Source organism: Danio aesculapii, chromosome 12 (genome assembly GCF_903798145.1).
Source record: "Danio aesculapii chromosome 12, fDanAes4.1, whole genome shotgun sequence".
In the NCBI taxonomy this organism is placed as follows: Eukaryota; Metazoa; Chordata; class Actinopteri; order Cypriniformes; family Danionidae; genus Danio; species Danio aesculapii.
The window spans coordinates 27,490,520-27,634,698 of record NC_079446.1 but is presented as its reverse complement, the minus strand read 5'-3'; the positions used below and the strand labels follow the sequence as shown (position 1 = coordinate 27,634,698).

General features: G+C 36.2%; 4 protein-coding genes across 6 annotated transcripts in view; 3 read left to right on the top strand and 1 right to left on the bottom strand.

The window, feature by feature from the left end:
• The window catches only part of ldb3b (LIM domain binding 3b), a 35,794-nt gene extending 14,857 nt beyond the window's left edge, over positions 1-20,937 (top strand). The window contains exons 3-10 of one of the 2 annotated variants that reach the window (XM_056468923.1): positions 800-951; positions 5,712-5,787; positions 11,713-11,735; positions 12,304-12,504; positions 15,060-15,089; positions 17,365-17,531; positions 17,690-17,726; positions 20,137-20,937. In XM_056468923.1, coding sequence (XP_056324898.1) covers positions 800-951; positions 5,712-5,787; positions 11,713-11,735; positions 12,304-12,504; positions 15,060-15,089; positions 17,365-17,531; positions 17,690-17,726; positions 20,137-20,233 — 783 coding nt within the window. In that variant the 3' untranslated portion in view covers positions 20,234-20,937. Of the gene's footprint in view, positions 1-799; positions 952-5,711; positions 5,788-11,712; positions 11,736-12,303; positions 12,505-15,059; positions 15,090-17,361; positions 17,532-17,689; positions 17,727-20,136 lie in introns of both variants that reach the window. The other variant, XM_056468922.1, reaches the window with a different exon arrangement.
• Positions 20,938-23,004: 2,067 nt separating this feature from the next.
• On the top strand, positions 23,005-96,003 carry bmpr1ab (bone morphogenetic protein receptor, type IAb). The gene is made up of 13 exons (XM_056469268.1): positions 23,005-23,260; positions 44,921-45,030; positions 65,984-66,212; positions 88,859-89,030; positions 89,114-89,216; positions 89,299-89,398; positions 90,968-91,064; positions 91,428-91,563; positions 92,930-93,122; positions 93,385-93,682; positions 93,784-93,959; positions 94,065-94,195; positions 95,274-96,003. Exons 3-13 carry the CDS (start codon positions 66,137-66,139, stop codon positions 95,397-95,399), a joined length of 1,608 nt encoding a protein of 535 aa, XP_056325243.1. The 5' UTR covers positions 23,005-23,260; positions 44,921-45,030; positions 65,984-66,136; the 3' UTR covers positions 95,400-96,003.
• Positions 96,004-97,108: 1,105 nt separating this feature from the next.
• Positions 97,109-114,513, bottom strand: mmrn2b (multimerin 2b). Its single transcript, XM_056469271.1, is given in 9 exon segments — positions 97,109-99,901; positions 100,244-101,195; positions 101,197-101,736; positions 101,958-102,376; positions 103,030-103,149; positions 104,827-104,889; positions 107,690-107,796; positions 107,885-108,007; positions 114,188-114,513. Coding segments are annotated over 9 exon segments (2,991 nt in total). The 5' UTR covers positions 114,436-114,513; the 3' UTR covers positions 97,109-99,482.
• A 17,320-nt stretch (positions 114,514-131,833) lies between these two features.
• sncgb (synuclein, gamma b (breast cancer-specific protein 1)) overlaps positions 131,834-144,179 on the top strand; it is a 22,092-nt gene continuing 9,746 nt past the window's right edge. The window contains exons 1-3 of one of the 2 annotated variants that reach the window (XM_056469710.1): positions 131,834-132,147; positions 143,434-143,475; positions 143,558-143,685. In XM_056469710.1, coding sequence (XP_056325685.1) covers positions 132,027-132,147; positions 143,434-143,475; positions 143,558-143,685 — 291 coding nt within the window. In that variant the 5' untranslated portion in view covers positions 131,834-132,026. The remainder of the gene's footprint in view (positions 132,148-143,433; positions 143,476-143,557; positions 143,686-144,179) is intronic. The other variant, XM_056469711.1, reaches the window with a different exon arrangement.

Below are 144,179 nucleotides of genomic sequence, written 5' to 3'. Positions count from 1 at the left end.
AACTTATCCAGCATATGTTTTACGCAGCAGATGCCCTTCCAGCTGCAACCCATCCCTGGGAAACATCCATACACACTCATTCACTACGGACAATTTAGCTTACCCAATTCACCTGTACCGCATGTTTTTGGACTTGTGGGGGAAACTGGAGCACCTGTAGGAAACACACGCGAACACGGAGAAAACATGCAAACTCCTCACAGAAATGCAAACTGACCCAGCCGGGGGTCGAACCAGCGACTTTCTTTCTGTGAGGCGATTGTGCTACCCACTGTGCCACCATGCTGCTGCTCATTTATTTATATATTTGTGTATTCATTTATTGTTTTTGCAGATTTCATCCTCCATATGAATGAAACAGCTTTGCAAACAAGAAAAAAAAAACAGAACAGTTCTTCAGTTAAATGTTTGATTGGATAATTTTATAGTTTTTATGGTCTATTGCTGTGATCTCAGTGAGTGAGGGAAAGAAAACATGGATGTGCACAGATACATAGTTTATCATAAATCCTGCAATAATCCATACAACAAAAAATAATTATGATTTCATTGTCACCTTAATCATTGGTTGTAAAGAAAAGTGTCTATTCTTACCATGCATTCATCTGCTCAGACAGTGACAAGTTAGTAATTAAATGCGACCGATGTACCATGCAAATGTGTGCCAGCATAGTGTGAAAATTAATTTGAAATGATTGCAAACAAACAAGGATTTTACATCAATGTTTTTATTTATATCAAATTCAGCCTGTGGTGCCATTCGTAATTGTTCAATTAATTAACTGCTGTGTGTCCACAGATCACACCAGGCAGCAAGGCAGCGAGTGGAAACCTCAATCAGGGAGACATCATTACAGCAATCGATGGGGTCAGCACTGAAGGCATGACCCATCTGGAGGCCCAGAACAAGATAAAGGCAGCCACCTCCAAACTTAGCCTCACCATGCAGAGGTAAACCTCAATGATAATGTGTTTACAGACCACCTCAAGCATTTTGATATTTCTGAACACTTTGGTCAGACAATTTCCTATTATGCTCACTGGTGAATGGGTTTTCTTTAGGGCATAAACAATTTACTTTGGCAGCAAACAGCTCTGGCAAGCAATAAAAGTTCTCTGCAATTTAAACAGCTTGTATGTGAGTATTATAAGCAGTCAACGCTGAGCCAACACAGACTACAAGTGATGGTTAGCATATAAATATACCAGCAAGACAATTGAATTTTAAAAATATGTCTGTGATAAATCACCGGAGTCTCATGAAGTCCTTCAGGTTGCTTGTGTGCATGAATTAAAGCCATTGATGTTTGGTAGGTAAGGGAAATTACATTCGGAAAGGTTTTCTGCCTTTTTTAATACACTTTATTAATTTAGTATGGACACCCCAAAGCCTCTGCACGAAATAAGATTAAGTTCTTTCATGTGGCCGCCTGCTCTACAGCAAAGAGAGGAAATGTTACTTACAAAGATACCTCAGCTCCCCAGTGACATTTCCTAATGCTGGCTCTAGTGTTCACATTTATAAGCTGCTATTCCTCTGAATGTGTGTTTCCATCATGAGTGATCTTCTGAAGCTTAGCCTTCTCATTGTTTATTGACAGATACCATCTTTATTAGTTTGAGGAAGCTGCTCATATATTCATTTGGATATTATTTTATGGTTTGCTGCGTGTTATATGGGAAATATAGAAAGTACAGTTAAAGTCAGATTTTTTAATCCTCTCAATCTCTCAAAATCTCAGCTCATCATGATCATTAAACTCCACAAACTGAATCAGCAGCTTTATTTATTACTAAGCTGTTTGACTATTTCTGTCAGATGTCTACAAAAGTCTGGGTAGCACTTTACTTTGATTGTCCATTTGAGTATTAGTAGACTGTCTGCTTAATATCTGTTGATACTGCTCCTTCAACAGACATTTAACTGACCATAAGAAACTTTGCAAGTAAACGTCAACTTACACTAACCCTAACTCCAACCTTACAGTCTACTTATAATCTAATGAGAATTAGTTGACATGTAGATGCTAAGTAACTTAAATTCAACAAACGGACCATTAAAATAAAGTGTGACCAAAGTCCGTAGTGAGATTTACTGAAAATACTTGTTCTGTAAGATATCACCAGTGTGGTTTAAATTTGCTTTTTACTTTACTTTTTGACTCTTGATTTTTTATGTTTTTTTTCCTTTATTTGACTGCTGTAGTGTGAGACAAAATACTCTACTCTTGGAATTTTGCTGTGTAGGGAATAAGACATTAAAACTGTTGAATTATTATATATATTTGTATTGATTAATAATCAAAAAATAAAATATATTTTTGACATACAGTAGCCTGTTCGGGAAATGGATAAGTTCTTTGTATACATATTCATTAAACTACATGATAGATCATTTTCGGGTGGTTCATATTAAATGGTTTTCTAATTTTAAACATAATGAATGTGTTTATGAACATGAATTGATCTTTTGAAAGCAGTTGTTTTGAGTTAGAATGCCAATTGTTCTCTTCTTATTTAGGTTTTACATTGAAGCGTTCTTAAAATATATTTGCTCACCGGCAACTATAGTTGCTGCATATTCAAACACAGTTTTTTTTGGAGAAAATAAATGCCAACTATGTTCATACAGGACACTATTAACAAGGCTACATGTATGAGACCATTTTTTTAAAAAATTGGCACAAATGGGTTATACATGAAGACAATTCGGGACATATAGTATCTCTTCACCCTTTTAAAAAACAATAGTCAATAGTGTTTTATTCTCATCATAGCTTTGCCAATGAGGGTGGTTGAGCTGAAGTGCATAAAAAATGAAAAATCAATGAGAAGCATCTTGAAGGGGCGGGAGAGGTCAGATACTAAAGAACATTTGATTGGTCAGAAGATTTAAGAAGAAGCTGAAGTATGAATTGATGTCAATAGATCTGTAGATCTATTTAGGCAAGAGTGACAAACTGCAAGATTTGGATGTTCATATCTTCTAAATGCAAATGTTCCCACAGTTTTAGGGCAGGGGTTCCCAAACATTTCAGCCCACGACCCACAAAATAACAATGTCAGTGACTCGCGCCCACCATTTTTCTCGAAGGTGGTTTTAAATATACAAACATTGCACATACATCTATAGGCATAAATAAACATGAGCATATTGACAACACAAAAATTCAACAGACTAATAGCCATATAATTTTTATAGTCATTTATTGACTTAATTTAATATTAACACCAAATATCTTATTTTTAATGTATTAGATTGCCATAAAGGTTGTAAGAAAGTTTAACCTGGCCCCATAAAATCAATCTGCTGCAGCTGACACTTTTGCTATGTGATGCATGTAAACATCCCACGGGTCACAATAAAAAAAAAATGAAAGGCTGATACATTTTTATTTGTATGTTGTTGTTTCATGAATGTAACTAATAAATATCTTATGTGGGTTATGAATAAAATATATCTCATATTTTAATCAAATTTATTTGAGTTTTGGAAATCACCAAGCGACCCCTCATCATTGTTCCACGACCCCCACTTTGGAAACCACTGTTTTAGAGCGCACTTTAGATTATAACTTCAACATCTAAAAGACTTTATTTAGTTTTCACAGGGAGTTTTAAAAGGTTAAAGGGACTTTTTGCAGCAATGCCTTAAAAGAAATATTTTTGGTTTCTTAAAAGAAGAATTTTATTTATTTTTCTCTTAATGTGAAGAAAATTTTCGCAATCTTAAGAACCTTTATCCACTATTAAAAATCTTTCTGTGGAATGATCGATGTTCTTCATGGAAGCATCATTACCAATAAACAACCTTTATTTTTAGTCGCTACATTTTATTTGATTGGACTGCTTTTTCACTGATTTATGTAGCTCTCTATTATCTTTCCATGCTCCTCTCTAGTCAAAAGCATCTCACGAGGAAAGACAGGTTGTGCATGTATTTCCCCGGACTTTACTTGATGATGGATTCCAAGAAATTTCTTCTGCCTAGTGACATGTGAAAAGCCCTCAAGTGTTGCTGCCTGTTTAGAAATGCTGCTGTTGCTTCACAAGAGCTCTCACTGAGAGGTCACTCAATGAGGGTTTTTTTCTTGTTCATTTTAAGTTCTGTTTTTAATCAGCGTTTCAAGCATTTATAGTATTTATGTATTAGCCACTTCACAATATTGGATTGTGGCATGATTTCAATATCTGAGCACAGGGCAAAGGTCAAATGATGAGTGTTTTTGCACAGAAATTCATTATAGCGCTTGTGTCTTTGAACTGTCTTTGACAGGTGGTATCTGTAAAGCGATGTGCTGCACCAGCAAACTCTTTTATTTTAATGTAGTTATTATTTAGATTTAAACCATTAAATCTAGCTCATTTCTTGTTCATATCTGCTAAATACACTACCCTTCAAATGTTTGGGACTGAAAATTTTTTACTTTTAAAAATAAAATCACGTGGTCGGCGCCAATAGCCTAGTGGTTAATGCGTCGACATATAACACCCAGGTGCTCGCGGCGACCTGAGTTCGATTCCCGCCTCAAGGTCCTTTGCCAATCCTTCCCCTCTCTCTGCTCCCCATACTTTCCTGTCTGTTAATCTCCACTGTCCTGTCAATAAAGGTGAAAACCCCTAAAAAATAATTATAAATAAAATAAAATCATGCATCACAGATAGGATAATGCTGAATGATAAAGTGAATGGGATGTGTAAAGTACTACTAGGCTAGAGATTTTGGTATTTTTGATTAAAAAAAATGCAGAAGTAAAACAATAACAATATGATGTAAATTACAAGTGAAACATAACTGTTTGTTAGTCATGTGGCTGGAATGGCATCCGCTGCATAAAAACATATGCTGGAATAGTTGGTGGTTCATTCCGCTGTGGCGACCCCTGATAAAAAATGGACTAAGTTAAAGGAAAATAGATGAATTAATGTTTGTTAGTCAATATTAAATATATATATATATATATATATATATATATATATATATATATATATATATATATATATATATATATATATATATATATATTATTATTATTATTATTATTATTATTATTATTCATATATTGTTTCTCATTTTAACCATGGGTAATAGAAAATGGAATCAGTTCAGTTCACAAATAATTCCGATGACTGTAGAAGAACAATGTTTTAATGTTTTATTTAAATTGTGAGTTTTAGATTTTTTTTTATGTTGAATTACAACTATTTCTTCTTAAATATAATTCTTAATGTGCAATAGTTTGTGTTTAAAGTGCCATTGAATAACTATGATTTAAAGAGTTACATTTATTTAATTTTTCTGATAGGTATTCTCTTAACTCTGTAAGTAACTTTGAAACTGCAGTACATTTCAATTCAACCTAATTTGAGAGTATTACTAGAGTTTTAGTAGACTGTTTGGTTAGCAGAATAACTTGATAAATACTTGCAAAGTTACTTATAATCAGTAGAATGTCTGTTGGGGGTCAGCAAAATACATTGTTAAGCAAATAGTCTGCTAATACTCTTGCCACTAGATCTTGATGTGGTTTTAAAGTCAACAGAATGTCTAAAGGGGACCATCAAAATAATGTGTTGCCATAAAAATAAGGGAAACACTAATATTTGCAACCAATAATTAATAAGCCTAATACTATCATTCATCATTTAGAAAAAAAAAAGCTGACATTTTGTGCTATTGACCTTTGCCTTCAATTTTATACTGGTCCCAGGTCGAGACGTCCCGCTCCTGTACCCACAGCCACTCCAAGAATGGACTCCCCCATGCCAGTCATCCCTCATCAGAAGGTAAAGTCCTGTTCTGTCTGTCTGAAATGTTCCCTATCCCAAGAATGCATGTTAAACTGATCTTTTGATACACTGCCTGTTTAGAAAAAAAAATCACACACTCTAATATTATGTTGGACTGCTGTTAGCTTTAATGATAGGATGCATTCGCCATGGTATTTTCAATATGCTTCTACAAATGTCACAACATTTGATCCAGTTTAGAGCTGCATTAATGTTTTGCCAAGACCTTGCATTGATAATAGGAGAGTCAAAACCACTGTGCAAAGTCTTCTCCAGCACATCTCAGAGATTCTAAATAAGGTTAGGGTCTGGACTCTGTGGTGGCCATTCCATGTTTAAAAAATGATATTTCATGCTCCCTGAACCACTCTTTCACAATTTGATCCCGATGATTCCTGTCATTGTCATTTTGGAATATGCCTATGCCATCAGGGAAATTAAATCTATTGATGAAATAACATGGTCATTCAGTTTCAGCTTGTCAGCTGACCCCATTCTTAAAGCACATATCATTGCTGGCCTTAGACCTGACCAATTGCAGCATCCCCAGATCACAGCATTGCCCCCATAGGCTTGTATGGTGGGCATGGTGTATGGTAGGATGGGTGCATCAATTCATCTGTCTCTCTTCTTACTCTGATGTGCCCATCACTCTGGAACAGGGTAAATCTGGACTCATCAGACCACATGACCTTCTACTATTGCATAAAGTCCAATCTTTATGCTCCCTAGCAAACTGAAGCCCCTTTTTTCTGATTAAGTGGTTTTCTTAAAACTACACAGCTCTTTAGTCCCAATCCCTTGAGTTGCTTTCAATCTGTGCATGTGGAAATGCTCTTCACTATTAAACATGAGTTCTACTTGAGTTCTACTGCTGTTTTTTTATGATTTGATTTCAACAGATTTTTAAGTTATCTTGATAATTCAAGATTATTTACCAACCACATTTCTTCATGTGTTTTTGCCATCTCAAATATGATGGTTCCCCGTTATCCTTCTAGTTTTAATAATGCATTGGACAGTTCTTAACCCAATGTAAGTAGTTTCACCAATTTTCTTAGATCAATGGTCTCAAACTCAATTCCCGGAGGCCCTGCACAGTTTTGCTTCAACCACTTCCATATTACACCTGCTTAATAGTCTCTAGTAGTCTTGAACACCTTAAATAGTTGGATGAGCTATGTTTCATAAGGGTTGAAGCAAAACTGTGCAGAGCTGTGGCCCTCCATAATTGCAATAAATCCAATAAATTGTACCATTCTGATACAGATTAACAGTATTTTCATGCAGGATGCGTCTTATGACTACTCTTGTACTTGTGGTGGTGGTGTTGGGGTGTGGGGGTTAGTTTATTTTGTATAGTGTAACATAGGACTCCAATATGTTTACCTTGTATGGATGACACAAATGCTCTAAAGGAAACCCAATGATTATTTTTGGTTAAAGGCAAACCATTTCAATATAATCCTCTTAGTAAGTCATGGGAATTTCCAAGCAATGGCATGGAGAAAAGGAGAGGGGATTGTGAAAACAATAATTCCTTGTAAAGCTGACACTTAACTCCCTCTGCAGGCATTTGTTGGTCAAGCAACAATAAACACCTCACATGAAATCCTCATAAGTTTCCTGTTGGTCCAACTCTCATTTGCATTGTACTTTTCTGATTTGCAAACATTTTTTTTCTATGCCTTGACATTTCAATTAGTTGTTCTGATCTAATGGTTTATTTTATACTAAGGAAACCACAGACACTGAGGATGGAGAAGATGAAGAGCAACCTGTCAGAAAATATGGCATCCTTTTAGCCAAAAAGCCTTCCAAAAAATCTCTTATTCCAAACACTGAGGAGAAACCTCAGGAGAATGCAATTCATTCTCCGGCTAAAAGCCCTGTCCCAACTTATTTGCCATTCGGGCAAGGGATGAAAACCACCCCAAACCAGAGGGGACAGTATAATTCTCCTATAGGCCTGTATTCAGCAGAAACTTTAAGGGAAATGGTCATGCAACAAGACAGTCTAAATGGCCTGCCATTCCTTGGGTATGTAATGTTACACCTAATCCACAAATCTGCATCTTTATGCAATTACACCAAATGTGCTTTAACAGACTAGTTGCTGGTGCTCACTTTTCACTAACAGGCCATTAGGGCATTAGTCTCACCTGTATTCTTGTGGTATAAAACTCTGGCAAGGAATACTCAGAACATTCCATCATTACCTCTGTACATTCCGCTCTCACATGCAACGGATCAGCTGGGAATGTACTTGGCAGCAGGAGGACCAATGGTCTGTTGCGCACACCTCACCCCGCTGCCTGCAACACGAGCAAGGCCTGGTGTAGTCGTATCTGTATCTATGAATGTAAGCTGTTTGCAAATGACAACATACTATGATTATTTTTGTAGTGTAAGAGCTACACCACACAGTTAGATGAGGATTGCCAAACTTCAAGTTGGCTTATAAAATGTACCAACATTTTAAAGATGGAACTTTAACCTTTTTAGTAGTTGATATCATCTTTTTAAATCAGAAATGTCAAATCCAGCTTCCATCCCGTAGAAACTTTTCTTTTTTGTATGAAGAGTCAAAAACCAAATATCACTGAGACCCATGGGCTTAAGGTAAATATACCAAACTATATTACATTACAAGTTTCCATGAGTAATTTCCCTTATTTTTTGCATGAAATTTTGAAATAAATAGAAAACATTACTTTAAATTGTATTAACTAAAGCAGTATAACTTTTTTAAATGATAACTTATTGCAATAAAAAATAAACAATCACATTTATAACACTGGAGTTCAATGCTGAATACACTGGTCAAGCAGAATCTGCCTTTGACTTGATTTGCCTTCCAAAGTCTCTGCATTGTAGGGTGACAGTATAAACATTAAACCAGAATCTGAATAATTACACCATTTAATTGAAACGTTTAATTTCAGTTAGCTTTTAACAAACAAACAAACAAACAAACAAAGTGTTACATTAAATTTGAATTGACAATCTCAAAACTGTCCTTATCATTCTCCCTCTATTCTCAGATGGAATAGCTGGCCAAATCAAAGGTTACCATGTGCCAACTTTGGCCCATGGGCCCTAGTTTGGGCATTTCTTCTGTAGAATTTAGTCCAAACGTGCTTGCTAGCACATCTGTCTTGATGTTTCTAATGAGTCTTGATTTGTTGGTTCTATTTTGGCTCTCCAGGAGCAGTTTTTTTTGTCACAACTACCATGTTGAAATAATCAGCACTGTTAGCCACCTAAGCCGTTTAGGTTTTTGGTTCTCATCATGAGATATTGATGTACTGGTAGACTAGCATAAGTTGACATCTGGATGCTGGTATGATTCTAGAAAGACTAGAAAAGTATTTGAAGTGTTCTTTCACCATTGTGGTGATTGATGTTCTTATTAGATGGACACTTGGCCATTCACTTTGGTTGAATTTCGCTTTCAGCAATTGTTGTCTACATATGTCATGTTTCTATAGCTGCAATTTCTGTGTTTTTGCCATTTATTCCTAACAACTTTGTTGGGGTCATTTTGCTGTTGGCTAGATTTTTTTATTATTAAATTGCCACAAAAAGTTCAAAATTGTAGTCACACACTTTTGGCTTGTTTATAGCAGATTTAACTAATTTTGCATTCCATTTCATTCAAATTTTGAGGATTATGCCAGCCCTCCATAAATCAGCACTAACAAGCAAAAACCTAGTCTAGACCACCATGGAATTGTTGTTGGTTTATACTAGTGTTTTCAGCAGGGAATGCATCTTCTCTGTTTAAAAATATGTGAACAGACTCCCAGAAGATCCCAGCGTTGAGCCGTAATTGAACATGGGTGCAAATGTGTGCCCGTTGGCTCTTTTTAACATGCTCAGAATGTCACAGCTCCTGTAACAGTATATCCCAAATGAAGTCCTACCGCAATGATGCCGTCACGTATTCCATCCTCTATTTGCAGCTCACAGAAACAGAATTCCCGCTAGGCAACATCACATGCACTGCTGAGCCGAGCACGTGCATCCATTGACTTTTCGTTTTGTTAATCTAGGTGTACGAGTGGTCTTTGATCTGCTTTTTGATTAAATCTTTGAGCTATGAATTGTTCAGAATTATTTTATATTATTTATTTGCGATTATTTGTTCATCTATTATATTACTGTTTATTTTTTGTTTTCGGATTTCATTTAATATTAGTTTTGTGAGCTTTGTCTAATTTAGCTTTTGTTTTTATATTTAGTTCTGTTTAACTTGTATATATTTTATGTAAATGTAAATAATTTTAGTACTTAAACTTGTTTTATTCCAGTTGCTATTTCATAATAAGCAGAAATGTTTAATATCCCTATTTGGTTAAATTTTATTTTGATGGTCCCCTTAAGACATCTATTGACTTTGCAACTACGTCAGCTAATTTCTGATAGCTGAGTTTTAGTAGACTGTTAGATTAATTCTATTAGTAATAAAATAAGAAAATAAAGTTAAAATATATTTAGGGAACTGTGTGTATATTTAGGAATACTAATGGCTAGTAACTGACTCTGCAAAGTTATAGTCTAAATAGGTTTAAATATTTCCAATAGTTCAAGTTAACTTTAACATCACTGGATTGGTTAGTTTGTTGGATGAGAGGATGAGACTTATTTAGCTCCAGTGTTCTGTGTGTGTCTCGCCGCAGCCAAACTTCTGCTCCAGTCAATCAATCTGTTCCAGGAACAAACCAGAACGTCATTCTGATGAGAAATGTAACCAGTAATAACTATCATTTACATCAGGGGTCTCCAACTTAGTTCCTGGAGAATGGAACCTTGCAGAGTTTAGCTTTAACCCTAATTAAACACACATTATTAAACTAATTGAGTCCTTCGTGCTTGTTTGAAACCTACAGGAAGTGTGTTGGTGCAGGGTTTGAACTAAACTCTGCAGGGCTCCGGCCCTCCTGGAACTGAGTTTGCCACCCTCATCTACGTCACAGAACAACAAATTATAAGAAACATACACTACCGGTCAAAAGTTTGGGGTCAGTAGGATTTTTAAGTGTTTTAAAATAAGCTTATCCTGCTCACCAAGGCTGCATTTATTTCATCAAAAATACAGCAAAACTTGTAAAATTGTTAAATGTTATTGCACTATAAATTAACTGTTCAAAAGTAGTTTATAATTTAATTTAATTATTTATTCCAGTGATTTAAAAGATGATTTTTTCATCTTCCAGTCTTCAGAGTCACATGATCCTTCAGAAATCACTCTAATATTAATTGTTATTGTTATTATCATTATTATTATTAATGATATTATTATTAATGGTAATGGTAATAAAAGCAATAATGGCTGGAGTAATAATTTCATTTGAAACTACATACAATAAGAAAGCAGATGTTTAACATTTTATTAAGTATTTAACGGTGTAACAATTTTTTTTTTGCATTTAATAAATGTCGTCTTGATGAACAGAATAATTTTAAGGTCATCATTTACTCACCCAGAGGTCATTGCCAAACTTTTCTTCCTTTTGCAAAATAAAAAAAGAAGACACTGTGAAGAATGTTAAAGCCTTCTAATTGACTACAATGAAAGTCTTTCATTGCACGAAAAAGAGACACTGTGACATTATTCCATTATATATATTCTTTTGTCTTCCACTGAAGATAGAAATTCAGGTTTTAAATGTCAAAATGTAATGACAGAATTTAAATTTTACAGGTGAACTGCCACCAAAATATTCTAATATATTCAGATTTGAGATGCAAGTTCTTTAGGCCACATGAAGCAGTTTGCATTATTTGTTAATGTAAATTTTCCCCCCTCCTTACTTACATGGACGTCGATGCATTATCATTCAACACACTGCCAAATCAAGGCTAACACTGCCTCTTTTGTCTTTCTTTTTCTGTCTATATTCCTCTGTGTCAACCTAGGTCATTGCCAACACAGCTGCCACGTCAGTAACAGTTTTTGAATACAAAATTTCTAGAGTGAGAAGTGTGTGCTCTGAAGCATGGCCACATGGAGTACTGTGGTTATTTTTGCATGCTTACATTTTCAAACCTTGAATGTTCAAAAACCTATTTTGAACAATTTGACATTTCGAATGTGATGAAATGTTAAATGCATTTTGAGTGATGTTTTTAAATCTGTAGTTGAGTTTTGGTATTTATTTTATTGGTAAGCTTTGCATGGACTCGTAATTGGATGCGTTGCATGCGTCGTAACTGGATGAGCGCAGATGCCTTTATTATATAAGACACTGTGTTTTCAAACATGGGATTTTATTAGAATGTAAAACGAAAAATAACCGCTTGTGTAAACTAGTAACTTGACAATTTATTGCTGTTTAATAATACAGATGCATAAAGTAAGGTAAGTCATAAACATTTTCTTACTGTCAAACTTTCTCTGTCTCTCTGTTTTCACTCATATTTCTGGCTCCTCACCATTACCCATCCACTTTGATACTGTTGCACCCTTGGCACTCCTACACCCCCATGTTGTCACCTGAAAACTGACAGCCAAGAGTATGTTCCCAGTTTCAACCCCATCGCACTGAAGGACTCAGCCTTGTCCACTCACAAACCTATTGAGGTGAAGGGTCCTGGTGGGAAGGCTACTATCATCCATGCCCAATACAACACTCCTATTAGTATGTACTCTCAAGATGCCATTATGGATGCCATTGCTGGTCAGGCTCAAGCCAGAGGAAACGAGATGAGGTAGGTGTTGTTTTTCAGTCTCAAACTTTACATTTTATCACACCAATGCTTAAGTGAGTGGTAAGGTAGGGAAGTTATATATATGGTGGCCCTAAAATAAACATTCAAAACACACTATATGACTATCACATCAGGGCCAACAAGAAAAACGTTTGGGTCAAATTAGTTTTTCTAAGTGAGTAGATGAGTTTCTATATTAGTAGATCATCCCAAACCTCTGAGACCTTTGTTCATCTTTGGAATACAAGGAGATATTTTAGATTAAATCTGAAGGCTCCCTCATGCTCCATAGACAACAACTGTCCTGGCTTGTTCAAAGCTTAGGTAAATATTAAAAACAAAAGCATCTAAACAGAGCATATGCCTTCTGTTGTCCAATCAGAACGTTACCAAGTATACTTCAATGTAAACAAAATGACTACATTTAAACTGTATCTTGGGAACATGCATTCTCAAGAGCATTATTTATTCATGCCAATATTAGTTGTGCTGCTGTGGTCAACAACACTATGTTCCATATAATATTGGAAAACAGCCCATTTTATACATGTCACATTTATTAAAAACCGATATCAAAACCTATATTAAACATACATGTTTATATAGGTTCTTCCGTGTGGGCTCTCACTTATTTGTCATAGTTAAATTCCATTACATGCCAATTACATTTGATATCAATTATAAGCATTCGCACATACAAACTTTTTTGTTCTTAGTTATTGCCTTGATAATAGAAAACATGTGCTATAGGCATCATATATGACAGTTGCGGTTGAGATATGGGCTATTTAGGAGACATAACTTGTATGTACATATAAGGCTTATATGCGAATATAAATAAGCAATACAGGAGACCTACTGTATATGGCCTGTATACTGTATATACATATATGCACCTGAATTTTGCCTGTATGTGGCATAAATATGCATATATGCAGCGTATATATTATCATATGGGTTTCATATATGCGCATATATCCTCATATAGGTTCTTTCCATGTGGGATCTGTGCACATGTAGCTGAAAACATATCCCAGCGTCATGTGCTTCAGCATTAAGAATATGATACAGTGATTTCCCAGCAACATAAAAAGAACAGCACACTACACTTTCCTAAATTCAACAAAAAGGCAGAGTGGAACTTAAAAATGTATTCTGTATGATCGGACCCTAGGGGTTGAGGTAGGTATAGACCTTTATAAAATAGAATTTAATGGTTAATTTTTAAAAAAACGACAAAATTAACTTTCAGACACAGCTGTATGCCTTCTAGACTTTTTCTTTTTTCTTTGAATAGTCTTTTAATTTCTTTTGTCTTTTGAAGTATTTTTATGTGCACATAAAAGTATTCAAGTAGCTTGATAATATTTCGATTGAACCACTGAAGGAATATGGTTTGTTTTGAGGATTTCTTTAGCTATTTTTTGAACAAACTGAGATTGTTGCTGTCTTTGTAGAATGAGGAAGTTCTCAGATTTCATCTCATTTCAAAATATCTTAACTTGTCTTCCAAAGTTGAAAAAAGGGTTTGAAACACCATGAGCGTGTAATGAATAACATAATTTGGGGTGAACTAACCCTTTAAAATAAACATCTCTTTTTGAACACTCTTGTAAATCACTTAAACCTTTCATTACTTCGTTAATAATTATTTTAGGTTCAAGTGGTATTTGTAAGGAATTGGATGCAAGCAGAATATGGCTGTTAAAAAACTCAGAAATGATTCAAAAGACCTTAGCGATGCATTTTGAAATGATTTTTCACCACAGCTTTACATATTAGATTTGCTGACGATTAATGTACTCTACTTTTCTTGTATCATTTGGCCATGCATTTTTTTCTAGACAAATACTAGCTCTGAATAAAAATTGGTTTTACTGATGTTTTTTTGTGTGTTGAAAACATTTTGAGCTTAAAAACATTTTTATTTTTACCAAAAATACATTCAAAAATCATCAGGACATTGAAACCAGTCAAGCTAAAATACTAGAATGGTAACCCTTTCCCAGCTTTCAGCACTATGCTGAAAATAAGTAACCATATTGCCATTATTACAGGATGTTAGAACAGGGCTAGTCAAGTTTTGTCCTGGAGAACCATAGTCGTTCAGAGTTTCTCTTCAGCTCAAAACAAACACATCCGAACAAGCTAATCAAGATCTAAGTGCTACTAAAATGCTACAGGCAGGTGAACTTATCAAGGCTGTTTAATAAACTGCAGCACTCCAAGACTGATCTTGCCTTTCTCTCTGTTCAGTATTTCCAGTTTTGAATAACCTCTATAAAACTTGCTTCAGATTGCAGTTTATAACAATAAGAGCTCACTATCGGTCATAAAGTCGGTGCTGAATTCAGGCTTCCACAAGGTCATGTGCATCAACCTCATTTGTGCTTTTCCTCCCTCTTCTGCTTGCAATTATGTCACTCCATTCACAACCAATCATCCGTCCACACCTCATCACTCATCCTCGCCTCACCCCTACCATCTTCCCTTCCCCTCCATATGACACGGCTCTGTCTTGCTCCCTCCATCCCGGTTCATCTTGTGATTGGCAGTGGCGATGACTCCGCTGGATCTCCCTTGGCGTAAGTAGCCACAGTCTTTTTTCGATCCATCACAGCTGCACTGACTCATCTCATGTGTTATATTCTCGTTTAGAGGCTGGTTGCTCATGATATTTTTGGGTTATTTTCAATTGCTATGGTTACCACTGTTAGGAATATCAAAGTAAATCAAGATCTGTAAGGAAAAATAAATAATCTTATATTAAAAAATGAAAACCTAAACGCAATGTTCTGAGTATATCTGCCAGGGGAGAATTACATAGAACATCTAAAATCTTACTTCACATTCTCCTAAAATGGTGTGTTATCCTAACTCATTCTTCAGTCAATTTCTTCATCACAGATCTCTCATTAAGATGGAACCAGGGGCGTAACTAGACCCTTTCTTCTGGGACATGAGCTCAAGTGAAATACTGCTGTTCTCCAGGAAAATTTTAAACCCACTGATAAATCTATCATGTGTCAGTGCTTGACATAATCATTCAGCTATGAAGACGTGTGCCAGTTCACATATTAATCAGTTTTTGATCAGTCTGATAAGTATGCAACAAGGGTTGTGTTCAAAATCACCCCCTTTAAGTTTAAATAGGGTACTATTAGAGAAGACAGCCATTTGTAGTTCAGTCTGAAACTATAGTGGACATTATCGAGTGCACTCATTCACTAATTCCCATAAGGCACAGCCATATTGAGTTTACAAACAATGTGTGCTGTCAAATTGGTTGATTTAATAATGTATCCATCCATTTTCTAAGCAGGTCCAAATTTTAGTGTGCATGGTACAGGGTTTTTCACAACAAGAGTAGCCCAATGGCCATTATAACTAGCCTAATCTCTAAACTCAATTCAATAACTTGTCTTGGTAACACTGGCCTGACATATCTTGATGCCAAAACATTTTGATCACTGCCCCCTAGAGGCTGGTTGTCCTGTTTATGGCATAAACCCCACCCATTAAATTTAAATAAATAAAACGTGAGCTAAACTAACAACTTTTAATGAAATTTAAATTAAATTTTCCAGAGATGGTTTCCATTATTTTAGGTTAAAAAAACTGTAATGGATCAAAAACCTAAAATGTTCTTCTTTGAACAAAAAAGATTCCCAGTTTTTTTGTAAATTATATTGCAGTCTATACACTGTAAACCCGAATAAGTTGAGACAAATGTTGCTCAAATGATTTGAGGAAAGTGATTCCCTCAGTTCGTTTGAGTAATGGGAAATCAACAACTCAGTTAATTGAGTTGACCAAATTTGGTCTCTTCATTGAATTAACTTAAATATTTAATTACATTTAACTTAAAATGGCTAAACTGCCAAATTTTTCAGCTTTTATATTCTTTACTTACTCCCAGGGCTGTTTATATCAAAATCGATATTTAGCCACATCATGTTGGTGTTTCGTAACATCTCATTTTTACAAGGTGGGTCGTTAGCCCAACGCTCAACCGCCAACCTGGAGGACCAGTACAAACATACATACACCATGAACAATTAAGCTTACCCAAATAATCTATAGTACGTGTCATTGGCCTTGTGGGGGAAACCGGAGCACCTGGAGGAAACCCACACAAACACTGGGAGTACATACAAACTCCACACAAAAATGCAGACTAATCCAGCCGGGGCTCGAACCAGCAACCTTCTTGCTGTGAGGCGACATCGCTACCCACTGTGCCACCGTGTCATACCCACTGTGCCAGCTGTTTAAGTTTTGATGCCAAAACTTGGTGTTTTAAGTTATATCAAGTTATATTAACTTAATATCTTTAGTAATGACAACAGTGGGGTTTACAGTGTTAATAGCAATGTGATTTTAAGAAGACTAAAAATTAACAAAGTTAACATAGCATTTTTCTCTGATGCACTGAATTGTTTGAGGTTGTTTCAACAAATTTCATAACACCGGAAACAAAAACAAAAAATATCATGTTTATTTAATTTAAAAAAAATTTATAATATTTTTCATTAAATAAGCAGTTCTGCATTACTTGTGACGATAAAGACAATTTATATCCCTTTAGTTTAGACAGAGCATTAAAATATGGGCATGCTTATTTGATGTCAAGAACCAGTACTGCTTAAAGGTTAGAAATGCCCCAGGATTGAACTATAATTAATTAACATTGGACAACAAGTAAAATAATATAAAACATGTTTGCTTTCAACAAATGCAGCATTTTTTATGATTCTTGAAAACTGAATTATGCAATCATTTGTAATGAACTCAACATTTCGAGAACAAATGATAATAATGACTGATCTTGTATTTTCCTCTGTTTCTATTGGGAAGTAGTTCACTTCCTATTAAAGACCCTCTCGTGGACAGTGCTTCTCCAGTCTACCAGGCCGTGATTAAGCCTGATGATAAGGGGCTGGAGATGTCTGAATGGGCCCGTCGTGCTGCCAACCTGCAGTCCAAATCCTTTCGCATCCTTGCTCATATCACAGGAACTGAATATTGTAAGTACAGGCATTACCTACAGTATTAAAGCACTCTGTGAACTGGAAATAGGTCTGAATTAATATGATTTAGACGTGATGATATTACTGTTTATTTGATCAAATCAGTTTAGAAAAATGTGTGTGTAAAGAGTAACTCTTGTGTTTTTTTCTAACAGTGCAAGATCCAGATGAGGAGGCTCTTAGAAAATCAAGGTAATCAACAACGTTGTTTCAGTTTTTGTTGTATTCACCCTGTTGAAAAAGCACACTAGCAAACTACAGTTGAAGTCAGAATTATTAAACCTCCTTAATTATTAGCCCTCCTTTTTATTTTTCCCCCAATTTCTGTTTAACAAAGAGAAGATTTTTTAATAGTTTTAATAACTCATTTCTAATAACTGATTTATTTGATCTTTGCCATGATGACAGTAAATAATATTTAACTAGATATTTTTCAGGACACTTCTATACAGCTTAAAGTGACATTTAAAGGCTTAACTAGGTTAATTACGTTAACTAGGCGGGTTGGGGTAATTAGAAAAGTTATTGTATAGTGATGGGTATTTCTGTAGACTATCGAAAAAATATATAGCATAAAGGGGCTAATAATTTTGTCCCTAAAATGGTTTTAAAAAAATTAAAAACTGCTTTTATTAAATTGTAGCCGAAATGAAACAAACAAGAAAAAAGAAAAAATGTTATCAGACATACTGTAAAAATTTCCTTGCTCTGTTAAATATCATTTGGGAAATATTTAAAAACAAAAAACATTCAAAAGGGGTTTAATAAATCTGATGTCAACTTAATTAAAAAGTGAGAACTGATTTTTTAACATACACACACATATATATATGTGTGTGTGTGTGTGTGTGTGTTAAAAAATCAGTTCTCACTTTTTAATTGCAAGATATAAACTGAAAAACGGAAGTATTAGTATACTAAGTATTAGTATAGCTCGCAAAAAAGAGGCAAAATTATGCAAGAAACAGCAAGAAATACTGAAAATACTAACATATTATATCTTTTGAGTTTATAAACAAAATATAATATAAAGTCTGATATTTATTACATTATATATCAGTTTTTTCTTGTGAATTTGTAGGCATTTAGCAATTCTTCATTTTTTTTGTTTTTTTTCTTCTTTTTTTAACAGTGTAATTTTATACATGAGCAATCTTAGACGAGTATAGCAGTGCAATGTGGCTGCATATCGGCACTTGTGGGAGGCATGCCTTAGTGTCCCACAGGAACGGTATACAGCCACATCGCACTGCTACGAATGTTATATTGCATTTATACAACAGCTCGACGGCATAATTGTGTATATAAAAAAAAATCAAACACGGAGAGTCTCAAAATCCTTTTGTATGAGGGAACTACTTTCTTCCGCCATTCCTTCACATCTGCAGCTGACGTCAGAACAGCAGAATTGTTACTAATTCATCAACATCACTTTAGAGGTAATGTTTCAATGATTCTCTAGCGTAATGTCTAAAGTGATGACAAAACAGGTGACTTTGCTCACATTTTAAGATTAAAAGGCAGAACAGCATGAAATGCCATCAGTCTACAGAGATTTCCCAGTATTTCTCTGTTGCAATCGGGAGATCACAATAATTTTTCCCAAAAAAGTAACTCAAGGTTATACAAAGAGTCCCATCTCACACTCAAATCACTACAATTATATGGTATATATACAGCACTACAACATTAAAAAGAGAGAGATCGACTTAGAACGTCACTTACCTGTTTTATAATGATTTGATCAGCTGTAGTTAGAAATTATGCTGTTTCTCTTCTAAGGGCTTATTATGCGGTCTCTGTCGACATCTTTTGGATGAACAACGTCAACCATTTTTGCTCAGCTCAATGACGCATTGTCTCTCAGAAATTATGAATATTTAAAATAGGCACTATCCTTATAAATAAACTGCATAGTTACAATTTAACGACTTCATTCTAAAAAACTAAAAAACTTCAAAAGTACATTATGTTGTCCAACAGCAGCAATATTTGTCAAACTGTAGAGTGTCCTCTTCTGTATGTGGGTGGAGTTATACACAAGGGTAAGGGGTTAAGCGGCTGGACGAGTGCTGTTATTTGTAGAATATCACACGGCTATCAGCCAATCAGATTCAAGAAGCAGACAGAACTGTTGTATAAATTAAATAAGATTTTATTTTACGAGTGATTTAATGTGTTAGTCAATACATCAAAATAAGTTAACTTAAATGTTAGAAGCCTTAGATTAACATTTTGTTGTTGTTTCCCAAACAAAAGAAATTAACTGAACTGAATTGTTTTGTCCTTATGTCCATATATTTGAATTACATAATGCCAGAATCTGCATTGACTATACGCAAAAAAAATGTCATTCAGACAGACTAAATCCTAAAAAGAAGTGTTTCAGACACTGTGAGAGATGAACTTATGCTGCAGTGTATATTATGAGAAAACCAAAGTGCTTTTTGACCTTGGTTGCATACAAATCTTTTGTAGTAGAACTCCAAACTCCAAACTCCAAACACTAGCTCTTTCATCTGCACATTTGAAAAGACAAGGAGTTACATTTTAAAATGTAGATGTATTCATTTATGCATATATAACTTTCTGATTTTTACAGGGAGAAGTTTGAATCTGAAGTAAAAGGCCCACGATTTGCCAAACTGAAAAACTGGCACCACGGCCTGTCTGCACAGATCCTAAACATCCAGGGGTAAAAATGCCACGCGATGTTGCTGGAAAAAAGTTGAGGCAGCAGTCAACCAGGAATCAGGAAGGCAATGTAAAATGAAGTGCAATGGGTCAATAGGACAGAGAGGAGTAGTCTAGTGACTGGAATGTGAGTTAGAGTTATTAACTAGCCTGTAGCTGAGTACACAAAGCTCCTGTGTTCAATGTTCATATGTCTGTTTGTTTCATGTACAGTGCCTATGGAAAATCATCATACAGCTTTGAAATAATTACTTTATTCATCATACAACCTGAAATCAAATCACGTTCCAAATAACTTTTCCAGCCTTTGAAATATTTTTGTAGCCTTCTCCTAACCTGTGCCTTTCTACAACTTTATCTCGAAGGTCTTTTGAAAGCAGGGTGTAATGCGAGTAAAGGTATAGATTTTCACAGGGTATGATGATTTTCTATAGGCACTGTAACTTTCAGCGTACTGAAACATAGTGCATAGTGCTTAGTTGTCATTTTCTTTTTCATTTTATGTTTCTCTTTTGGCTGCTCTGTTTATCCTAAATTATTGCTGAGTAATGAATTGCTTGAATGAATTGCTAATGTAAAAAAAAAACTAACCCTGAGAGAAATGATAAAATATATGTACCACATCCACTTTAATACACTACAGCACATATTGAAACCAAATGTACTATTGTCAATGTGAATAAAACATTATTACTTTTAACCAAATAAACAGCAGTGTTGCAAATATTATTGTCTTCCAGTAAACCACAATGACTTGCTTTCCATTGTGAAAAAAAAAATGTTTAGCAGAATGTTCAGTTCTACAATTTGTAAACAATATGAGTGAATTGGGGTATTTGAATATCCAAAAATGATCATAGGTAGTTTGCAACGTTTTATAATTGTTTTTGAAGCCATAAAGGCCCGCCAGTTATCAGGCACACACACGATAATGACTTCTGATGTCCCTGGCATTAATTTGAAAGAACTGTAGGCCATTCTTAATGGCTCAACATGACTATTTTGGGTGTGCTTAGTTCTTTGGAAGGTGTGATTACACTTGACAGGCTTGATTTGAATTAACTCTGCTTTGATTTCTCTGGTAATGCAGTTCATTTGAATAACTATGAACAGTGCCACCCAAATCTTGATGTGCACCAAACAACAGACAAGACCCTGAAAAGATGAAAAGAAGAAGAAAGATGAAAAGAACTCTTGTGAAATATAAATGCGACTTGACCACAAACATCTAAATAATTCAAAAGCAGGTCAATGTTCGACAATAAAATGGACAGGGTGTTTTGTATAGGTTTAAAAATACAATAAAGTAAAATACAATTTGATTAATGACAATTAATAATTAGCATTAAGTTAGCATCTTACAATAGTTTCCGAATGGTCATGTGACACTGAAAACAGTAACCACTCATTCACATTCATTCACTCATTTTCTTTTCGGCTTAGTCCTTTTATTAGTCTAGGGTAGCCACATCGACAGCGAATTGCCAACTTATCCAGCATATGATTTATGCAGCGGATACCCTTTCAGCTTCAACCCATCACAGGGAAACATCCATACACATTCATTCACACACATACACTACGGACATTTTAGCTTACCCAATTCACCTATACCACATGCCTTTGGATTTGGGGAAACCGGAGCACCTGGAGGAAACACACACGAACACGGGAAGATCATGCAAACTCCACACAGAAATGCCAGCTTACCCAGCCGAGGTTAGAACCAGCGACCTTCTTGCTGTGAGGCGTTCGTGCTACCCACTGCACCAACATAAATATGACAAAAAATTTTGTTTGTCATCAGATAAATGATTACATTGTATAAAAGAAAAAAAAATCTAAATAGAAAATCATTGAATATGAATTGATATTCTAAAACTAAATATTTGTTATAGAAATTAACACAACATAATTAACATTAACATTCATTTATTCATTTTCCTTCTGCTTAATTCCTTTATTCATGAAGGGTCGCCACAGCGGAATGAACCGCAAACCTATCCAGCATATGTTTTACGCAGCAGATGCCCTTCCAGCTGCAACCCAGTACTGGGAAACACCCATACACACACTCTTGGACTGTGGGGGAAATAGGAGCACCCAGAGGAAATCCACACCAATCAGGAAAACATGCAAACTCCACACAGAAATGCCAACTGACCCAGCTGGTACTCGAACCGGTGGCCTTCCTGTGATGCAACAGTTCTAACCACTGAGCCACTGTGTTGCTCTAACTGTGTTCACCTAATTACTTATTTTAACAGCATTATAAAAATATTGAAATAGTATAAAAAATATTACCTGCTTCAACGAAAGTGTATTTTAAATTTCTCGTATTTATCTAAATTCATACCAACCGGTGAGTCTGGCACTAGCCAGTTTCTGCAACACTTAAACTGCCATGTAGATGGTAATGTAATTCAGAGTGATGACGTCCTTCAATCTTACATTCTGTTTATAAATTCATACTTCTCCCCACTTGTTTTTGTGTACATTATCAAATATATATTGAAATATATGTGCATTTAACACTTCGTTAATATTATACTAGATTATATTCATTATACATTAAAATGGAAAACGATAGCCTATTAAACACTTCCCCAATTTGACAACAGATGGCGCCCGCAGTTCTGATTTTGCTTCGACCTCCTCCCATTCATCCATCGCCTCGCTCTCCAGCGCGTTTCTCTCGCTTGTTTTTCGCCGCGCGCGTCCTCGAGTAAAACGCTCGCGGTCAGACGCGCGGCAGTGATTGGAGGATGAAAGCAGCACGAGGCTGTGATTGGAGGACTGAATCAGGGCTCATCGCGTTACGTGCACGAGTGGAATGTTCCCTCGCAGAGAGGCACAACTATAGAGGAAAGAACGAAACAAACAGGAGAAAAACGTCCTCGAAAGAGAGTAAAATCACCTAGAACCACACCAGGGAAACTCTTTGTAATTCACGCTTTGAAGTAGCCCTTCGTCACGTGCCATAAGTCCTAATTTGGAAGGCTTTGGACTGTTTTAGCAGCTTCAACAAATAGGTAAGTGGGAATTCCGGATATTTGTGTGATGATTTTCTTTCCGGTAGTGGAGGGGGAAAGTTTGTGTCTCTTGTCATGGTTTCGTTTTGCAAAATAATAGACGCTCTTAACGAATACGGTACTAAATAAATATCAGATAAAGGTATTCAGAATGTTTGCACATCCGCGTCTGCGTGTCATCAATCAATCTTGATTATGCCATATTATATTACCTTTTTCTACAACACCTATGTTCTCATTTAAGACAAACCTCATTTATACGGTCCATCTACGCTGCTTTGTGTTGTTTATGGTATTTGTTTGGTGTTGTATTTGTTTGTATGTTTGCTGTTGCTTTGATAGCATCTGTGTTTGGGTTTTGTTGTCATGTCCCAACATGCATCGCGTAAAATCACGTTGACTACCTGCTTGTGTAGTTTGGATTGGCCTTTGTCAGAAGATGAATAGAAAACAATTCCTTCTTGATTAGAGTTAAGGGTTATGTTCTTTTTGCATTAACTTTACTGCATTTTAATAGTAAATGACAGACTGCGCACGTTTTTTTAAGCGAATGTAAATGTTTACATACAGTCTGTGGGCATTTGCATGGTTTGTTTGTCCAGCGATTGCCACAAAACCTCATAATAAAAGAGCGAAAATAGTGGCTTTATTTATGCTTTTTGGCATAATCACGACTGCAATAATGAACAAAATATGCTGTTCGTTACAAATATTGTATTACCAACAATACTGTTTTTATTCATGCTATTATATGTGTCATTTATATGGCCACAAATGAACTCTAATCTTTATTTTTTAGTTTACGTTAATTTGGTTATTTCTTCCTCTAAATACTGTTGTTGCTGACATAAACAATGACATATAGCCATTGATATTTATGACCCAATCACTGAAGTCGAAAATTGTAGTCAAACAGATCATTTTATAACTGTTAAATGAAATATTTTTAGAGCTATTAAGGTTAAACTTTATTGTCCCAGTTAGGGAAATTAGTCCTGGGCTCTTGCCCTCAGCTGCAGTCATCACATACATAGAAAAACTATACAAACATACAAAAAGCAGATGTGTATATAAATTAATAAATTTCCACCTTCACCCCCCAAAAGTTACGTACACACCTCCATATTTATGTATGTGTGTGTGTGTGTGTGTATATATATGTATATGTATACATATATATATATATATATATATATATATATATATATATATATATATATATATATATATATATATATATATATATATATATATATATATATATACACACATACATACACACTGACTCGATAAAAAGAGTTTTTTATATCTATTTATTCTACTGCGAGGAACTCTAAACATTTTCCTCAAAGGTAACAGCTCATTCTCAGTATGAGAAGTCACATACAATTTGTATTTTAATTGTGCAATTATTCCTTAAATTAAGTTTATTTACATCATTAATATTACCATCATCTAGAGTTGTCGCGATACCATTAATTCATGTTGTGATACTATACCAGCTGATATATCGTGATCCCAAGTAGTACTGTGATACTGTAATTCATAACTCAAATCCATGAAATAAAGAAAATTGTCAGAAATACTACATTTTACATGTTATAATAGGCCTACTTGAATTGAATTAATGATTCCCTCTTTATTGAAAAAAGTATTTGCACCCCACTTCACCTAAAATTCGTTCTTTTTGTTTATTTTGTAGAGAACTGACCTACAAAAAATACATTAAAATAAAGATACAAAATATACCAAATGAAATTCGTTACAAAAAAAGCATTTTTCCATCCAAATTAGTCTTTATGAAGTGGTCAAAAATTATTTCAATCCTGAATCTATTGTTTTTTTTTAAATCTTATCAGGTAAGAATCCAAAGTAATTAAAAATTTGGTTGTTGTAGCTACTAAATCATATTGACAGAAGCAGAAATTAACTGATACAGATTCAGACTGAAGCATCAGAAAATGTGCAATAGGCTAACCTTAAAAAGAGTTCTACACAGTTTTGCAACCTTAAAGAGCTCCGCAGATTATTAAAATAAAATGGTCTATTGTTGCACAAACTTGTTTTTATAGATATATATTGTTATATTGTAGATAGACCGTTAATGACGATACTAGCATTTACAAACTACAGTGGCACCGGCAGTATTTTGGAGCCAAACTATCACGACACTACCATAGTACCAGTAAACCGTGCAACCCTACCATCATCATCATTATTTTAGGAAAAACAGTTTACAGTACAGTAATACAACTTCTAATGCTGATTTTGTTCTGCTGATGTCTTGTATTTTAACATATTGTTTTGGTTATGAAGACACTTTTTTGTACATATGACAATAGATTTTGCTTAGATGTTTGTTACCACAATTGAATCATCTTTTTGTGTGTGTGAGAAATTATGGCATATTTTTTTGTTGTAAGATTTTTTTTTTTTTGAGTTCTTTGAGAGCAACTTTTAGAATAAGTGTAAATCTTTTTTTGGTCCTGCTGACCCTCTACAACACCCAGAGAATGAACAGACCCATGATTACTCCCAGGGGCTATTGAACAGAGACAGAGATAAATCTCCTACAAGGAGAGAGGCAGCTTTATCCATATATCTTAATTTACCGTGGTATTGGTCTTGCAGATTTGTGAAGGGGAAAAAAGCTGAAAGCTCCAAATGAAAAACAGAGAACCTCAGAGAGGCCTGCGCTTGCTCTTGGCTCTTCTGAGAAGCCCTCTCTTTTTTTAGTGGCAGTGTTCGGAAACACAAATAGACCTAATGCCTACAGTTTATTTTCCCTCTCTTGGTGTTGTCGTGAATACGAATAGTTGTTCAAGTAAACACAGGGCACTTTCAGCTACTTAAATATCCTGAAACTGCTCGATTGTGGAGATATCTTTGTGAACAGATTTGAGTTTGCATGTTGGCAAGTGCGAATAATGTTAATTGAAGGCAGACTGGAGTCTCTTTATGCATGCCTTAAATGGGCTGTGGAGATTCCTGTTGCATGCATTAGCCGCCAGATGTATTCTCATGTACCACTGTGTGAAAGATATTGCTTCAAATCTTATCTGAATAAAGATTTATTTACTGTGAAGCAAATCATATTATTATTTGCATTTGTTTAGACTAGTCTATCATCTAAACATCTGTGAAAAGTGTATGTACCCAAAATATATTAAGACAGGCATATTTCTGAAAGGATAATTTGAGGTCAGAGTGCAACCCTAAAATAATAAAAAATAATTAAATTATTATAATAATTAAATCTTTATACTTTGCCACACTATCATTCTTTGTCAGCAAGACATCTTTATTCTTTTATAAAATAAATAAAATAAACATTTTGACATATGTATTAATGAGTACGGAAGTGTATTGCTTTATTTTATTTATCCATGAATATATCTTTTATACTGAAGCTGACAACATGTTATTAGATTAGATTAGATTCAACTTTATTGTCATTACACATGTACAAGTACAAGGCAACGAAATGCAGTTTAGGTCTAACCAGCAGTGCAATAGCAGCAAGTGCAGGATACAGGTATAAGTTATAAAGTGCAGTTATAGAAAAACTATGGTGATATTTACAGATGGATGTACTATCAACATTATATACAGGTTGTATTAGCTATGAACAGATTTACAATAAATGAATATATGTACAGGATGCTATTAATAATCAGGAGTGTGCAGATAAACATAATTACAAATGTCCATGTGCAGTGGGTATGTACAGTTCAATAAATGAATCAGTGCAATGAATATGTGCAAACTTTAAATGTGCAAATGTTAAATAGTGCAGTGATTGTGAGGAGTATAAGTTAGAGGAATGTGGGGGGTGTATTGGGGAGGCAAAAGAGTCAGTGAGGGGCAGAGTTCAAAAGAGAGACAGCTCTGGGGAAAAAGCTGTTCCTCAGTCTGCTGGTTTTTGTCCGGGGGAGCCTGAAGCGCCTGCCGGAAGGCAGGAGAGAAAACAGTCTGTGAGCAGGGTGAGAGGTGTCCTTAAGAATACTGCGTGCTCGGCGCAGACAGTGTTTCTTCTGGATGTCCTCAATGGCTGGCAGTGTAGTCCCTGTGATGCGTTGGGCAGTTTTCACCACCCGCTGCAGTGCCTTACGCTCAGCAACAGAGCAGCTTCCATACCAGACTGTGACGCAGTTGGTCAGGATGCTTTCTATTGTGCAGCGGTAGAAGTTCACCAAGACGGCTGATGAAAGCTGGTTCTTCTTAAGTTGCCTCAAGAAGAATAGGCGCTGGTGAGCCTTCTTGACCAGGCTGGAGGTGTTGGTGGTCCAGGAAAGGTCCTTTGAGATGTGGGTCCCCAGGAACTTGAAGGATGAGACAGGCTCAACGGCCATCCCATTAATGTGGATGGGATCATGCGAGCCTGTTCGTCCCTTCCTGAAGTCCACAATGAGCTCCTTGGTCTTGCTGGTGTTAAGGAGCAGATTATTGTCGGTGCACCAGGTGGCCAGATGCTGTATCTCCTCCCTGTAGGCAGTCTCATCATTATTGCTGATTAGACCAATCACTGTGGTGTCATCTGCAAATTTGATGATGGTGTTGGATCTGTTCACAGGCCTACAGTCGATGGTAAAAAGGGAGTAGAGGAAGGGGCTCAGCACGCAGCCCTGTGGTACACCAGTGTTGAGTGTGACGGTGGTGGAGCAGATGTGGCCTGATCTAACATTCTGAGGTCTGTTAGTCAGAAAGTCCATAACCCAGTTGCAGAGAGACGTGTCGATATCCAGGTCTCTGAGTTTGATCAGTAACTTAGAGGGTATGACAGTGTTGAATGCTGAGCTGAAGTCAACAAACAGCATTCGTGCATAAGTGTTTTTATTGTCCAGGTGTGTGAGGACAGAGTGCAGTGCTATGGAGACGGCATCTTCTGTGCTCCTGTTGCCACGGTAGGCAAACTGATGTGGGTCCAGTGTGGATGGCAGAGAGTCTTTCAGATGTGCCAGGACCAACCGCTCGAAGCACTTCATGATGATGGGTGTGAGTGCTACAGGGCGGTAGTCATTCAGGCATGTTGGGCTGGAGTGTTTGGGCAGCGGCACAATAGAGGTAGTTTTAAAGCATGTTGGCACAGTTGCTAGGTTAAGCGACAGGTTGAAAATGTCTGTGAATACCCCAGTGAGCTGTTCTGCACATGCTTTGAGGACACGCCCAGGAATACCATCTGGCCCAGCAGCCTTACGCACATTGATCCGACTCAGTGCGGTGTAGACTTTTGAGGAGGTGAGTGTGATAGGTGAGTGGTCGGCTGAGGTAGTGTTCCTGGTGTAGGGTTCTGTGTTGTCTCTTTCAAAGCGGGCATAAAAGTCATTTAGCTCGTTCAGGAAGGAGACATTTGTAGCTGTGGGGGTGGACTGGCTGGGTTTGTAGTTGCTGATGGCCTGGATGCCCTGCCACATGCGCCGAGGATCAGAGTTGGAAAAGTGCTCCTCTAGCTTTAGCTTGTAGCAGTGCTTGGCCTTTTTGATGCCCCTCTTCAGATTAGCCCTGGAAGTGCTGTAGGCCTGTGCATCCCCTGATCTGAATGCAGTGTTGCGTGCCTTCAGCAGGAGGCGCACCTCCTGGTTCATCCATGGCTTTTGATTTGGGTATGTGGTGATCTGTTTCTGGGTTGTAACACTGTCTATGGTGGTGTTGATATATTCCAGAACAGAGGAAGTGTAACTGTCAATGTCTGTGTGAGAGCCACATGTGGCCTGGGAAGCAAACATACTCCAGTCTGTGTGTTCAAACCTGTCCTGGAGTGTGGAGTCCACCCCCGCTGGCCACACTTTGATGGTCCTTACTGATGGCTTCACACGGTTGACGATGGGTGAGTACTTGGGGGTGAGAAACAAACAAAGGTGATCTGATTGACCCAAGTGGGGGAGGGGGGTCACAGCATATGCTTCAGCCATGTTTGTGTAAACTTGGTCTAAAGTTTTGTTTCCCCTTGTGTGGCAGAAAATGTTTTGATGGAATTTGGGGAGCACTGTCTTTAAGTTTGAGTGATTAAAATCCCCCGCAACAATAAAAGCAGCCTCCGGGTGAGCAGTCTGTTGTTTGCTGATGGCTGCATGAAGTTCATTCATAGCAAGCTTGGCATCAGCGTCGGGAGGTATATAAGCAGCAGTTATTATGGTGGAGGTGAACTCCCGTGGCAGATAAAACGGTCTACATTTAACCATTAGAAATTCCAGGTTAACAGAGCAATGTCTCCCAACGATGACAGAGTTTGTGCACCAAGCTTTGTTAATATAAATGCATAATCCTCTGCCTCTGGTCTTACCGGAGTCATCCGCCGTTCTGTCTGCTCGGAATGTTTGATGCTCCGTTAGCGATATAGCGTTGTCTGGTATCCCGCTGTTTAGCCATGTTTCTGTGAAAATCATGACATTACAGTTCCATAATCTTTTGCTGTGGTTGATGCGCAGTCGAATCTCATCCATTTTGTTCACCAGTGACCGTACATTGGCGAGAAAGATGCTGGGTAAAGACAGCCGGTGTGGTGTTAGCTTTAGCTTAGCTCTTAGCCCGCCGCGCTTCCCCCGTCTTTGTTTACGTTCTCTGCGCCGCCTCCGAGCACTTCTGCCCGGCCGTGTAGGGCTGTTCGACCCGGGTGTTCTGGCGATCTCAGGGATGAGTCGAAGATTGTTAATAAAACTGTCCGGAATGCACAATCCAATATCCAAGATTTCCTGTCGGGTGTACGATGTAAAGGCACTGCTGTTCTGCACGAACAGACCCGAAATGAGCAGGAATAATACCGCAAAATTGCAGAAACTGGAGAGACGCTGGGCTTCGCGAACTGAACGCGCCGCCATCTTGTCTCAACTTGTCATCATCTTGTCATTCTTATTTTGACATTCTATTTTTACAGAACTAATTTGTAGCATTAGACACTTTGCTTGCGTTTAATATGCTCTCGGTGCTTATCAAATCATATTTGTAAATGTAGTTTGATGCAGACTAGGGCTGCACAATGTATTGTTTCAGCTAGGGATGTACCGAAATATATTTTTGAGTCGATATCGATAACCGATAATTCTTTGGATTTGGAGGCAGATGACCGATATATTAGAGGATAAATTTAAATATTTCAAAATAATATATTTTTATACAATGAACAACTAAAAAAAACTTCATAAGTTTGAACAGATCTTAGAATAGCTTATTCAAAGCAAAAAAACAATAATTAAATGAAAGCAATAATTGAAAAAATGCAAGGTGATTTATATAGACCTATATTCACGATTTCACATGAATCATCATGCTCAAAATAGGGTCTTTTCTTTTCTTTTGAATAGCAAGTTAATATGCAACTTGACTGTTGCATAAAAATAATAGGTTAAATAACAAAACGAGAGACAGGCAACTCTGCTGTCATCGACATCGACATAATCTATCGGCTTAAAGATATTGGCCTAATTTTGATATCGGACCGATATCGATAACATTAAAAATAGCATTTATTGGCCGATAACGATATGGCCGCCGATATATCGTGCATCCCTAGTTTCAGCATCAATATCGCAATGTACACATCCACAATAGTCACATCGTAAGATATGCAATGTTGAGTCTGAATTAGTTGAATAGGAGCCACAGAATTGTATTTAATTACCATATTTATATGTAATATACTGTAAATGATTTATGCAAAAAAAAGTTATTTCTTATAATTTTTGTCTTTTTAATTTATTTCTTCTCAAGTTGAAAACAAAACAATATTTTTACTCGATCTAAGAACTTTTAGATATTTGGACTAGAAACGAGACGGCAAAGTAAGAATAGCATTTATTGCATTGTGATTGTTCCATTTATGTACCAGAATACTGCTCCCTAGAAAAACGTCAAACTGTATTCATATCGCAGTATTTATCACAGAAAAATAAAATATGGGAATATCAGATTTTTCCAATGTCGTGCAGCTCTAATTTCAAAGGAGTTACTTGGGCTATGTTTAGTTGTACATTTCATATATGCTTTCTTCTTGTACATGTCAATGAGAAGGCAGTGCTTGTTGTACAGATCACATAACAAAATCACTGACCTAAATCCTTCTTTAGACCAAACTAGTAGTTTTCAAAAACAAACGCACAAGAAAAGTGAGTATATTTACCTTGATTTTGCATTGCTTTTATACCTCTTTTGTGGATCTTGTGAAACTGTAGTCATATTGCAATATTTATCACAGAAAAATTAAATTTGGCAATATCAGGTTTTTCTAATGTTGTGCTGCCCTAATTTTAAATTAGTTACTTGGGGTATGTTTAGTTGTACATGTCATATACACACCCTTGTACCTGTCAACGAGAAGGTAGGGCTCGTTGTACAGATCACATAACAAAACCACTGACCTTAATTCTTCCTTAGACGAAACTAGTAGTTTTCAAAAACAAACGCACAAGCGAGTAGATTTACTTTGATTTTGCATAGCTTTTACCTCTTTTGTGGATCTTGTGAAACTGTAGTCATATCAGATTTTTCCAATATCGTGCAGCCTTAATGCAGACGTTATAGGAGAACTTTTGTATAATATTTGTATACGCACACATCCCTTAAGTGTTCAAACTGAGAAAGTGGGAATTCAAAATGTGGGGTGACATATGACCAGTCTTTAACTAATTTATTATCTAAAAGAAGTTCCAATATCTTGCGTATAATTGATTCCTAATCATATTTAAAGATGTTTTGATATTTTATAGGAAACTAGAAGAAAAAATGAAAAAGCAAGTGATTTTTGTTGTGTCGTAGGTATTAATAAGACAACAATTTGTTATGTAAGTGCATGGATTGTTTAAACGGAGACATATAATCAGGACTGCCTGCCCTGAAGCATGTTTATAAGGTTAGCCCTACCCTTGACACAGGAATTCACATTCACAGTCAAATAGATGCATCCTGCATCTGTTCATTCTCACAAACCACAAATTTCTTGCCATTTGCATCATGTTTTTTTTGTAATCTCCTGGCATGTTTGCAAGTGCAAGATCAAGATGTGGGTTTAACAATATAAAGAACCCTGCACCCCTCCCACCTCCAGGAGCAGACGAAACCTTCAGCGATCTGAATTGCTCCTGCAGCCACGGGCCAGAAAAAGGCCTGTGCTCTGCTTGCAACTAAAATAGAAGACCAGAAGTGGGAGGGGAAGAGTGAACCAAATCTAATTTTCTCCCTAAGAGCCAGGCTTTCTTTATTTATATATCGTTATGGCTGTATTTAAAAGAGGAATGGTGGCCTGTTTCCTCCATGCATGACTCGATCTTTATTTTTCAGCCTGTGGGCCGTCGTCTGGACTTAGAAGAGCTTCTCCTTGGAAAGGGGGGAGGAGAGAGAGAGAGAGAGAAAGGGAATGAGAGGGAGGGAGAGTGGAAAGGGGGAAGAGAGGGGAAAAGAATCAGGTTTCGGTCCCTGTGCGCCCTAAGCTGAATTAGACAAGAAAGCAATATCACTCCAACTCAGACGTTCCTTTAAGCAAAGACACTTTTAGTTTTACATGCTTGTATTTGCTTAAAGTCCCAAAATACTTCAAATGAAATTCTAAAAACAAACTGCTATCACAATGATTCAAATAGAGATTGTAAAAGTTTGTTTCACTTTATAAACACCATTAAAATTATCATTGGTTTGTGGCAATTATATATTAGTGTTAGGTGGAGTTTTCTCATTTCGTTTGTCAGTCTGTTGAGGTCAAATGTCTGTGTGTAAAAATATAAACATTGAAGAGCTGCTATAAACTAGGATTAAATGAAAAGTACTCTAATTAAAAACAACAATGGTACTGTTTTTTTTTATTTAACACAGAAAATGGGCTAGCTTCGAAACAATCTACTGTAAAAAGTGTTGAATTCCTGAGCTTCTGCTATCAGATGCTTTCCTAACTGCTGTTTTCTCACTGCTGTAATTTATGTTTCAACTTAATAAGAATACACCATGCAGCAATTACAACTATCAGACCTTAATTAATGCCAAGTCTACAAATGGCTTGCAACTAGGGCTGGGCCGATAAATGATATTATATCGAATCGCGATAAAATGTATGTCAATAACAAGCTCTGGACGTTTTACTCTATATTGATCTAAGAGCCAGTCACACAGCAGTAATATGCAACAATGGGAAACTAGAAGTGTGTTGATATTAGAGATGTATCGAATTTTTGACCACCGAAAATTTATCGAACGAAAATATGTTATGCCATTTAATTCATCCTCTAATTTTTGTGGCTTCAGTCATTGTTGGGGTACTCTTTTAAATCTGGAAGCATTAACAACTTGTATCGAAATGTATATTGTTATTGTTTAACATGGAAAGTAATAATCGAGATTGCATTTTTGCCAAATCGCCCAGCCCTACTTGCAACTGGCAAGTGAAGAAGCATTCTTTTGAAAGGACAAAAGTTGTTCAGGTTGAAATAACACACGCACGCATGCAAACACTATAAAGAAGCTAACTTTTATGGCCGGGACACACAAATCCAATGGCAAACAACTAGCACCAACGAAACCCAACTCTGTTGTTTCCTTGCATTTGATCGCATTGAAACCTAAAAGCTTCGTGAACACACCAAATGAACGAAATCCAACTGAAATGAGAGCTGCATTCTCCGCATGCTGCATCTAATAATCCAGGGGCAGCATGGTGGCGCAGTGGTTAACGCTCTCGCCTTACAGCAAGAAGATTGCTGGTTTGAGCCTCGGCTGGGTCAGTTGGCATTTCTGTGTTTGCATGTTCTCCCCGTGTTTGCTTGTCCTCCGGATGCTCCGGTTTCCCCCACAAGGCCAAAAGACATGCGATATAAGTGAATTGGGTACCATAAATTGCCCGTAGTGTATGGGTGTGAATGAGTGTATGGCTGTTTGTGATGGGTTGCAACTGGAAGGGTATCCGCTGTGTAAAACATATGCTGGATAAGTTGGCTGTTCATTCCGCTGTGGCTACCCCTGATTAATAAAGGGACTAAGCCGAAAAGAAAATGAATGAATGAATGAATGAATCTAATAATCCATATCGTTTGCAAATGTTTGAGAATGTAGCAGAGTTACAGCCGACGTCTTTGTGATCCTTGACGGCTTGGCTCTTTACTTGCTACGTCACTTTACATCACACTCGCAATCTGATTTGTTGCTGAATAACATGTCAGAGTGCTCTCTTCAGCAATCATATAGGTAAACACAAAACAAAAGTTTCGGTCTGTAGCTCCTGGGACTCAACACTTGTAAACACTCGCTCTATCGGGCTCGCGCCTCTCAGCACCACCCACGCTCTTCACCGGTACCAAGCCGACCAATCACAGAGCTTGCGACGTGTAGTCATTTTTTAGCTGCACTGTACCATACGCATGTGTGCTTGACACAGAACTATAAATCAGCCTAAAACCTAAATGTTCAATGTGTTTTAAAAGTCATAAAGGTGAATAAATAGTGACAGAATTCTATATTTTTTGAGAGACTATCTCTTAAATTCTCAATACATGGTGTCGCATGGCACAGGCTTTTAGTGCTCTTCTGTGTAATTCAGCTTGGCCGTATTAAGACAAGGTAGTAAAAAAAACAGAATAGAGCTAGTTTCAGAGCCTTGAATGGCAGCTGAAATTGAGTCTGGGGAGATTTTATCTCAGTCAGCGTGTTTATTTCCCTTTTTTTAGTGCATGGAAAGATGGAGCGCACATTGCTGCTTGGTGAATCTTTTCTCACTAAATGTTATCTTCAAACCTTAATGAATGCCAAGTCTACAAATGGCTCGCAACTGGCAAGTGAAGAATGATTCTTTTGAGAAGCTTTGAGAAAGGACAAAAGTTGCTTCAGGTTGAAATAACACACGCGCACACACACATACACACGCAAATCCTGTTTACTACAGAGAAGCAAAGTGCATCTTTCATGCATGCAGTTTAAGCTTGCTGTAAACACGACTTGATGTTGGATTTTTAGAGAGAAATGTATAAAAAAACACTTGTTGTATTTGGAAACCACTAAATTGCCTATTGTTGAGCTCTACGTAATACCCTTTTCCATGTCTTTCTTTTTATCTGGCTCTGTATGGGACATGCCATGTCTTTCAGGATTGTTTTGTTGGGGAGTGCATTTGTGACCACACAGGACAATAGAGCAGAGTTGGTTGTGGTTAGCTGAGCGTGCAAAGTACACACGTGCCCGTTATTTGCAATGTCGAGACCTCCCAATGTTTAGCTTTACTATCAGCTGCTACTCTTCTATACCAGTCAGGTGGTGACATACTGTATTGCTGGAAATTGTCACCATGTTTATCTTAGGTTTTTGCACAATTCTTCCTACAATGATGTTTAAAAATATTATGCAGGGCTGCAACTAACGATTATTTTGACGTGATTATTTTTTATTTCCGATTAATTTGATAAAAACGTAATGCTATTTTAATTTGATGTTTTGCTTGCAACTGTATACAACAATATATAAAATATAATTTATAGGATATTATTTATGTTTAATTGTGTTTTAAAAATGCAAAAGTCACATATCGAGTTTAATAAGCTTTCATTTGAAATAGAGCTGCACAATTAATCGAAAAAAGATTGCGATCTCGATTCGACCCCCTAGACGATCCTAATCCAGCATTTCTACGATTCTGCCAATCATATTTTCAAGTTCAGGAGAGAAGCAAAGGCGGCTGCATGAGTCTTTTCATTGTTTCACATACATTGCTCAGCGACACGGACACCTCCAAATGATGTTGAAAGAGTCACACACTGTATTTATAGGGTATAATTCAACTAAAAATGTCATTTTTGTCTTCATATAATGCTGTATTCGCGGCCGGGAAATCACACGTGACGTGAGCTGCTGACCGTGAGTTGTTACCACAGAGAGAGCGGGCGCGCGCCCTACTTAATGATAGATGTGCGCGCGTCTACTTTAGTGAACAGAACCTGCATAGGCTGTGACTAACAGGTAATAAAGTTGTAAATACTATTCAGTTTGTGGCACAGAGTGATCGTTTGAGAGATCGTTTGTTCCTCCGTGTCAAGTTTCTTCACGGTTGTTTTGTTTTTTCTGAATGCTACCTTGATGTACAAGTAGCTAAAACTTGCTCATTCAGGTGGGAACCGGCGGACGTGCAACAACTTTAATCATAAGGTAAACGCAAAACAAGAGTTTCTATGTAGAGCTCCTTCACGGGACTCGACGCTTGTAAACACTCGCTCCATCGGGCTTGCAGCTCTCAGCACCGCTCACACTCATCACAGCTACCAAGTCGACCAATCACAGAGCTTGAGCTACGCATCGTTGCGACATGTAGTTACATTTTTTTTAAGAGGTTTGGGTTTGTGACTGCGCAAAGGCTGTGCCGGATCATATGTGTGCACTTGACGCAGAAGTGTAAATCAGCCTTAGAGCAGTTTAATGTAAAGTGCTCCCATGTCTTGGAGGACTTATGGAGGGTGCATGCTTTTTCCTGCAGCTGGTTCCATACCTTTCATTATGCGAGTGGCTGTGTATCTTGTCATCGTACAAAAATAAAGTGAGCAGCCCAACAAATCGATAAAATCATTCATTGACAAATAATTTCATTATTGATAATTATTGATTTAATCAATTATTAGTTGTTGCTGCTAGGCATGGGCCGGTATAAGTTTCTGACAGTATTATAACCTTGGATAAAAATATCACGGAATCACAGTATTGTGATTACTGCTCTAAAAGTACTGCTCTTATTTTTAAATGTCATTTAAATGTCAGTTATTTTAAAATTTTAAATGTCTGGGTAAAAAAAACAGCAACGACCCCCCCCCTCCCCATTTATTTTAGGAAACATTAATAATATTTTGGAACCGTAAACATGTCAGGCTAAATAATTCAAATAAATCATTGACTTGTGCTGTCTTCATTAGTTTCAATAACACAGAATTCTTTACAGCACATTAAAAACACATAAACCCTTGCATATACCTTAGGAACGATATAACAGAAAATTTTAGCGGTTTTAAAAACCTTGACTTTTCCAAACCATGCACGGTAAACCTTGAAACTGGCTATGTGTTGCAGCCCTAATATTATGGTTAATTTAAAATGTATGCTAGTATTTGCATGTTGTTTTGATTTAGCTTGACTATTGGATGGTTTCCCTCTGCTTTGCATGGGTAGTTATTTTTGACATTTTATTATGGAAAGATCTACCAAAACCATGCCGTCTGCATTTCTGCAGTGCATTATGTCAGGTCTGAGAATTGTTTGGCATCTGCACAGAACCACACGGCTATAAAGAGGGGCATTTCCAGAGTCTCACTCTCTCGATCTGAACTTTTGCATGTGCTCATAGCACTGTTGAACCTGAACAAAACCCTCAATAAAAAGCATTCATTAGCACTGAGCCCTCCAGCAAGTCCTGCCATCGCAGCCAAAGAAAACAGGCTAAAATTTCTGTGTGTATAAAGGTTAAATGCGTACAGAACCCCAGGGCTCGACAATAAGGATGCCCTGGTGGCCAGAGGTCAGTGTGAAAGGTTTTTGGAGCAGTTGAGGGACTGTTACTGCTGTCATTCATTCCTTTTTCATGCGATTCTGTGCATTTTAAAATGTTTCGTTAATTAAATTAGGGTTGCACAATATGACGATTCAGCATCTACATCGCTATGTGCACAACCACAATGGTCACATTGCAGAATGTACAATGTCAAGTATGGATCATAGTTGACCAGGCACCACAGTTCAGAATGCATGTGATTTGTGGATTAATTGCAAAGTTATACTATAATAGAGTAAAAGTTCATTTATATGGTTTTAAGATTTGTTACTGTGCAAACATTCCATTTGTGTTTAAAGCATTTGGGCACAAGAAACAATAATAGCTTTACCAGGTTCAATTAGTTTGTACAGTCAAACTATGCAAAAGTATTTTACATTTGACAATTCTATTTGTTGAATTTGATAATTCTGTAACACTGTTCATTCTATTCATTTACTTTCTATTAGAAAACTAACATTATTGAACTAAAAAAGAAAACTTCAACCAATCGTCATATAGGCCTGTCACGATAACAATTTTTTGTCGTATGATATATTCTCATATCTCCAAAATCTAGCAATAAACAATATTATTATCATTTTAACAACATTTTATGCCACTCATTGATTCCAGAATGACAATATAATAGCATCATAATGCAAGTACACACTTCCAAAGAACATATAAGATTTTATTCCCAAGAATATTTCATTTAATTATAGTCATTTTAACAATTTATTAATCAGACATTGGAATATGGATGTGAAAAAATGCAAGGTAAATAGAACTAGAACAAAGTAACAGATCCCAGATGAAAATAAATTATAGTAATTTATTGTAGATACTGTAGTGTTTGACGCTAACACTGACACCTCCAATAGAGATAGACAGGTTGCGCAATCAACTAAAATGTTGCTGATATTTTTTTTCATATATTCGTATTTCGATATATATTGCATCACCAAAATGATTGCGGTCATGGCCATGTGTTGTGCGATAAGTTAATATATTGATTATTGTGACAGGCCTGTTGTTATATAATTCACTACCTCAGTACACAGGTCTGTTTACATAGTAAGCCAACAACACACAATTGACTAATTAAAACCATATTCTGAATGTACAATATTGTATAAATCCTGTGCATCACAGCAATAACTTTTATTTTTATTATTAGAGGTATGAACCTACACTGGTGTCACGGTTCGGTTACGATTATCATCCCATCGATTCTGTTCAATTCGATATCATAGTGCATTGACAATGCTTTGCATATGGAATTTGATATTTTATGATATGATGTCCTCCACCATTCAGAGGAATGTGTGAGAGAGATCTCAGGTCTGGTGGGAGCAAATTGTGGCGACTGACCACTTTCCTCCATGTTTCCTCTGCTGTTGTTGTTTACCGCGTCGGAATCTCCACACACGCTCTTCCTTCTACATCATTAAACTGCGGAGAAGCACCTCATTGTCACAAGTTTAATGATGATCAGAACAGAACGCCTCAATAAATCCGATATGCCTGTTTACATGACAGTCGCATTATCACATATCCGTTTTATATCTGATTTATTTCGACATATGAAGGAGACCTGAAAGAGATCGCTGAATATCCGAATGCATGCATTTTTTCTGTTTACACGGTCATCATACAGATCCGATCTGTGTCACATATGAACAAAAAATCTGAATTGGGTCACATTTATCTGCAGTGTAAACGGGGCCTTAAACTTTAACGGTACACAAGCAAGAAGTGCTAAAAGTTAACTGATTTTGTTTGTCTGTTTGACACTTTGACAAGCTCTGCGCGAGTGGGCGTAACCGCCGTAAACTATTGATTTTCAAGACAGCCTCCCCGCCGCAGCCAATCACCAGCATTTGATCAGGGCACGTTAAGGATGCAGGTTTTCTCCAAGTGGTGCTCACTGACGTTGACAAGATTATACCCTTGGGTATCGAAATTTGGTACCGAACGAAAATGATTTTTTCGATACTCTGTAGTATCGAGACGGTTCGGTCGGTGCTTAAAAAGTATCGAACTCGATACCCAGCCCTATTGGAATCTATTACTTAACCGATGCCGAATTATTTGCATCTGCATCACAGTGCACCGAAGAAACAATTCATTTTGACACCCCTATTGATTACAGTCCTCAACCATCAACAATTTACTAGTGAGATGCTTGTTTGTTTTACCAAGGCGAGAACATGGTTTGCGGCTTTGGAATGGTTTAAAATTCTGTCATATCTGTATTTCACATAGGGCTTGCATTCCAGATTAGGGTTGGGCCGATAAACAATATGATATCAAATCGTGATGAAATAAATCGTTATGTAAATAACAATAATAGGCTCTGGACTTTTTTACTCTATATTGATCTATATAGACCGAACAACAGAAATGTGCAACAATGGGAATCTAAAAGTGTGTTGATATCAGAGATATATCAAATTTTCGGTCACTGAAAACTTATGTTATGCCATTTAATGGCCCCTCTAATTTTTGTGGCTTAAGTCATTGTTGGGATACTCTTTTAAATCTGGAAGAATTAACAACTTGTATAGAAATGTATATTGTTATCGTTCAAAATAGAAAATTATTATTGAGATTTTGCTATATCGCCTAGCCCTACTGCAGATCATAGCATCGATCTATTTTACTGACAAAAGTAAACCCTAACCCTAACCCTAATTGAGCAACAGATGTCAACATTGGCATCAAAATAGCTAAAAACTCACATAGCCTCTTAAGACCCAAGGTCTTTTTTTACATGCATTTTCTATTTCTCTTTGCTATTTGAGCTTATTAGGGATATAATTCACCAACAAAATTCTTTTTTGAATTTGAATTTATCATTTTAAAAGTTTTATGATATCTCTCAGCTTCTCAACTCCTTTATGCAATGTTGTTTTAAAACATGACTGGGTTTGATAAGCAGATTTGAGAAGACAAGTCTAGCTGAAGGTCTTGTACAGCACAATGCGCAATAGCCCACATTGTGTTTTCTCTTTCTGGGCTGTAACCTAAATGAATGGCGAATGGCTGGTTGTAATTGAATGACTTCCTCCATAATAGGTCTCTGCTTTGTAGAGGAAATGAGTAAGAGTTCCTAAATGGTGAATATGAACAGATGTGTTACAAGGGGGTCATCACCCTTCAACTATTGTGAGGCCAGGGTTAATTATTGCCTCTCTCCTTTATTCTTTGCCAGTCACACCTCTCAATGCATTGTTTTGCTTTAGTGTTTGTTTCAGCGCAAAAGGAGATGTGTGGTGGTTGTCCTACTGATAAAAACACTTCCCGGGGTTACAGAGTTCACATGTAGACTTGGAAGAAATCTCTGACCGTTTAAAAGAAAGTTTTTGTGGCGTTCTGCTCATTGATTGTTGGTTTTAAGGCACGCACAAAGTCGTGCAGTAAACAAGTTTGCTGTCATCTCACACAACTAAAGATTCTGACAGAAAAGCTCAGCTGTTGCCTTCCCACTGAATCGTGACTGGGTGCTCTCTCTGAGCTTGTAAAATATCACAAACATTAAGGATCATCGTAATCACGGTGTAAAAAAACGAGTGGGTGCTTTGCATGCACAGTTGAGCCCTCCCTCCAGGCATCTGTGTTCTCATCGCTAGCGCCTCACTGAACCACACTAACCTTCTCATTTCATGGGCTTTAATTTCAATTAGCTATGGCTGATCGTTCGCTTTGATCGTATTAGTCTCCCCTCAGAGCGCCGATTGCGTTTTTATACACCCTGTTGGTTTTACTAAACCCTCTGGAATTAACAGCAGTGATGGCATCTTCATATGTTTGATTTCCACTTCCTACAGCCGTCTCTCAACTTTCAGCACAGTTTCTCTCTCAGCACTCCAGCAAAGTGTCACAAATCACGCACACGAGTTTAGTGGTGATGTGTATACACAAGCCACTGATTAATTGCTGCTAATTATTTCATATAGTTAACTGCTGGTTTTTGATGAGGCTTATTGAAAAGACTTCTAAAGCTTCGGATTTGGGAGGAAGTCAACATTCCTGGACTTGGGAAATAAGTTGTAATCCTCTTTTTGAGCGAGGGCAGCGGGGTCAACTCCTCCTGGCACCTGTGCAGATCTGAATGTCTCAGGCCTGGTGACACTCTGTCTGAGGAGTGTTTGGGCGCTGTGTCGGGCACTAATCCACACAAAGTCTCAGTTCTGTTTAATTCTTGGAGAACACCAGTTTTGATCTCATGTGTGGCGTATTCAGTGTCATTTAGTGAGTGGGAAAATCTTGTGAGCTTTCAATTTCCATTCATGCTTTGTATATTTTTTGGTGTTCAAAAGTCACATTGTTTAAAAGTTAGGACACTACAAGACATTGGTTGTCAGACTGGCTAGTTGGTTTGGTGTATTCCACACGTCACCTCTTGTCAGGTTAAAGTCGTATTGAATTGACCCTGATTCATTATGTAGGATTGTTATTGACTGTCAGCTAAAGAGAGCAGTATGACTGGTCATTCAGCAACAAATCAGAGTGCTAGAACACTAGAGTGACTTACTCAAGTAAACGGTTCAGCAAGTGTAACAGTAAACTAGGTCTGTGCGATTTGGGGAAAATATCTAATAGCGTTTTTTTTATTTTATTTTGACAGATATTACGATTTATTTTATAAATTCGCATATATTGATTACAATTTAATTTTATAGTCAAGATTCAGCTCAATACTCTTTATCGTAGCTTATACAGTGAGTGTTAGTTAAAAAAAGAAACCAATTTATTCCAACATTTTGACAGATTGAGGGTGCTTTCACATCTGTGAATCGATTCATTTGTTCTGAAACAGGGATTAAAATTGTTACAATGCTGCTCTTTGTTCTTGGTGTGGATCGCTTCCACACGGCAAAGTTTCTAAACGGACCAAAAGTGCTAAAACAAGTCACGTGCAAGTAAACTCTCCTCACATTGGTCAGTTTCACGGTTTATTTTTCGGAGTCCCGCTCAGCTGTCATGCGTCCTTATTTTAATTTATGCCAATGAGCAACAAGACATTATAAGCGGAAAGCTGCGCTTTAATTTTGAATGGTGACACCCACAAACATTGTCATCAAATATAAATCAGAGGTAAGACTTTCTCATACAGAACCCTTGCCTAGACTGCAGTTCGGTCAATTGTCCTAATAGTTAAACAGCTCTCGTTAATAGTTCAGTATGCTTTCACTTTCGTATTTCACATGAAAAGCACATTTACCGGTAGGAATGACCTCCCACCTTATTCATAATTCTCTCTTCAAATAGCCATAAATGCCTATTACATATCCATATTACACTGTGATATAGCCAGGCTCGGATCATTTTGCTTTCTAACTACAAGCGATCTGCTCCAAAGTTCGTTTCAATCAAGCCAAGACTGGATTATTAGATGTCAGCAGACATATTTACACGAGCAAATTCATCTGTGGTGAGTGACAATTACTGTGATAATGGTACTAAATTCTTTGCTTATGATGTGTGTGTCGTGAATTCTGGTATTCCTTTGTTGAATTAGAATATGAGATTACTGCCCTTTGTGGGTGCGGAAAGACACGTCTTATGATGCATTTGGGTGTCCTGGGCTTAATGCTGCTCTATTAAACTCATAATCAGCTTCAAGCTTGCATTCATTTTTGGGCGCAATACCTACATCCTTAATTTATTTCATTCATTCATTCATTTTCCCTTGGCTTAGTCTCTGATTTATCAGAGCAATGAACTGCCAGCTATATCCAACGAATTTTTTACGCAGCGGATGCCCATCCAGCTCCAATCAAGTACTGAGAAACACCCATACACTCACATACACTCATACAATACGGCTAATTTAGTTCATCCAATTCACCTATAGTATATGTCTTTGGAATGTGGGGGAAACCAGGGCACCCGGAAGAAACCCACGCAAACTCCACACAGAAATGCCAATTGCTACCCAATAAGCCACACATTTTTTTCCCCATTATTCATTACACTCAGACAAGCACCACAGTAATTAAGAAAAAATATCTGTTGTTGCTTCTTAATGTAAATGTATTGCAGTACTTATCATGGATGATGTATATTGTATATTATATATTATTGAACGCCTAACACTTATTTGGTGCACACTGACTGAACAAATCAATGTCTTTGAACATAACAGCAAGCAAATGAATACAATGTGAATGTCAACTGTGATTTCGATCACAGTATTTGTCTTTTGGCACAAGAACATAAGTACGAATAGCTTGTTTTGGTATTTTTTCTCACAGTACAAGTTTCATAATCATGTGATGGTCAGTAGGTCGAGAGTAGGTGGTCTTCTTGTATTGATTTAACCACATGAGCGTCTCCACAATAAAAGCAATCTGATCAAATGTATTTTCTGCCACCACATGTAGTTTTCCAAAGTGGACTCAAGGCTTAAAATGTTTTCGACCCCATTTACACATGTATTTAGGATTTTTTTTTACTTGTGATTGTATTGACAAGACTTTCTAAATGATCTTAATAAGGCTGCACAATATATCTATACAATATATCTATACAATAGAGTCACATCGCAAGCATACACAATGTTGAGTCTGGATAATCATAATGTTTTTTGAGGCCTATGACTGTGTGAGGGTTTTAAAAGCATTCAGGCATAAGAAATTGTACCACTTGTTACTTTGACAAATGAATAACAATTCATTTTATTGAGTTGTTTATCAAACGAAGACTATGAGGTATTATTTAACATTTGATTATTAAATTTCTGTATACCTTCGTACAGATCGACTCCTTTGAAAACAATAAAATACTATTTATTTAATTGGTATCTTTTTCTTTATTAAATTATCTATGCTTGTAGATTGTTTTTTTTTTTATATTTTATGCACTCCCCTACAGAATCATCCCAATCAATCTAAAATTATAAATTCTTTCCAAATAGTTATTCAACAAATCTAATGAAATTGTATTTCTATCCCAATATATATATCGTAGAATAAAAAAAATATTGCAAGGTAAAATGTTTCCAACATCGTGCAGCCCTACATCTTAATACCCAGAGTAAACAGAGCTTTATATCCATTATTTATTGTAAATTAATCTGATATTGCTCTTTTATGGTTCTAAATTACCTACTGACTTCTCAGTTTTTAACATGTAATATAATATTTAAATATATATTTTTGCTTTTCCATTTTCAGGTTTTTCCCAGGAGATAGTGGCTTCAGCTCTAGACAGACGGACTCTGTAAATAGTGACACTGATGAGAACACTGGATCATCATGTACTGCCACATTTGCTACCCTGTCAGGTAAGAATCTGTTGCTGCTGCTGCTTGTGTGCTGGTGTATGATACCCCCTTCACTTTAGCATTGAGTTTATTCCCTATTCCTTTGATCTGTGGGTTTTTATACTTGTAAATCAGTGTTTGTCATATTTCCCAGAAGGCTTAGTGAAATTAAACTGCCGGTAAATGGTTGGAGCGTTCTGCTCTCTGTTACCAGAGGGTCATCTCTTTTTCAAAGACTCACTCCATAGCGAACTACATTTTGTAAATGCTGCAATTTTTCTTGACTTCCTCCACTCTTGGCTGTATTTTCATAGTGAAAGAAGGATCATGCAGCAACCTTGATTACCGAAGCCCAGAGATTAACCCTTAACCCTATGTCTGAGACCGAGACAGACCTATGCAATCAGTGGGTTTCCTGTCTCATAATTATTGGCGCATGATCGGTCTGTCAGAATCCAGATCCCCCTGCAGCCCACCTCCATCGCATTAATGACCTACAACATATGAGAACTGTGTTTACATCAGAACTCCATACCACCACATAGACGGGATCACCGTTGGGATTTTCTCAGGTACTTATGGGCTTTACTCTTGATTAGCCTATAGTGAGTATTTAGTCGTCGCTCAGAGGCATGGGTCAATCAGTCCATGATGCAGAGGGTAGTATGGACCTGGGATGTTTACATGGGGCTGGTGGGATGGCTCGCTGGAGGGAGAGGCTGTTCCACTCAATTGCAGCCACATGTTTGCAAAGGATGTGGAGCTGAACGAGGCCGTGTGATCTGCCAGACTTTAAACAGGGCCTTCGCCTGTGGGCAGCTCTAAAGTTTTCCAGCGTGTTCCTTCAGCTTCTTCGTTACTGTGGTTTCTGGGCAAACACACTGCCCTGTTGCCATACAATTTTGCATTCATAAACTGAACTCGCGCTGCCTGAGATTCCCATACAATTTACTCAGTCCAATCTGTTCCTGTATTGACTTACGCTAACACTCAGACCACACACATATAGGTAAGTTACTTTGAGATGGGGCATGGAATGTTTAATACATGCCAGTGAACATCTGCAAAATGCAGAAGCAGGAAATCTTTCAAATATACACATGGGGCATAATGGAAAGTGACATTGTCAGCTAACTCTGGGTTTTGTTAGGAATACTTTGGACACCTGTTTTGTGTGATCTATTTCACTGTTTGGACCTGTTTATATAAGTATGTGTCTTTTTATATAGTGTGAGTAATGTGTGTACACGCTGGACGAATCCTAGGTACAATCCATGTCAGTTACTGCAGCTTACTAAAAAACTGAACTGGCATAGCTCAATTAGACCGAATGGTTTATGTTTTATAAAGACAAATTATTGTTAAATTCTGGCTGAAATTGAACTTTTTAAAGTTAATGTAAATTTACTGATTGTTGCATCTGGAAAAAAAGTGTCCAGATGTCACAGTTTGAATGGGGAACAAAGACTTAACTGCTGTTATACTCACAGTTGTAAAGTCAGTATAAAGTTGTAAAATTATAAACTACTTTTAGAAGTTTAACAGATCTGGCTATTTATGGAAAATATAAGAATGGTTAGCTTGAATGTAAATTTCTTTAAAAAAAAAAAAAAACTTCAAACCTTATTGACTTTCTTTCCTCTGCACTAAAGCGTATGCTGAAGGTTCCATGTGAAAGTCAATTGGTATCAGTGTTGTTATAGGAGCTTTTTGATTTTGTGACTAATTGAGGCTTTTCACACTAACTTTAATGCTGGCTTATCTTCTTTCTAAACTTTTAAACTCGAGGTAAAGGAATATTTCACAGGTTTTTTTTTTTCAAATACGTTTTGGTTTTATTTTCCTTTTTTACCCCCAACAACTTGGCATACATTAACAAGGTAGCAAAAACAAAACAGCACACGTCCACACCCTTCTTATATACACATATACATACACACATATACACATTCAAATTACATAACTTAAAAAAGTAAATAAAAATAATAATAAAAAATAAAAATAATGAATTGAAACATTGAAAAACAACGACTAAATAACAAACAATAATACAATATAAATACATGTTTACAAACACAATTTACATAATATCCATATATGGTTCCCAAAGATAGTCAAAGTCCTTCTGCTTGCCTTTGATGATACAAGTTAGTCTCTCCAGTCCAACACAGTTCAATATCTCTTTTTTCTACTATTGTATGGATGGAGCATCCATGTGTTTCCAGCATAATGCAGTAGCCTTCTAGCTTAAAGACAACTAAACTTCCAAATTTTTGTCTTTCCAATTGTAAGTTCCATAGTTTACAAACCAAGAATACAGAATTTGGTATTCAAAGGGATTTTAACATTAAGCATGTCTGACATACATTCAATTATCTCTTTAGGACATTGCCAGAGGCAATGATATAATGTACCTTTATCATCTAAACATTTAGGGTGCTTTCACACCTAGACTTTTGTTTCGGAAGCTGGCGTGTTTCCCCAGTTAGCGCGCTTCGTTTGCAATATGTGAATCCCACAATCACGCTCGGATTTAAAACAAACTAGAGTGGATCGATTGTAGTGAGAAAGCAAAACAATCCAGGCTAAATCACTGTGTATTTTGGATATGTAATAGGCATGGCTATATGAAGAGAGAATTATGAGTAGGGCGGGATGTCATTCCTACCGGTAATGTCAAATACGAAAGTGAAAGCATGCTGAACTATTAACGAGAGCTGTTTAACCATTAGGAAAATTTACCGCAGTCTTGCTTTATCTGTTATTTCTCTCTATAATGCAAAGCCTATAAATGCATAATTCTAGCTAACGACTATGTGTAAGAAAGTCTTACCTCTTATTTATATTTGGTGAACATGTCTGTGGGTGTCACCATTCAAATATAAAGCACAGCTTTTTGCTTATAATGCCTTATTGCTCATTGCCATGAATTAAAATAAAGACGGATGACAGCTGAGCAGGACTCTGAAAATTGAACCGTGGAACCAACGGGACGAGAGTTTACTTGCACGTGACTTGTTTTAGCTATTTTGGTCTGATTAGAAACTTTGCAGTGTGAAAGCGAACTGCACCAAGAACAAAGAGCAACATTGTAACAATTTTAATCCCTGTTTCGAAACAAAAGAATTGATCTACAGGTGTGAAAGCACCCTTGGAGCACACATCTGGAATATTAGCAGACATATGATGTTTAAGGGGTTCTATACGTTCTCATTAACCATTTATATCGAAGTAGTTTAAACTTGGTATTTATTGTTTGTGTTTCAGCTGTCAAGCAAGCATAATTCTAGTCCGCTTCATCTATATCCTATTTCACACTTTTAAATTCAAGTAATCAGTTGAGCACCGTATTTTACACAGTTATGAAATCTTTTCGGCGACACAGTGGCACAGTAGGTAGTGCTGTCGCCTCACAGCAAGAAGGTTGCTGGTTTGAGCCTCGGCTGGGTCAGTTGGCGTTTCTGTGTGGAGTTTGCATGTTCTCCCTGCGTTCGCGTGGGCTTCCTCCAAGTGCTCCGGTTTCCCCCCAGTATCCAAAGACATGTGGCACAGGTGAATTGGGTAGGCTAAATTGTCTGTAGTGTATGAATGTGAGTGAGTGTGTATGGATGTTTCCCAGAAATGAGTTGCAGCTGGAAGGGCTTCCACTGCATAAAAATATGCTGGATAAGTTGGTGGTTCATTCCACTGTGGCGATCCCGTTTTAATAAAGGGACTAAGCCGAAAAGAAAATGAATGAATGAATGAATGAAGTCTTTCCACTGACATTTTTTGGCAATTTTTTTGTGCTGTTAATACAACATTGCAGTACCAAACATATGCAGCAAGAAAAAACGTGACAGACCAAGTGACCGGTCAACCATTGGGCAAAACATTTCTGCTTAAACCAAACTTCCTCTACAGAGTAGGTAGAAAGTTTGCCACAGATGACAAAACCTCTTTTTTTTTATCCAGCAGCCATGATATTTGAGAGCAGATAATCGAAAATATAGTATCTATTTCCTTTATATGTCATACCCTACTGCCTTTCGAGAGACAGCAGCTCAAAACAGCAGCGATAAGACAACAGGTCTCCAGCAATGCCAGAGTCTGTCTTTCCAATCTATGTGGATAAGCAAGAAAAAAATAGCATCGTTTTAAACACCTTGTGGCAGACATCTTGATTTATAAGCTCATGCAGGAACAGACATTCTGGCAGCACAGGCTCTGCAGAGTGTGAAAAGGATCTGTTTGATACAGAGGAACCTCCTGCCGCAGCCATCAAGTGTCCTGTCTGGAGAATTGGAGACATCGGAGAGCCCTGCATGAAGTGCTCTTTCGTGCTTTGCTCATCAGGGCAACGTCCTTCAGCTCAAAACAATTTGCACTTAGTGTTTTTGGGGAAAGGGGGCAATGTCACATTCACTTGCCAGCTGGATGACATGTGTTTCTATACACAAAGGGACTAGCCACTTAGTAATATGGATTTTGTTCTTCATATCCAAAAGGAATTGGCTCGCATAGGTCAGCACTGTGGTCTGCAACCTGTCAGACAGGATTTCACACTCATAAATGTGTAGATTGGTGGAACTCAGATGACCTTCCATGGGTAGGGAACACTACTCTGATTTAAAAATGCAGAAAGGAAAATAAAATTGGATGGAAATGACATTCTGAATGATATCCAAGAGTTTGTGGCTCTTGCAGTTTCATTTACAAAAAGTCTTTTAAAGAACTATAATAGATCGCGATGATATTTAAAATAACTGTTTTCTATTTTAATACATTTTACAAGTTCATTTGTTCCTGTAATATAGATAAAGATCTATAGTAGATCAGTTTGTGAATTTATCACATATTTATTACTACAAAAAATCCCTGTCTTAACGAGCATATTTGAACTTCAAACATTCAAAATGGCTAGTTCATTTATAAAAAAAACAAGTGACTATTTATAAATGGATCATTGAATCATTTACTCAAATGATTAGTTTAAAAAAAGATTCATCCAGGAGCGAAATACTGCAATGTTGGGCTAATAGACAATGTCATCGTCTATCGCTGATGGCCGACAGACATTACAATGCTGAGCCGGCATCGTGATCCTCCGCCCCGCCCTCGTCGCAGCAGCAACCTGCTCGTGAAAAATACACACTTGGGCCCAATTTACACTAATACGCATTAATTTTAAATGGCATTTTTTAGAACGGAAACGATCCACATCCACACTGGCGTTTCATCTAGCATTTCTGAAAAGCCCTCCGTCCACACTATATCTTTGAAAATGCACATCACGTGATCACACACACACTCTGTCATGCGATGCAGTGTAGGCTATGCGCGCGTCTGACTCTGAGCTCCAGAAGTCACCCCAGAGAGCAGTGCACATCAGACAGTTTATCAAGGATGTACCACTGTATCGCGTCTCACTATAGTTTTTAAACATGATATTTATTTTATCTGGTCTCTATCTAAGGACTCTTCAGTCTTTTTAATCTATCAGGGAACAAGTCACAGCATCAGTACACTGCTTCAATCTTTTACACTTGTACTTAGAAATTATAGCAAAAACCTGTTGGTTGGGCACCTTTTTTACCAACCAAGTTTGTCAACACCATTATAACGACACAGATCACTCTGCCTATTCATGTCAGAGTCTCGCAGAAAAAGTCATTGACAGGTGGTAATTTGTGTATAACTTAATTTATTTATGATTCGGTTATGGGTAATACAAAGACCATGCGGGTCAGGTAGTTGAAACGGTAAGCTACAAATAATTAATTCGTTATGAATTAAATAATTATTCATAAATAATTTATTCACCGCCGCCTACGATGACGATGCCATCGTCCATCACGATGTTTCACATTAGACACCGTACGATGCCAAATTGGTCAACATCGCCCAACCCTAGTGCAAAGTTGATCTCAGATGCACAAATGCTCTGCAGCTTGGTGCAGAAATAGTTTTGTGTGCCGAGCCGAAAATTAGCCTATTTTGTCTAAATTGTAACTCAGCCAGCGTTAACTTCTTGTGTGTTATAGGTATTAGGAATGCTCTGATCGATCGGCCAGAGATCTGATAATCACAATGACTTGATTCGTACTTGCTGATCTGGCTGATCTCATGAACTAAACGAAAATGTTTGTTTATCCGTTTACAAGCATAGGAAGATGCATGTTCACACCCGGTTTGTACATATATTAGCTACTGCATGTATTTAGGTCTTTTTACATATAAGAACTGAAATTTCTGTGTTTTAGACAATGCAAATTCACTAAAATCTGGCTGGAAATATTAGATTAAAAAAAACTTAATTATAATTTTAACATGAATATTTAATAATACCTTTAGTTTATATAACTATTTCCTTTTAGTAAGTAATGGATTTTTAGGTGTGCATTTTAACTTCTTATGCATCAAATATACACTCCAAAATTTGTCTTGATTGAGATGTTGAAATTTTTTTTGTTGATGTTTCCAAATTGCATTGTTAGTTATCTGGCTATTATGTTCTGTATAGCTGCTTCTGACCATGACATTTTCACAACTAAATGGTTAAAAGAGACATGCTTAAGGGATTATATGCAGCATCCTTCATTGATTCTCTTATGGAAGGAGTGATCTCCACTTAAGTATCATACTTAGAGGGAAAATGTGCTTTATGCATTACAAAGCTTGAAGCATCAGAATCGGTACTCTGATCACCATGACATGGTATTAATACTCTGTATCGGCTGCAAAAATCCTGATCGAAGCATCCCTAATAGGTAAATAAAACTATACATTTAAAAAGGGGATATTTTTGTTTTCGTAATTTAACTTTATTTTAATTCTAACTAAATTTATTAGGGTTCATCATATAGTGAATGCTTTTGGACTTTGGAGATGTGTTCCTATTTATAAGTACCATAACCTCTTGCACATTGTTAAAATATTAGTATTATTATTGACAATAATTATTGTAGGCCGCTGGACTAAAGACAATCGTTTATTTTATGCGTTTTCATTTTTTCTTTGTGTGTGTTTTGTACATTTATGAATAGAATAGAATAGAATAGAATAGGTCTTAGGAATTTCTAGTATTATTTACCAAAAGTATCAGAATGATTTATATTTGGCCAAAATTTCCAAATATATCAGCACCAATTGCACCACAGATATGCTAGTGACTAGTTAACTTTTTTACTGTGTGCCACAAACAATTGTCTGTTTGATTTCAAATACACTGAACTCTGTGTTCATCTCATTTGCTAAAAAATATCGACTGACCAATAAAATTATAATAATCAAGTCATATGAGAATCGGTGAAGTACAAATACCCGTACAGTGGTGTTAATACAAGTAACTTATGTCACCAAGGCTACGTCTTTTAAAATAAAAATAAACGACGTATATAGTATTGCAAATCTTATTAATGTTTGATTATTATGATTTTGATTAGATTGTTTCAAAATGATTGTGCTGCTTAATATTTTTCTGAAACCATTAACAATGACTTTAAACAATGGAAAAAACAAAACATTTGTTACAAATACTACTACACATTCTCTGGTGTCACATTTGCTTCTCTGAAAGAAAGAAAAAACTGGCCCTGTGCTTTTGTACAGTAATGTAATGTATAACCGTCAGAGCATTTCTTGTCCAGTTTCCAGATCTGTGATTGTTGAGCTGAGCTTGGAGCTTAAGCCTTCTGCTGTGTTTTCCAGAACTAAACCTCTCAGACATACGTCTCAGTGACGTGAAGCCCTCTCTGGAGAACCAAGTTACATTTGGTTGTGGAATGTGCTGGAGCGTGTGCATCTGCTTAAACAAAGCCTTATTTTCAGCTCAATGTTGTAATTACAGACTAGAATGTATCTAGCCGTCTTGTGAACCCACAGCAGCCTCTGCACAAGTTTCCCAGGATCTGCTCTGTACGTCCAAACAGAGTGTTTATGGCAGTAAATCTGAACCACCATTAACACAACTTCTCTAAGACATATTTACTTACTTTTAGAAAAGTGTGTGTCTTCGATGTGAGGAAATCAAACTGTGCTGTGCTGCTAGCGTTGATATGATGCTCATTGATGTTAAAGTGAGGATAGAGATGGACTCTCTGAAGTGGTCAGTTTCAGCGCAGCTTGTAGTCTGGTACTCGTCTAGACATTTGGATTGATGGGAATTGTTTGTTATGAAGAGAAAAAGCAGATTTGGAGTTTGGAAAGATAATCCCCAGTGAATTCGATGCTTACTCTTTCAATAAGGGTTATTTTTATAAAGAACGGGCTATTATTTATCGATACTTATTAATAATAACCCTGCTAAAAACAGCTTAAACCAGCTGGTTGGTTGGTTTTAGCTGGTCGACCAGCCTGGTTTTAGAGGGGTCTTGGCCATTTTCATTGGTTTAAGTTCTACATAACTGGCTTTGGCTGGGCTCCCAGCCAGGCTAGGCAGGTCAAGCTGGCTTTAGATGGTCATCTCCCAGTCTGACCAGCTAAGACCAGACTGGAAATGGCTGGCAGTAGGGAATAGAACTTTATATCATGTCATGTAACATTTACATTTGAGTTTTAAATTCTCAAAATGACTATTTTTGCACTTCAGAACTATGATTCGTACACTTGATTGAACATCTCAAATGCTAAAAAAATAAATACTGCTTTAATGGAATATCACTGGTTGGTCCTTATTACCTGTTTTGAAATGTTAGTTCCACTGCAAATGCTAAAAAGACGTTTAACCCTTCACATTTTTTTTTTTTTTGTTTCTCATGACCTTAAAATTAAATAACTTTTCTAAGTTAAATAACTTTGAGGAATAAAATGTAGTTGTAAAAGTGTTTTTTTCATATTGGAGTTTACATTTAAATTTGTACAATTTCATATACTTTGAAAAGGTCCTATTAAAAATATAGTATTAAAAAAAGAAAAGTAAAAAAAGACAGAAATCGAAAAGTTCACACACAGTTCTTTCATAATGTTTTTAGTAGGCATGTGTTTCTGATGGTATGATAACCTTGGATAAAAACATCAGGTTTCACGGTATTGTGATAACTGCTCTAATATATGCTCTTATTAAATGTCTTGGGAAACATTTATAATATTTTGTAACCGTAAACATGTCAGGCTAAATCATTAAAATTAATGATTTACTTTTGCTGTCTTCATTAGTTTTAAAAACACTGATTACTTCAAAATTTAAAACGACTTCTGGATATCTTTTCTGCTGGAGATACTGTTGTCCTAAAAACAACAACAAAAAATCTTACACATACCTTAGGAACAGTATAGCAGAAAATTTAGCGGTTTTAAAACCTTGACTTTTCCAAACCACGGTATAACTTGGAAACCGTTAACGTCCCATGCCTAGATTTCAGTATAGCGGAGTTATGTTATACTTGTATTTTTTTTATTGTTGATATAATGCTATTGTACTAATATACCTGAACTATATCTTTTTTTGTGTGGTAAACTGTTGTAAGGGCAGTTTTTATTTTATTTTATCAATGCTGTCTTATGTCAGCTCTGTAAGAGATAGTGAAGGGCTTGCTGTGTGTTAAAGGAATTTAAATGCATGATACGGAGGCAAAACAAAGAGTCAGACAAAGAGAGATCGAATGCTCAGTATTGAGTATATCGAGCTTAATAGAGTGCACGTTCATGTAAAGGAGACGGACATATCTAATAGCTGTTGTAACATGTGTTAGCTACCTCTTTGCAAATATTTTTAAGCTAGGGCTGGGCAATTAATCAAAAAATTATCGAAATCGACATTCAGAAGCTATAATCGACCTAACTTTTTTCAGGTCAATTTTTCAATTATTTTCTCTACTGCATGCGTCACGTGACCCCACTCGGTTAAGGTTGATTTATACTTCTGTGTCGAGCACACGCGTATGGTCTGGTGCAGGTTTCATCCAGTCGCACCTGCGCACCTTTCAAAAAATGTAACCACACGTTGCACGTTTGCACTACATTTACAATGATTGGAAGTTGTGCCAGAGATGCCTAGAGACGGCATATTTTCCGTGACAATAAAATTATTATTTACATTAAAATGTTTGTTTACAGAAATGTACTGTTAAAAATATTATTTACAGGATATACATGAGTTGTTTTTTTTATTTTATGAAAACATTGAAAATAATTAATTTTGTTTCCAGAAGTGCAAGTTATTTATTTTCACTTTTTATTCACCCTTCATTCAGAAATCTCTCACTTGTAATATGTGAGCATATTTACTGTACATAACTTGTCTGTGAACTCTGAGGGCAAATAATTAAAAAAATAATTGGTCAATGATCGTAATGGGTTCAAATGTAATTTTGATTTTTAGCCCAAATCGCCCAGCCCTGTTTTAAGCATATTCGTGAGTTGGTTGATGTCCTGGTGAGGCACATCATGTCAGTGTTCCTGAGAATATACAGAGGAATAAAGGCTCCAGCAACTGTCACTGAGTTACTACTAATAATTGAAGGAAGCACATTTATTTCAAATTGTGGAACGACCTGTGCATTTAACGATTTTATTGCACACCTCCCGGCCAATCAGAATCAAGAGTTTCAACAGACAATGAAATAATTCAATTTAACCAGTTGCCTAAATATAACCATTTATTTAATCAATCAGAATGCAATTTTTAAATATTGAAAAAAACTTGTGATTAATATACAATCTTCCCGCTACTTTATAATGTGACAAACAATTGTACATATGTGCCACTATGGCATCACTATGGCCTCCACGTGGGTGATTGGTAGAGCAAGATGGGCTCAAAAAAACCACATACACCATCATCAGTTTGTTTTTGAACCCACGACAGTCTGGTTTTAACCCTGCGTCTGTTACCTCAAACCTCCGCCCCATTTCCTTCCCTTCAACTTTCTGCACTTTCCACTCAGTTTCACCCACAGATGATTCTTTTTTACCCTCCTGCACCTTTTTTTGATATCAATACTATCAGTTGTACGGTCTTGTTTCCCAATAACCCCCTTTTAAATTTCCATTAGCCTGTTGTGCGTCTCTCGAGGGTTGTTCAGACATCAGATAAGCCGCAGATACAAACCGAAGGCGGCTGTAGATGTGAGAGGAGAAGGCGAAAGGCAGGCGGTGCTGGTAGCAGAGCGTGACTGAGAGATTGGAAGAGCTGGAATGATGGATAGAGCAGGGGGAGGAGGACAGGAGAGAAGAAGAAGTGCAGCAGGAGGTTTGCTCTGCAGGAACGTTTCAGTATTCTAATGGTAATCCAGCCTTGGATGAGCCTCAGAAGCAGCCAAGCAAACAATGAGAGTGGAGCCAGGAAGTCTGCTCTCCCTGCTGGCCGGCGTGACTTGAGAGGCAGGCGAGGCGCTGGGTTGCCTGCAAGGAGGGGCCCCCAGGAGGGGCCAGGGAAACGCATGCCAGCACACATATCCACATACCACATTCACTCTATCTACCAGTTAGAGAGCATGCTCTGTGCTGACGAAAAGCATGTTTGTGTTTGAGTGTGTGTGTTGGGGTGAGCGGGGCTTGTTTTTCTGAAGACTTCATAGAGATGATGGACACATTTCAGTCCTGTCATTGTTAGATTACTTCTTTTAAACATTCTGGCTATTTATTTATGCCTTTTGCTGTAGGTTGATAATTGATTCTACTGAAATCACCAAATTGAAATCATAAATTACGACCCAATGAAATCAGTTTCATAGTTTATCAAATTCGGTTTTATTTTTCCTGAATTCTGTTTTTTTTTTTCAGTTTTTATAACTTTATGTTTTACTGTGCTAAATTTTATTCATTAAAATAACTACACAATATTACCCCAATTTTGGCACAGTTATTGATCCCACAACAGATTATTGTTTTATCTCGTATAGTGTGTTCTTGTGAATGCCACTAGACACCGTGTTTAGGACACCTCATGACATCCTAAAGCCTGGTTTATACTTCTTTGTCGAGTGATCAGCGTGACCCACGGCGTAAGCCTTGTGTGTTGTCATTCATTTATACTTCTGCGCGCTGTTTGTGATGCTCTGCAATAACACTTCTGAAACGCTAGCTGGCAATGAGGTTTTTATGTTCCTCTGTGTCGAGTTTCTTCGCTGGTGTTTTGTTTTTTTCAGAATGTTACTTTAATGTAGAAGTAGCTTAAACTCGCTTATTTTAAGGCAGGAACCGGCTGACGTACTAAGGGTTCTGTATGTTGAATTTTTACTCTTTTTACTCTTTAAAGTATACTTCATTAGATTTGTTCAGATATGCAGGTGTTTGATACTTGCACATTTGTGAAAACTTTCAAAACCTCCCCTGGGCAAGAGAATTCTGACCAGACCAAAAAAGTAATGTGTACCTCTGTATTTATCATTCATTCATTTTCTTTTCGGCTTAGTCCCTTTATTAATCTGGGGTCGCCACAGCGGAATGCACCGCCAACTTATCCAGCACATGTTTTATGCAGCGGATGCCCTTTCAGCTGCAACCCATCTCTGGCAAACATCCATACACATTCACACTCATACACTACGGACAATTTAGCCTTCCCAGTTCATCTGTACCACATGTCTTTGGACTGTGGAGGAAACCCACACGAACGCAGGAGAACATTCAAACTCCACACAGAAACGCCAACTGACCCAGCCGAGGCTCAAACCAGTGACCTTCTTGCTGTGAGGCGACAGCACTGCCTACTGCGCCACTGCGTCGCCCCCCCTGTATTTAATGATATATAATTGTTTACTGGTCACACTTTACAATAACGTTCATTAGTTAATGTTAATTAATGCATTTACTAACATGAACAAACAATGAACTACACATTTACTACAGTATTTGTTCATGTTAGTTAACGTTAGTTAATAAAAATACAGTTGTTTATTGTTAGTTCATGTTAACTCACGGTGCATTAACTAATGTTAACAAGCATTAGGACTTAGAAACAAGGACTTAGATGTTAGTAATGCATTAGTAAATGTTCAATTATGATTAGTAAATGCTGTACAAGTGTTGTTCATGATTAGTTCATGTTAGTCAATGCATTAACTAATGAACCTTATTGTAAAGTGTTACCTGTTTTCCCCTCCCCCCCCACTTCATTTTCTAGATCGCATCGGATGTGTGCCTGCCACCGTGACTCTGGCCTGCCGCTCAACACCAAAGCCCCCCATCCTCCTCAACCCTCCCACCCCCCCTTCCCCACCCCAACCTTTAATTTCTAAATCGCATCAGTTGTGGCCTGCCACTGTGACTTTGGCCTCATATTGATAAAAATTATGAATAAAACCATTTTGTGTTTGGATCAAGACTCTGATCCTTTAACAATTAAGTGTGCTGCTCTGCCTTAAAACAATAGTTTTTAAAACGATAGTGTTTATTTTTCATTTATTGAGCCAGGATATGTGATTTAATATCGTAACTTTGTATATAAACCATGAGAGGAAAATAATTATCTGCTTATTTAAAAACTAATTCTGGATAAAATCGTGTTCTTTGGTGTTGCTCAGTGCATTTTTTGTCATAAGACTAGTTTTGTATGTAATTTTTCAGCATGTGCATCAATCAAGATCACAAACTTAAAGGCATAGTTCACCCAAAAATGAACATTCATTCATCCTCAAGCGGTTTCTTTATTTTGGTGAACATATAAAAAAGATATTTTGAAGAAAGCTGAACATCTGTAACCATTGACTTCTATAGTAGAAAAAAACAAATACTATGGAAGTCAATTATTACAGGTTTCCATCTTTCTTCACTATATATTCTTTTGTGTTCAAGGGAAGAAAGCAAACACTTTTGGATCTGTGAGTAAATGATGACATTTTTCAGTTTTACAAGAACTATCCCATAAATAGGATATCCCGTGTGATCCCTTTTGCTGTTCATCTCTTCACCTGCCTTTCCAAAACCTGTCTGAAAGGGGATGTTTGGCATCTTGTGCTTATCCTTTCCTTCTATGAAATGGACTTAGCTGAAAAAACAAAGATACTCAAAGGCCCTGTCAAAGCAGCATTATCTTTTGGGAAGCGAGTGACACACAGCTCGCTCTGTTCTTCCTCAGATTTCTGTCTCCAGAGCGACTTCCCCTTTCAAGCATCATATGATTGACGACGGTGGGAATGCCTTTCCAGAAACCACATGCCATGCCTCAGTGATTTGCTATAAGGTGTGGTCATTCTATATGGTGGCTACAGTTGCTTTACCTTTCGCCCTCGTCTCTCCACTCTTTCATCCATTCAAAGGAAATTAATGAGGAGCTTTCCTCTGAAAGAATTCTCAGCGAGACTATAAATTATGCCGTTTAGCTGCACGACTCTATGGCATCTTTGGCTTCTGATTTAATAGTTCTCCATCTGCTGCGGAGATTTGCTTGGTGCCAGTTTTCAAACTCTGTTATTGGTATTAAACTTTGTCACTGCAGATTCACATCTGTAGTAATTCTGATTCCTAAAAACAAGAGCAAACTGATTTTTCCAAGCCAGGACTTTGTGATTTGAATTGAAAATGTAAAATTTGAATTTGTTTTAATCTTTTCCTGTGAATTTAATAAGGCTATTCTGCTTACAAATGCTGCAATTATTCAATTAAAAGTACAGTAAAAATGCAGTATTTCTCAAAGATTTTGAAATACTATTACAGTTTGAACAGTCTTTCATTTTTTTAAATGTAATTTACAATTAATTATGTAATGTAATTTTATTCCTGTGATTTAAAACCCAATTTTCAGCGTCATTACTTTTTAAAAATTGTACCGATCCCAAACGTTTGGCTGATAGTGTGTATTTCACTTTATTTCTGTGTTGTGACTGGTGAAGGTGATCTCGTTCACAGATGTAAGTGTCGGGGCTTCATGATAGGATTGTTCTTTCTCTGTCAGCACACTTCCTGTCCTCGGGCCCTGAAGCTTTCCACACAGGCTAGTCCTGACATGCTTTTACAAGACTTCTACCTTTATCTCTCTCAAGGCAAAACTACAAAGTGAATCTTTCAATCTGGCAAAAGCCAACCCATCAATGAGTATGAATGATTTAATCACATTCATTATTATTATTATTATTATTATTATTATTATTATTATTATGAATGCTAGTAGTCATAAATATTTGCCTTTTATTGTAGTTATTTGAATGACCGAATTAAATGTTAAATGTAATTCTGAAATTATTAATGTACTACCTTTAAGCATTTTTTTATTAAACATTTATGGTGCAGTATTATTTAATATATACTTTAATTATTACAAACTTAATATGAATACAACTTTAATTAGCTTTTAAATAGCTGATGTTTTTTTCTAATTAACATTTATAAACGAAATCATATTAAAATGAAATGATGAAATGATTTATATTTTCAATAATATTAAAAATAATAATAGCTATTAGAGGTATACAAATAGTAGTATAAGTAGTGGATTTCATTTATTGTTTCAATGTTGTGATATTTACATTATAAAATGTAATAAATATTAAAATAATAAAATAAATAATAATGAGAAATAAAGATAATGTAATCATAAAAGCAAATCTTTATTATATTATATTTATTAAATACTACTATTTATTAGCATGTATGAATGTTGTATTATTTAATAACTAATCTTAAATGTAACAATGTTAACAATTGTTTGTTGTTGTTGTTGTTGTTGTTATTATTATTATTATGAATAGTCATAAAGATGCAGTAGTATTTAATTTAATAATGAAATTAATACTGTTTAGAAGTATAGGGCATAATAGTAGTAGTAGTAATAATAATAATAATAAGATATAATAATTAGAGATGCTCCGATTAGGATTTTTGCAGCCGATACAGAGGACAGATTCTGATGCTTTAAGCTTTATAATACTTGGGTAAGGAGAGATCTCCACTTAAGACAATAATTTAAGGATTCTCCATATAATCCCCTAAAGATGTCTCTTATAACCATTTAGGTGTGAACATCTCAAAAAGAGGTAAGAAAAATGATTAACAATGCAATTCGGAAGCAACATGTCTCAATCAAGATAAAGTTTGGAGCACGTATTTGCTGCATAAGAAGTTAAAATGCAAACCTATAAATCCATTACTTCTTTACTAAAAGGAAATAGATCTATAAAGTGCTGTTTATTGCAATAAGTAAATTGCAATAAATTATATTATTAAATATTCAAGTTAATTTTTTTTTTTTTTTTTCTAGCCAGGTTTTAGTGAACTGGCAATATTGTCAAAAACACAGAACTTTCAGTTCTAAAAAAGCCTAAATACATGCAAGATCATTCAAATATTTTGTTCATCTCCAACTAACACAAACGCTCCGATTGAGCCATCAAATGTAATTATCAGTCGATATCGATCTCCGGCCAATCGTTCTGGGGTGCGTTTTCCAAACAACGACGTAACTCGCGGCTGAACTATCCTAGTACGATGCATCGTTTTGGAAAAGAACGATGTAGTGACGTTTGTTTCCCAAAACTTGTAGTTTTTCTGTTGCAGATCCATCGTTTGAACCACGTTAGTTATAACGTAAAAAGCCCATAATGATGGTCTAAACAGGGTGGTAACAATTTCATTAGAGAAGAACCCCATCATTTCTTTGTGCAAATTATATTGTTTTACACAAACACGCATTAAAAAAAAATCCAATATTAGTTTTGGTAAAAACATGCACTTGTTTTTCATATTAATTGAAATTTATGTAAATAGCACATATATGTTTCCTTTACAAATATTATTGAGAATATTAAATATTCTATTCTAAAACATAGAATCACTTACAAATCTAACACATATTCTAATTTCATATATAAATCGTATAAATAAATAATAAGGCTATTTATTAAGAAATTAAATGTAATATTTATTATTTATTCGGAAATGAAAAAATCATATTTTAATAATAATATTAATGATGATGATGTTGTTGTTGATGATGATGATGATGATGATGATGATGATTATGATTATGATGATTATTTTTTTAATATTATTAATAGGATTTTGTTTCTTTATTTTTTTAGTTTTTGAAAAGTCTACTTTTACAATTTGACACATGCAAACCACTGCAGAAATGTTCTAACCAACAGGCCCGTGTCATAAACAGTACATATACTTAATAAATAACCTACTTTAAATACATATATATATATATATAAATATATAAACCATAAATGTAAGCTATTTTGTTTTCACAAGCTTTGGAGACTTAACATAAATTCTGCTATTAAATAATAGGTCACCTATAGCTTTCATCATGAGCCTCGGCTGTGTTCAAAATGACATCAATGGTTTCAAAGTGCACTGCGAAGGAAGCGCAATTGTAAACATGAAGATTGCTAAAACTGAACTGTAAAAATACTTTGAAAGCAAATTGCACCTAAGAGAGATTATTTTAATGCTTTTATTTAATCATTCCAAGTTTTAGTGTTGTAACGTTCTAAATGAATAGGGCATAGGGGGGATAACTGGGAATAGAACGCAGCCAGGAACTATGTTTCTAACTACAGCTCCAGAAGTGTAGTTGCAAGCATACAAGCTTGCGACGCAGTTTGCGAATGTTCATTGGAACGATGGATTTGGGAAACGCCAATTCAACTAACTATGTTTGTAACGACGAAACTTGCGACCTTAGTTGGCTAACGATGGTTTACAGAAACGCACCCTAGAGCATCCCTAATAATAATTGGTAGTAGTTGTAGTTGTAGAAGAAATAGTTTATTGCACTTCTTGAGAATGTTGCATGCCAGTTTAATAATTGATGTGAGAAAGAATTAGTTGTTGAAACCTGTTGCTGATCACATCTCTCCATCCCTTCCCTGTGGTCCTGTGTGCAGAGGGATCCAGTCTGTCTTAAAGGGTCCCTGTGAGCCACGGGAGCCCCACCTTTTGTTTCCCCATTACCCAGGAGTCAGGGAAGTGTGAAAAGTAGGGCGCAGGTCGGGGCTCTTTGTCCCCCTCGGCCAAATGAAAAGTGACAGACACCGGCCCCCTCTCTGTGCCTGTTAATTCAGGCCCCCAGTCCCGTGGAGCCTCTGGGAGCCACTAATTGCATCGAGACAAGCAGGAGCTAAGAGAGAGCAGACACATTATGTTATTAACGCTGGACAGAACCCAACATCAGCCCTCTGAATGGGACACTCCAAAAAATACATTTCTGTCATGATTTACTTACCCTCATTTTCGCTCAAACCTGCATGACTTTCTTAGGAGCACAAAGCAAGATATTCAAAAGAGTGGAACAATAGGAACTTTTTTCATGATTCTTAGAACTATTAGTGGAAGAACTATTTTTTTAAGTGTGCTCAAACTGCAGGAACTGAGAATGATTTTACTTCAAGAAACACTATTTGGAGGAACTAAATTAGCTTCTATTTTAGAGCAGGGTCTAATCCAGCGTAATAGAAACTACAGTGACATAAGTGTTCACTGATTGGGTAAATTGATGCCATGAAAAATGCTGGCACAGTATGCATTGTAAAGAGTTACAATGCACATTCAAGCTAATTTTAGCAACATTTGTCTTTGCATTGCATTGTGTAATTTTTCCTTAGCCCAATAATATGAAGGACTACAAGATTCCCTAGCTTGCTTAGTTCTCTTTGCTGTTTCAGTCGCATAACTTATGCCTCATTTCCATTGAGCAGTACAGTACAGTACAATACTGTATACTTTGGTACGGGTCATCTCTATCGGGCTTGCATTTCCACTGCCAACACTGCCACTGTTTACTTAGTGTACACCAGAAAGCAGAAAGTCATTCGGGACATTTGTATATCGCATCTTTTACAAACTCAAATTAACAACAATGGAGGACATACAACAGATCACATTCTTGCTTCTTGGCATCTGGCTATGTATAATAAGAAGAGACTAGCCTTGTTTGACCATAATTCATTGCTGTACGCGTCATTAGCTATGTTTCCATCCAAAAATGCGAATTAAAATTATGTACAAAAAATTGAATATTGCATATATTCAAGACATGCGAATAAAGCAGCGCTTCCATCCAACCCGTCAAAGAGAACAAAATTGTAACTTCCAGATAACCTGGCGGCAAATATCAACCATAAAAACTGCTGGGGTAGGAGAAGCTGCATGAATCTTTTCTTTAATTAATAAATGACTTTCGCCTCAGAAGATGATGCTGACACGCAATGAACACGTGGTGGAGTTTAAAGGTGCGAGACGCAGAGCACTTATGCTCTTGACAGTTCTGGAGGTGTTAATTATATAATATCACTAATACTGAAATGGTAGAATCATTTTAGAATGACCAAAATAACATTTCACAGTGTGCTCAGCTTGCTAGTTTGTCCAGTCATAACATTTTTATCTTCACATGATCGCTTGTAACATAATCACATTACTTTTTTAATGCACATACTGGAATTTGTTCTGTAAAAGTGTTTCAATCGTAGTTTATGTGCATCTTTTCTTATTGAATAAAAAAGTTTATCCAACTCTGTTATGCGCAAGTTTTTATGTGCATTTTCAAAACTGTGCATGTGCATCTTGCCGTTATCTAACATATCTAAACTGCATATAAAAATAGGTGGATGGAAACATAGCTACTGTATCTCTTATTTTGGTTGTGTTTTAAATAATTGCCTTTCCTATGTTGTTGTTCACCATATAGCACTTGCTAGCGATGATTCTCTATAAACTAGTAGTGTTCAGCAGCCAGTCTAGCCACACCTTTTAAGTACCGTACTGTTGTGCTAGGTATTCTTAGGAAACAGTCCCAAAATGTTGTATAAGCAATGCAAAGTTAAACAAATTTGTATCGTACTATACTGTACTGAATGAGTCATTATATTATGATAAAATCTATGACACAATGAAAACGCAGCTTTGATCTCAATCTTTTGTCTTCACCAGCACTTTTACAAAACAGTTATTTGAATGAATTATCGAACTAATTGCTCATTCAGACGAGACTTGATGCCATATAATGATGGTTTTGGTGTCAAATTTATTGATCCCTGACAGCCAAAGTACCAGCACAAAAACACACTCCGCAAAAAAGGTTTAATTCTCTTTTTCAAATCTCTAAAACTTGTTAAATAATTATTGTTAATATACTCTACCTGACAAAAGTCTTGTCATCAATCTCAGTTGTAAGAGCAACAAATAATAACTTGACTTTTAGGTGATCATTTGGAAAAGTGGCAGAAGGTAGATTTTTCCAGTGAATCATCTGTTGCACTGCATCCCAATCATCACAAATATTGCTGACCTATTGGAACCCGCATGGACCAAAGATTCTCACAGAAATCAGTCAAGTTTGGTAAAGGAAAAATCATGATTTGGGGTTACATTCAGTATGAGGGCATGTGAGAGATCTGTATAGTGGATGGCAACGTCAACAGCCTTAGGTATCAAGATATTTGTGATGCCCCTTACATTACAAACCACAGGAGAGGGCAAATTCTTCAGCAGGATAGCGCTCCTTCTCTTACTTAAGCCTCCACATAAAAGTTCCTGAAAGCAAAGAAGGTCAAGGATTGGCCAGCCCAGTCACCAAAAATGAACATTATCGAGCATGTCTGGGGAAGATGAAGGAGGAGGCATTAACGATGAATCCAAAGAATCTTGATGAACTCCTGCAAGAACTCTTTCTTTGCCATTCCAGATGACTTTATTAATAAAGTTATTTGAGTCACTGCAGAGATGTATGGATGCAGTCCTCCAAGCTCATGGGAGTCATACACAATATTATTTCTTTTTCCACTGCACCATGACTTTATATTCTATACTGTACATTATTTCTGTTAAGTGACAAGACTTTTTGCTTGGCAAAGTCAGACCTTACTGTCTTAATTAAATAATTAAAAATCAAGGCATGATCATATTTTAATCCGGTAAAATAAGTATAATCTTTGCCTTTCATATAAGCCACTTGTGATACCAAATGATCAACTAGAAGTCAAGTTATTATTTGTTGTTCCTAAAACTTGGATAGGTGACAATAATTTTGTCTTTTATTGTCAATATTGCATGCCTTTTGTACATCATGATTGCTCAGACATATTAATACATGCCTATCTCTTTATTACAGGGTTTTCAACAAGAAGAGATTGTAAAGAGGCCTTAGAGAAGTCCTCATCCTCTTCACATATCCTTCCCGTGTCCACTCATCTCCACAACTGATTGGATACTTCAGTATTTCATCACAACCAACACAGCCATACAGTTCTACAACTCGACCTTCATGATGAAAAGCACCTTCACGATCATCATCTTTGGCGTTTTAGTAGCTTCCGTCTTCCGCTCACCATTGGCCGAGGGTAAGTCCAATTCATTACTGTAAACTGCCTAAACTTGACCATTGCTTTATTCCCAGTGGACCATACAGACGCTTGGCAGTAACCACAGTGTGTGTCTGTTTTGGATCGCAAACCTCTAAAGCAAAAAAAATGTGTTTTTTGTTTGGCCTTGATTTGAGTGAAGGAAGAAGGCGAAAACTGATAGGATCATCTGTTTTGTTTCATCTGGATGCGTAATAGAAATCCAACAGCAATTTATAATACAAAGCAGACCGAGGCAGCGGGAGAATTGATTTCGCCGTGTTTGGATGATACCCAGTGTTAGCAGAAGCCCATTTTAATGGATGGTGGCCTTTAAAAACATGGCGCGGTAATGGCCTTGCTTTTTATTCTCATCAGGCCCCGAATGCTCTGGATCGGTCTCCTCACATTTGCGATGCATTAGCAAACAAACACTATCTGCCAGGTTATTCATCTGAATTACATTATTTAATTTTATTGATTTGATGCCCTTGTGATCTTCTCTCAGATGGGTCTGCAGTAATGGAGACTTTGACTCCATTTCAGGTAAACGCAGACATGAGGAACTGCACACTTCTTTTCTCTCTCAAATGGCTGGCTTTATGTGAATGTAATGGCCTCTTTTAGAGACTGTAGTGTGTTTAGGTACTTCATTCATTCGCTCAGTGGTGATTTATATTTGGAGAATACACATCTTTGGGCTGAGGTGTGAAGAGGCTGATGGGGTCACATTCGGCTATGCAGCGAAACAAAGGCTTGGGCCGTTGTTTTGAAATTGGAGTGTGTTTGTGTGTTAAGGAGAGAATTGGGGGAAATTGTAGATTTAGTATATTTTTCGAAATTGCTATTTCTCATTTAGGGTTTCATGTTAGAATGTTAATGAAGGGAGTTGTTGGGTGAGTTTTATTCTGTTTACAGCTGGTGTTTATGAATATGTTTATGTACAACACTGCATTCAGGACTAAACAGGGTCTGAAATGTTTTGAGTTTGGTCACTTTCAGCTCTTTATAGTGTTTAACAGAAGGCAAAATGCAAAAAGCACAACACTATCTTTACTGTGCCCGATTCTAACACAAATACGTTTTTCCCCCTAAATTTCATAGAACGTGTCTCACGTAATTTCTGTTTCCGTCCAGGGGGAATTATTGGGAAAAAAATGCTTATTTGTATACTGATTTATGAAGAAGTCTACTAAATTCATCCTGTCGATGATAAACAATACAATGAAAAATGCTTGACCTCTCACAACATTTTAATAAAAAAAAATGCACACACACACATACATACATATACATACATACATATGTGTGTATTTTTTTTTATTCATTAAAATGTTGTGAGAGGTCAAGACATTTTTGATTGTATTGTTTATCATCAACAGGATGAATTAATTAATTAATTTTATTTATTTATTTATTTATTTATTTATTTATTTTTATTTTTTTTATTTTTTTTTTATTTATTTTATTTATATAAATCCAAAGCTCAATTTCAACATTATTACTATTATCTTGGTGCCACATGATTCTTCAGAAATCATTCTCATATCCTAATTTGGTGCATACAGTGTTTCCCACACATAGACAAATTACCATGTTTGTAAACTTTCAGGATGCAGTGAGGTGGCATAAAAAACCGGGAGCGCTAGCATTTACAGCGAGGGAATGAGATCTGATGCGGTACAGAGTTTGTTGTTGTCTTAGAAATAAGTTATATGGATTACATATTATATATATTATTTAAATCATGCTTTCAGCGTATTATAACAGCTTGTCACCCAGTGATAAGCACAGTGATTTGGCAAAATTAACATTAAAGTGAGCGGCATTCATCTGACAGGTCCATTTGAAATAGCACCCTCCCAGTGGATATTGTTTAAGATGAAATGGCCAAGCATCCAGCCCCAAATATACTAAATATATTCAGACTTTGAATACCCAAATATCTCGTTGAAACTCCAAGTGATTTTACAAGAGAGAAGTTAAAGGCCTACAAGTCTTTGGATGCCAACAGTTTTGTTCTGTGTGCAAGACATAGTTCTCCATGATTACCAGATTCAAAACTTTGTAGTGCTAAAAACCGAGGTTCTGCCTAGCCAAAGACAAAGAAAAAAGACGGAACTGTACAAGGCCTGGGTAATCATCAACAAGCAAAACAACTGCATTCTGACAGCGAGCTGCACCTGTGGGTATGTGAAGTTAGTTTTATATTTATATTATAATATAATTTCATAAAAGTATTATTTGCAAACCCTAAATAGCGAAATCATATTAGCAGGCAATAGACTATCAAAGTTCAACATTGTTCGCAGTCTAATAAACGGTGTTAATGTTGTTTCAAGTCACACTTGCAGGTTATTTCAGACCGAATATTCAAAGTGCCGTGGTAAACAATATAGAGAGTGTGTCACAAGTTGTGACTGAATGAATGTGTGAATATAAAACCAACTTTACCTTAATAACTTACACTTTCACGTTTCATTCTTAGCATTCAGTGAACGCAGTTCAATTAACCATATGTAACTGTTTTTTTCTGAAATCATTGCTGCAATTAAAAATGAGTAATGTGTAAGTTTCAGCATAGCGTGAACTTACCTGATATGAAATGAGAACTGCAGAGTCGAGCATTTTTAATTAGGTAGTCACTTCATTCAGCTCCCTTTTAGCCAAAGATGTCTGTGGTTGGCATTTAAAGCAGTGTGGTGTACGGTAAATGTTAAGTTTTCTATTTTGGACGAATTTGGCATCCTACCGCACAACACAACATGTTTACTTTTTGCAACCGGGAACCTGTGTGAAGTAGGTTGGTAATTCGTCTATACACTTTACTTGGGCGGGCCACCCAGGTATATTATTGGCCTCCCAAGTATATTTTTTTATTAACATTCTTTTACACTTTTTTTTTTTGTCCGCCCAATATAACAAAACATCCACAATCAATTAAGTAGTGGAATATCTTCTCTCGTTTACCCGTTTTGTTCAGTGTGCGTGAGACCTGTGAACAAAGACGTGCCTGGTTGAGACTTGAAACAATTTGTCCAGCCTGGGTTTCTAAGTCTCCTAAAATGTGCGGGATTCAACTTTTGCTTTTGCTTTCTAAAGCTCGTATGCGTTTTTGCATTACCTTTTACTTAAGCTTACATTTGCTTGGCTTCGAAGCTACAGTCGCACACAGTCGCAAGAGTGAGGGAAGCATTAAATAATTGTTTTTTAATCTAAATGACTCAGAAAAACTTCACTATATACTCGAAGAGGACAAAATGACTCATCTAAATAGCTGCAAAATATAGCTATGTATTTGAAGTAATAGTTAATCACCTCAATTGCCTTATTTAAATAAGATTTCATTTTAGTTCAGCTATGAATTAAACTAAACTTTGTTACATAATAGTTTGTTATGCAGTCAACAAGTTTTCCAGCCAGCAAAACACTACTCAGCAGTTTTGTACTGGTCCAGCCTTGTTGCTTAAACAGTAGGTTCATTGTTTACATTTGACTCTGGAGTGTCTCTGAGTTGCCCACTGATGTCATGAGCTCTTACTATCTGTTTCTGTTTAGTTATTTGACGTTTATTCTGCCCTAAGTGCATCTCTATTTTAGGCAATAATATCCTGGAGTCATAAATGCTGTCTATTCTTGGCAACAGGAAAGCCATGAGAGAGAGAGGGGGAGAGAGAGAATGTGTGTGTTTTCCTACCATCAAGAACTGGAGTTATGACCCAGTGGAGTCTGTAAGGAAAAAAAACAGATTGAAAGAGATTAAGAAGTTTAAATTAGTTCACAACCCCATTACCTCCTTATAGAGTTAACCCTTCCGCATCCTTAGGGACATTTCTCTTTTTCAGTTTATTTATTGCTATCATTTTGGATGTGTGAATGCTTAAATTCAGTTTTAGATTTTTTATTTGTATTTATTTATTTCTATTTTTATTTACGTTTTGATAGATTGTTTCAAGAATCTTTTTACACTAGATACAAAGATATAGTTTCACTCAGAAACTTAAGGACAACAATCTCAATGCCATTTAAGCAAAAAGTATCATTTCTGTTTTTAGCCCATCAGATATTGATGTTTGGGTTTGTTTGTTTGTGTGTATATATAATCAGGCGGGGGTTCAGGTGGTTCGGAAGACAAAGGTCCAGAATTTATCCCATTTATGAGCTCATTTGTCTTATTTTGACTGCTTTACCATTATAAATAGTAAGGATGTCCAGATCCAATCACGTGATTGGAAATTGAAAATATATGTATGTGTTTTTTTTTAAAAGAGAGGCTATAAAAATTGTGAAGCTCTAAATTATTATTATTATTATTATTATTATTATTATTATTATTATTATTATTATTATTATTATTATTATTATTATTATTAATAATATTAATATTATTATTAATATTATTATTATTAGTTTAAATTTTTTATTATTCAAATGGCCAAATTCTGACTGAAGAAAGTTACTGTGCTGGCCATTTTGTTATTTGCCTAATAAATTGCAATAGGCTACAGCTTTTAAAAACTTTTTTCTAATGATATACGATCTTATAAAATTGTATTTTAAAAATAAATATTTGTCATGTTTCTTTATTCTAAATGTTTTTGGTACATCAAAAGGTTGGTTTATGATGATCATCTGACAAGCTAATTCAGCTGAAAATAGTGCTTAAAATGTAAATTCAGTATTCAAACCATCTAAATTCATCTAAATTCAGTATTCAAATCTCATAAATAAATAGAAAATGAGGTGAATAACTGCAAAAATGTCAGAAAAAAGAACCACCTCTTTTATCAGGCTGGCTACGGACCTGATACTAAATGATATAAAAGGTTGACAAAAATTAGATAAGAATTCTTCAAATGAAAAACAAAATCAGGACTGATGCTGATAAAGAAATGTATATGTCAGTTAAAGTGTAATATTATTCAAATAGAATGCTTTTATGATTTTTTTTTTAATACAGACTGGGGAGTATGGAGCTTTGTACAAGCTTTTTAAATTGCAAGGGTTAAGCCTATAATATTGCAATGTAACGGAAATGACCAAGCCATGTCGAAGTGGGGTGGGAATACATTTTAGAAAATAAATTTCCCTCACGGGAGTTGGAAAGTTGTTTTTGTTCTCTGCTCTGACACGGTTTCAACTTTACGATTGTTTGGATTGGTCACTGTCTGCTTGTTAGCCTAGCTTAGCCTCCTTAAATATATTCCTACTTCTGTTGTTCTCCTCCCTGTAAAGGAACAAAAGAAGAAATGTGTGCTGGGAGGAATTCCTTCTCGCCCGTAAAACTCAACCAGAGCCTTTAAAACAAAGGCTAACTACCCTCGGTCACTGCAAAGGTTTCTGTTAAACACTGTTGAATGTTTTGTTATGTCTTTTTTTCCTGTGGAAGCTGATCTGAGGGCAGGTTTAACGACTGACAGAGAATAATGTCTGCTAACTGCATATGGCGGCTCGTTCCTCTGAGAAATGTCATGTCATTCAACACATTTCACACAGGCTTTCAATGCTGGAACTAATAAATGAACTTTATGGAATTTTTCTGCCTTCGGAGGTGAAGGTGAGCTTGAGCACGTATAGACTGAGACTCACAGGAGAGGAAAGCTGGTGGTGAGAGGATCAGGTTACTCCACTGTGAGGAAACCCAAACAGGCTGAAATATAACAATCAAATTGAGGCTTTTTTTAATAAAGTAATTTTATCGAGGTTATGTGATTTTTGGATCAGCGCTAGATTTGGATTATATTGTAAGTTTGATTTAGTTTTTCCAAATTATGATCTTTTAGTAGGGACAAGCGATTCATTTTTATTTTTGTTTTATTATTTCAAGTGTGAATTTTTGTCAATATTTTCTCTTTTTTAATCATATATATATTAGCACAATTAGACCCAATGAAACTACGCCAATAAAAACACCTTGTTAAACATAAGACTTCTGAATTGATGTCTTGAATCTGCTAAACTTTGTAAAAAAAAAATAATCTCTTAAATCTTAAATGAATATTGTTTCTTCATAATGTACATTTAAAAAGTACATTTAACATTTTCTTAGCATTTAGAATAAACAAGCTTAACGTTTTTTCTGTAAACAAAAAATTGCAAAGTATAAACTCATTAGTTGCGTTTTGTTTTCACTTTCTAGGTTATTGACCAAAATATAAATATACCACATACACTACCTGACAAAAGGCTAGTTGTCGATCCCAGTTGAAAGAGCAACAAATAATAACTTGACTTCTAATTGATCATTTGAAAAAGTGGCAGAAGGTAGATTTTTCCGATGAAACATTTGTTGAACTGCATCCCAATCATCACAAATACTGCAGAAGACCTATTGGAATGTGCAAGGACCGAAGATTCTCACAGAAATCAGTCAATATTGGTGATGGAAAAATCATGATTTGGGGTTACATTCAGTATGGGGGCGTGTGAGAGCTCTGCAGAGTGGATGGCTACATCAACAGCCTGAGGTATCATGACATTTGCGCTGCCCATTACATTACAAATCAAAGGAGAGGGCAAATTCTTCAGCAGGATAGCGCTCCTTCTCTTACTTCAGCCTCCACATCAAAGTTCCTGAAAGCAAAGGTCAAGGTGCTCCAGGATTGGCCAGCCCAGTCACCAGACTTAAACATTACTGAGCATGTATGGGGTTAGATTAAGAAGGAGGCATTAAAGATGAATCCAAAGAATCTTGATGAACTCTGGGAGTCCTGCAAGAACTCTTTCTTTGTCATTCCAGATGACTTTATTGATTAATGCTTATTAATTTAACTTGTTAATTAGGTTATTGCAGAGATGTATGGATGCAGTCCTCCAAGCTCATGGGAGTCATATACAATATTAATTATTTTTTCCACTGCTCCATGACTTTATATTCTATACTGTACATTATTTCTGTTGAGTGACAAGACTTTTGTCTAAGCAAAGTCAGACCTGACTGTCCTAATTAAATAATGAAAAATCAAGGCATGATCATATTTTAAAAGTTGGTTAGGTTGCAACACTTTTGTCAGGTAGTGTATTTTTATATATATTTATATTGTCCCTTTGCCCTTAATTTCCATCCTGCACTGCTCTGCTATACTGGGCCGCTTGCTCGGGTCCCACTACAGGAAGCTTATTGAGTCTATTGTCAGCGTTGTGTTTTTCCCCGACACTTTAACCATTTCCTTTATTGCGCTCCCTGGCAGGTAGTGGACTAAACATGCCAAATGCATGCCGCTCTCCGGAAATAATCATTACAGTCTGACAATGAAGGCCTGTGTTGCTGTGCGTGTCTCTGCCTTTTCCTTGTTTTTGGTAAACCACAGCATTTGAATAGCGTTTGAGCTCCTGTACGGTGACATGTGTTCAGCGGTGCGGCCTGTTAAAGGCGGTCTGAACTCTCACTTTTATAGCTTGCTGTTGGGTACTTGGCTCTAGAGGTGTCTCTGAGCCCATTAGAGCTTTACTTTCATAACGCCAGCCAAACTTTATTGGTCTGTGTCAGGCAGGCTGTTGTTTTCCACATGTTCCCTTTTTTCTTTCCCTCCTCATTCCATTTTTAACAAGCTGGTCCTCAAATAAGACTGGATTATTACGTGTCGGGGGGATTTTTGCCCCGAAATGGGAGCTCATGTGATAATTATAATGATCGTTATTAAAGAGATGAAAGTAAATAAATAATAATGGCAGGTTCAGGTTAACAGCCACTTAAAGCTTAAGTCTTTGCCAACCCAACAACCCTCAGCCACATTGTTCTTTCTTTTTTTTGTTGTTGTAAACGTGTTCCGATTTTAATGAATAACCGATGTGGTATTGAAATAAATAAATGCCTCTAATATTTCAGTCTCTCACAGAAGGGCAAACCTCCTACGTGTCGTCCCTGGAGGAGAGATGATTCACATGTTATTTTGATGTATCTAATGTCTACCCAGTGATGTATTTTGGCGCAAGGACATCTTGGAGGATTTTCAGTGTTTTTATTTACCCTCTCCTACGTTTCTGATGCAGACACTGAGAGACGGTCATGAGGACCAGCGTCTTGATTATAGGCTTGTGATCCAAAACGCCCTCGTCGAGACTTGGCTGGCTCATTGCATCATTTCCTGCTCACTCGTACTGAAATAAAATACGACACAGAGAACACATGTAGACTGATCCGTTTATGGACAAAACATACTACTTTATAGTCTATGCTTTACTTGGAGGACAATTTTTCTTTTTAGATCTTTAGATCTAAACTAGTGTGTCATTTACACTTGTGCATTTTCATTTTAAAACACATACGTTTTGTTATGGTTATGTCTGATGTCCACACTACTCTGATAACTTGTGAAAACAGAGCTTTTTGAAAATGCTGAAGACCTCATTTAGTTTGGAAATGCTTGTGTTCATTTAGTATAGACAGTCTTAAATGCATGCTACATTCGTAACTTGCCCCTATATCCTCTAGGGCTGCACAGTTAACCGAAAAAAGATCGCAATATCGATTCAACCCCCCCACACGATCTTAATCCAGCATCTCTAGTCTTCACATAGTTATTATTAGTTTTAGTTTATAGTTTATAGTTTTTATTTCTGTCTTAATGTAATGATGTATTCGCTGCTGCGAAATCACACATGAGCTGATGCACTATTTGTTTACTAGCGAGAGGACGCACGCATGCCCGTCAATGATATCAACTTTAGTGAACAGAACCTGCATAGTTTGTTGTAATAAAGTTAATAGATAATAATGGTAACAAAGTTGTAAATAACTTTGTTTGTTGCACCGAGCAATCGTTTGAGAGCCACGCGGGAGGTATATGATTTCCATGTATGCTTTTATTCTCGAAGTGACTGCAGCCATGACATGAGCACACTCAGCAGTGAAAGTGAAACCTAAAGCGCGCACATCATTTAAATGATCTTATCACATTTTAGAGTTATGATTACGTTTGATATGTTTTTTCTTTCATAGCGAACACAAAGTGTTGTGCTTGAAAATAAATGTTTACTGGGTCAGTTTAACTACTCTAGCCTATATAATGTTGAATATAAAGCAAGAGGGAATCTGATAATAGCAAGTTTCATTTTACCAGTAAAAAATGGTCTAATAATGCTGTCAAAAGCTATGTTTCCATCCAAAAATGGGAATTAATTTTATGCAATCCTGACACAGTGAACGCGTGGTAGCGTATGAAGGTGTCAGACGCGGAGCACAGATGCTCTTGATTCTGGAGGTCATTAATAATATAATAACACTAATACTTAAATTGTAAGGCGTTTTAGAATGACCAAAACGACAGTTCAGATGGTTTACAATGTGCTTAGCCTGCTGGTTCGTCCATTCATACACATTTTCATCATCACATGATCTCTTATAATAAAATCACATGACCATGCGCATACTGAAATTTGTGCCGGAAAAGTGTTTCCATCATAGTTTATGCGCATCTTTTCTTATCGAATAAAAAGTTTATTCTAATCAGTTATCAGTTAAATTTAGAAAATGCGCATAAAAAGCTTATGCGCATTTTCTAAATTTATGCGCATCATGGCGTTTCCATCAACCGATTTTTATGCGCATAAGCAAAATGCCCATAAAAATAGGTGGATGGAAACATAGCTAGTGACAAATGACAAGCATGTGTCACATACATAATAATTCAACTTCAGAATTATGAACAATCTGATGTCATCACTTACTGTGAATTAACAAACAGGACAAATTTAAAGTCTGTTCAAGTCCACCATTCCAAGTATATACAAAATTTAGCATTTTAACCAACAGTAGAACGACACATAGGTAGGCATGGGATGATAATCGTTTTCAAGGTATACCGCGGTTTGGAAAAGTCAAGGTTTTAAAACCGCCAAGATTTTCTGTAATACCGTTCCTAAGAAATGTGTAAGATTTTTATTTACATTTTTTTGTTTGTTTTTTAGGACTACAGTATCTTCAGCAGAAAAGATTATCCGAAGATGCCATTTTAAATTGTAAAGAAATCTGTGTTTTTGAAACAAATGTAGACAACAGAAGTCAATGATTCATTTGAATTTTTTAGCCTGACATGTTTATCTGTAGCAAGATATGATAAATGTTTCAAAAAATAAAATATATTGTTTTACCCAGACATTTAAAAAATATATAATTTAGATCAGTAATCACAATATCTTGGTACCGTGAAACCGTGACATTTTTAACCAAGGTTATCATACCGTCACAATCTTATACCGGCCCATGCCTATACACATGCCTAATATTATTATTCTTGTTTTACCATATGATTGAGAATGACAATAATAATAGCCTATTCATTTTAACCTTTATTTTACATCTACAGAATCGTGTGAAAATCGTGATCTCGATTTTAAGCAAAAAAAAGTGATTTTCATTTCAGCCAGAATCTATCCCTAATATCCTCTGTCATTCACTATATCTTGCATTAGTGTACTACTGTAGTCCACTTGAAGGATTGAATGAAAACGAGTTTATAAATAATGATGGCTATTTAACACTTAGCTGTCTATTAGTAATAAAACTAAATATTTCGATTTCTGTCATGTATACAGATGCTACTTTAAATCAAATTTTATATTGAAACTTAGACCAATATGATTCTGCTATAGGATGCAGTCTTGTCAGAAATTCATTTGGCATGCAAACTCTCGCAATGCATAATGGGGATTCTCTAACTGTTGAGCGTGCATGGGTTGTACACTCGTTATTGCGGTGCCTTGTGGGAATAATTAAGTGCACTGTTTTTGACACCACTAGAAATGGCTGCTCCCTCAAATAGTGCTCTATTCAGATTTACATTTAGTCATTTTGCAGATGCTTTTGTCCGAAGTGACTTACGATTGAGGAGGTATTCAGCGATTCAAACAAGAGGCAATACACACGAGAAGTGCTATTTATTCAAAGTTTTTGGTATTATTCAAAGGGGTTCAGGTTTTTAGTTGTCGTTTGAAGGATACCGGTGTATCAGCAATCCACTGGGAATGGGAGGATCATTCCACCAGCGTGAAACATTGATTGAAAAGGTTTTGAAAAGTGACGTATAGCCTCTCCGCGATGGCACCACAATAACACAAGGTGGTGCTCACTATTTAAGGGTATAAGGGGCGATTTAGGACACAACCACAGACTTTTGAAAAAGGAGACTTGGCTATACATAATCACTCTATGATTGGTCTTCTAGACTATTCTATATCGTTCCCTGATTAGACTCTAATGCAACCATTACACAAGCGCTATACTTCAAATATGGATGGAGCCAAAATATGCAGTGCGTGTGAATAGTCATGTATCATGCATTTTAGGCTATATAGTGTGGACAGAGACATTTTCATTCTAAAATGCCATTTAAAAGAAAATCACTTATCTAAACAGCACCTAGAAGCAGTTAGCATAGATTTTCCTGAAGGTGTGAAGTCTGTGAAGCGTCATTCTCCACTCAGCCCTTGATCAACTTCCCCTTCCAGCTTCAGCATGCTCCGAATTGCCCACTCTAGCCTCTGCTTTTATAGGGTCAAACCACAGATGTTTACCTTAGAGCTCACAGTCTCCCCTGTTCATAGTCTGACAAAGTCTTCAGGCTACACAATAACTTGATATAGAGCACACATAATTTTTAAGGACACTTTTATCACATTAACCTGTGTGCATCCTTTGTGTTTTGTGATTTAGTTTGGCTGTTAATGCCAACCGCATACTTAATGGCCAAAGGAGCTTTTTTAATTCAGATTTTAATGTTTCATCCTCATTTCCTTTCATAAATCTGTTATACTGTGGATATAAAAAGTGTAACTCGGGACCTTTGGGACAAAAATGGCCCTATTGAAGCTGATTACAACATGGTGTCAGCAAGAACTAAAATCTAGGCTGTTAGATTTATAGTTCAAATTTGAGATATTTTGTTAAAGAATAAATTAAAGTTTTAATGTGATGTCGCATTTGCCATATCTCTGTGAAGTTTTGTGTGAATAAAATCTATATACCATTTGCATATTCTGGAGTTTGACATGAGGGCAAAAAAGTATCTCGCACCGTTTTATTTTAGTTGATCACAAAATCATTTGACCAACAGAAAGCTGCTTGTTTAAAAAGTATCACTTTTGACAATAGACAGTGCACCTTTATGCTTGCAAAATGTTTTATTTCAGCGTCACTTTGGAGACTTTCTGGTTGTCAAGTTTGTGGAACATGTTTATAGTTTATTTGATGAACTACGCTGTGGTTACTCTGTTAGGACATCTGCTTGACTTCAAACATTCAAGAAAAAAGACCTTGAGACCACAAAAGACGATTTTTCCGAACAATGTTTTAGCTGTTTCTGTCCAGATAGTCAAATTAAGTGTGGTTCAAAACAACAGTTTTCAATTTGAATTGTCACTGTATAAAAAGAGAAAGATAATAGAGACATCAATAATAAATTATTATCTGTTCCATATGCAAAAGTCATACAGATTTGGAAAGAGTGTGTAAATAATGACAGAATTTGAGTTTTTGTGTGAACTTGGGTGAAAAGTTAGCTCTGGATAAAATATGTTCTGTTTAGATCCCACTTAGCTTTATATTTTGATATCCTGTGTTATTCAGACATTATTAAGTGTGACTTAAAGGTATATTTCACCCCAAAAAAAAATTATTAATGGACCTTCAGTCCATCTACAATGAACAGGAGAACAGCTAAATAAAGGAGGTTATGTTCATGTTAGCAAAATGTTAGTGATACCTTAATGTTTCACAGATTTGATATACATCATACATTGATATACTCGTTCTTACAGACTGTTGTTGTGGAGACAATGTAATGATTGTTTCTATCACAAGTTGATAGTATCTTTTTATAAGACCTCAGTGTGTCCAATTAATTCCAGAGCCATTAATGATTTTGCCTGCATATGCTTATTTATTTATTTATTTATTTATTTGTTTGTTTTACTCTCAAAATGCGATAGCCATTGAGTTGATGAATTTCACACTTTATTTTAATGGTCTGTTTGTTGAATTTAAGTTACATTGCATCTACATGCCTACTAATTCTCATTAGATTATAAGTAGACTGTTAGGTTGGGGTTAGGGTAAGGATTAATGTAAGTTGACATGTACTTGCAAAGTTTCTTATAGTCAGTTAAATGTCTGTTGAAGGAGCAGTATCAACAGATGTTAAGCAGACAGTCTACTAATACTCAAATAGACCAGCAAAATCAAGTGTTAGCAAAAAATAGTAATTTGTAAGGCTGCAGGATATTGAAAAAATCTGACATTGCGGTATTTAGTTTTTTCTGTAGTGTATATTGCAATATGAGTACAATTTTACCAGATAACTTCATCTCTGTTTAGTAAGAATTTAAAATTTCAATTTCACAAGCATGTATAAATGCAATAAAGATGCAGTTCAGGTACACAGTAATTGAGAAATCCAATGTAAAATAATACTGCATAGTCTTCATTTTATGAATAATTCAATAAAAGTAATAGTTATTAAAGTTACAAAGGGTACAATTTCTTTGGCCAGAATGCTTTTAAACAGTCACAGGCTTCAAACTCATGCAAATGATCAATTATAACCCAGACTCAACATTGCATATCCTTCGATGTGACTATTGTGAATGGTCACATTGGGATATCGATGCTAAAATGATATATTGTGCAGCCCTAGTAATTTATTTAAAAAAGATATACAGTTGAAATCAGAATTAGCCCCCTAAATTATTAGCCCCCTTATTTATTTTTTCCCCAATTTCTGTTTAATGGAGAGAAGATTTTTTCCAACACATTTCTAAACATGATAGTTTTAAGAACTCATTTCTAATAACTGATTTATTTTATCTTTGCCATGATGACAGTAAATAATATTTGACTAGATATTTTTCAAGACATTTCTATACAGCTTAAAGTGACATTTTAAGGTATAACTAGGTTAATTAAGTTAACTAGGCAGATTAGAGTAATTAGGCAAGTTATTGTATAACAATGGTTTGTTCTGTAGACTATCAAAAATATATACATAGCTTAAAGGGGCTAATAATTTTGACCTTAAAATGTTTTTTTAAAAATTAAAAACTGCTTTTATTCCAGCCGAAATAAGACTTTCTCCAGAAGAAAAAAAATATTATCAGACATACTGTGAAAATTTCCTTGCTCTGTTAAACATCATTTGGGAAATATTTTTAAAAGGGGGAAAAAATAAAAAAGGGGAGCTAATAATTCTGACTTCAATCAAAAAAAAAAAAAATTTAGGTAAAAAAAGACAAGCTATCCCTTTCATTGTCTAAATCCATTTAGATGGCAATTTTAACCGATAAGCTGTTCACCCATCTCCAGAGTGACATTGCTGATTGGCTGCGCCTGTTCCTCAGGGCTGGTGAACGTGCCTCACAGCACCTTCTTGACTGGTGTAACTGTAGGGTCCTGTGTATACATTTGGGCCGCGTGTATAGAAAACAGACTGGTAGTGTCTCTTTAAGAGGCTGGCGCTGGAGTCTGAGCTTAGCTGCCTACAGGCTGGGAGAATGCGGTCAACAGGACTCATTACTGCCTGAGTACTGCCAGACCTCAGACTCCACGCTGACGGCGAGCCAGAATCAAGCACACATGTAGGAGCACGGCGATGCTCAGATCCATCTCTCCAAGCCAAGGGAAAAATGCAGAGAGGGGGGATGGAGAGCAAATGTATTCAGTGGCTTCGTAATGTCAATGAATCACTCAGAGGTACTTCAGAGGAGATAGTGCAACAAGTCGCATCTGCTCTGATTTAGTAACCCTTCTGGCTCCAAACCTGTTTTATGTGTTTCAGCTCAGATAACATTCCTGAGCCCTGCGGTTGTTTGTGTGCCGCTGTTGTGGTTGCGGGAATCTAGCTCGTGCTTATCTGCGCATTGTAGCTGTTAGGACGTGTAGAGCTCAACACATGATAACAGATTAGCCTGCCTTTTACAGTCGCTCCTAAAAGCGGCCTGTGTTTCTGACTACGCCGTTCGCATTCCTTCAATTTACTGGCCTCTCGCTGAGAGCAGGGCTTTCAGAGCCATATTTTGTTTCTTTCTCTTTCCTGTCTCCATCCCACTATGTTTATGTTACCGGTTTCCACCTCCATTATCACACTGGGCCCTGTGTGACAGCAAAGGCGCCTGGACTAAACTGCAAAGTGATCAAAGATGGAACATCAAATACTTTCTCCGTGTATTTTGCATTTTGCCCTAATGGAGGGGGCCATGGGACGCCTTCGCTGCTTCAAATGAACATTTCTCAACTGCAAAAACCTGAACCGTGACACATAAACACAAGATTTATATCAATGGCTGTTGCTGGAACGCAGTGTATGAATGTACTGACTCATCCACCAAGAGACAAAGTATTAGATGAGACGAGAGCGTGTTTGATCAGTCTCCAAAGCTCGTGCCGCTCGACCCGGTCTTCAACCTCACTTTTATACACTGTAATCCTGACTCTTGTGTTCCTAATCTGGTCTTTCACTCTCCCTCTTAATTCCACTTCTCAGCATTTCACCTTCAGGCCATTCAGGAGGATGTTTCGTGGCACGTTCTTTTCTTAGCGATGTTTCCACAAATTGACACTGTGTTGAGTAACATCTTATCATGTTTGACGCATCTGTTCCAGGATCCCTCTCTATAAAACTGATTATGGCCTCTGCATTGTCAAGCACGCTTTCATTCCCAACTTGAGCGCAATGTTTTTCCACTCTGATCAAGTCCCTGGGTGAATCTCATGAAACATGGCCAGGTCATGTTTCAGCCCACAGTCAAAATGAATGAAATTACATCGTGCTGAAAGAAAAGAAAACCTGCATTTACTGTGATTAACGATATAAATAGATGCATTTATTCATAACAATAATCATTATGGATGTATTTATTTCATGGTCTGTTGAAATTCTTGATTCTGATTGGCTGAAAGGTTTGCAACAAAATTGCTTAATGCGCAAGTAGCTCCAGTCTGTTTTTATCACAGTTTAAAATGAATGCTCTTTCTTCAAACAATAGTAGTAGCCACAGTAAATAGTGGTGTAACGGATCACAAATCTCACAGCTCGGATCACATTATGGTTTTTTAGTCACGGATTGGACCATTTTTCGGATCAGCCAAAAAGGAGAGGAGTCAAATGTAATTTGCTTTCCATTTATTACAAACAGTACTGCAAGACACTTTTGGGTTTAACAAACAGAACTTAGAACCTATGATTTTATAAAAAAAAAAAATGAAGAAATAAAATAAAAATAAGTTATTCAGTTCTGTGAAAAAATCACTGTTACCACTACTTTTACTGATAACGCTAAACGTATAAAGTGTATATTTAGTATAAAATGTAGATTTAAAGGTATATTTAGTCTTATTTTCAAAAAATGATTCAGTTATTCACTCATAAAACTTCATGCGTCATTGCTAGATGTATCGCTTTTAAAGAATTATTCAATGGCATATTTTTGATGGCTGGTTGTCGCCACCTATTGGTTAAATGTATATTTAAAATAAATGTAATTTCTGCCTAGAACTTTCATTTTTGAGCGTCATTAAATGCATATGATGGTAATTTGAGTCTTTACCATAAACAGCAGTGGTTTTATTTAAACTATAAACTGTTATCTCCCAGTACTTCTGTGTTATTTGACTGTTTGTAGCATCATAACTAACTCAAAAGATAATTTAAACATATGCAAATCACAATCATTTATAATTTATGTTGCGTGGGTGTTGAGATTTTGATCTTTTAATGGTTAATCGTGCAGCTTACATTAGAGCTGTAACCCTACACTGGTCTCACGGTTCGGTTCAGTTACGATTATCATGCCATCAATTCAGTTTAATTCGATATCTCGGCGCATCACGGTGCATTGACGATGCTTTTCATACACAGTTTTATATTTTACTTCACAGCACAGCAATTCTTGTATTAAAGTGTATAAGTATATTTATGTACAATTTTGTCCTTTAATACAAACAGTCAGATTTATAAAGTGTACCTTTAAACAGCACAAGCATTTATGGAAAATAATATAAACAAATATAAATATCCCGCTCGCATTCTGATCCTTGTCTACCTAGTTCTCTTACACCCCTTTGATTGGTCACACACTCAACAGAAAGGGCTGCGATTGGCTCTTGCATGCGCTCTTCACAGATGAGTGACACTGATAAAGGGCAGCGGCGATCACAGCTTATCCATGATAGACGCGGTGGAGAAAACTCTGCAGGCACTTGCTTGTGTCTGTATCCAGAAGTATCGCTGTAACAGATAGGCCACTTTCATTTCAGGGAGTTCACTTTCATTCTCTCAATCCCAATGCAATGGGGACTTCTGCTGTAAGTGTCAGTGAAAGACTGTCTAGTAAACACACACACACGCAGTGAAATTGTGCACAGTTTCTGCGTTTTTAAGTAGTTGGAGAGTTGTAAATACTCGCGCTCACCTCCCTAGCCATAGTAAACTACGGCGACATAGCGCATATGAGATAAATGACATCAGTTCATAACCGGTTATGATCATTACAGAACCGATACCGAATTGTCCGCGTCTGCATTGCGGTGCACCAAAGAAACAATTTATTTTGACACTCCTAGCTTACACTGAATGCTTTAACGCAGGCTAAACAAGTAGTGACAGAAAACACCTAAGAAACCCACCACATCCCGAATAACCTTGCACAACTTCTTCCATCATCATTATATGTTAGTGTGCTTTCATACCTAGACTTTTTTTTTTTTTAGAAACCTGGCGTGTTTCCCCAGTTAGCGCGGTTCATTTGGCATATGTGAATACAGCAATCACGCTCGGATCCACGGCACAACAATCGGTCCAAGATCGCCTGAATGAGGCGGTCTCGGCTCGATTGAAACAAACTGGAGCGGATCGATTGTAATGAGAAAGCAATATGATCCAAACCAGGCTATATTACAATGTATTATGGATATGTAATATATAAACGGCTATATGAAGAGAGATTTATGAGTAGGGCAGGATGTCATTCCTACCGGTAAATGTGCGTTTCATGTTAAATACGAAAATGAAAGCATGTTCAACTATTAATGAGAGCTGTTTATTGGTTAGGAAAATCGACCGAAACTGCAGTCGAGGTTTATCTGTTATTTCTCTCTATATTGTAAAGCCTGTAAAGCATAATTCTAGCCAAGGCTATATATGAGAAATTTTTAACTCTGATTTATATTTGGTGTTGATGTCTGGGGGTGTCACCATTCAAAATTAATGTGCAGCTTTTTGCCTATAATGTCTTATTGCTCATAGTCATAAATGAAATAAGGACGCATGACAGCTGAGAGGGACTACTCTAATAGTAAGCCAGTGACACTCGATGGATCCTTCATTCCACTGTGTAATCTCGAGGACACAGACGTGTTTAACCAACTCAGGAAAAACCAAGTCGCAAATATTTTGTGCAGAGGTAGCTAGCATAGGTTACTATGAGCTATTTAGATATGAAAGTCATTTATATGCACGCACCATCTTCCTTTCTTTTCTTTCTTCATGCACTTTGTCTCTGTTTGTCTGTGACTGATTCAATATGTGGACTAGAAGATCTAACATGAGAAAAATTTGGTCAGATATTTCTTGGCAAAAAGCAAAACTAGTTTTAAATTGTTGCATAACTTGTCGTGCATTAAATAAGGAATAAAGTACATTCAGGCAGTTGTTAAAACAGTATAAAGCCTGACAGGTTTATCTGTTGTTCAGTACAAGTCTGAAAGGCTTTATTCTGCGAAAAAACAACCACCTGGGTATACTCTATTGTGTTTAAAAAAAATTAAAATAGCCGTAATAGTTTATTAATACTTTAATAAATGCAATGATGACCAAATTGAAAATGACTGAATGGAGCAAACACTAACCTACGTATTACTCAGTCACAAGATTGCACCAAACTGTAAAATACAGCAGCGTGACAAGCTTGTTAATATGAATGTGAAGGTAATCACTGTTGTTCAAGATGATTCAAAGTACCTGATGAAGCCTGCGTTGTTACTGTCATCGTTTCTTTGGTAATAAAATACATCACAATCAAATATTCCAGACAGCCATGTAATAAAGGATTTTAAATGACCTTTGCCTCTGTGTTGTGCTTTTAAAATCCTTTAACGTATGGCTATTCCCTTATTTAATATATTTTTTTTCAAAAGTGCAATTAGATTATGCAAATTTATGCATGTAGTTTGATAACTTTAATTCATGAAGATAATTTTTGTGAATATGATTAATTTGACAGCTTCGGTGATTATAACTGAATGAACTGAGTGAATGATTCTCCTGTAGATGTTTAACAAGCGGTTTGTTTGTTCTCTTCCTCTGATATTTTTTCCCCTTCAGCTGATATCACTTATGAGGGTTTAAAGCTTTGTGGCTCCACACTGGTGCGTTATCAATCTCTGTATCAGTGTATAGTGCTCTCCACCCCGGCTTATACAGCTGGAGGTGTTGCTGTCGTGTAACCGCTGATAGCAGGTAAGATATTCCTACGGGATGGGGTTTGCTGTTTATGTTTGTTTGGTTTTGCCCATCAACTATGGGAAATGAGGCGCTGTGATTCTGAGGGACACTTGAGACTCTCGTCGCCATCTGATATTTATGTTCGTTTTGAGTGATAGAGATGTAAGGCGGGCTTGAAGCAGTCTGAGACGTTGGACAGGTTTGAATCGCGCCTCTCGTAATGAGATCCTAGGTGTGGAATGTGGTGTTTTACTAAACAGCAGCATGCCTCTTTTAGTGTGGCCTTATTTTGTCTGGGTTTAGGCCTGTCCGGACCTGCAGGACGAGCAGCACAGCTCTAAGAGGAAGCACCCATAGCATTACCAAACACACAAGTCTTTGTACCTGGGGCGATATGCAACCTGTCTGTCTGTGACAAAATGCTCACGCACTCAGATGTATCAGGTTACAGCCCTGACAAATCTGCATGTCTCCGTCTCTCTGTCCCAGATTTCAAAGCTTATCTCCGTCTTTTTTACTCACAGGCTGTAGTGATCTGTTGTCCTCACTCCCACCTATTTATCTAAGATCCCCTGCAGTATAATTGAGCACAGATTGAAGTGAATAAGACAGGGCTTGTGTCCATGTGGCTGTGATTTGTATTTGTTTTGTCATTGTATATACAGTCGAAGGCAAAATTATATTAGCCCTCCTGTGAAATAGTTATTATTATTTAATTTCAAACGTTTAACAAAGCAAGGATGTTTTCACAGTGTTTGCGAAAAGAAAATATATATTTTTTCTTCTGGAGAAAGTCTTATTTCTTTTAGCTTGGCTGGAATATTAGCGGTTCTTATTTCATTTTGCATTTCTTAAAGCAATTTTTAAGGTCAATATTATAAAACCCACTTAAAATTTTTCTTTGACTTCCTGCAACCCCCCCCCCCCCCCCCCTCTCTTTAGGCTAGTAATTTAAGCTTATAGCATCTTGTAAAATATAATGTACTGTGATCATGGCCAAAACAAAACAAGTCAGTTATTAAATTAATAACTAAATTATTTAAACTATTATGTTAAAAAGTTGAATGAAAATCAAATCTACATTAAACAGCTCTTTAAAAGAATAATTTCCCAGGAGGGTTGTATTTCATATTTTGCTGCATGTTGGAGACAGAATTCAGAATATGGCCCTAAAATCAAAGATACTAGGGCAAACGTTCTCTATGTGTTTTGGTTTTTGTCTCATATTTTAGTAGTTATGCAGTATCACATGAGCATTGAGTGCAGTATGACACAAGGACAGTTTTTTTTCCAGAAAAAAGGCATGTGCGTCTTTGGTAAATAAAAAGTTAATAGTACAGCGTTTCCTCTAGGATTTTTCCAGCTGTGTTGGCAGGCCTTTAACACAGATCTTCCAACTACCTATGAGCGCAGTAAAGATCGCATTCATGTAATACGAGCATGTAAATCTCTTTGCTTGCACTCCAATTTTCTCTATTCATGCACAAAACTTCTTGCACACCTTCAAATATACACTGCTCATGCGCTGATTTTCTTGTGCGCTCTTAAATAAACGCTGCTGAAGTGTGATTTAAGGCTGTAACGAGTATGTCACCAACATTTATTAGATTTGCAAGGAATATTTATGCATGTCTCCAGTAGACCTACAGAATGGTATTGATGCTTTCTGAAGTAAAACATCCATAAACTCAGCAAGAGAAGGTTGTTGTATGCAGAGCCATAGACCTTTATCTATAAAAAAAGTATAAAGGAAACTGTTCATCATAACTGAAAGTTACAATGTGTTTGCTAGGCCTCGCGCATCGCACAGCCCTGTCAGTCAGTCAGTCAGTCAGCATGTCACCTTAAAGGGTTGAACAAATAACGCATAGCACTACTACGATTGCAGAAAAGTTTGCTCTATATACTTTACTTACATCTTAATACATTTGGGTGCAATTATAACCCGCTATAAAAAAAAACCAGTAACAACTAAGAAGCTGTAAAGTAGCCGTGGCAGGAATGAATTTTGGTGTGGCGCCCCGCCATGGAAGAATGAATGTAGCAGAAACCATGTATCAGAATAGATTTTAGACACACTATTGACTGTTTTTGTCAGTTTTGCAAGCTAAAATATCAAACCACTACAGGACTGTTTCTTGTTAACACACTGTGTGTTTCATTTCTAAATGAATTCTAAAAGAGTTCTGAATGAGTCAAGTGAGCATAAGAGAATTAATTTACAAAGAGACTTTGATTCAAAAAGAGTCATTTACTTTACTTGCTTAGAATGAATCAAATGAACACAAACCCATCGCATTCTTTTTTGACAGTTCACCCCCCCAAAAAATAATTCTGTTATGAATTGCTCACTCTGATGTCTTTCCAATCCCTGAGATCTTTGTTTGTCTTCGGAACACAAATTAAGATATTTTAGGTGAAATCTGATAGCTTCTTCGTCCTCTATAGATGGTGACTGTCCCGAGATGTTCATAGTCCAGAAAAGGAACCAAAAACCTTGTCAAAACCTTGTATGTGACTTCAAAACTACTCTTGTGACTTCAGTGGTTCAACTGTAAAATTTATAAGAACACTTTTGTGTGCCATAAAACTGTAAAAATGTACTTGCCTATGTCTTCTGGGTCAGATTAAATTGCAAATTTACTACCGGCAATGCAGTGCTTGCGTGCTGCGCTGCTGACTCTAATGGTAATATGTTGTACTGCCTGTAGTAAACACGCGTCACAGTAGAGAAGACACAGGCAAACAGTCATATTTACAGTTTGTTTTGCTGCACAAAGTGTTTTTGGAGCTTTGTAAAATTACAGTTGAACCACTGAAGTTACATAGTATGTTTAGACAATGTTTTTGGTTCTTTTTCTGAACTTTGAACATCTCTGGACCATATGGAGGATGAGAGAGAGCTCAGATTTCATCTAAAATATCTTATTTTGTCTCAAGGCTTTGGAATGACACATGAGTGAGGAAATAATAACAGAACTTTGTTTTTTGGAGGAACCTTTAACTTCACGATACCAAGATCACAGAGTGAAATGAACAGCAATACTAATAGTACATTTTGGTTTCAATGGTTTGAAATGCTTTGACACAATGATTTCTCTTGCAAGATTTGATTCATCGTGCTTGCATAAATATAGATGAGTAATGAGGAAAATACTATATACAATCACATTCGAGGGTATCTAAAAAAACTGATTTCCTCCATTTCAACCGAAGGTGGGCAGAACCCAGACTACATGCTTCATGGTACTGGAGTCAAGCCCGGATCAGATCCAAGGCGAGCTCAGGCAGGAGACGGGTCCACCGTGGCTCCAGAGGACGCTGTCCGCTTCCTCAGCTGCTACTGTTCAGGCCACTGCCCCGAAGATGCCACAAACAACACCTGCGAGTGAGTACACTACCTGCATCTAACAGCGACTCTCTTTTAAATGTGAACAATGTGAATTAAACCACCTTTGTGTGTTTGCCCAGGACAAATGGCCATTGTTTTGCTATCATAGAGGAGGATGAGCATGGCGAGGCGATCCTGACCTCAGGCTGCATGAAGTATGAGGGATCCCACTTTCAGTGCAAGGTAATTCATGAGCGAGACAGTGAGGAATAGATGTTAAGTGCTAAGGCATTACGATTGACTGAATGTGGTTATTGTCGTCTAGGACTCTCCTAATGCTCAGACCAGACGGACCATTGAGTGCTGCTCCACAGATTTCTGTAATAGAGACCTTCAGCCCACACTTCCACCTCCTATTCCAGGAAGTAAGTGTAACGCTGCTCGAGAACCTTAATATTATAAATATATGAAAACATCGCTTTAAAGTGTGGAAATTACTCAGTGTGACCATGAAAAACTATTACTAAATGATAGCACATTAATCATTATATAAATATAATTGGATTTAAAAAACTACATTGTAGGCCTGTCACAATAATCACTATATTGACTTATCACACAATACATGGACATGACCTCAGTCGTTTTTGGTGATGCAATATATATCGCCCATACATAACCAATTCTAGCAACATATTAGCTGATTGCACAACCTCTCTATCTCTATTGGAGGTGTCAGTTTCAGTATGGTTAGACACTATAGTATTTGCTATAAATTACTATAGTATATTTCATTATGGGTGTCTGACAACTGAAAATAGATCTGGTAGCAGATATCGCAGCCTTGGTTACTTTTTACCTCACCTTTTTTAACATTTATTATTATTTTACTTGTTTAGGATATACATTTTCACATTTTGATTCCAATGTCTGATTATTAAATTGTTAAAATGACTATAATTAAATTAAATATTTGTAAGAATAAAATATTATGCGTTCTTTGGAAGAGTGTACTTGCATTATGTTGCTATTATATTGTCATTTTGGCATTATATAATAAGGTGGCATAAAATTTAAATTACAATAATTTTAATCTTAAAATTACAATAATATTGTTTATCGCAATATATTTTGGTGCAATATATCATACGACAAAAAAAAGATATTTTGACAGGCCTGCTACATTGCCCAATGCACTATACTTACATTGCTGAAGGTTAAGTAATTGATAATCAACAAGGTTTAACTGCACAAAGCAGTTGCCACCAACCACCCGATGCGAAGTACTTTAAAATCCTTGAACGCACAGCAGCCCATTGATTATCCCACTTATTCCGTAGTCATTTGCCAAGATATAGACAAGTTAAAACTAGTATTGCTCCATGCAGTACAATGTAGGACACATATCTCGATTTGAATTCACAGGTATTCACAGGTAGAGAGAGAGATAGAGACTATGTATATGACATGGGCATATCTAATAGCTCATAGTAAAATGTGTTCGCTACCTTTTCGCAAACATTAAATAATGCTTCTAAAGAAAAAAAAAAGGTTAGTGCTCAGTGGTTAGCACTGTCACCTCGCAGGAAGATTACTGAAGTTTGCATGTTCTACCTGTGTTCATGCGAGATTATTCCGGGTGCTCCAGTTTCTCTCACAGTCCAAAGATATGTGGTATAGGTGAATCGATTGTGTATGTGAATGAGTGTATGGATGTTTCCCAGTACTGGGTTTTAGCTGGAAGGGCATGCGCTGTGTAAAACATATGCTGAATAAGTTGGCGGTGCATTTAGCTGTGGCAACCCCCGATAAATCAGGGACTAAGCTGATGGATAGTAAGTGAGGAGAGACGTAAAATACATGCGTTCAAAATTTAGTATGTGGAGACAGCTAAATTTTCAGCATCGTCACCCAGTCTTAAATGGCACATGGTCTTTCAGAAATCATCCTAATATACTGATTTGAATCATTCTAATGATTTTCTTTTAATCCAGAACCTCCATTTTGGAACGCCCACTTGCTGGCCTTCCTGATCTCTGTGACAGTTTGTTGCTTCACTTTGGTTGCCATTACTGTGGTGTGCTACTACAGGTGAGACTTTTATTTCATAATGCCATGTTTATTCAGCTAAAATGAATGAAAGATGCACCTCAGTCTGTTAATTATTGACCAGTGTGCTGATAACACTGGCACAGGCACACCTATTAAAGAAAGACAAGTAAATTGAGTAGCTTTCGTGTATGACTTTAATGCTTGGATATATATATATATATATATATATATATATATATATATATATATATATATATATATATATATATATATATTTATATATATATATTTATATATATATATATTTATTGTGACTTGGTAATAAGTTACTGATTCAATTGTAGAGCAGCTTCTGTGATTGTATAGAATGTAATGATATGCTGTGTGTGGTCGTTTGATCAGGTTTAAGCTGCAGACGGGACGGAGACATTATCAGAGGGATCTGGGGCCGATTGAGGCCTTCATCCCTGCAGGAGAGTCTCTCAAAGATCTCATTAGTCAGTCCAGCACTGGCTCTGGGTCAGGGCTCCCCCTGCTGGTGAGGCTCTGTTTGTGAATGTCTTTTTTGTTGTTGAGAAGAACAAGGTTTTGACAGTTCTTTGAAAATATGGAAGAAACCAAGCTTCTTAAGACACATCTTTTTAGTAAAGCATTTATTTATTTGTGATTTTCATTGTCACTTTTATACGATTTGTTACATTTTGGTTATTTAGTTTTTTTGCCTCCTAGTTTTTCATGATTTGTTTTGTGATTTTTATATATTTTTTTGCAATAAAAATGCTGATGGTTATTCCTAGAAATTTGCTGACAATTTTGCCATTGTTAAAAAAAAAAAAAAAAAAAAAAGCTTTTCTGTCTGTTCCATTGCTCCGTTTGTTAGATTTTTGTCCTACTTTCTTTTGCAGTCTGAAGCACGTCAAACGCACAAAACGCTCAATTCGCGCCACATGATGCCTAAACCAATCTTTTCATTGACTTTGTATTGTAAATCGCTCGTGCTTCATCTGCGTCTGTGTACTGCACAGGCTGCAAAACATTTCCTCCCACTCTCAAGTAATGTGGATTGTGAGGGCACAGGTGATATATCATTTTTCAAAAGACACTCAAAAACATCACGTCCGTTGTGTATGCATCGTCTATTAGTCCTGTAAAACAATTGCAAACTGAGATAAATATAATTTGATTATATGGTTTGGAATTGTATTTTTTATGAGATTATTTACATTATTTTGCGTTTAAGAATTTGCAGGATCGCAAAAATTTGCGACTTTTTGAGATCACAAAATTGCGAAAAACTAGGGGTCGGATTCATTGTTCTTTATTGTTTTATTATTGCGGTATGACTTCTGGCTTTTCACTGGGATTTTATGCAAGCTTGTAATTTTCTGCATTTTTTACTTATTGTTGTATATCTTGTAGCGCTTTGAGTTTAAGAAAAGTGCATCATAAATTAAATATATTATTATTATTATTATGTGAAATGGGATTTCTTATTATGATAATTAAAAAGTCAGGAAATTTATGAAAAGTTTAGACATTCTTAAATATACAGTAAAATGATTTGTCGGCCATTTTGATATTTTAATCCCTTAAATATTTTGTTTGTTTGATGTTTGTTTTTTATTTTATGTATTGGTTTGCTGTTTTTTTTTTTTCAAACCGTTGAAGAATGTGTTTTGTTTTTGTTTTGTTTTAAACACTTGAATGATGTTTTGTTTTTATTTTGTTTTTCAAAGAATGATTTCTTTGTTTTAATGTTTTGTTTTTTGTTTTGAATATATGAAATGGTTTTGAAACCATGAAGAAAGAATAATTCGTTTTTGTTTAGTTTAGTTAAATCCTTGAAGTACAAATGATTTGTTTTAATGTTTTGAGTTCAAATGTCCACTTCTTTTGTTTCACAGGTTCAACGCACCATCGCTAAACATATTCAGATGGTACGTCAAATCGGAAAGGGCCGTTATGGAGAAGTGTGGCTCGGCCGCTGGAGAGGAGAAAATGTGGCGGTGAAAGTGTTCTTTACGCGTGAAGAGGCCAGCTGGTTCAGAGAGACTGAGATTTACCAAACCGTGCTCATGAGGCATGAGAATATACTCGGTAGGTTCATTAACAAAACAGAAGTCAAAGATACTAAGCACAATTACATATTTTTACAAAACTAAGTATAGCATTTTAATAATTTCATAGGATACTTTCTTCACAAAACCTCATAATAATCATTATTCATTTACAAAATATGCATACACAGTACATAATGTATTGCATTTAACTTGAATCCCACCCCTCTGTATCCTCTTTACATTATTTATTGTTTTTTTTGTCTGTCCTGATTTGGTTTTGCCTTTCTACCTTTCTCCAGGCTTCATAGCTGCAGATATTAAAGGCACAGGAACGTTCACTCAGCTTTTCCTCATCACAGATTACCATGAGAATGGATCCCTCTGTGACTATCTGAAATACACCACCCTGGACACACAGGCTCTGCTGAGACTAGCATACTCTGCCGCCTGCGGCCTGTGCCACCTCCACACAGAGATCTACGGCACGCAGGGCAAACCTGCCATCGCTCACAGAGACCTAAAGAGCAAAAACATACTGATTAAAAAGAACGGCACATGTTGCATCGCTGATCTGGGCCTGGCTGTCAAATACAACAGGTGAAAATGACTGTAAAAACACTCCGCATAATACACACATCATTTATAGCTAGAATGGAGTTTCATTTGCAATTTACTGACTCCATGCTTTGCTTTTATAGTGATACCAACGAGGTGGACGTGCCTATAAGCACAAGGATGGGCACACGGCGGTACATGGCACCAGAGGTCCTGGATGAAACCCTAAATAAGAATCAATTCCAAGCATACATAATGGCTGATATTTACAGCTATGGTCTCATTGTTTGGGAAATGGCCCGTCGATGCGTCACAGGAGGTTTGTTTTACATTAGAGTGTATTTTAGGTTGTGACAACATAGGCACCTTTCAAAGCTTGATTATGTCTGTCATTTATTTAAAATGTTCTTTTCTTTCTATGTAGGTATTGTTGAGGAGTATCAGTTGCCATACTGGGACATGGTACCCTCAGAACCGTCCTATGAGGACATGAGGGAAGTGGTGTGTGTTAAAAGCATGCGGCCAGTGGTGTCTAATCGCTGGAACAGTGACGAGGTAAGATCTAGCACCCTCAGTTCAGATGCAATTTCAATTTACTAAATGATATGTCAGAGTAAAAAATAGTAAGTGTGAAAAATATACATATTTATTATATTTTAAAATGTCATTTATTGCTTTTAAAGGCAAATTTCAATTTTCAGCAGTCACTTACTTAAATACAGTCTTCATTGTGTCACATGAACCTTCAGATATCATTACATTGCTGATTTGGTTCTTAAGGGATAATTATTATAATTATATATTCACAGATACTAAATTTCTTAACTGATTCTGCTAGACCAGGGATGTCCAAACTTGGTCCTGAAGGGCTGGTGTCCTGGAGAGTTTAGCTCCAACTCTAATCAAACATACTTGATCCAGCTAATCAAACTCTTACTAGATATACTTGAAATTTCCTGGCGGGCGTGTTAAAGCAAGTTGGAGCTAAACTCAGCAGGACACTGGCCCTCCAGGACCGAGTTTGCACACCCCTATGCTAGACGAATATAATTTTCAATTAGTTTGGTTCAAATGAATACTTGGTGTCAGTCAAAACTGTAAAACTTATCATTCAAGCTAACATTAAATAAATTTCTAAGATCAAATTGATTTCTTAATTTATAAAAAGTTTTACTTCATATTCATTTATTAATTCAGCTCTTTTGATTGACAAGACATAATTGGGTATGTTAGCTGAGTTATACAATCAACCAATACTGATAATTCTCTATTATTATTGTAAATGTTTGCAACAGTTGCAAACTCTGACGCAGCTTTTAGGATGCTTTGATTAGGACTAAAAAAGTAAAAAACATTTATTTAAAATTTAAATCATGAATAAAAATACTTGAAACGGGAATTTAACCAAGATATATTGACAACATATAGCACTGCAAACCATAAATTTGTTCATGCTGACTGTGAAGAGCATTTCCAAAATGTGTTTCACCAATATCTTATCATTTACTGAGAAAAAGGATATTATAAATGTGCTTATCTGTCTATAAATCATCCATTTGCATGACGTTGACAATTATTTGTAAATACATGCCTAAATACATGCCACTTCTCTCTTGTCTCCATCTTAATGCAGTGCTTACGAGTCATGCTAAAACTTATGTCTGAATGCTGGGCCCACAATCCAGCCTCACGCCTCACAGCTCTTCGTGTCAAGAAATCCCTCGCCAAAATGGTTGAATCACAAGACATCAAAATATGAGCAGTACTCGTTCCACTGCCAGTCTGAAAGAAATCAAGGAGATACTTATGCTCATTTTGTGAATTACTGCTTCAGTTCCTAACCAGACCTAGGGGGGCACTGCTGAGCAGAACATTTACCTCCCTGTCTGGCTGTAATTCCTCACCCATGTTGCAGTTACGCTCTTAGTGTCATATAGCACCCTCTGCTGGACAGTATGTGCCATAACGCATCAATGGGGAACCAAGGACGAAAAGGACAACTGATCTACAGGCATCGGTACTCATGTCAGCCCCATCGCCACTATGTTTCCTTTTTTCAGGAACTCTTATGTTTTGGGAGAGAACTGAAAAGCATATGGTGCTTTCTGTGAAAGCCGTGAAATATGAAACATTGGTATGGAGGACTAGCATAGTGGCAAGATTTGTCATGGGAGCGCAGTAATGGAGCCAAGGTTTTAGTGAATGACTTGAAAAGTGGACATATTTGGGGTGATTTTTGGACTGAACCCCCATCCATATGCTTGGGATGTGGTCTGGTGTGGTTAACGACACAAAATGGACACACTGCATTTGGGCCATGTGTGGTAGTGGCCACCGAATTGCTTCTCAATTGAAATCAAATGACCCATATTGTCATATATATATATATATATATATATATATATATATATATATATATATATATATATATATATATATATATATATATATATTTAAAGAACGAACAAACAAAAGTGTCCCATTAACTACATATTGATATTTAAAATTCATAGCATTTTTGAAGACTTATTCCTTCAATTGATTATGTTCTGAGCAACTATCCATTTAGATTTGTCCAAACGAAGAGGTTTTCTAGTGGAACCCTTCCCATTTTTCGAAGACTAAAAACGCATTCACCGATAAAAACCGAAAGTTCATGAGTGATGTGATCATAACTCTAGCTCTGGCCTGAAGCATAGAAGTACCCCCGGTCAAATATTGCCAACACTGCAGCTATAAAAGATCTGTTAATCTAGAAGATATGGTGACTTTCAATCTCTTGGAGTGGCAGATCTGACCCGACTTATTGCAGATGTGTCGGTGCAAATGGATGCCCACTGCTCCCAAATGCCTCGTAACCATTGTGTTATTTTATCCAATCGCCTTCAAGTCAGTCCCAGTATGTCACATCTGATTTGCCCATTTCAGATTGGACTGCCATTTGCATTGCCTCATGTAAATGGTTTTGCCTTGAATCTAATGTTGTGATGCTAGGGAATTATATGACTCATAAATGTCTAATGTGATAGAATAATGCATGTGCTATTTATTCATGTCATGTCATATAGTATGAATTATTGTGGTAAGATACTTTTACTTGCAGGACTATTAACACTGTTCTTGCAACTCGAGAGCAGCTCGACCTTACAAATAATAGTACATTTAAAATAAAACCCTACATTTAACGACTTTCTAACAAAGTGTTAATTATCATATTTTGAGTTGACCCAATATGTAAAACTAGACCTTTTATATGGAATTTGCTGAAAAGTCAGAACATAGTCACCTTTTTCCTCTTAATAGCTTAATCGAAAAATGAAACCACAATGCATTATTAGCAATAGTCATAAAACAAGTAGTTGAATCATGGAAGTGCATTTAAAGGGGTGGTCCTGAGCGTATTTTTAAGGCTTGGTTCTGTTTAAAAGATGCAAAGCAATGTGTGCTTATGTTTTATTTGTAGAAAATATATATCGTACTTTGATTATAGACAGCTACTCAGCTAACATGAAAATGACTGTCATATTTCCTAGTTCCTTCGAAAGATCCGCCATCAAGAGGCTCTGATTGGTCCGCTAACATAATGTGCTGTAATTCGTGGATCGGCTTCAAGTCACCAGAAAAAGTGGCAAGCCCCTACAAGCATGCACTTTTGCGCTGTGTAAACACTGTCAGCCAGAGTAGCTGTTAGCTGTATCAGTTTGAGTCTGAATCAGACAGAAAAGGAAATGTTCACAGCTGAACATCACGCCTGCTCTCTAAAATAAGATCTGACTAGTATCTGTCACATATGTATTCGGAATAAGCCTGTGTAAGTAATCAGATACGTTCAGATATCTTTTGCGAGTTTGTTATTTCAGATGTAGAACGCAGGGAATGTGGCCACATAGAGAGACACTGCAGTGCTGGTGGAGATTGTGGGTGTTTACAGGGGTTTGACGGATACATATGAATTTGTAGCTAAATTGTTAGCTGTGCCAAACAGCATTCCCTGTTGTTTACATCCTTGTTTACGTCCTCGCTACAACATAACGTTAACGCTAGAAACGATGTATGTAATTGATCAATTTGAACAAATAAAAACACTTACAGGTTGTGGCTTACAATCCACAGCTTCTTCTATTATGGTTGGAGCTGCTCCTTCCTTGAGGAGTTTTTAGCCGAATCCAGCACTGAACTGGGAGATATTCTGGAAGCTGTCCTTTGTCAAATGCTAGAGCTATGTCTTTTTTTCATAATTCTCTGGAACATAATTAAATTGTAAGCACTTCTCTCTTTGAGTCTTGTCCTTTGGAAGCTCAAATACAGAAACAGAACAAGCTCTGTGAAAATAGCTGCATTTGGATGGCATTGCAGCTTTCTCTGCTATAACATTACAGTGCCTCTGGCCATGCCCCTTCGTTGCACGTGGTGTATGTGCATGATCTATGCCCGTAACCTAAGCATTTGTAATCTCGCTAGACCCCGATGTTTTTTTTTTTTTTTTTGTGGTCCCCAAACTTTGCTAAGCTAACTCTGTAAAGCCAATGTCTCCCTTTGCATTGAACTTTGAGCATATTACATTCAAAAATGTTGTTTATGTTCACACAGATACATTACACATCAACTAAATTTTCAAATATGATATCGTAGTGCAGTGTTTCCCAACCCTGTTCCTGGAGGCACACCAACAGTACATATTTTGGATGTCTCCCTTATCTGACCCATTAACTTCAGGTTTTGGAGTCTCTTCTGATGTTATGAAAAGTTGATTCAGGTGTGTTTGATTAGGGAGAGATTGAAAATGTGGACTGTTGGTGTGCCTTCAGGAACAGGGTTGGGAACGACTGTCGTAGTGGACCACCCCTTTGAGCCAGTTTGTTTATTCCACTTCCTGAAAGAGAGAGACATTAAAAATAATGTTGCTTTGCAATGAAAAATCAAATCTCCCTTTGCTTGTGCATCTTTTCTCATTGGTCAGGCTGCAGTTTTGTGCCTGTTTTAAGCTGTCCATTACAATATTACCAATTATACTGTAAAATCACTCTTGAATTGAATTAAGCCCATTTGTCTAGGTAAAGGACTACACAATGTATTTGTCAGAGTTGTTTAATATGTAAGAACATCTGTAAAATGGCCTGAATAATATGATTTTATTTTGTATTGTGCACAACATCTGGTTTTAAGAGAGGTGCCTTATGTTTACCAAGAAAATCTGTTCTGTACACAGAATTAGTCCAATGTATACATTTTTAAGTAAATTGCCTTATTTTAGTACACAATCATGTTTTTTTTTCTTGACTAAATAATTCATTGGATGTGGTCATTTTAAATGCAGTCGAAATTTGGCATGGGTCGGTATAAAATTGTTACTGTTGTAACTAGAAGATGCTGTTGTCCAAAAAACAAAATGTAAAAAAAAAAAAACTTGCACATACCGTAGGAATGGTATAGCAGAAAATGTAGGCGGTTTTAAAACCTACACTTTTCCAAACCGCGGTATACCTTGAAAATGGTTTTCATCCCATGCCCAGTCGAAATCCACTCTTGTCTGTACAAAGGTGCTCTATTTGTATTGGTACCTTTGTTTATTCATCACAACTTGATAAGTTGTTTTCATTCTGTGATTCTTACCTTATTAGATCCTCCACATTTTAAAAACCTAGTGTTTTATAAATGTTCTTGTATATACCGTCTTCATCTTATTTCTTTAGCTTACATTGTTTCCTCGGGCTCACTCCATATCCAGTTACAAAACCTTTTTTAAATATCATTGACACCTTCAAGAAGAGGATACATGCATACAAATTACAGCATGTCTGGCAGTTACGCACAATGTGCTCAGTCTCTCACCCTGGTCTCATCACAGCATGTCCTTGTGCTCTGTAATGAAGAGCAGTAGTCCAGACAGTGTGTTGTCCCCAGGCTGTGCTTTTCGTAATGATCCGTGCGTCAATTCTAAAGTAACCATCTCCCCCCGCCGCAGCTCCAGCAGAGATGCTCGGCTCACCGGCCCCTTTTTTTCTCCTTGTTCCTGTTTGAAGGAGGCCATTGGAACTCCACTGCGCTTCAGTACAGCCAATGAAAGGCCTCTCTCAAAGTCTATGGTCACTAAAAAGAGATAAAGTCCTGTCTCAGGGGCCTGGAACACCCCTGATGTAGGATTAAACGTACCACCATAGTTTAGAAGAGTACTTTTAGATGTGAGCTCCGCATTTGGCTTCTTTATGTCATCCAGGTTTGTGATGAACACCACTGGGGATTGTGGTAACCATGCTTGTTCTAAAAAGATAAGATTTTTTATGTGAACATTTTCTGTTAAAGGAAAATCTGCTTTGTCATGATGTAGTACTAGTGTTTTCCAGTGAGGGGCAGTGTTGATTTGTTAACACCAGGGATATCAATCTCAGTTCTTTGAGGGCCGCAGCTCTGCATAGTTTAGCTTTAACCTTCTGATCAAGCTAAGTGTGTCCTTCAGGCTTGTTTGAAACCTACAGGTAAGTGTGTTGAAACAGGGTCAACTAAGCTTTGACATCTCTGATGTTCACTATGTATGTCTTTTTGTACTAAACAATGTTAAAAACTAAGGTCAAATTAACTAACTGTATTAATAGGATCTTTTACCTCTTTGGCTGTATCTTTTGCCTCGTCCACTGGAATTCCTTTCTTCATTTCGCATCTGGTCTGCTGGCTTTTGGTCCCCCCTCCTTCTCTTTCCATCTTTTCTTCGCACCATCCTCCAAACCTCATCTAGGTTTAGGCTTCTAGTTGAGCTGGCTAGTTCTTCTGTATTACTGAACAGTTTTCCAAAAAGTCTCAAATGATCCTCTAGGCTTTGGCGTAAGGATGCTATTTCTTCCTGCAATTCCAAAACAGATCCACCAGGGGGCTCAGTGCGGTTTCCACAGCGCTCTTCCAACATGGATATTCTATTTGCTAATTGTTCCACCTCTTTTCCCAAACTCCAGAAGTCACTAACAGAGTAATCCACATCATCCTCTGCATTCGAAGGGTCTGCTGACGAGGTTTGGTAACCTTCTGTGCCCTTCACCTGTTGTTTCATTCCAGTCCTTTCTGAATATGGAACTGGGTCATCACTATTCATCTCATCTCCATCAGGATGCTTTCTCCGAAGTGAGGTCAGGCTCCGATCATGTGTTTCAATCTTTTGCTGCATCATTTGAATTGTCTGTAAAAGATCTGGAAGACTGAGCTCTTTCTGTCGGCTTTGCGACCAGTGTGTGAATTCCAAGACCTCTTCTCCAAGTAGGACTTCCAGGACTTCAGAGTGGCGTACAGCATCGTTCAGAAGGGAAGAGAAGGCGGCAGATAGGCCTTGAAGTTCAGCAGACTGTTCCCCGTCTTGCTCTCTCAGGCCTTGAATCTCCAGCTTGCTGTCCAGGAGTGAATCCTGTAGCTGTAAAATGCTGTCTTGAAGGCTCCTGCTTCTTCCCTGCTCAAAGGCCAATGATTCCTTCATATTCAGCAGGCCATGCTGAAGATCTTCCATTTCAGTAGCCTCATTCCTTTCTAAATCAGCCTCTTCAAGTGCAAGACTGTTCTGTCTCGCTAATTGGGGTAACATTATCCACCTCCTGCTCCAACCTATCTAGGGAACTGGTAATTATTTTACAGCTACAGGCCTGCTCAGCAGTTACTGAATCGTTTCTTTGAAGTAGATTGTAGATGTTCACCAGATCAAGCTCAATTTCTCTCAACTGACCCTCATGTGCACTAACGTTAGCTGTAAGCTCACCTAGGCTATTGACCACCCTGATGTGGGTGGCTTCTAATTCCAAACCTGTCTCTGCAAAATGCACTTCAGTGCGTTGTTCGACCTCCTCTAAACTTTTTTCTAGTTGTATTTGGTCTCTTTTCAGATCCTGGACGACCCTAGAGGAGTCTTTCAAAGCCTCTGACAAGCTGCTGAGCTGCACAGAGTTACTTTGTGCCTTCTCATCTATCCGAGTGATGGCCTCCCACGCTCCTGACGCCCGTGTTGGCTGGCCTTCCATCAGATTGACAAATTTATCACGCTCTCTCTGCAGTGCCCCTTCCAGCTTTTTTTGATCAGCTCTCACTTCCACAACCAAATCAGTAAGCGATTGAAGATTCACCTGTTGGTGTGACATAAATCATGAGTTATGCACTCAACCCTGGATGTTGAGATCCTCATTCGTGCAGAGTTAGCTCTAACCCTAATGAAACAGGATTACTAGGACATTAGGAGTTAGATCAAGGTTGCAATTGATCTCTGCAGAAAAATGAAGGCTAGAGTCAAGAATGTCTGTGTTAGGACTTTGAGTTGTAATTTAAATAGTTTAAATGATTGACTGACCTGTGATTCCTGACTCTGACTGATCTGGTCATCCAACTTTTCCTTAATTTTCGTTAGGTTGTGTTTTAGCAGTTCTTGTTGAGTCTGAAAGGCCCTCTCCATCTGATCGTTCTGTGCCTCAAGTTGAGTTTTTATTTGGCTGATCTGGAGATGGTTGTACTCTAGTCTGTCTTGGAAAGGTCCACTATTACCTTCACCCTTGCTGACCAACCTGTTGTCTTCCTGTTCCATCCGCAACAGCTGCAAGTCCTGAGACAGAGTGTTCACCTCACTGGACAGATGCTCTAGTGTTTGATTGAAGCTTTCCAGCACTGGTTGAATCTGACTCATCATTGTTGACATTAACTGATGCATCGTCAGCAGAACGGATGAATCAAAGATTGGCAGGGGCTGAGAGGTGGAGATACCTTCTCTGTCACCTGGAATATCAATAACAAGCCACTCAAATGTTGGAGGAATATAATGTGTGCCTATATCTGATGCTGAGTAGGGGTTGAGATTGTGTCTAGATCAGCACTTCTCACACAGTTACAGAAATAGCTGTGCTCATGCCGGAATGGAGCCCCTAGAGAAAATAATTTTGCCTGGCAGACCCTGCATGAGCTTTTTTCGGTCTCTTAATCAAGAATAACCCTTTCCTTACATGCCTCCTACACAAACCCATCTCACTGTCCCTGAATATCTTAATAACTAATGCATTTTTGATGGATGTTCATTCACAGGCTGTAATTGCATTGAGAACTGAATGAGCTCATTGGCTGGATAACATTTCCTTGAATGAGGCTAGACTCCAGGAGAAGCTATAAACCCTTATCGAAACGGCTATTCCATGACTCATGCTGAGCTTGTAGTTCAGTGATGACTTTTTGCCCTTCTTTCTCAGTCTCCTTCCGCCTGCCCACATCTCTGGGTGATTACATCACGTTGGAGTTTGTATATAAGAAAGAGAGGATATCCTCCAGAGGAAGATGTCATTGTTTTAGTCATACAGTTTAATCTAAAATCTTGGATTATACCTACTGTAATGTGTCAATCTACATGTTTTTCAACTATGCTTAGGTTTGTATCTTACCATCAGGTCTCTTGTTTGGAGAAGAATCATGAATGGGAGTTTCCTGCAGAGGTTTGTCAGCCCAGTTTTCATCTTCCATTAGGTCAGTCTCCGTCTTACCTCCTGAAAAAGTACCACCACCTACAGAAGTTAACCACAGTATTGTAAGTCTGCGGGTAAATATTGGGCCCACACATATTCCCCATTTCAGAAGGGTTATTTTAGGGCTTAAGCATATTCATGAACTTATTGTAGAACATTGCAGAACTCAAAATACTCTGTTGAAAGTTATATTAAATGGCCCAAGATTACAGAATGTTATGAAACCAAATATTATTTTTACTGATAATAATTTTTTTGTTTTTACAGCAGGTTTAGAGGTATTTGGCACATGTCAGACTTTTATAAACAAACAGTCTGCCTTTTGACTTTATGTACAAAGGTCTATTTTTAAAATGTCTTTTTTGATAAAGGATGAGAAGATTGCAGGATGCATTTTAAGTAACAAAGACAGATATAGACCTTTCTGTGCATGGTTATTTTAACAGACTAGGAAAATAGTCTGGCATTACAATAATAGTCTGACAGATATTTTGGATATGTAGGGGAAAATAACTTGCTTTCCCACTTAATGCATTTCATCAGTTCATTTACACAATGGTATTTTGCAATTAAACATTTTATATATATATATATATATATATATATATCTATATCTATCTATATATATATATATATGTATATATATATATATATATATATATATATATATATATATATATATATATATATATATATATATATATATATATATATATATATATATATATGTATATGTATATATATATGTATATGTATAATATTTTTATATATATTTTTAGATATTTATATATATTTTTTTAAAATTGCACCCTTATCTTAATGTAAACTATGTAAACGCATGACTTACAAAGTTACAATGCTAACTACTGTCCTGGCATGCATGATACAGCATTTTTATTTATTTCGACAGTCACCTGTAAGCTAAACTTGGTTTTATACTGTTTTCATGTAAACGTAGGGACCATTTCACATGTAAGTTTTAAATACTCCTGCTGAAGCTGCTAGAAAGATTAGAGCTGCTGGATTTATGCCGTTAATTTATCAAATTCTCCCAAAATACATGAAAGTATGTGGCTGTTCAACTAGGGGAAGAATATAATTATAGTTTTAATAACCTAATCATTGTGTTTCTTATGTGAATAACACACATCAGTTGATTATGTTTGATTATGTAAAATAATTGTTATTGCCAACTCCATAGACATCAGCATGTATTTTATAAACCATAAATATTATGTTTTGCCAGTACTTATGTGTATTTAAATGTATTGTACCCAAAATAAATATTATTAGCTCGGAAACACTGATTTATTGCAAATTATGAAAAGGGCCATGTGTGTCTTACTCTAGCTCAGCGCCAGCCATAGTAGGAAAGCATATTTGAGTTTAGCAGCTAATCACATAACACATTGAACGTTGTAAATACTCCGGTGTGGTCATTTGCTCCAGGGACCTGCCGAGGCTGATCACACAGGTGTGATCATGTTTTAAATGGTTAAACATTATCATTGCTTTTTTCCTTCTGGCATAAGTGACTGTTTCTCCAGCTATCCTGAGTGCCAGCTGACTCTCCCTTTCCTGTTGATAGACATTCACTGAGCCACAGGCCTGCTGCATATTTCCTCTGTTTGTCAGAAAAGGGTGTTTTAAAAACAAAGGAGCAGAGGTATGAAAGGTTAAAGGTAAAGCCAGCCTTGCCCAAAACAACAGACTTGCCTGACTTGTCATTGTCATTAACCTCAGACTTTGAAGCTCGCTTCTCATCCTCTGAAGGTTTGTCTGGAAATTAAAGATAAAAAGGAAGCAACAAATGAGTCGCCAACACTGGATGGGGCACTCTGATTTTCCTTTTAAAGAGATAGTTTAACCATGAATGAAGGTACATGCAAGATGTTTTGTTTTTTAAGCTAAAACTTCAGTCCTTGGTTATTAGAAGTCAATGGTTACTGGTGTTTTGAGAGTCTTGAGTCTGGAGCCAAGTTTCCTGTCTTATACTGACACAGTCAAACTCAAACATGATCTAGCAGAAGCTGTTTGTTTAGATGAGTGTGTTGTATTGTTCACTAAAATGCCACTTTTGCATAACCTGAATGTTGCAATCTATGTTAGAAGTCCCTGTTATGCATTATAAAAGGTCATATTTTGGTTTTGGGGTCTCCAAAAACAGGCATGCAATGCATGCAAGGTCAAAAAAACACTTTCGTTGTCTTGTAATATGCATTTATTTTTACCTAAATATCCCAACGACTCCTATATGATTAGTTCAGCGATTCATTTGTTCTTAAAACCCTGATTGGTCCGATGACCCAGTCTGTTGTGATTGGTTGACTGGGTTCAGTGTGAGACAGAAAGAAACACCCACCACGGCTATGCACACAGCTCACAGAGTATATGTAAGAGGCCAATGCAAGAATGCAGTAAAGCAATGTGGTCAAACACCAGCATATTACTCTACTCTTAAACCTAACCCCAAGTAATAAGAACAATGACACACATTCAGTCTTAATCTGAGTTCATTTAAATCTGTAAAGGAAGAAGCAGTCATCACGTTTTTAATATGGCTTTGGGCGCAATATGTGAATAGCCCCATAAAGATTTCACCTGAGAGATGCATTACAAGCACTGGTCTATAACAGATACGTGATTATAAGCTTCATGGAGCGATTATAAATTACAACACACAGTTAAATACATATTTTGCGAACTACAGAAAACGGGGCAAACAATTTTAATCACACTTACATGTTATGATCCAGAGGAAGAAGAAACTGGTCCCTATGATCTGTAACAGTTACTGACAAAGTCTAACAGAGTCCCATACATAATAGTCTCTGCCGCTCCTTCCTCTAATAGCAAATGGCCGCCGAATCCCACATTGCAGCGTAGGTTATTGTATCAATTATCAGAAAAATGACAGGAACAAACACAGAAAACTAGGTTGGCTACACAGTGGTATTGTTGTGAAAATGAACTTTAACCCTTTATTCCTCACAGCTGAATCTCCATCTGTCAGTGATCGTCATCTTCATGTCATGATCAGTCCCGTGATCCCCAGTGCTCTGCTAGTGTCAGAAGGGAAAGGCGCGTTCATATTTTACCGGAACCAGCACTTCATATTTGATGATGTATCTTATCAACGTCGATGCACTCAGGCAAAAGATCCGAACCAACACAATTCATTTATTCAACTCTGAGTCGACTATTTCATTAAAGAATCAATAGTTTTAAATACGGTGCACTTTCAGATTTAAACCTCAGCTGGATGTTTTCTCTTAGAGCTGTGTTACACACTGCATGAAAACCCAGAATAGCGGATGTAAATGGTTGTAAACAAACAGCATCATTATGCAACAAAGCTTGTTTGTAAAGATTATTTGCTGGGGCTGTGGATTAAAGGTAATAATGTTGTAAATAATTTTCAGTTTCTTCCCCAGACCGATTATTTTGCTTTTCAACACCTTAACGCCACATGTTTTAATTATAGGAGTTTTTCATGTTTATGTTTTTTCTTTTTCTTTTTAAAGTGTCAGTAGCCACTGGCATTTTATAAATTGCCAAGGACCACAGTTTCAGATAAAAATCCTCGGTAACACTTTTTTTTTGATGATCCATTTGAGCATTAGTAGACAGTCTGCTTAATATCGCTTGAAACTGACATTTAACAGCCCTTCAATAGACATTAAACTGATTCTAAAAAAACGTTGCAACTTATAAGAAACTTTGCAACTTACACTAAGTACATGTCAACTTACGCTAACCCCAACCTAACAGTCTGCTTAAAATCTAATGAGATATAGTTGGCATGTAGATGCAATGTAACTTAATTCAACAAATGGACCATCAAAATAAAGTGTGACCAAATCCTCTTTTGTTTTTCACATGTCATGGGCACTAAATATACCAGACTATGTTTCTTCATGATCAATATTAGCTTTATTTACCATATGTGTACACTTTAAAACAACATAAGCTCATTCTGAAAACGAAGCTCATATACGTTTCTGGAGATTACGAGTTGTGTAGCCAGAGCTGCGTATGGCTGCATTTCAACTTTCAAACAAATGCTATGGGCAGGATGATGCCGTTCCTTTTCTTGCTTACCAGTTTGTTCGGTAGCTTGAAACGTACGTCGGCAGACTTGAGATGTAAAGCGTGACCGCGGCGATGGGGTTCGAGTCCAGTGAAGAACGGTTCCAGAAAGCAGGTAAGACGAAAACAGAAGCCAAGAAATAAAATAAACAAGTAAATAACGGTAAAAATGTGGTCAAATCTGACACCGTGGTTTGGATTGCTTTTCAATCGGTCGGTTGGTCGGTCAGTCAGTAAGTTAGTTAACACAATGGTATCTAGTGGATTTACGTGTGAAGAGCAGGCACTAATGGCACTCACAAGAGAAATTTGAGATCCCAAAAAACGGAGGCCTCTGGCAGATTCGTGAAAAAAAAAATAACGTTACTCCTGGGATGTATTTTCCTCTCTCCAGAAATGTATATGTGGGTACATATTCAGAATGTGCCTGGGTTGCTTTTAAAAGTGTTAATTACATTTACAGTGAGCTATTATCCAGATGCAATGTTACCTTTTTCCAGGCAGTTGTGTCCACTATAGCCTGGGCAACAATTCCAGTGAATAGAAGAGAGGGTTGTGTGCTTCTGTTTGTATGCTGGCCGTAAGGACTGCTTATACCTGATCATCATCATCATCATCATCATCATCATCATCATCACATCTTTAAAAAATGTAAGTACTAAGGCTGTTTAGGAGAGTGACTCACATGAGGACTTGACAATCAGGAGCTCCGCCAGGACAGGGGTTCAATGACTTCACTGTTTGAGTCTCTGTAGCACAGAGTACAGCTCTGGTGACCACACGGTGATTAACATACGCACACCAGTTTCTGATGAGAGAGACGAGGTTTAAGTTAAGGTGGAAAAAGAAAAATGAAGGAAAAGTGAAAGATGAGAGCAGAGATCACAGGCGATTGCAGACTGATGAAGATACACGCTCTTGTTTTCCTGTTGTACCCTTTCCAACATGCTCAAGGCAAGATATTATCACTGAGCGAGAGGTTTTATATGTCGGTCTATTGGCACGTTCATTACATTTGTTTTTAGCTTTCTGTTGTATCTGAGAAGATCTGATAAACCCACATTGATTACAGTGTTTACACATCTTCAATCTTATTTTGGCAAGTCTGTGCTTTTCTGTGGTGTAGTATTTCGTAAACATGCAATAAAGTACACAAAATATATCCTGCAAAATCGACCTAGTTTGAGAGTCTGTTGCGTCCTGTCAAACACTGGACAAGTATGTTTGAAAAGGTGACAACTGTTCTCAATTGCATGTTGTGTAATAGTCTCATTTCCCAACACTGACAATAGCCGATGACGTATAAACTTTCACATGGGTTTAGAGGACAGTTCAGAGTATTGTTCTCATTAGAATCATTATACCAGACCTCAAGTACATGAATGGGGTTATGACTGTCTGTCTAGATTCACTGCTTGTTCAGATTCACTGCTTGTTCTTGTAAAGCTTATGGAACAGTTTATTCCCCTCAGATGACTTTTAGCATCTGTTCACATGGGATTTGGTCTTGTTTATCTTCTGGAAATGGGACACAAATGCATTGTTCTGCCGTTTTATTTCTGACATTATTTCCCACAGTTCTGCATATATACTTATGCAAACATTTTGGCAACCCTCTGTGGCTGCATAGTTATGTGCTTTCTTTATGAGAGAAGATCAGAGTGAAATACCATTGAGTTTCTAGAAGAAGCTAGATAATGTCACGTTTTTCAAACAGAAATGTATTGTAGCGTAGCAGTTTTGCGATGTGTGAAAATAAATTGAAACTGAAAAATAGGTTATGCAAAAGTTTGGGCACCCTCTCTTTTGTGGGTATTTCAAAACCTGTAGTCACTTAATGCTGATTAATTACAACACAAAACTGATTTGAGTCACTCAGTGAACCTTAACATTCCTAACACAGGTGCAACCAGTCATGAAAAAGGATATTTAAGATAACTGATTGCTGGTAGTGCTTCTCCTTATTGTGAACCTGAAAGTACCAACATAGAAACCTCAAAAGAATTTTAGCATAATTCATCAACATGAATTAGAAGAAGAATGCAAAAAGCTATCACAAAGGTATAAAGGCTATATCTCCACTATCAGAAACATAGTGAGAAAATAGAAGGTCACAGGAACGGTTCTTGTGAACGAAAGATGTGCTAGATCAGGGATTCAGGGACACTAGTGGGACTCAGCGATCCTGCAGGTGGGCCGCGAGGTGAAAATTAACTCTCACTATTATACCATAATTTTTTTAATTTCATTATTAATATGCTGTATTTAAATGATCAAAGTAATGCACTATTCTCTTCTTCTCTGATTGATTACTTACTCAGCGTAAAAACAGTCTGTTCGTTCACAAACTATGCGTGAAAGTGAAAGTCTCTCTTTGTGTATTTTTGTGTAAACTCATATATCTGCATAGTTGTCCAAAGTAATGTCCTGTGAGTGTTTTATAACGGACGTGCGGCCATAAAGGAGGATATAGAGAGGCTCAATGGTGTTTCTGCCATAGAATGTAAAATAAACTTTTATATGAGCTTCAGACGCGCTCTGGCGGAGCTGATTACTGTTCTTGTCAGTGATCTCCCAATATTATTCAGCTGCAAACTCAACCGCCATCAGGTCACCGCATTTCAACAGATTTAGGGTGTTTCACTGTATTTTACATTTGTTTGTATATTTTTTAATAGTAGATATTCACTCAGTCTAGTTTAAAGCAGAAGCTGGTCTTTTGCGATCTCACTGTTGACCTGTGGTTGTCTTTGATTCTATGTAAATATAATATGTAAAATTTTATATAAGAATAAAATTCTATATTTTTGATAGAATACTGATAACAGAAAATAAAAGTAGGCACAACAAATGTATTTTACACTGTCAGAAATAAAAGTATGCGATTTGTCACTGGGGTGGTACCTTTTCAAAAGGTACAAATTATTAATACCTTAAGGGTACATATTAGTACCTAAAAAGTATAAAAGTACCTCTTAAAATTTGTAGGTACTAATATGTACCTTTTAGGTATTAATATGGACCTTTTAGGTACAAATTTGTATCACCCCAGTGACAGCTCGCGTACCTTTATTTATATATACTTCATATATATATATACTTCATATATATATATACTTATATATATATATATATATATATATATATATATATATATATATATATATATATATATATATATATATATATATATATATATGTATATATATGTATATGTGTGTGTATGTATGTTAATAAATACAGGTTTAAATGAGCATTTGATACAAACATTTTAGAAAAAAATGTCAGACAGGTGGGCCATCAAAAATTGATTGGAGAAAGAAGTGGGCCCCGAATTGAAAAAGGTTAAGAACCCCAGTGCTAGACCAAGAAAAATATCTGAAAGGCAAGGATGGTTAGAATGGTCACAGACAAACAACAGAACACCTCAAAAGAGCTTCAACTTGCTGCTAATAATGTCATTGTACAATATTCCACAGTTCAGCGCACTCTTCACAAAGCTCAATGGAAGGTTGAATATTTATTTATTTTATTTTTTCAGAATATCAGCTTGAACTTGCAAGATGCAAATTGAGAACTTTGAAAAAATTAAGTTAGAGCTGTAAGAGAACCTTCAAGGAATACATTTCAAATCTAATGTGGACATTTACCAGAAACCAGCTCAGAAAATTAGTTGTTGTTTTTTCTTTCTTTCAAGTTTTACACTTTGCATGGTAAGTTTTTTTCTTTTTTTTCTGAATTGTAATGATTTTTTATATACAGTTTTTTTATATACAACAGTTTCAGTTACAAGCAGCACAGTGGTGTAGTGGGTAGCACAATCGCCTCACAGCAAGAAGGTCGCTGATTCGAGCCACAGCTGGGTCAGTTGGCATTTCTGTGTGGAGTTTGCATGTTTTCCTCGTGTTGGTTTCCTCCAGGTGCTCTGGTTTCCCCCAGAAGTCCAAAAACATGTGGTATAGGTGAATTGAATAAGCTAAATTGTCTATAGTGTATGAGTGTGTATGGATGTTTCCTAGTGATGGGTTGCGGCTGGAAGGGCATCGGCTATGTAAAACTTATGCTGGATAAGTGGCGGTTCATTCCGCTGTGGCGACCCCAGATTAATAAAGGGACTAAGCCGAAAAGAAAATGAATGAGTTTCAGTTACCAGGGGTTCTGTGGGTCTTGGCATTTGTGGAAAATCATGGAATTTTTATATCTGTTTCAGACATTAAAAGTGAGGGAAAGAATTTTTTTTTATTATAGAACATTAGGGAGATTTGTTTGTCTTATTTCATTATTAATTTTTTTACTTATTCACTGAAAACAAAAATGATTCATTGGATTGACTTATTTTAAGTTGTAGTAAATAATTTACAGTATATGGGCTGAATTTAGACAAACAAATTAAATGTAGTAATCTTCAATTAATTTGTTTGTTTAAATTCAGCTTGAATTATCAGCAATGAACCATTTCTTCATTGTCATTGTAATTTTAAAGATTCATTTCTTAGGCTGTCTCACTATTCTGACTATATTTATAAAATAGCTTGTGTAGGTAAACGCTGTTTAACTTAAATCACATCTCCATTCAGGGTCTAGCTGTATAAAATGAGAGAGCACGTCCTGTATGAACTCATCTTTTCAGCTGACCTTCCTTTGTGCATCCGCTACAGCAGAAACAAAGAGATGAGATAAAAGTAGGCTGTCCTGTTTCCTCTCGTTGCCACCTTCAACCAAAGTCCCCTTTGTCCAGTAAAACATCAGCCCCTATTCAGCCCCTAATTCAGTCATTCTAGCCCTGTCTGCCGCTTTATAACTTTATCATTAATCTGTCTCCATCTACCCACATCTGAACATCCTTCATCAGGCCACCTCTCTTTCATCTCGGCCTCTTTTTATCTCTCTTTTATTTTCTTTTAAACACCTAAACACTTCTGGCTAGCGCTCCTCTTGTGTCTTTTCTGGACACAGCTGTTGCTTGTAGTCTTTTGTTTCGGTCCAGACTAAAAGGTATACATCCCCTTTAAAAACCGCTGTTATGTGAGCATCTAAATTCTTTTTCACTAAATCTTATTCTCCAGAAAGAAGCAGAAAGCTTTTAAAGAGAGTTACTGTGTGTTACCAAGACTAAAACATCAGCTAAAAGATCTAACGAGAGCTGACTATATGGATATATATATGCACAACAAGACCAATCCTATACATACAGTACTGGCCTCTTCATCAGTGTGTGTTTCTTCATTGTGTCATTCACTGTAATTCTTTCCCAGCATTTGTTTAGAGATTAGATCACTGAAGCCCAAACTTGTAAGATTACTGTAATCAAGCCTCTCAGGCAAATTCATTTGTTTTTGTTTTGGTTTCCCCCCTTAAAATAGAGAAAGAAAGCATTGACTTATTTAATATAACACTAATGAAATCAAGACTTTGTGTAATGGATGTGTACAGTCTGTTTGATATGTTGATCCAATGTATAAAAAAGGACAAACATCATGGACACACGATTGACTTTGTTTCTTTTGGTCTTGAAGACTTTAAACTTTTGACTTTTTGAAGAGAAATAGAAATGAATGTAGTTTAATTTCAAATATTTTAAATGTACCTCAATGTAAAGCATCATTAATAATTGATTAATTTAATTGTTACTGAATTAAATGGATGTGTTTGGCCAAATAACATGAGAAAAGCAGCCAACAACTGTTGATCAAACATTAGAATATGTTTGGGAAAGTATCCTAAGATTGAGACAAATCTGAAAAAGCTGAAATATAAGACTTGTGATATTTCTTTCCTTATCTATATTAATAGCTCTAAATTTGAGATTATGACTGTTTTTTATATGAATAATAATATAATATAATATAATAATAATAACACATTTTAATTGATATTACATTTGTTTAGCATTTTATTTAAAATACTTGTTTTCTATTTTAATACAGTGCTCAGCATAATTAAAGTACATCCCATTTTGAAAATGAATATTTGTCTCCATTTCTTAAGTGACTATATGAAATGTATTTTGGTGCATTTTAACAAAACAGATCTATTAAAGAGATATATTTATTAATATTTTAGTCACTAAACATAATTAGAAATCGAAAGATAATACAATTAAATTCAAGCAAAATATTGCAAAAAAAAAATAATTACAACCTAAAAAATTTCAGCTATTTTTTTTTTTTTAAATGTTCTTCTCTTGATTTTTCCTTTTTTTTTTTTTAATTTGTATTTAATATTTTTCTATGACATCTAAATTGGGTGTGCTAGTTTTTGGACCATTATTTGGGTTATTTTGTTAGATAAGCTCCAGATTTGGCTTCAGTACTGACTAATCTAATGTATATGCACAGATATAATATTGTATAGCTTCCTAATAAAAATATGAACTTAAAAGATAGACTTGATTTAACTGAAAGATATAACTGATTTATTTGATCTTTGCTATGATGACAGTAAATAATAAGATAAGATAATTTTCTATACAGCTTAAAGTGACATTTAAAAGTTTAACTAGGTTAATTAAGTTAACTAGGCAGGTTAGGGTAATTAGGCAAGTTATTGTATAACGATGGTTTGTTCTGTAGACTAACTAGAAAATACAGCCTAAAGGGGCTAATAATTATGACCTTAAAATGTTTTAAAAAAAATTAAAATCTGCTTTTATTTTAGCCAAAATAAAACAAATAAGACTTTCTCCGGAAGAAAAAATATTATCAGACATTCTGTGAAAATTTCCTTCCTCTGTTAAACATCCTTTGTGAGATATTTAAAAAAGAAAAAAAATCAAAAGGGGGCTAATACTTCTGACTTTAACTGGACCTTACAATATAAGAACAAAAATGGTACTTTAAGAATGTGGTTTCGCTGCAAAAACTTTATTTTCAGGAGTGCAACAAATGTATCTTTCCCATTTATCATTCACATTGAACTTCATATTATAACTAAGGCTTCTTCAAAGTAAGTGCATCTAGTTTGAATGAAATATGCCTGTTTGACTCACCCTCTCCGTGCAGGTGAAAGTACAGTCTCTCTTAAATCCGCTGAGTCTTGAACTGTGCCCGCTGAAGGCATCGGGATGCCCTGATGTGATTGTTCCATAAGGTGAGCCATCTCAATAGTGCCAGTTGGCCTTCCTCTATTCCCCACAGCCTCTTCTTCCTCCACGTCAGGGTCCCGGGCCCTCACTTCACTGTGGCAGCTCAGAGAGTTCAGCACAGCCAACAGCAGCAGAGGCAGAGTCTGGGCCATCCTGCTTTCCAGAGGTACTGATTATGTTCCTTCGGGTGGCAGTTTTAAAAGTAGCCTTAAACAATCCTGGAAACTCCCCACCCCTCTCTCCTTCTCTCTCTCTCTCTGTCTGTTAAAGCAGTCGGTATCCAGCATGCTTTTCTCCCCACCCTCTCAGTTCCCACTCCCCCTCGCACTCATTCCCTTCTCCTCCTTGACAGTCTCAACACCCTCTAACAATAGGAGGAAATCTGACGCTTACTAACAACCATACATCCATGTTTTGCTCTGTTTGCAATCTTACAGCACACTTCCACAAACATTCTCACACACTGTAGATGCTATAGTTTGCAATTAAAAAGTAGCTGTAAAATAAACAAACGTAAGAACGTACAACCGCATTTGTTACTGTATAATCTACGCCAGAACAATCTCATGAGGAAATGTAACTATTTGACATATTGTCGGAAAAGTAGCTAATTTGTGCAAATTCATATGATTTCATTCATATGAAAATTAAATTTTTTTTAAAGAAGCTGCGCCACCAAAGCCCACCCCTCATTGGTGGATTAGCAAATCATAATAAAATGATTATAAATATAGGGATGTCCTGATCAGAATTTTTTTCACCTCAAGTCCGAGTCATTTGATTTTGAGTATCCACTGAAACCAGATTCGATGCTTCTATAATACATAAAAAAAGAATAAAGAGCGAAGAAACAAATCCAGGATGGTCTTTATTTTTATTTAATCCATCTTATTTTATCATTCAACAACTATTAACAAACAGAGCACTTCTGTGAGGTAGCTTGAACAATTAATAACATAAATTCTTCACTTTTGGACTTTAATGCAACAGTAAATATATACAAAGAAATCAAATATAAAAGCAAATAGCACCTCAACTTAAAATACCTGGCAGTGAGTCAAAGTTTACATATCTCACAATTTGCTACAGCAATCAATTTTATAATACCTCCTGACCGCAGACATAATACTCACACTTTCCGCTTCAAGCTGCTTTCGTGTTCTACTATGCCGGCATTTAGCCAATAGCGTCTCTGCATCAAAGTAATGTCATGCCACACGCGTTGCTGTTTCTGTGTGAAGTAAAGAAAGAAGTCTAACTTTGTGCCACCGCATAACTATAGATGTGTTAAAAATAATGAGTATATATATATATATATATATATATATATATATATATATATATATATATATATATATATATATATATATATATATATATATATATATATATCAGTGGTGTAGTCCTTGCTATACGCACGTATACTCAGTATGCTTACTTTTTTCCATGAGCTGTTTGGGTATTACCACCTCTGAGGATCAATAATTGCATATACCCTCAGTATACTCACTTATTTTTCTGATTAAACTTCCCTAATTTTAGTGTATTATTTAAGATTCTTACTTAAAAATGTATATGTGTGTAAATGTATAAACGTTTTTCTTTGTTTACCCCAAAATGATCCTTTCCTGATCCGCCCTAAAATGAAAATCCTAAAATTGCCCCTGTACAACAGTATTTCACATTTGACTATATATATATATATATATATATATATATATATATATATATATATATATATATATATATATATATATATATATATATATATATATATATATAAATAAATAAACACTAAAAACGATGAGGCTAAAACTACTCTTAATTCGCGCAACAATATGCGATTTAAAAGGGTAATTACTAGTATATAATAGCAACAACAGAAGACAGACTCCTAATAGTTTGATTTAAAACAAGCATGCACAAATGTGACAATCACGTGATCAGATCTGGACATCCCTAATTATAAAATAATAAAATATAATAAAAATAAAAGTTCCAATAGTATCTGGATGCAACCTTTATGATGCAAGCTGAGATTGCATTGCTCAGAGATGCAATCTCAGACACAATGCACTAAATGGAGTTAGTGACGTCACTATGAGGGGTAGAGGTGGGGGTGGTTTTAGGTGAGTGTATTAAAAAGCATTGGATGCAGCTCAGACTGCACTGCACCGTGTCTACAGCTAGACCCCTCACAAAATTTCAGGTCTTGCCATCAAAAAGACATTATAGGCAACCTCAAGTAAAGAAAAATGTGTATCAAATATCCTTCGTGCTGACTGCCATTAGAATTTTAAAAACTGTGTTTTGAGTATGTATAGGGTTTTAATTGAGCGTTTAATGTGATGATATTGAATGTATTTGTGTTGCCTGTTTTTCCAATAGGATCTGGATGCAGCCTTTATGATGCAAACTGAGATTGCATTGCTCAGAGATGCAATGTCAGACACAATGCACTTAATGGAGCTAGTGACGTCACTGTGAAGGGTAGGGTTAAGGGTGGGGTTAGTTGAGCACATTAAAAAACATTGGATGCAGCTCAGATTGCATCTGCACCGAGTCTGCAGCCAAACCCCTCTCTGTTTTTCTTTGATATGTGTAATGTGAAAACGGATGTGGTTGTGTGGTGAAGCCAAAGATTAATTTCCACTTACATAATGATTAATAAAGAATGTATAAATGAAATCATACAAATTCATACGATTTAGCCACTAAATTGAAAAGTTACGAATTGTAGTGAGATTACATAGTCTGCACTGATTAGCAAACATTATGACCAGCCAAATAGGATCTCATAAAGGTTTATGGGTGGCTACTGGTCAGCAGAACAGTGGTCCAAGGAGGGACAAACCACAAACCAGCAAGTGTTTGCGCCCAAGGCTCATCTCGTCTGGTCTGCAATAGGGTCTGAGCCAACAAAAGGTCTTCTGTGGTGCAAGTCACATAAAATTTTAATGATTGTTATGGGAGGAATGTGTCACAACACAGTACATTGCACACTGCTGCTTATGTGGCTGTGTAGAGACAGACCTGTCAGGGTGCCTGTGATGACCCCTGTCCTCTTTTGAATGTAAGTATAATAGGAACACAGGGATTAGAACTAGACAACACATGCTCACTGGAAATTCGTGTCTTGCAAAACAAACTTAAACCTTCCTTTGCAGTTTGTAGATACAATAAAATAGTTCTTTTCACACAAATAATATTTACAGTGGCATGCTATCAACAAATATAATATTATTTTCTTGCAGTTTCTTGCAAATCAATTCACCAAATTAAAGACATCTGACCACTGTCTATGATTTGTAATCAAAAAACATATTCCTCACCAATCTCTCTCCTTATGCACAACTGTTCTGGAGTATTCCGTTTGCTCAGTAGCTCACTTTGTACAGTGATGTACTTGCGCTCGAGTTCAAGTCTGGTGAAGCACAATCCAATAAATGTATTGTTAAATCAAAGTAAAACTATGTGGTTGTGGTTCACTTTCTGTTATGTTAGATTTTGAAAACACTATTTATTTATTTGTTTATTTGTTTGTTTATTTGTCAGAGACAGTGTGCATTAATTAGCATTGCTGCAAATGCACCAGAATTAGCTAGAAGGCTATTTTTCATCCGATGTCTCTGGACAGATGTTAAAATTGTCAACCTAAAAACAATAAAAAAATATACAATCAATCAAGTTAAGAAGCATTAAAATAGACGCCGTTAAGTAGATCTTAGGGTGCTTTCACACCTGTGAATCGATTCTTTTGTTTCGAAACAGGGATTAACATTTTTACAATGTTGCTCTTTGTTCTTGGTGTGGTTCGCATTCACACAGCAAAGTTTCTAAACAGACCAAAACGGATTGTATTGCTTTCTCACTACATCCGCTCCAGAGTTTTTCAATCGAGCCGTTTCATGTCAAATATGAAAGTGAAAGCATGTTAACTATTAACAAGAGCTGTTTATCTATTAGGAGAATTGACCAAACGGCAGTCTTGGTTTGTCTGTTATTTCTCTCTATAATGTAAAACCTGTAATGCATAAGTCTAGGCAACTGCTGTGTATGAGAAAGTCTTACCTCTGATTTAAATTTGGTGATGATGTCTGTGGGTGTCACCATTCAAAATGAAAGCGCAGAATGTTGTCTTATTGCTCACTGTCATAACTTAAAATAAGGATGCGTGATAGCTAAGGGGCACTCTGAAAAATACACCATAAAACTTTGACCAGTGTGAGGTTTATTTGCACATGACTTGTTTTAGCTCTTTTGGTCCGTTTAAAAACTTTGCTTTGTGAAAGCGAACCGCACCAAGAACAAAGTGCAGCATTGTGACAATTTTAATCGCTGTTTCGAAACAAAAGAGTCGATCCATAGGTGTGAAAGCACCCTCAGACGATCTCTGACTGATTGATTTGGCATGGATCAGAGTGCGATTGCAGGATTCATTTATGCCAAACGAACCATGCTAACTGGGGAAACACGCCAAGTTCCGAAACAAAAGTCTAGGTTTGAAAGCACCCTTAATAAAAAATGTATATGTACAAAATAAACTAAAAACACCAACATTATGTGATAGAGATAAGAGTAGTTAAAACCTTTTTAAACAACAAATCATTAAGATGGCAGGCACCAAGTGGTAACATGAATGGTAGGTTCATGCTAATAGGAATGATGATCCGTCTGATGCTCTAAACATCAGATTTTTAAATGTGTTTTAAACATATTGCAAGTGGTTATTTCTCTGATGCTGCCAGGGACAGAGTTGTGACAAAACAGTCTCCTCGGGCTATTCCTTATGTTTACAAACTGACTGAGAGGTGGAGATGATAAATGATTTTATACATCAGACACATGTTTGAATACTTAATGACATTTTCCCAGATTAACAGTATATGTTTTTGTAAAAGTGTACAATGATGATGTCGTTGAGGTTTTTATCCAGTATTTGAATTGTCTGTTTGTATAGTGACTCTATGGGTTTTAGCAATGTTTTGTTTGCCTGTGACTAGGTTGTTAGACAGGACTGGTTTAACCATTCTGAGACATGAGTTATAGCTTGTGTAAGTTTATCTGATACTTGAGTTGTGTTTTTACCATGTGTATAAATGACTGTATCATCTGCACACATCTGGACACTTGGACAGACTGAAGGAAGGTAATTTATGTGGTAGAGAAAATAACATAACATATTGCTTGGGTTTAGGGAAAGTTTAGGTCAGTGGTTCGGTAGGTGATCTGTACAATAAGCCCTGCCTTTCTCATGGATGTCTACGAGAATTAACGTATTAACAAAAATGTACACAGAAAAAAAATGATTCAAAGATGATTCCTTGGATTTACTAAACAATTTATTTGGGCTGAATTTAAACAAACAAATGAAGCTGAACATTACTAAATTCATTTGTTAGTTTAAATTCAACACATATAAATTGTTTGGAACAATTTTGCAGACATCATTTGTTTCAGAGTAGGCAGAGCCCTCTTGTGGATTTGTAATCTGAAACGTACCCAGAGCAATGTATTTTACGTTTCGTTAAAATGTATACTAAGCCACACGTTTCCAATTAGCCTGGACTGAAACTAGACCTTGGAGTGGAGGAAGGTCGTTTGGTCTGATAGGTCTAGTTGTCTTTTGGTGGTTTGCTTAAGCGTTTACATCACTGTTATGTTGTGGGACATGATAAGCCAGTGGAGGGAGAGGGATCCTCTTGTTCTGCTTGGAAACCCTAGGTCTGTACATATATGTGGATGATAATTACAATACAATACAATACAATATTTATTTATAAAGCACATTTAAAAAGAAGCAAAGTTGACCAAAGTGTTGTACATAAGAGTACTAAAGACAGAAAAGAAGCAGAATATAAAAGAAGCATTTAACAAGTAAAAGCAATAAAGCAGTGAGTATCAATGAGTGCTAAAAGCGAGAGAAAATAGATAGTTCTTTAAAACAAACTTAAACACAGAAATAGAAGGGGAAAGTCTAATGTGAATTGGAAGAGTGTTCCAGAGTTTAGGACCAGCAACAACAAACACACCCTACCTATCATTGTTTCAGACTAGGTACAATCGTGACTGTGGTACTCACTGGTAAAAGTGACCTCTTTCAGCAGGATGAAGCACGTTGTCACACTGCACACATTGTTCAGAAATGGCTTGTAGTGCTTGCTGAGGAGTTCAAGGTGTTGTCTTGACCTCCAGATTCCCCAATTAGGAATTCATTTGAGCATCTGTTGCTGGACTTACAGGCTTTTTCCACAGTAATTCCAACTCACAATCTACGGTCCATCAAAATTTAGCTGGTAAAGTTTTAGTGGCAGAAACCACAGGACCTTTAGAGCAGAGTCCATGACTTGGGTTTTTAATTGTTGAACGCTGCTGCCAGTTTACATCACTTCAAAGTTTTTTTTTTGTGTCAAGAACAGTTTAATAATCTACAGTTATTTCCACAAAAAACTGCCATTGTTATTAAAAGTTCCTCATGGGTGCAAAGATGCCTTTAAAGAAATGTATTAACCTTACTAGTGCACACTATACTTTATGGCTCACAGAAATGTTGTTTGCATAAAGGAGAAAAAAAATAGATTTCAGCTTTGCTATAAATATATGCCATGATTCCAGTCCAGAGATTGTCTGCAGTGATAAATGGCGAGAGTTTTTATAACACACAAGAGCCCTTGTTCTTCGTGCTGACCCCGTTTCATAAACTGTGCCTCCCAAACTCTGTCATCGCAGCAGACATCAGCTGCTCTTTCTCAGTCTGGAGTGAAAACATCCCACCTACCAAGAGGTCGAGATAGATTTAGACTGTTTGAGGTGGGGGTCTGCTCTTAGAGAAGGAGTACTTGTCAGGCATTTTGTCTGTGGTGTGGTGGTCCTCAGAGTCTCGGCTTCTTGTCTGCGCTTGACTGCCTCAAAAGTGTGCAGCTCAGCTGTGACAACAAACACGGGGTCTCCTGGGTCAGACACTCCAGCCCACCACTCGGCCTGTACTTCACAACATGGCTTCCTGCATTTTCACCACAGACTTCCTGTCTGTCCATCAATCTTGAGTAGGCTATATACTTAAGACTTGTGGATAATATTGTCTGCTCTTATTATATTAACTATTATGCATTTTTTGATGTTTTGATACTAAGGGCAATTCAGTGTTTTTTTTTATTGGCCTCCCTTAAACACTCCATTCCTTACACTCCATCCAGACACTTGCGTTCCGCTGATCAGTTTCTATTAAAAGTCCCAAAGGCCCACCTCAAAAGCAGGGGCGAACGTGCATTCACTATAGCCAGTTCACACTTTTGGAAAGCGCTGTCGCTAGAATTAAAAATGGCTTTGTCATAGCAAATTTTCAAGTCTAAATTAAAGACTCATCTATTTTCCATTTTGTTTGAAGCATAAGTCCCTTCCTCGGTTTAGTTTTTAATCCTGTTTAATGTGTTCAACTGTGTTAGCATATCTTAATCAGGCAGAATTATTAAAAGGGTTAATTACTTTTTTATTTTTAGGCACTGAAACCAAATTTTTTCTGTATTATCTATTTTACATTTCATATGCTCTCTTTTACAGCACATTATTGCTGTTTTGTTAATTATGTCTGTACTTGCTTGTCTGTATCTTCTCTGTAAAGCACTTTGTGTGGCCTCGTGGCCGTTTAGAAATGTGCTATATAAATAAATCAAACTTGAACTTGAACTAAACATTTTGTTGGTTATCAGCCTGTAAGTAAACATGTAACTACATGTAAATAACTGTAGATTAATAATATTTCACTTCATACTCATAGTCATTAAAATATCTGTTGAGTGACCGGTAACTTCAGTTTTGATCGTAATCTATGTTTTTGTCAACATTCTCCATGCTGGCAAAAGTGTTACCAGATGTGCCAAACATGTTCATTAATAATTAGTCTAAAACTGTCTAGCCTTAACTAGACTTGATGTAGGTAGGAGATATTTAGTTAAAACATAATCATTGTCTATCAAATTTTAGGGCAAAGCAGCAGCTGCCGAATGTGGCATCAGAGTCTTTTTCTTCTTAAAGTGTTTAAGTGAGCAGATCCACATGGATTTTCCACATGCAAAACTCTGGTGGAAAAAGTTTTCCCGATGGTCGATTTTTCTGTTTGCATGATTCACATTTAAAGCTGTTGTAAATTACCAAAACAGGCTCATAGGAAGTACATGCTTCAGCCTACCTTTTCTAGATAAAGTGAATACTCGGGGCAGTATATCAACAACTTTTGTATTATCACACTAATGATATTCCCAAGGACATAATATCAATGAATAAAGAATTATTTTCATGTTACATGCACCAAATAATTACCACAAAACTACTTCACAGTGTCTGTGTATATTTGTAACCAAGCATGTTTGCTTTACCTATCTATCTCCATATGGACAACTTTTCTGGTGCAAACAGTTTGCTCAGTAGCTCAGTTTTCACAGTAGCACACTCAGGTTCAAGTCCAGTCAAGCATAATTCCACAGAGATAAAAGCAATGTAAATCAATCTCATTATAAATTTTAAAGTATAAAGAAGGTGGTCTTGCATGGTGCACTTTTCATATGTCTGCTTTTGAAAACACTATTGATTGGGTTTAGGGAAAATTTAGGTCAGCGGTGTGCTAGATTATCTGTACAACAAGCCTTGTGGACATGTGCAAGAAGGATGTGTATTTGAAACGTGTTACAAAACATACCATATAATGTATTTTTTTCACAAAAAAAGTAGACAGCGCCCTCTAGTGGATTTGTCTTCTGAAACATGTAACGAAATACCCGGAGCAACGTATTTAGCAGAATATTGTAGGCTGATGCACATATTTCCAATGAGCCTGGGCTGTAAATTACATCCACCTGTGACCTCATTACATCAGTATTACTGTGCAACTGTGTCTCTGGGTCTGTGCATGTACATAGACTTGCAGTCTTGGCCACTAGAATATCTTTCTGCATGTATGTTATGAGATATAGAGTGACAATAGATATTTATATGTAATTTATATAAGTCATCTTTTATACTAGTATATAGATCTATCGAGATCTTAAAGTTTTACACTACAAGCTGTCCAAAATATAAACCATTTTTTGACCATATAAATTGATGTTTTGCTCAGTTTGGCCCTCTCAAGAAAATGTAGTCTTCAGCCATTATAATGTGATATTATAATATATAATATGAGTTATCATTTGTATCACTGTACCTTAACTCTGTATTCATTCAGTTATGAAACAATATTAGACATACACTCACAAGCCACTTTATTAAGTACACCTGTACAACTGCTTGTTAACGCAAATTTCTAATCAGCCAATCACATTGCAGCATTTAGCCATGTAGACATGGTCAAGACAATCTGCTGCAGTTTAAATTTGTGATTTAAGTGACTTTGAAGGTGGTATGCTTGTTGGTGCCTGACTGGCTGGTCTGAGTATTTCAGAAACTGCTGATCAACTGCAAGGTTATAATAGTTTTGGATTTTTCATTAGTTTTAGTTTCTATTTAGTTTTGAATTTTTGTTTTCAAATTTAGTTAGTTTTAATTAGATTTAGAGGGAGATTTACTACTTTTTATTAGTTTCTATATTTTGAAATGACTTAGTTTTAGTTTTTTTAGTTTTAGTATTAGTTTTAGTTTTTTTTCTAAATGAGAATATTTGTTAGGTGCAAGATTAAAAATCAACAGAATAAATATTGTATAATAAAAATTCAGCCATACATTTTTTGAAACCAGTATTTAGAGCACACGTGAACACTATCATCTACCACTATCATCTACCCATCCTCAAATTCAAATACAACAGCCCACAAGACAGCAGCCTTAAGTACAATATGTGTGCAAGGCTGATTCTGATGTTAGATACACAGTAGTGATGGGAAGTTCAGAAATTTATCGAGGATGTTAGGACTCAACATTATGTAGTCAGCAATAGTAATTTCAGTCAATTAAATCATCACCATGATCTGAAAAATGTCTTAAAGTAAAGTTTTGCAAACCAACTGAGACATGATTTAAACTCCATTACGATTTTCTATTATGAAATAAACTTACGTTTCACCAGATCCTCTCATTTCAGCCCTCGTTTTACCCGCGCTGCAGTTGTTGAAGTTTAGTTCAGTCACCGCAGGCTGTCATGTATTGTTTGTGCTCGGTTCACTGAATCACGCATGCGCAGTTTTATCGGTTAACCGCTTCTCAAGTTTGATCTTAGTGTAACGTCACTGTTCTTATAACTGAATGAGAGTATATATTGGATTATTTAGAGTTAGAGGGGGTATTAGGCTTGTTAAAAAGTAAGTTTGTGGACGAGTCGAGTGCTTATGAGACGCGGATCGTTTCAAATGATTCAGTTCGATTAGGTGAACTAGTTAAACCGGTTCACTTAGAAGATCCGGTTAAAAAGATTCATTCGCGATTGCGATACAGAGATAAAACCCATTATTGGGTACAAACGTGTTAAAGTAATAGTTTTAAGTCTCTGTATTTAATGTCGTCACCGTGCTGCTGTGATGTCCACTCGTTTTTGTCACGGTAGCAACAGCGAGGATGACTGGAGGAGAACCGGCTCGTTCTGGCCAATGGCAGCAGGACTACAGACTCTGAGGTGCGAAAGGGTCAAACACCTGCAGCGTCGAGTAAATAGATTTACTTCTAAAAGGCTTACAGTAAGATGTATTAAATACATTTACAAATACGAAAACGAAGGAGGTTTTTGCTATAATTTTAGTTAGTTTCAGTTAGTTTTGTATGTACACAATACAGTTTCAGTTAGTTCTAGTTTTTTTAAAAACTCTAGTTTTTATTTTATTACAGTTAACGACAATTATTTTACATTTTAGTTTTCGTTTTTTCGTTCGTTTTTGTTAACTATAATAACCTTGATCTACTGGGATTTTCACGCACAACCATAGGGTTTACAGAGAGTGATTCTAATATTCAGTGAGTGGCAGTTCTGTGGGCACAAATGCCTTGTTGATGTCAGAGGAGAATGGCCAGACTGGCTCAAGCTGTTAAGAAAGGAAACAGTAACTCAAATAATCACTCGTTACAACAGAGGTATGCGTCTCTGAACAGACAACACATCAAACCTTGAGACCACACCGGGTGCCACTCCTGTTAGCTAAGAACAGGAAACTTAGGCTACAATTCGCTCAGACTCACCAAAACTGGACAATAGAAGATTAGAAAAATGTTGCCTTGTCTGATGAGTCTCGATTTCTGCTGCGACATTCGGATGGTAGGGTCAGAATTCGGCATCAACAACATGAAAGCATGGATCCATCCTCTCATAAAGCTCAAATCATCTCAGACTGGTTTCTTGAACATGCCAATAAGTTCACTGTACTCAAATGGCCTTCACAGTCACCAGATCTCAATTCAATAGAGCACTTTTGAGATGCGGTGGAACGGGAAATTTGCATCATGGATGTGTAGCCAACAAATCTGCAGCAACTGCGTGATGCTATCATGTCAATATAGACCAAAATCTCTGAGGAATATTTCCAGTACCTTGTTGAATGTATGCCATGAAGGATTAAGGCAGTTTTGAAGGCAAAAGGGGGTCCAACCCGCTACTAGTAAGGTGTACCTAATAAAGTGGCCGGTGAATGTGAATAGAATACTTGGACAAAAACACAGAGCACAAAAAAGCAATTTGGTGCAGTTGCTGATATATACTGTAAAAAGTACATTTAAAAAAAGTCAAATGAAATGTATATTTAGTGATTATCAAGAAAATGTAGTCAGATGAATAAGTACAATATCAACCATTCATTTATTTTACTACAGTAGATCTGTGCTCATCAGAACTCAATGCCAGATCCGTTTCGAAGGGAAATCCCAGGGTGCAGAAAAAACGTGTTTAATGCCTGCCATAACAGCATGTTCTAACTGGCGCATGTTTGTTTTCAGTGGACGAACACAGAAGCAGCTGGCATATTGACCTGCAAAGCTCTGGCAGGGCGGTGAGATGCATTCAGATGTATTTCAGATGTATTTTTGCACTGTTGAATCTCTGATCCTCTGAGCTCTTCTGTCAGAAGCACGGTATCAGCTTATTCTCAGCTCTCAGTTATATCACGCTGACAGAAAAACAGCTTAGATAAAAACTGCGGAGTGTGAAGATGAATGCGTCTGTTCCCTGCGTGCTTATGTTAAATACTGAGCAGCATTTCCTAGTCGCCGAGATTATCAGCAGCAGTTTAGTGTGCTGGAATACTTCATAAAATGCTTACTTCCCAAGGCTGCTCTTCGTGTGCTTCATTATTTTATTTTGGGATGCATGTCTGCGCTCAAAGCGTGAATTAATTTATTATTAATTATATTTGTTATTAATTTATTATTTATGCCATTAATAGTTCATCACTAGCGACAACTGCATAATTTAAGCAGGGCTTTGCTACATTACATTTCAATGCAAGTGCACTTGTTAATCAACAACCAAATAAGACTTTTTGTCTGTTATTGTGTATAATTTTTAATGTCATTTCACATCTGATTACTGATGTATAATGTCACGTATCCTTATAATACAACCACAAATTAGAAAAAATTAGAACAGTATGTAAAAATACAAATAAAAAATGAAAGTAGTGATTTCTAAATTTACACACATTCCAATTTTGGTTCTTACAACACATAAAAGTTGGAACAGGAGCATTTTGGGCCTAGTAATCAGGTAAATTGGTTAATGATGTGATTTTAAACCAAGTGATGTCAACAGCTGGTTGTAATTATGATTTGGTACAAAAGCGGCATCCGAGAAAGGTCTTGTAGGAGCAAAGATGGGCAGAGGATTGCCAGTTTGCCAACAAATACGTGAGAAAATTATTGAAGCGTTTTAAAACCATGTTCCTCAAAGAAAAATAGGAAGACATTTGGATACTTCACCTTCAACAATGCATACCATCATTAAAAGATTCAAGGAGTCTGGTGGAATCTCAGTGCACAAAGGACAAGGGTGCACCCTTAGCTGAACTACTGTGATCTCTGATCCCTCAGGTGGCACTGCATCAAGAATCATCATTCATCTATAAGCGATGTCATCACATGGGCTCAGAACTACTTTGGCAAACCTTTGTCAAATACCACAATATGTAGTTATATCAAAGATTATAGAATACACAAGACATGTCACTCATATCTATTTGAATGGGGCCTGCGCCTACTAGTATAGAAGCCAATCATTGATCGCTATATGGTCAAAAAAAAAAAGCCCCGCCTTCTAGTACATGAGCCAATCATTGATTGCTATAGACTGATGATACTCTAGGAGGGGCTTGGCCCAGATGTGAGTTTCTGCAGATTTTGTGTGATTAAAACATTTAGAAATGAAACTAAAGGGACAGTTGTTGTTCAAATGTATTGGTGATTCCTAATATGAAATTCAATCGCAAGCTTGGCAAGCAATTTTGGAGAATTTGATGTACCCCCATTCTGACAGAATATCCAAGCATACTGCCCGAGGGGCATTTCAAAAATGGCTGCTGAGTGAAATGACTTGCCTTAAAGGGACTTTGGTTATATCCACAAATGCCAGTGAAAACTGTACTGTGCTAAAAGGAAGCCCTATGTTAACAGTGTCCAGAAGCTCAGTCGACTTTCTGGTCTTGGAGGCATCTGGGATGGACCATCACACAGTGGAAACATGTACAGTGGTCAGATGAATCAGTATTTCAGGTATTTTGGGAAGAAATGTACGCTGTGTGCTCTGAAACAAAAAAGAAAAGGATCATCCAGACTGTTACCAGCAACAAGTCCAAAAGCCAGGGTCTGTCACGGTATGGGGTTTGCATCAGTGCTCTTGGCAAAGGTAACCTGCACTCTTGTGATGGCATTAATGCTGAAAAGTGCATTGAGTGCCCGATATGCTGCCTCCTTTTCCAGGGACACTCATGCATATTTCAACAAGACTATGCAAAACCACATTCTGCACACATTACAAAGTCCTGGCTGCGGAGGAAGAGGATACAGGTACTTGACTGTCCTTCCTGCAGTCCTGACCTGGACCTGCAGTATAATAGAGAATGTGTGGTGCATTTTAAAGCTCAAAATAAGATAACAGACCCCATACTGTTGCATTACAAAGTAATTCTTTACTGTTCCAACTGTTTTTGAAATGTGTTGCAGGAACTCAAATTGGAACACGTGTTTATTTTGAAAAAAATATATATATAAAAATCACGAGGAACACAATAAATAGTGTTTATTGTATTGTCTTTAATGAAATATAAGTCAAAGTAAATTTAGAAATCACTACTTTTTTACTTGTGTTTTTTAGGTTGTTGTATATCAGACAACTTAAAATACATAATAATAATATCTCCCAGCTATACCAAAACACACATACATATTCTATATAATATAAAATATACATATAGAATAAACAGAGTAAATATTTGTCATATTTCTTGCAAATTGTCATAACCATGTAATGCCTAAAATATGAAACAAATGCTCATATTAAATATGGTGATATAATACTTAAGGTCAAAAGGCCAAAATTAAGCAAAAAAATATGCAATTTGGTTTAGTTTCTACATAAATAAATGTAAAATTATAGAAAATTTCTGTTAGCTAAGGCTTATTTTATACAGAAAAAGATTTAGATAATTGAAAACAAACATTTTATTCAGAGGCCCAAACTGAGCAACAACAAAAAATGCAAGTTGGTGCAGTTGCTAATATTTATATACCCAAATTGTAAGATACATTTTGGATAGCATGTAATGTAAATCTTTGAAATCTCAATGAGTAGATCAAACAACTTACATAAGATACACATTATCAAATAAGTCGTAAAAATATCTTAGGAAATGTCTTAATGGGATAGTTCACCCAAAATGGAAATGACCTCTTCATTTATCCATTGTTTCATCTGTTGGACAAAAAAAGAAGATACTTTGAAGAATGCTTGTTGCTGGCATGCATTGACTTCCATAATAGGAAAAAACATAATATGGAAGTCAATGAGCACACTGCATCTTTTCAAAATATCTTCTTTTTTTTGTTCGACAGTAGAAAGAAACTCAAAGTTTTTTGAACAAATTAACTCAAGTTCATTTTTGGGTGAACTATCCCTTTAACTATTATATTTACAGAGCAGGTATTGCTTATTTTCAGTGCATTTTGTCCATTATTGTTTCTATATCTGTGGTGGTTGTCATTCCTCGTCAGTCTATTTACTGGTTACATGTATAGTCCTGAAAGCTGAATTTGTGTTTCACTCATGAGCTGTTTAATCGCACACAGGAACAGCTGATCATCTGATGCGCAGCAGAGAATGGAGAGCAGTCGTGTCTGATGTCATCACAGATTCCTGCTCTGTTTCCTCTGTCAATCCTCATCCTGTGCTCCTTAACCAATCGTCGGCCAGCAGGTGGGTTGGTATTTAAAATCCTCATCCAGTCAGAACGCATCACAGTAGTGGATACTTGCTGAGCTGTGACTTCCAGCTGACAATTGAAATATTTTTAGCATGGAAAGCAAGGCATGATTCAGCTCTTTTTATCAGATTGTTCACAATCCAAGCAAAGAGAGCAAGCAGCAAATGCAGTGTTATTTTAATAATAGGTAAAAGGTAAATGTATAATTTTACCTTAAAAATTTTCTATTAATTGTCTTTTTTTATAATAGTATTAGATTATTGTGTGTGTGTGTGTGTGTGTGTGTGTGTGTGTGTGTGTGTATCAAATGGATATTTGTGTATATATACAGTGCTCAGCATAAATGAGTGCACCCCATTTTGAAAATGAATGTTTTTATCCATTTCTCAGTGAATATGGGCAATGTATTATTGGTGCATTTGAACAAATTATTAAAATAATATTTTAGTCACCAAACATCTTTAGGAATAGATGGCTAACATTTAAAGTGGCCAAGAAATCAAAACTAACCATATGATATTGTTAGCTGACATTGCAGTTTTGTGAACAATTTATCTGTGCATGTCATTAAAAAAAAATAAAAATGTTTGCCCTTTTAATCTTTAATTGAAATCTGTAAAAGCACTTCCTGTTTTTGGAGTTTAATACAGGTCCAACTGTCAGTAAACAGAAATGGTGAGCAGGAGGTGTGTGTTAGGTTGTAATAACTCTCCCCAAACCCTTTCCCTGATCTTTCTGAATGAAACACCTACTTTACTACATCCATTCAGCCCGCGGTTGGAAAAAACAAGCCACATCTACTGTTGTGTCATTTTAATATTCAGTTTATCAAGGAACTGCATCACAATACGAAAAAGTAACGGTAGTAGCTTCCATTTCATGGGGACTTTAAATTCATGTAAAACATTGGGAAAAATATTACAAAATAGAAAATTTCAACAAAATTGTATAAATTTTTTTTGTTTCTCTTGAGTTTTGCTCTTTTTCAATTATTAATAACACATACATTTGGGTGTACTGATTTTTTTGACCATTATCGCAAGTAAGATAAGCTGGCTTCAGTACTGACTAATATAATGTATATGCATAAATATATTATTGTAAAGCTTCCTATAGAAAATATTCATTTAAATGAGAGATTAAATAAGAGAATATATGTTGAGCACTGTATATGCGTGTGTGTGTGTGTGTATATTGACATATGATAAAAATAATGTATTTGACACATATATTAAAAACAATGAAAATATTAACATTAACATATCATGATAATGCATTAAAATTCATATTAAAACACGAATATATATCTTTAGATATTTTATCGATATTCTGTGAATATGAATATACATATATACAGTTGTAGTTAGAATTACTAGCCCCCCTTTGAATTGTTTTTTCTTTGTTAAATATTTCCCAAATGATGTTTAACAGAGCAAGGAACCGTTCACAGTATGTCTGATAATATTTTTTCTTCTGGAGAAAGTCTTATTTGTTTTATTTACGCTAGAATAAAAGCAGTTTTACATTTTTTTTTGTAACCATTTTAAGATCAAAATTATTAGCCCTTTTAAGATATTTTTTCGATGTTCTACAGAACAAACCATGATTATACAATAACTTGCCTAATTACCCTAACCTGCTTATAGTTAACCTAATTAACCTAGTTAAGCCTTTAAATGTCACTTTAAGATGTATAGTGTCATGAAAAATATCTAGTAAAATACTATGTGCTGTCATCATGGCAAAGGTGAAATAAATCAGTTATTAGAGATGAGTTATAGAAAAAAATTTTATTAGAAAAAATCTCTCCGTTAAACCGAAATTGGGGGGAAATAAGGGGGGGGGGCTAATAATTTTGACTTCAACTATATATTTAACTATACATATATATATATAGGGTATCTTGTGGTATTGGTAGGGTTCATTCTCCTTGGGACGGCAGAAATAAGTCCTCCAAAATAAACTCCAGGGATTTCAGGCAGAACGTATTTCCTCGAGGTGCAAGAGGATAGCAATAATTGTTAAGAGCATCTGGTTTTAATGCACTGTTGGCTAGAGAGTAATAAATATGTAATCAGTCTGTTCGACACTGCTGTGTGTGTGTGTGTGTGTGCGGCGGTGGGGGCTGTAGCCGCAGCGCGTCTTAAATGCACTGCAGCATCCAGCAGGTTCTTCCTCTCCTGCGCCTGCTCTCTCTCTCACTCTCTCTCCCTCACTCCCTCACTCCCCCATCTCTCCGTCCAGAGTGTCTGTTCATCCGTTTGTCCCACACAGAATCTCTCCATATCCCTCTCTCTGTCGTTGAAACTTTCAGCACCTACACAGACCCTGCAGACCCTCTATCGACACACTCGGCGTCCAGGATGGATGTTCTAATGAAGGGATTCTCCATGGCCAAAGAAGGAGTGGTGGCGGCCGCTGAGAAGACTAAAGCTGGGGTTGAAGAGGCAGCGCTCAAGACCAAGGAAGGGGTCATGTATGTGGGTAAGTGCTGGTGTGTGTGTATGTGTGTGTGTATGTGTGTGTGTGTGTGTGTGTGTGTGTGTGTGTATCCTATCACAATGACAGTGGTGATAATAGTTGTGTTCTGTAAAGGTCTTAGCAATTATTCCCAATGGATGTAATGCAGATTTGATGGATGAGTCTGCATTAGTACATGCGTGTGTGTGTGTGTGTGTGTGTGTGTGTGTGTGTGTGTGTGCACGAGAGGGAGGTCTTGGTTGTGGTTTAGTCCGATGAGAAGCTGTGAGAGTGTCGATAGAGCAGCTGCAAACGTGAGAAACACGACTGATTTTAAAAAAAGATGCTGCAAAAATGGTGCAGGGAACAAAAACTTGGGGTGTGGTGAAGGACAGAGAAACGACAGGGTGCAGAGCTGAACGGGACAAAGTAAAAGCTCATAAACCATGACAAGAGCAGCGTGCACTAATATTGCAGAAATTAATGTTGCTGTTTTTTTTTTTAAACTGTACACAAAGTTGCATTTAATAATTTATGTATCCATTATGCTCAAGGTTGACATTCTACATTTTAATATAATAAAGTACAACGCAAAATAATTTAATATTATGTTATGTAATGCATCCCCTTAGAGAATAAGCTGTTTGGAAAATACATGAATAATATGCTTTAACTTAATATGCATAACACAATCCAGAATTCCTAGATACGTGGATTTGGGAAAGCAAGCATAAGTTAATATAATTATATATAGTACAAAGCACCAACTCTCATAGATTGGGGTTTGTATGTATTATATGAAATATCTTTATATAAATAAGTTTTAGGCACCAACATTACTGGATAGTGGTTCAAGAATTTACATAATAGATTTATAATATAACTATAATGTGACATCAAGAGTATTCATTTATTTATTTATTTATTTGTATATTATATATTAATTAAGCACCAGCAATCTTGGTTAGTAGTTAAAACATTCATATAAAACATACAAAAAACAAACAAAACTTAGAAATACTAGAAAAATATGCTATAATATAATTTAAATGTAATATGATATAATATAAAATAATATATGATATAATATAAAAAATATATAATATAAAATAATATAATGAAATATTATATAATTTATATAAAATAATATATAATAATATGTAATATAATATATAATATAATATGACATAATATATAAAAGAATATAAAATAATATAATATAATATAATATAAAATAATATATAATATAAAATAATATAATATAGTATAATATAATATAAAATAATATAATATTATATTATATAAAATAATATAATATAATATAATATAAAATAATATAATATATAATATAATATAATATAATATTATATTATATAAAATAATATTATATAATATAATATAATAATAAGAATTCATGCATTCACTCATTGAATAAACTAATAGCAATGTAGCAGTTACAAGAAATGTCTGTGTAACTATTAAATTAGGAACTATGTCTGTCACTAATTATGCATTGTTTACTACAGTAAAATGCTGCAGAAATAGCATTTTTCTGAAATAATTTCATATTTTTTTTAACATTCTTGCATGCAATGATTCATTCACCCATCCAGTACACTATAAAATTCAGCCCCACTGCACCAGCTAACAGTCTGCACAGCATTGTGTCCTCCATGCACTATAAAGTGTTGTTGATGTGCACGTGAGCGAGAGGGAAAGTAAGGGAGGGCAGTGCACTGAGAGCAGATCAGCTGAGCACTGCAGCATTTCCTCCCTCCTCTCTGTGCTCGCCGGCTGCTTCTGCGTATGAGAGAGAGAGCCGATGCAGCAGGACAACCATCCCCCTACACCGCCACAAACACTCACCGTTATGTCACAGTCTGCTCACGCTCATCGGCACACAAATGAACAGATGGAAAAGAGAGAGAGAGAGAGAGAGAGCGTGACAGAGACCCAAAATACAAATACTGGTTAACTTGGAAAACATCATCCTCCAGCAAATCAAACTGACAAGAATGTAGGGGTGCACCTTTCTGAATAGACTTAAATAAAAAGATATGAAGGATGGCATGACATTTACTGTTTGCCGTTTTATTGGCGGAAACATTTTTATAAATATATTATATTTTTTATGTAGAATTTGTTTTTTAAATATCAGTTTAAGTGGATAATTCAATAACAGTCATTTAATAACATGTTTCATTGTTGGATGGATCAGCCATTTTGGAGAATATGTTGACTAAATTATTCACTGATAAAACATTTGAAGAGTTCAGATGCAAAAACCTTTAAATTCCATCCGAAATGTTCTTCTAAAATGAACATTTTTTGCAAACTTCAATGTGTATGTTCAGTAAATCCACTTTTATATAAAAAAATAGGTTCTTTGCATGTGAAATAACTGAACAAAAATATTGGAGGCTGAGACAATTGTTCATTTTAGAAGAAAGTTTCAGATGGCACTTACAGGTTTTTGCATTTGAAGTTGCTAATAAACTTTATTTGAAGCGTTAAAGGGAAAGTTCACCCAAATAAAAAATCATGTCATCATTTATTTATCCTTGTTCGAAACCTGTTTGAGATTCTTTCTCCTGTTGAACACAAAATCAGATACAGTATTTTGAAGCAAGCTGGAAACCTGCAACCATTGACTTTCATAGCATTATTTATTTATTTCTTTTGGCTATCACAGGACAAGCGTTCTTCAAAATATCTCCAGTTGTGTTCAAACGAAGAAAGTATTATAATATTATGACAGAATTTAGGGGCCAATCCCACCGAACACAATTTTTGCGTTGAGAGGCATCTCTTAATGATTTACTAACGACCACGATCGTTTTGTGTGCTGCTTATGCGCCCTGCACGCCACGTGTTTTAACCGCCTGCACGCCGTGCGCTCACAGTTGAAAAAAAGTCAACTCTAGGCGGAAAAAGCATGTTACGTCATTTTCATTCTCCAATCAAATGAAAGCAGAGGCGGGGTTTCCGTTGAGGTGGCTGCAGTGTGATAAAGTCTAGATCGGATACGCCGCCGGCCGGAAGTGTGATATGCACATCAATATAGCTGTATAACAATAACTAACATCTTTACAGTACTGTGACGGATGGGTTTATGGTTGAGGTGGGGGTAAGCTTTAAAAAATACAATTTATTGGGTAATTTAATAGATAGCATAAATAATACTCGGTACAACTGCTGTTTTTACGTTACTGTGACAGTTGGGTTAAGGGTGGGGGTGGACGTTAAAAAAATACAATGAATGGGAAATTGAAAAAATAATCGAGAAGTAGTTGAGAAAACTATGGAGACTTTTGAAGATGAGGAGAGACTTGTGGTTGCTGTTTTGAGTTATCAGGTGCTATATGAATCACAAATCCTGAATATTACAATAATTTTACATTTTAAGTTTATATTAATATGAACAGCAACATTCGCACATAATACGCAGCTGATTTAGTCGTTGCCTAGTGACAAAAAGTGCACAGCACTTCTTTTTTTCTTGTCAACAAAAAAGGCAGTGTGGTATGCCTCGCATTTTTGAAACAAAAAAGCACCTTCGGTGTGATCGGCCCCTTAGTATCTAAGAAAGTATGTTTAAAGCTTTTGGTAATATTTGTATGTGATGTGTTTTTGTGCCCTGAGGGAAGCTTTTAAGCTGAAACACGTTGGCATTTATTTTATTTCATTAAATATTCTCCTTTTATTCAAAGTGTTTCTGGAGTTCACTTTTTTAGTTAGTTTGGTAGGCATTATTTATAAATGTCTATCTGTCATAGTGGTTAAGTGCACAGACATAAAGCACCGTGGTGCTCACAGTGACCTGAGTTCGATTCCCGGCTCGAGGTCCTTTACCGAACCTTCTCCTCTCTTTGCTCCCAATACTTTTCCGTCTGAAACCTCCACTGTCCTATTCTAATAAAATGAAAACCCCCTTAAAAATAATAAAAATGTCTATCTAAGTATCTTTTGTGACAATCTGAATGTTTTCAAAGACTAAAGACTGAACGCTACATGACGACTAGTCAAATGTGAATCCACTACTGTCCAAATTTTAATATGTATGCGGTTGGCATACATAATTCACCAAAAACTGAAAATTCTATCCTCATTCTGTCCTCATTCATTCCTCGTTCTAAACCTGCTAGACATAATTTTTTATATTGAATAAAATAGAAGATATTTTGTAGCAATCTGGAAACAAGTAACCATTGACTTCCATTGTATTTGTTTTTTCAACAATGAATGTCAATGATCACTGCTTTTCATCTTTTTTAAAAACATCTTCAACAGAATAAAGAAACTCAGTTTTGGAACCTCATGAGGGTGAGCACATTTTAATTTTTGTGTGAACTGTCCCTTTAAGAACTCGTTTGCGTTCCAGATCACGATCTTTCAGCAGTTAATGGTGCAGCTCTGCAGGAACATTCTCTATCCTCAGTGCATTTTTCAACACCTGCATTTAGACCCAATCTTACCTAATCCAATCAGATCAGCAATCAGCCCAGCATGGATGCGTGCGTGATGTAAGCAGTCAGTGGTCCAGCAAGGTGACCCCGTCGTCAGGGGGCTTCAGAGTGCTTATGTGCAGTAGGGCATGAAGTCATTACTCTGCTGGACTGTTACGAGTGCAGGTTACTTATTCTCCATCCGCCAGTGAGAAACGCTACTGGATGTGGCTCTGTGAGTGGCCTGTGATCGAGAACTGGGTGTTCTGTAGATGCAGTGCTGTTGTCGTCATCAGTGTATGACGCAGTGGAGATTCTGCAAATGCTTGATCCAGCAGCAGCTCGCATTCCTGCACTACAGATAAAGAAAGCAGACAGGGAAGAAAGACTATCACAGGATATTAAGAGATCTGTTTTAACCCTCCTAATGAATATTAGGAGGGTTAAAACAGATCTCGTCATTTACAATCATAGTCTTTCTTTATTAAATTGTTTGGGCCATAGAACGAGCTGTTTTTTTTTTTCAAAATATCTCTATTATCAAAATACTGTAATGTACTGTTTTTGCATTCTTTGTCCATTTGGAACTGAGCAAACATAGCTTAAACTAGGGCTGCACAATATATCGATGATGATATGATAATAGAAATGATATGATATAGAAATGATATAGACAATTGCAAATGCAATATGTATCATTTCATACAATTGCTATTCACTGAATTAATTTGATGTGCCAATAATTTGTGTGCTGCATGCATAGGTTGTTGATCCAAATCTGATGGGGGATGACATCAGATGGGGGCTTTAATATCTTCATCCCCACATCTCCAGTAGGTTCAGGAGACATTACTAGCGGTCTGTTGTTTGTACGTGGATTACTCAATTAGCTGGATTTGTTTTTTTTTTAAATATATACAGTTGAAATCAGAATTATTATATTATTATTATATTAAACCCCCTTTGATTTTTTTCTTCTTCTGTAAATATTTCCCAATTGATGTTTAACAGAGCAAGGAAATGTTCACAGTATGTCTGATAATATTTTTTCTTCTGGAGAAAGTCTTATTTGTTTTATGTTGGCTAGAATAAAAGCAGTTTTAAATTTTTTAAAAGCCATTTTAAGGTCAAAATTATTAGCTCCTTTAAGCTATATTTTTTTTTCGATAGTCTACAGAACAAACCATCATTATACAATAACTTGCCTAATTACCCTAACCTGCCTAGATAACCTAATTAACCTAGTTAAGCCTTTAAATGTCACTTTAAGCTGTATAGAAGTGTCTTGAAAAATATCTAGTAAAATGTTATTTACTGTCATCATGGCAAAGACAAAATAAATCAGTTATTAGAGATGAGTTATTAAAACTATTATGTTTAGAAATCTGTTGAAAAAAATCTCTCTGTTAAACAGAAATTGGGGGAAAAATAAACAGGGGGGCTAATAACTCATGGGGTTTCATAATTCTGACTTCAACTGTACAACTAAAACTTTTAATTTTAAATGCAATCTACACCTCTCTCCCCAAGGAGTTCAAAGAGAATATTTATTAACATGGAGTTTTTACATATAAACATGTACTGTTTTAAGGTACTGACCCAGTTTTAGTACAATTTGTGTATGATAAAAGACATGGCCAAAATGAAACTTTTTTTATATATATATATATAAAGGAGAGGAATAATAATAATGCGGTCATGCACATGTTTTGACAGCTAATATGCTGGTGATTTGATGCTTCGCAAAAGTTGCAGACACTTTTACTGATATCAAAATGCTTTTTTGATGCAAAATTAACTTAAACAGTCAGTTATTCCAGTTATTCCTTAAACTTAAATAGGCCTAGGCTACTATAATAAAGACAATTCACTCTAAATGTAAAACTAAATAAATTGCTAAGTACTCTTGACACATGAAAGTGTAAAGCCTGCAGCCCACAACAAAGGTGGAAAGTTATTGTGTATCACATTTAACAAACCGTTTACTACGAATTTTATATACTTTTGCTCACATGCATAATGGGGTATATGCCGAAGCATGCTAACAGGACTTTTAATTTGTCAGTAACCTGGGTTAATCGTTTCTGGTGAATTGTATGCCAATGCAAAATTGGCGAGTTTAAGGTCTGTTTTCTTTAAAAATCAGCGATCTCCACAGGCTGAGTGATATTCGATATAAAGTGGGTCTCAGATTGTACAAGAAGCACTGCATTAAATTTTCCCCCGCCATGTCTTTATAATATGAGCATTTATTTTACCCCAGTATATTCAATAGAGCTTCCGCGCTAGCCTGCAGATTCTGAAGGGCGCGTTCGAGCAAACGGCTTTTTGTCTCGTTTTACACTTGAGCAACTAAATGAATGCCAAAGTCTGTTTAACTGATAGTATTTGAATTACATTACAACATCGATGCTGTAAAAGGAACTGTATAAAATGGAAAAAACTAACAATGACAGGTCACCGGAAGTTTATCAGCAAGGGAAACACACTAGCTCGGCATATACCCTATTGTATATTAATCAGATTATGTTATGACGCTGCTGTGCATCAGCCAATCACTGCATTGCTGATCATGATTTCGATGATCGATAGATCTGTCCTTCACAACACACGCATCGATCCCAGATCAGTTCATCCAGACATCTTAATCTGATTCACGAACTTGTTTGAAGAACCAAATTAGCCAGAGATCAGTTATTAAGATTAATAGAATCAAAGATGATTTGGCAGATCCTGGTTATTTAAGTGAAGTATGAAGAACGGACCCCATGAGAGGAAAATGATAACACAATCACAATTTCCGATTAGGTTTTCAGCCGTCTGTCGTTTGTTTCAGTCATTCATAATTGTTTTAAAAGTCTAAATGTTTTTTTTTCTTTTTAGATTTAATTACCTCAGATAAATATCTGTCACCTGTTTATTTTAGTGTGGTCATCACATGAATAAATTAATGATAATATGGTGTTTTTTAAAGTTCGTTATACTGTCAGAAAGATGATTATCGCAACACTCGACAACAATATTGCATATTTTCCCTGCATCGTGCAGCCCTAGCCTATAAGCCCCAAAATAGAAACATCCTTATTTACATACACACTGAAAAATGTTGGAAAAAATAAAAACAGCCATTGACCTCTAAAGTATCCATTTTGTTGTTGTTTCTACTATATGACAATGGCTGTTTTTTTCTGAACACTCTTCAGTATATTTTCCTTTGTGTTCGTAAAAGAGGGTTAGAACAAGTAAAGGATGAGTAAATGAAGATAGAAATGTCCTTTTTGGGTGAATTATCCCATGGATGGAGGGATGGATGGATGGATGTGTGTGTGAGAATGTACTTGTTTTTATTTCCCTGTAGGAACTTAAAACTGAATGCACACTCATGGGGAATTATCTCATCATGGGACCAAAATTGAGGTCCCTATGCTTAAACATGTTTATAAATATCACAGAATTATGATTTTTGAAAATGTAATAATGCAGATTGTTTCTTGTGAGGGTTGGGTTTAGGGATACGGTTGAAGAGGGGGATAATATACATTTTATATAGTAGAAACATCATTACGTCTATGAAAGTCTCACTGGGATATAGGAATGTGTGTGTGCATGTGTCTTTCTATAAGATCAATAGATTTATTGGAAGATATACACGGATCTCTGTCTCAATTCATGAATGACAGATATGCAGTATGATATATAACAAGAATATAGATATTTAAGCATTTCTGTATATAATAAGTGGAGATTTGGTTTTGAAGTACACATTTTACTATACAACTGCTAAAAGTAAACTGTGTCAGCATTATATATCACTTGAACACTTTACAATAAGGTTGTATTGGTTAAATGGTAGTTACTGCATTTACTAACACGAACAAACAATTAACAAAACATTATTTCTTCATGTTTGTTAACGTAATGAAGGTAATGAAAGTAAAGTCGTTCAGTTAGTTCTTAACTTACGGTGTATTAACTAATGTTAACAAGCATGAATCTGGATGTTAATAATGCATTAGTAAATGCTGAACTATGATTAATAAATGCTGTACAAGTATTGCTCCTAATAAGGTCATGTTAGTAAATCCATTAACTAATTGTACTTACTGTAAAATGTGACCTATCACCTTGTTTCTTTATAAAAAATAAATGTTAAAATATTGTAAAAAGTTATACAGTATACTTTAAATCACACACTATGTACATTTTGATAATTTTTTAACCTAAAACCAGCAAGCTGTTATTCTGGCAGGTTGCCAGCAAGCACGTATATGTGCTGCTGGTTTTTTTAGAGTAAGTGCATGTGTAGACAAACTGCTAAAACAATTACAGTCAATGAAGTGCCACAGATGTGCGGTTCAGTCTGAGTCTGGCAGCACATACAGTAACCTACATTTATGCTTTCAGTTCAGACGGACAATATTACAGCTGTCAATATTGATGATGAGACATTTCATTTGACTACTATATAAATACATTTAGAAGAACATAGTTTGGCATCTTAAAATGATCAGCATTGCAAATGGAACAAATGGGAGAAATGTAATTTCCGAAAATGTATTCTAACTGTTCAAATTTAAGAAATCTACATGGTTTTATTTTGACAAAACATTAAAATAACAATTGTTTAACAAAAATATGTATCAACAAAGTTCCCAAAAGAGTGTGAGTTATAGGAAAACAGATATAAGCTCCTGTGAAATTTTCATTCTTTTTCAAATATTTCCCATTGATGTTTAATAAACCAAGGAAACTTTCACAGTATGTCTGATCACATTTTTTTACTGAAAAAAAAACTGCTAAGTTCAATATTTTGAGCCTCCTTACATAATATTTTTTCAGCTACAGAACAAATCACTGTTGACCAATGACTTGTTTAATCAATCTAACTCGCCTAGTTAACCTAATTAACCTGATTAAGCTTGTAAACTGTTTTTAAATAGATATATTTCCTGTAAAATATTGTGTACTGGCTAAGACAAAAGAAATTGTTTATTAAAAAATATTGTTGAAAAATGTTGAAAAAAATATTTCCGTTAAACAGCACACATTTTCACAGGAAGGCTGATAATTCTGTCTTCAACTGATAATGTTACAATGAATTATTTATAACATCTAAAGTCATAAAGCATCCATTTACCTCTGTCAAAAATGACCCAAACATAAAATGTTTACTCAAATGGTTATATCTGTGACTAAATACTTTAAATAAGGCCTTTTAAAGTATTTGTTAAGTAGTAAATTATTCTTTAGGATCAAAAAAAGAGTCAGCGTTGTTAATAGGGTTAAGGAACATACAGAAAGGCCGCAGGAGAGCAGTTGTGCTCAACCATGCTGAAAGAGCTTTCACATAAAGAAAAAAAAAATGAGAGTGAGGCAATATAGGGAACTCTAAGAATAGAAGTAAGCACTGAAATATAAATTGTAAACATTCAGGAATAAAGAATCAGTTTATTTTCAACTTCTGCTTGCTTAGACTACACTTAACAGAGCAGCTAAAATAAGTCTGTATGTTGAAAATGTGTGTGTGTGTGTGTGTGTATGTTTTTAAAGTAGTGTCATTATGTTTTGATAAATTATTGCTATCTTCAGATGCTACTATTTGCCATTTGCTGTGATCCTGATGTCTTCTCCTGTGAATTAGAGATCAGGGATAAATGATGAGATTATATTGCTATCAAGCTCCTGTTTTTTTTTTTTAGCCACAGAACATCACAGAAAATCGAATTACTCAATCTGCATTTTGTATATCATTCAAACATTTGGGGTCGGTTGTAGCCTTTGCAACTTTACTGGCTAGACGACCTATTCTTATGAACTGGAAGTCAGCAGCTCCCCCTTCTCATCGGCAATGGGTTTTTGATTTCTTACATGCTCTTAAAATGGAAAACATTCGGTTTGCAATAAAACAAAAGCCAGAACAGTTCCAGAAAGTCTGGAGCCATTTTCTACTTAATAATTCTAGGCTAATAATTCTGATTTTAACTGTATATACTTATTTAGTATATAATTATGTTTTCCTGATAATTTATTGTTTGGTGAATTGTATCAGTGTGTATGTCTGACCTATAAGATAAACCTAATTTAGCAAAAAAATTAAATAAATAGCATTTGGGATCGGTCTACCAGTTTGACTTTTTTCCAGTAAATATATTTGATCAAAATATCAGTAGAAAGATTGTCAAATAAATGCTATTCTTTCCATTTCTATCAAACTTTCCATTCATTAATGTATCCTGAAAATATTATCATTTCTATTTTTGTATACATACATTTTCAACATTGATACGAAATGTTTCTTAAGCACTAAATCAACCAATGACTTCTGAAGAATCATATTCTAGTTGCATCATAAATTATACTTAAATATATATATATATATATATATATATATATATATATATATATATATATATATATATATATATATATATATATATATATATATATACATACATATATATATATATATATATATATATATATATATATATATATATATATATACATATATATATATATATATATATATATATATATATATATATATATATATATATATATATATATATATGTATAAAACATTACCGCTTCAAATAAATGCAGTCCCTGTAGTAAAAGAAAAACCTTCAAATGTTTGTTTATATCTAAATGTCTTAATTGGATATACAATTTTATAGCATATTGTTGTAATTTGTACACTTTGATAAAAGGTTTTGATCCACTTCAAATATTCTTCAAAATGATATTTTGGAACAGTAGATAACGCATAATAAGCCAGCTATTCTATTTATATGCAACGCACAGCAATAAGATGATTTGTACCAGTCTACAATTCACAATTCAATTTCTTTTTCTCATGTTTCAGGCAACAAGACAAAGGAGGGAATGGTTTCAGGTGTAAACACAGGTGAGAAATAATCATGCGATACTGCACACAGCACAATTTGCGAAGTCTTTGTATTTACTTTCTATAATGTGGACCCTTACAGTTGTCCAGAAGACCACCGACCAGGCAAATATAGTTGGTGAAACGGCAGTAGGCGGTGCAAATGTAGCGGGCCAGAATACAGTAGAGGGACTGGAGAACGTGGCGGCATCGACCGGCATGGTGAACCCGGTGAGTGTTTACGCAATTAGCCTCCAGATGTCACCATTTCTTCTCCTTTTTTCACATTTTCAATGAACACTATCTGTTATTTAATCCGTCTTGTTTATTGCATTTCAGAGAACTTTGAATTAATTACGTCTGTAGCCTAAGGGAGCTATGACTAACCTGGCATAACCACAAACTTCACATCTATTTGACAGTTGAACAGAGAGTTTCGTTTGATTTTGCTGCACAAGGGTCAGAAATCAACTTCTAATTGGAGCAATTTGGCTATTTAAAATCCTTATAAGAGCATTTTTTCTAATAGTAATTATGCCACTTAGTACATTAAGGTAGATTTAGATTTTTTTAATAAGGGAACAATAGCGTGTGAATACCCTAAAATCCCCACACTATAAGAAATAAGGGTACAGGAGCGGTCACTGGGGCAGTACCTTTTCAAAAGGTACATATTTGTATTTGAAGGGTCCATAATGGTACCTCAAAGGTACTTTTTGGGTACA

Bases quoted from the DNA above. Each gene is read 5' to 3' on its own strand.
- bmpr1ab (XM_056469268.1), top strand. From the start codon at position 66,137: ATGATGAAAAGCACCTTCACGATCATCATCTTTGGCGTTTTAGTAGCT. The intron at 66,213-88,858 runs GTAAGTCCAATT...TTTCAACCGAAG, and splicing joins CCGCTCACCATTGGCCGAGG to GTGGGCAGAACCCAGACTAC. The intron at 93,960-94,064 runs GTTTGTTTTACA...CTTTCTATGTAG, and splicing joins CCGTCGATGCGTCACAGGAG to GTATTGTTGAGGAGTATCAG.